Here is a 144,179-nt window from a genome sequence, read left to right as displayed (position 1 = left end):
GTCAGCCGGGCATCTATACAGACAAGATTGGCTAGGTCAGTGGAGGGCGTGGGTGAAGCCCTGCATTGGATTGGCACCCTGTTCAGGGTATTCCTGTCTTGTGCCAAGTGATTCATGGAAACAAAACTCAAATGAAATGAATAAAATATTAACTGTCTGAGGAGATAGGGGATGATAATACTAAACACAGACCGTAGATGTGAGGAGACTTGAGCAGCTGCTGAAGTAGATGTAGCCTTGGCTATAGAAGCCAGTCCAGCTCTCCTTCAGCTTGTGATCCAAACCGAACATGGACACAGCAGAATTTTCCTATAGGAACAGGTGTAGTTGAAATATTCAAAGACACTTAAGTACATTTTAAAATAAAAATATCAGGACAATGCTATTCCAAATTACATTTTATATGCATAGATGTCCTGGCTTTGTGCTATTTACAGTTGCAGCCTTAAAATGCAAGTACACCTGATTATGCCTTTAACTGTCACTGTGAAATAAATGTAGTGAAATAGAAAACAATTCAGTTAATTTACCCTCTGATTTAATTCTCTGAATATGTGTTTATATATATATATATACAGTACAGGCCAAAAGTTTGGACACACCTTCTCATTCCTGTGGTTTCTCTTAATTTTTTTAAATTTTCTACATTGTACATTAATACTAAAGACATCCAAACTATGAAGGAACACATATGGAATTATGTAGTAAACAAAAAAGTGTTAAACAAACCAGAATATGTTTTATATTTTAGATTCTTCAAAGTAGCCATCTTTTGCTTTAATGACAGATTTGCACACTCTTTGAAATTTTCTCAACCAGCTTTATTAGGTTTCCACCTGGAATGGTTTTCAATGAATGTTTGTGCCTTGTCTAGAGTGAATTTTTGGAATTTGTTGCTTTTTTAATGTGTTTGAGACCATCAGTTGGGTTGTGCAGAGGTAGAGTTGGTAAAATATAAAACATATTCTGGTTTGTTTAACACTTTTTGGTTCACTACATAATTCTTCATAGTTTGGATGTCTTCAGTATTAATCTACAATGTAGAAAATAAAAATAATCAAGAAAAAACATTGAAGAGAAGGTGTGTCCAAACTTTTGACTGGTGTGTCCAAACTTTTGGCCTGTACTGTATATGTATATATATATATATATATATATATATATATATATATATATATATATATATATATATATATATATAATATATATACAGTGTATCACAAAAGTGAGTACACCCCTCACATTTCTGCAGATATTTAAGTATATCTTTTCATGGGACAACACTGACAAAATGACACTTTGACACAATGAAAAGTAGTCTGTGTGCAGCTTATATAACAGTGTAAATTTATTCTTCCCTCAAAATAACTCAATATACAGCCATTAATGTCTAAACAGCCGGCAACAAAAGTGAGTACACCCCTAAGAGACTACACCCCTAAATGTCCAAATTGAGCACTGCTTGTCATTTTCCCTCCAAAATGTCATGTGATTTGTTAGTGTTACTAGGTCTCAGGTGTGCATAGGGAGCAGGTGTGTTCAATTTAGTAGTACAGCTCTCAAACTCTCTCATACTGGTCACTGAAAGTTCCAACATGGCACCTCATGGCAAATAACTCTCTGAGGATCTTAAAAGACGAATTGTTGTGCTACATGAAGATGGCCAAGGCTACAAGAAGATTGCCAACACCCTGAAACTGAGCTGCAGCACAGTGGCCAAGATCATCCAGCGTTTTAAAAGAGCAGGGTCCACTCAAAACAGACCTCGCGTTGGTTGTCCAAAGAAGCTGAGTGCACGTGCTCAGCATCACATCCAACTGCTGTCTTTGAAAGATAGGCGCAGGAGTGCTGTCAGCATTGCTGCAGAGATTGAAAAGGTGGGGGGTCAGCCTGTCAGTGCTCAGACCATACACCGCACACTACATCAAATTGGTCTGCATGGCTATCACCCCAGAAGGAAGCCTCTTCTGAAGTCTCTACACAAAAAAGCCCGCAAACAGTTTGCTGAAGACATGTCAACAAAGGACATGGATTACTGGAACCATGTCCTATGGTCTGATGAGACCAAGATTAATTTATTTGGTTCAGATGGTCTCAAGCATGTGTGGCGGCAATCAGGTGAGGAGTACAAAGATAAGTGTGTCATGCCTACAGTCAAGCATGGTGGTGGGAATGCCATGGTCTGGGGCTGCATGAGTGCAGCAGGTGTTGGGGAGTTACATTTCATTGAGGGACACATGAACTCCGATATGTACTGTGAAATACTGAAGCAGAGCATGATCCCCTCCCTCCGGAAACTGGGTCGCAGGGCAGTGTTCCAGCATGATAATGACCCCAAACACACCTCTAAGACGACCACTGCTTTATTGAAGAGGCTGAGGGTAAAGGTGATGGACTGGCCAAGCATGTCTCCAGACCTAAACCCAATAGAACATCTTTGGGGCATCCTCAAGCGGAAGGTGGAGGAGCGCAAAGTCTCGAATATCCGCCAGCTCCGTGATGTCGTCATGGAGGAGTGGAAAAGCATTCCAGTGGCAACCTGTGAAGCTCTGGTAAACTCCATGCCCAGGAGAGTTAAGGCAGTTCTGGGAAATAATGGTGGCCACACAAAATATTGACACTTCAGGAACTTTCACTAAGGGGTGTACTCACTTTTGTTGCCGGTGGTTTAGACATTAATGGCTGTATATTGAGTTATTTTGAGGGAAGAATAAATTTACACTGTTATATAAGCTGCACACAGACTACTTTTCATTGTGTCAAAGTGTCATTTTGTCAGTGTTGTCCCATGAAAAGATATACTTAAATATCTGCAGAAATGTGAGGGGTGTACTCACTTTTGTGATACACTGTATATATATTAGGGCTGTCAAACGATTAAAATTTTTAATCGCGATTAATCTCAGAATTTCATATAGTTAATCGCGATTAATCGCATTAAAAAAAATCTGTGTAAATGTTATAGAAAACAAGGATTTTTAAGTGAAATGTTACAATTAAAATGGTGAACACATTTTATGCTATATGTACTTATGTTAAAAACTGCTGGGACAAGAGAAAACTGTAAGGGAGTTTTATTTACTCACATACTAGGCAGTAAATGTCAGATTGTAGGTTAAAATTTCTCCATCAGCAAACATTGTAGATCAGCGGTGCTTTAGGTGGGATAAGGCGTAGTTATTGTAACAGACTTTTCTGTGGTTGTATTGTGACAATGGTTTGATGGACGTTTCTACACGAAGTGAGTGTGTTTTGACCCTTTTGGGCTTCCATAGTTCATGGACTAACGTGCTTGACTCAGCTTTCCGGTATTTGGTACCATAACAGAATAAGTTAAAAAAAAGTGTTCTGCTCCCGACAACTTGTGAGTATAGCATGTATTTATTTCTTTATTATGCAAGTGCATCCCTACAACGCTCGGTTACATTATGATAACAAACCGCAAATGAAAAACGGTGGCAAGTCCGACATTAAAACGTTTGTTCTACCAGTCAAGTCTCAACATGAACTAGAATTTGCGTTAACGGCACTATTTTTTTTAATCGCGTTAAATTGAAATCGCGTTAATGCGTTATTATCGCGTTAACTTCGACAGCCCTAATATATATATATACACACACACACACTGGTGCTGGTCATAAAATTAGAATTAAAAAGTTGATTTATTTCAGTAATTCCATTAAAAAAGTGAAACTTGTATATTATATTCATTCATTACACACAGACTGATATATTTCAAATGTTTATTTCTTTTAATGTTGATGATTATAACTGACAACTAATGAAAACCCCAAATTCAGTATCTCAGAAAATTAGAATATTACTTAAGACCAATACAAAAAAAGGATTTTTAAAAATGTTGGCCAACTGAAAAGTATGAACATGAAAAGTATGAGCATGTACAGCACTCAATACTTAGTTGGGGCTCCTTTTGCCTGGATTACTGCAGCAATGCGGCGTGGCATGGAGTCCATCAGTCTGTGGCACTGCTCAGGTGTTATGAGAGCCCAGGTTGCTCTGATAGTGGCCTTCAGCTCTTCTGAATTGTTGGGTCTGGCGTATCGCATCTTCCTCTTCACAATACCCCATAGATTTTCTATGGGGTTAAGGTCAGGCGAGTTTGCTGGCCAATTAAGAACAGGGATACCATGGTCCTTAAACCAAGTACTGGTAGCTTTGGCACTGTGTGCAGGTGCCAAGTCCTGTTGGAAAATGAAATCTGCATTTCCATAAAGTTGGTCAGCAGCAGGAAGCATGAAGTGCTCTAAAACTTCCTGGTAGATGGCTGCGTTGACCCTGGACCTCAGAAAACACAGTGGACCAACACCAGCAGATGACATGGCACTCCAAACCATCACTGACTGTGGAAACTTTACACTGGACCTCAAGCAACGTGGATTCTGTGCCTCTCCTCTCTTCCTCCAGACTCTGGGACCTTGATTTTCAAAGGTAATGCAAAATTTACTTTCATCGGAGAACATAACTGTGGACCACTCAGCAGTCCTTTTTGTCTTTAGCCCAGGCGAGATGCTTCTGACGCTGTCTCTTGTTCAAGAGTGGCTTGACACAAGGAATGCGACAGCTGAAACCCATGTCTTGCATGCGTGGTGGTTCTTGAAGCACTGACTCCAGCTGCAGTCCACTCTTTGTGAATCTCCCCCACATTTTTGAATGGGTTTTGTTTCATAATCCTCTCCAGGGTGCGGTTATCCCTATTGCTTGTACACTTTTTTCTACCACATCTTTTCCTTCCCTTCGCCTCTCTGTTAATGTGCTTGGACACAGAGCTCTGTGAACAGCCAGCCTCTTTAGCAATGACCTTTTGTGTCTTGCCCTCCTTGTGCAAGGTGTCAATGGTCGTCTTTTGGACAACTGTCAAGTCAGCAGTCTTCCCCATGATTGTGTTGCCTACAGAACTAGACTGAGAGACCATTTAAAGGCCTTTGCGGGTGTTTTGAGTTAATTAGCTGATTAGAGTGTGGCACCAGGTGTCTTCAATATTGTACCTTGTCACAATATTCTAATTTTCTGAGATACTGAATTTGGGGTTTTCATTAGTTGTCAGTTATAATCATCAACATTAAAAGAAATAAACATTTGAAATATATCAGTCTGTGTGTAATGAATGAATATAATATACAAGTTTCACTTTTTGAATGGAAATACTGAAATAAATCATTTATATATATATTTATTTTATTTTTTTACATACAGACACACATTATTAGATGAATAAACTCTCTATCTAATGATACATAGTTTAACCAGGTGTCAACAACCTTAAAACATTGGTTTTCTGTGGTCTTAGCTTAATCTTAATCCCTATCCAACAAATTATTAATTTTAGACTGTTTTATCAGAACCACAGTCTTTAAGACTAACGTTCTTAAACACAGGACTCCATGGAATACATTGTGAGTCCCACACACTCACGCCCTTTGTTCAAACAGAAGTATTTGCTTAGTTCTCGTATGACAGATGCAGTGGATTACTTCAGACCATTTTTCAGGAACTTAATATAACAAAACATTTGTGTTAGGAAACTTACCTGAACCTAAAGTATTGTTGAAAAATGTATTATATGTTTAGCACTGTGGAAAAAGTAGGAGTTGACTGATAGCTAGGGCTGGGCGATATGGATAAAAAATAATATCTCTATATTTTTTCGCTGAACGGCGATATACGATATATATCTCGATATTTTTTCATCCCGTAAGGTAATAACAAAAAGACACTTCTGAGACAAAGCTACATGTTCCAAATGTTTTACAGGCACTTTAATTAAAATTCATGCTGGGGAAGCTTGAAGAACTATTTTTACTTAAAAAAAATAAATAAAAATAAAAATAAAAGAGCTATTCTAAGAAAAAGAAAGTTGTTTCTAAGGTATCTCCTGTCGTGTAATGTGAATTACAAATATATTGTCTGGCCCTTTAAGAATGTTAAGTGCACTATAGGGCGCAGGGAGTGAGTGTGTAGGGAAGGTATCAGAATTTATCGTTTCCGGCTGTGCTCATGTTCTTCTGTTGTTTTGCACTGAGCTTGTGTGGTATTAAAAGTAGCGTTCTCGTTAAACCCCCCTTACATGTTTGGACTTTGAATTATTTTACATCACCGTCACCACAACATTTACATTCATATTTTCTTTTACTGTATAGAACTCAGTTCTGTAATACAGATATAACTAATCGTTCATGTTACTGTGTAACTATTACAACATTTAATGCATTTTAATCAGCGTTCTGCTTCATGCAGTTTATTATTATTTAACAGCTTTATTTGTTGTTTAATTGCTGTTTGCTCCTTGTTTACTGCAGAGTTAGTTCATGCAATTTTATTAATTTTTGGTTGTTTATTGGCCGACAACAAGAAATACTATAAAAAGAAGATAAATAAATAAATGACGACGTCGGGTATAAACTCATCCAGTATAAACTAACATGACCACGTACAACATTCAGTACAGAAATCACTCCCCATAATGTTTGTTTTTTACAGATATATGCACATCACATATACAAACACACAAGTCAGAACAACAGGAGACGCACCGTTATGTTATTATTACTTTCTCAACACTTGCATGATTTACACTGTATATGAAGTAAATACATGCATGTCAGCGCATGCATGCGCTTGTATGTTTATACTGGTTTTTGAAACGAATAACGACTCGTTTTCTTGTTGAGGGAATGGTTGGGTGGATTGTTGAGGGAATGGTTGGGTGGACTGTTGAGAAAACGTTTGGGTGGTTCCCTCAACGTTCCTTCACGAACGTTCCCCCAACGTTCCCCCCAAACATTCCCCCAACGGTCCCCCCCCCCGAACGTTCCCCCAACGTTTCCACACGAACGTTCTCCCAATGTTCCCCCCCGAACGTTCCCCCAACGTTTCCACACGAACGTTCGCCCAACGTTCCCCCCGAACGTTCCCCCAACGTTTCCACACGAACGTTCCCTCAACGTTCCCCCTTGAACGTTCCCCCACGAACATTCCCCCAACGTTCCCCCACGAATGTTCCCTCAATGTTCCTTCACGAACGTTCCCCCAATGTTCCCCCGAACGTTCCCCCGTTTCCACACGAACGTTCGCCAATGTTCCTTCACGAACGTTCCCCCAACGCCCCTCCCCCCCAAACGTTCCCCCAACGCCCCTCCCCCCCAAACGTTCCCCCAACCTTTCCCCACGAATGTTACAGTAGTATTAGTACTAAGTAGCAGTAGTACTACTTCTGTGTTGGTGGTTGACATTAATGCTAAGAGTATTCCTGCACTGTTTGGTGGAGGTGCGCTGTTGAATTGCGTCCCTGTGTGAACCTGCATGCAGAAATACTTCCGCAAAAAAGTTGCCGGCAAAGCGGTGGTTGGGGTTTGGGTTGCCAAAGATTAATTTATGGTGGACTTGGTGTTTTTGGAACGAGCTCCTCCACCGCAGAGCCACTTTCCGCCATACTCGTTGCTGTGCCCAAATGACCCACGTAACGAACGTACGCCATTTGCGTAGCTGTGTGACGTCATTACGTAAACAACGCAGAACATCGCTATTATTACGATATGGGCTTTTTTGTATCGTTTTAGAAATTATACCGGTATTATTGTGAACGATACGATATAGCACACCCCTACTGATAGCACATTACATTTTTATTCATTTAACCTCTGACACATAATGAAATCACATTAATGTAACGTCATAGCTGGTGCTCGGGTGGAACAATGGTCTAAGGCGGTAGCACCCACTATAAAGTGTTTGAATCTCCGCAGAGCCACCAACCTGCCACACTACTGCTCTAAGTGGGAACCCAACAATGGCGGGTGATCAGAAGCGGCAACAGATTAGGTATGTGACAAAGGAGCGTGTAGTAATCCGGCTCTCCTTGATCAAATCGAGGGTCGTGCAAGTGGCAGGGGATTCACAATTAGGAATTGGAAATGACTAGCTTGGGACATAAAGGGTGGAAAAGCCACAAAACGTTCCATTGTTTTACAAACAAACTAACAAAATAAACCCACACATCTTTAAACTCATGAATAACATCAGAATTATAACAAGAACATAGGGTTGGGCGATATTGCCGATGTTCATACCGTCATACCGTCTTCATAAAATACTGCGGTATACGGTATTACCGCGGGGGGCGGGGGGTTTGTGTGGACGTCTTTCTGTTAGTAATGGGTTGTTCGCGAGCGATCCGATTCTATTGAACGGCTCTTTCAAATGAACCGAGTCGCACCTCTGGGAGCCATTACATTTATATGTTTTCATTTTTGCGGCGTTCTTATTGGCTGTAATACACCCATTCTGCTTCACATCAGTACGGGGAATTTTATTATTAGTCATAATAAAAGCTGTTTATTGTCGGAATTCAAATCCGAGTATCGCGAAGAGTGAGCGCCACACACACACACACACACACACACACACACACAGAGATATTATTATATTGTATAAACTTGCACAAGTGTGTTTTTTTGCAAGTTCGGGCTTGTCGGTGAATGTAACCGTATTCGGTACACAGAGATGTTATAGTGACATGCCAGCGCGTTGTGCCACCTCATCACATGGTTTTAAATGGCAAGATGCTAACTGTTAGCTTAGCAAGCAAAACCCGATGGAATCTTTGTCTAAGTAGCGCGTTCGAATAACCTGCCTTATGATAAGTCATTGACTTATTATAATCCTCTTGACTGAGGCAGCTGCCTATGTAAGCAGTAAGACAGCAAGGCAGCTCACTAGGTGTTTGAACACACCCTATGTAGAGAGCTCCCTAGCTTTTGTGTTATCACCTCAAACAGTGAGCACCTCCACAACCAATCAGCGAGCTCCAACTAACTACAACTCCCACCACTCCCACCCCTCCCTTATTGTGGATGCGCGCAGGTCTTAAAGTCTCCGTTTTCAAGGTAAACCTTAAGCAGAAATTTGGCGCTTCACATTTTTAAAAGTCAACATTTTTAAATACCGCGGTATACCGTAATACCGTCATACCACCCAACCCTACAAGAACACAAATAAAATGAGATTATCACAAGCTATAAAGGGCACTCATGTGACACAGGAGTCTAATGTGGTAGCACAACACCACACAGACCTGCGTATGAGCCTTAGCAGTGGCACTAGCCTGTTTGGCCTCTTTTTAAGTCCTGTGATGTTTTACTAAGAAAATGTACTTTTTATGTAAGAAAAAGTGTCATTATTGTCATTATACTCACTGCTGTGTTAAATACTTCATTGTAGCAAATGGAGGACCGAAGGTACCAACTAACGTTAAAGGCCAGGTCCTTGTCTTTACATGCTGACTCATCTCCATGAACTGTAAACAAAATACAAAAAACATAAGAATTATTCCTTACTCTGAATAAGTTTAAACTTTTAACTGTTTAACCCCCTTGAGGGGGTTATTCCGTTATCCCCCCCTTAAGCTTACTCACCAAAGAAAAAATAATGTCACAGCAATGTAATAGTATAATACTAAAAAGACTAACCAGGATGGTTTGATATAAAATTTTATGTATTATTTTTGATAATCTTAAACAAGTCCAGTATTTTCTAGATTAACCTAACTTACTATTTTTACACTGCCATAAATGTTTACCTCTTCCAATTTTCTGTATTCTTGTGTATTTATTCATGCAAATTTTGTCAATTTTTTAGCCAATTAACGACCATCATTCATTGATTGACAACTTTATAGTTTTCCATCAAAATGGAAAAAACTCAAGTTTCATTCAACAGAAACATATAACACTTTACACATTTGTATGATTCAAAAACATAATGCATAAAGCAGTAAAAAAAGGCAACATAAACACATAACCAATGTAGGAATCATGAATGTAGGAATTTAGAAATCATTTTAAACAGAACTGTAGCAAACAGTTCAGTACAAGCGCTACCTGTACTAGTCGTGTACTGAAACATGATGCAAAAGATCCACAGCATTTTGTTAAGAATAAATAAATAACAAGAATTTAAACACAGTTCCAGGTAAGCAGGGTTTAACAGAGTCCATACTTTTCAGCTTTTCAGATTGTGGTTTTAATGCACAATAGTTCCATCATACAAAATTTAAATCATATAATCTGACAGTTATGACAAGTTGTCCAGGCCCTGGAGCAGCAATGAATCCCCACACCCTTATACTACCACCAGCAAGTTTGACTGTTGAAATTATGTTCTTATTGTTTGAACTGTGTAAACTTCATGCCAGATCTAACAAGACATGCCTTCCAAAAAGAGCTTGTATTTATTTAAAATCCAAACCAGTTAAAACAAATATGACAAATATTGTGACAAATATGCAGAATAGGTAAAATAATGTTTTATGGCACTGTATACAACGTTGACTGGGTTACAGAAACTTAAGTTCATAAGCATGTAATTGTTATTTTTAAAGATATTTAACATTTTAAGGAACTTACATTTCATGAAGATTGTACTGTTGGCATACAAAGTTTTACGAAACACAGCATCCCTTAGCTGAAAAAGAAATGTGAATTATAAATATTTAAACAACTACAGATACTTTAAACAGTGTAAACAATGTGTGTTCAGTGCAGTGAAAACAGGTTCCTGGACCACTAAAAATCACTGATCTTTATAGAAATAGTTCCCTAAACTAATAATTTCCCCGTTCACAAAAACACAAAATGGCCCTCTGGATCCACAAAAATTGTTACGTTTTTATCTGTCTGGTTGTCTATAAAGTGCTGACGTATCGTGGTTAATATGGTATATGAAAAAAACATCCGCAACATTTATGGCATTAAGCAAATGCTTTTATTTAGTGACTTACAACTGTGACCAAATACAATGCAGGCAATTAAGGGTCTTATTTACAGGCCCTAACAATAGTGGTTCTGGGGACTGATAATGATGGACTTATGATTTCAATTACAGTGTAATGTTTAACATATATCTTAGCCCTGATTTGTCTAACTTAAATTTAGAATTAAAAATAAAAGCATAGTTCTGCTGGCTGGCTAAGCTCTCTTAAGCAATTTTCACAACACCTCTCTCAAACATCTCACCTTAACATTACTTCCCTGTTGCTGTGTTTTTCTGCTTATTTCTTAGGTAGTATTAACATTACTAACACTTATTAAGTATTTATTCATTTTATCTGCTTTATAAAAGTATCTGAAGGTATAGTGCCATCTGGAAACAATAGGTACAAGGCAGAAGAGTTACACCCTGGACTAGACATCACACACTCAAACACCACCTTCTGCACACAGTATTTTGAATAGCAGAAGGAAAATAAAGCAAACCAGAGAAAACCCAATCAGACAAATGGAAAATATGTAAACCTTATTATACAGAGTTACTAAGGGTCAGGATCAAACAAAAGTTCTTAATGTCCATGTTGCTGAAAAGCATGAACCCAAACAGCTGTCAGCATGATCAAGAAGTAATATGAGAATAAAAGGAGACTTTGCAGGGTACTAAAAATAGTATTATTATTTATTCAGCAGGATATAATTAATCAAACTTTGGAATCTGAGGTTTTGAGGCTTGCAACAGGTGGGTTAAAATTTATATGAAATTACATAGTACTTTTTAAGGAAGAAAGAAAAGTGGCATCGTTTTTAAATTGGTTTTATCGACTTGGACTCTTTCTAATTCTTAAAAACAGAACTAAAAACTTGCTCTAACTTGGCTTAAATTGGAATAAATCCATGAGTTTTCCAGTGTGTTTCACAGTGCTCCCCGGTGGTGCAAGACCCACCGCGACCCTGAGCGAAATAAACTGATAGTGCAAAGGAATGAATAAAAGAAAGAAAATTATAACAATGCCGTATATTCGAAATATGTGCTAAATGAATGCTAGATATGTTATATATTAAATAAATATACTTAGATGCTATACATTTGTGTTATATTTAGCAGGATTCCCATCACTATAACCGGCAAATCAGTAGTTAATACAACATCCGGGTATTAACAGAAAACGTCACCGCATCCTGCATTAGCCTCGATGCTAACCGTCAAAGACTGAAGCGTTAAATATAAAGAATTTACCAGATTTATTTACCTTTGTGTATAGTGACACTCACCGTATTAATTTCTATATTCCACAGAGAAACTTCTGCTCCAAATAAATGCTGCACGTCTGATAGAAACAAAAATAAAAAGAACACAGACGCATATGTCATTTTCACTCAGGGTTCAGAAGCGGTTAAGTGACAGCTCACTTCACGCTAGAGAAGAAAGGCGGGAACAAACACCTGTGTGTTTACCAAATCAGCCAATCATAGAACAGACAGAGGTGGTTACGAGCGCCTGTTCGTTGTTAGTAAATCAGCCAATCAGAGAGCAGAGCCAGGCTGGAACAAGCACCTGTGTGTTCAGAGCCGTACCGACAGTGTGTTTACTCAAGTTACACCGTGCAGAAACTCACATCGTGCTCCCTTCAAGAGCTCCTTCAAGTCATAAATACAAACCTATTGTGAGTTTAAGTAGTTTATGTATAGATATAGTATAGATGGGAATAACGTCAATAGGCTGTATAAGAAGGGACAGAGCCAAATTTAAGATCTTTGCTGTGAACTTTCTATGAGTTTGTGGTGTCAAGTACCATCCTTAACGCCGTTGTGTGCTGGGGCAGCAATGTCACAGTCAGGGACACCAATATACTCAACAACACAGTGGAGATGGTGGTGGAGAGGCGGATGCTGGAAAACAAAATTCTTTTTCCGCATATCCCAGCTTGTTTGGAAGCTGGGGTCAAAGCACAGGGTCAGCCGTTGTACGGCACCCCTGGAGCAGACAGGGTTAAGCATAGCAGAGCCAGGATTCAAACTCTCAACCTTTCGATTGATAGCCCAAAGCTCTACCTAGGCTACCACTGTCCCAATCATGTCAGCAATCATGAAAAACCTCTGTCACCCACTCCATAATAAAACACTACATGGACAGAGGAGTACACTGAACAACAGACTGCAGAAATTCTTCTCCCTGCAGCCATCAACTCTGGACTCTAAATTATCTAATCATTAATGTTTAATCATGTTTTTTTTTTTTTTTTTTTCTCTAGTAATTTCCGCACTTTAAGGACAGCCACAGTAATATATGTAAACAATATACTGTACTTGCAGACTTATTCTATCTTTCTTCTATGCAAGGCCGTGACCATGAATTGAATGGGGTGGGGAGGGCATTCTAAAACGTTCCTGCCATATCAACAACTGATGGGAACACTGACGGATCCTAACATTACGCCAAGCTAGTGAGTGGAATGTGTTCATTTATAATGTTTACCTCAGTATATGGGGGGCATTTTGAACATATCTGAATTTTGGGGGGAATTTTGTATATTGGGGTTACGGCCTTGCTCCTGTGTCTACATGTGTTATCTGTATATAAGCTTCTGGAACACTGTAATTTCCCTTCAGGAATTAATAAAGTGTTATCTTAATAGTTTGTTTATATTTTTGTATTACAGATGCATTTAGTTACTACTCTGTCCCAAAAAATAATAAATAATTGAGTATTTGAGAGTCTAAAGCTGCTACCATCACATTACAGATTTAAATGCTGAATGCGAATCTGGTAAAGATTTTCTGATAAATCCTTTAAAAAATTGGATATATGACAGCATTTCCCCAAACTCTGGCTGTTCCCTTTATTGATGTTATGTGCTTTATTTACCAGTAGAGGGAAGTAATACCTTTACTGATAATGTACTTTTTTCTGCTGTGTGTTTCTGTGTACTTCCACTAGAGGACGCAGTTTACTGAAGCCAATAATTCATTTAGCTCAATATTCGGCTGTGATGATGGATAAAATGTTAAGAAAATGTCTTCTTTGTGGTTAATTAGCTCAACTCTACACTAATAAAACGAGGAACATACATTTCTCTTTAGTAACAGTCTATTAGAACATAAGAACAATAAATGTTTACTGTATTATTACCTTTTGTGAAGGTGAGCATTGAACATTATTTGAATTGTAACATACTGTATGTTGGACGACATTGTGGAGGTACAATGTGTGATGCCTTGCAATGGATTGGCATTTAGGCCACTGTAATCCTGACCATAATAAAGTGGTTAGTACAAATTCAAGATTTATTGAATACATGTAATCACATTTTACTTACATTATAAATTGTCATTCAATATCAAAATGTGTCTGAAGCAACTTGTTTGTAAAAAAATAATAATGTAATAATATAACATGGAAAAAACAATCTGTTAAAATTGTCTGTCATTTTAGAGCAACCACACAGGCAAATAAACATTTTTTCTACAGAAGCTGTTGAAGAGTAACTGTTTACAAAAGAGAATAAATCTGTCTAAAGTAGATAATAAATTGCATAAATAAAATGCATAAAAATGCATTTTATTTATGCATTTTCTAAAATTTTCTCCCAATTTAGCGTAGTCAATCTGTCTTCCCCTGCTGGTGAGTCGGTATATTGCTGCTCACGCCTCCTCCGACCTGCACACAGCCCTTAGTGGAACCCTTTTTCACCCATGCACTCTGCACAGGTGCCCCCCTATCTGCTAATCAGGGTCCTTACATAGCGTTTTGAAGACCCCACTCACATAGTCCGGTCATCCCACCCTAGCAGAAACGTGTCTGCTGTAGGCACTGCCAATTATGCCCGCTAGATGGTGCCCAGCCAACCTGTGGCAAAGGCAACTTTTGAACCGAGGAGTTCAGAATCTTGGGGCTGGGGTGCTAGTGGAATATCCCGCTGTGCCACCTGGGCACCATAAATGTTTAAAGCATGAATTATTGCAAATTATAATTATTTGCAGTAAGTAGAAAATAATAATATTAAGAAGTGTCCAAATGAAGTGTGTTTTCATAAAGGGCATTGTGGCTGTGATTTGATTTCAGGAATGATCCACAGGTGAGTATCATAAATCATCACTGTGGTGTTGTAATATAAGTAATACCTTACTTACTCATTTACCTTAAATGATGTATTGCTCTAATACAAAAATTAAGAAGTCAAAAAAGCATAAGACAACTCTCAGCTCTGCTATCATTAAGTTGGGTGCCTTAATGGACAATACTCAGCTCATCCAATGGTGGACTGCTATTAACTGCTGCAATTACGACCTCTACTGGCTGATCGATGGGGCTTGCACAAAAGACGGGGATAATGGATATTGGTGCTTGACTCTCCGTAGCTCCGAATAAACCCGCCTAGTGCAGGTGAAAAGAAGCAGTGGACACGTGTGTTAGTCAAAGCTCTTTTCTGTCAGGATTGAAGGTCAGCAGCAGTAGAGGAAAGCCAAATGCAAACAAGAAACTGGGAGGAAATTCAGAAAAAATGCAGAAAAAAGACTTGCTTGATCTTAATCATCTGAAGTAAATCAAACATCAAAATCAAGCATAACAAAAACCCATAAAACAAATAGCCTATAAATTAAATATGAAAGTTCTGATGTCATGACAGATTTTGCTGTTTGACGTGCCCTCAGACCCATAAGCAGCAAATTAACACAGTAGTCGTAAACTTTCGCCTCCCTTGCTGTGTTGTGGTTCAGTGAGGAAATAAGTCAGCTTGCTCCTACCACATTCTGGGACATGGGAGTGTGGGATAGATGGATTTTTTATGGGTGCGGTGACGAAACACAGGAAATCAGTAGGGAGTGGATACCCCTTTGGCTTGAGCCTAGTAGCTGTTATTTTTTCAGCACAGCCGATATGAAAACAAGAAGTAGTAAAAAAAACAGTAAAGCCTTCAGTGACTTGTGAGCGGTTACAGGGTTCAAGGTTTGATAGATTTTAAATTGTACTAAATTACAATGATCTGAAAACCACTGGCTAAAATGTAATCATGTATCATTTATGCTTTCCTGTGTCCTGCTCCCAAAAGAAGGCCCGTGCTCGGTCTCCATGGAGCTGCCGGACTTCATGCGGGTGTAGTGGTGAAACTGGACAGTCCCTGATGTGAGAATGGCAAGGCTCAGCTGTCACGTCCTGCTCCCAGACTCACACACATGCCGAGGGCTATAAGCGAGTGAGTAGTGGTTAAATTTAGCCCTGGAGAACAGCTTAGCCTACAAGTTCTCACTGTATGAGAACAATCACAGTGTGGGTGTACTCAGTTGTGGATAAAGCTGCATCTTAAAAATCTAACTAAAAATCCTCTATCATACATTCTCTCGAAGGACACTCTATTGTACTGCCTCCTCTGCATTCTGTGCTTTCTGTGCTAGTGGTCCTCCCACTGGCTCTGGCTTTATTTCCGTATAGTCTTTCTCACATAGATAAGAGCTCAGTGGCACATTTATAGCTTCTGCTTCTTTGATAAGCTCGTGGGAGAAATGTTTCAGACACCTGCAGCTCTGTGTAACGCTGCATTAATGCCGTAGCTGGAGTCTATGGACACAAGAGAGGATTTGTTGTCTATCTGGACTTTATTGTTGGTAGCTGTTCTAAAGCTATTCTAATTAGAAGAGCTTGACTGTACCTTAATTAAAGGACTGTCCTCACTAGAGGTTCAGGGAGCACTGCGGGTAAGTGTGGAATTAATATTATTTTAAAATGGTAACATGTGTTTACTGATTCTACTGCAAAGGCAAAATATTTAGTCTGCTATTTTAATTAATGACTTGTAAATTGTACTTTAGGGTATTTTTACTCTCACTTAGGTGCTTTCAATCTGTTACATTTAGCAATATTTATGTTTTAGAACTGTAGGTTATGTAGGCTATGTAGGTTCCACAAACACATTTCCAAAAATGTACAATAAAAACAGCAATTATTAGCAAATCCTTTTAATGTTTTGATCAATCAATACATATATACATGCTCACTCTCAATTTAAAGTTGGTACAGTGACATGTTTACACCATGTTACTGTGATGAAGTTACCTTTCCAAGTCCATTTCTTCCTAATATAACAATTTAGCTGCTTAGTAGTCCAGAGTCTCTGTTGTGGTATAGTGTGCTTTATTATGTAAGATAAGATAATATAGCCTTTTATGTGCCCCAGTTTTTGACTGGGAAAAAGTCCAAGTTCTTGATGACAGGCAGGCCAGTCTAGCACATTCACTCTCATTGGTTTTGTAATGCATGCAAATGTATCTTCTTTATGGCATCTACTACATATTAAAGGAGAATTTTATCTCATCAGCCAAGAAAATAAATCTGAAACTTTCAACAAGACAACAATTTAATATCTAAAGCTAAAATAACTCAAAACAGAAGCTAAAGTACTTGCAAGGCCCAGCCAGTATCACTCACTTTCTTAACCGCTTATCCAGTTAGGGTTGCTTGGGGGTTGTGCTGGAGCATATCCCAGCTTTTCAATGGGCACAAGGCACACAGTAACACCCTGGACGGGGCGCCAGTCTATCGCAGGGCAGACACACATACACACACACATACACACACCCATTCACCTATAGAGCAATTCAGTGTCTCTAATGAACCTGACTGCATGTTTTTGTACTGTGGGAGGAAACCGGAGCTCCCGGAGGAAACCCACGCAGACACTGGGAGAACATGCAAACTACACCAGAAAAGGACCCGGACTGCCCCACCTGTGGATCAAACCCAGGACCTTCTTGCTGTGATTTTGCTGTGAGATTTTCGAATCTTTTTATTTCATTTATTGGACACTTTTATCTAAAGCAATGTACAGTTGTGACCAAATACAAGTCAAGAAAACCTCAAGGGTTGAGAACATGTCTGAACCAACAACCTTCTGAATCATTAAACTAATGTGCCAAGTGAAATGAATCACAATGCCGCAAAAGTGGTAATTGTTTCTCACTTTAAATTTGTTGTTTGGTATTAATTAAAAAAACCTTCTCTTACTACAAGGTCAAAAGTCATAGTGTGTAAATTGGAGTGCGTGTATGCTTTGAAAGTGGTTAAAACGTGTCCCTTCACATAAATATTATGTTCTCTCCCAAACCAGTGTACTGGTAGCAGAGTGATGCAACAGGACAGTGGTAGCTTAGTGGTTAAAGTACTGGACTAGTTATCAGAGGGTCGCTGATTTAAGCCCACCACTGACATGTTATCACTGTTGGGCCCCTGAGCAAGGCTCTTAAACCTGAATCGGTTGCAATTGTAATTTGCTTTAGATAAAGGCATCTGCTAAATGCTGTAAATAGGGTGCCTGTAGATCAACAAGGGTCCTGGGGATCCTGTCGCTGTTTTGCATTTTTCACATAGTTTTTAAACAGAAAGTTCAGTTTGCTCCCACATTCAAAACATGCATCAGCTGAATTAGAGTGATTAAATGATTGTGTGCTGCCAGATTATGTTTCTGTCTTGTATATTTACAACCCACTGATTGGGTTTAATCCTCGTTATCACAACTGCTTGGTATGAAATATACATCTAATCCTGTGTAATAAGCTATGAACAACTCAAATAGTTGTCATTGCTTATTTTTACATTTATTCCGGTCATTATATAAATATCTTAGTGTTTTTGCTTTTACTACTACATAAGTTTCTGCATCACTTACAGTGGGGGAAATAAGTATTTGATCCCCTGCTGATTTTGTAAGTTTACCCCCTTACAAAGACTTGAACAGTCTATAATTTTTATGGAAGGTTTATTTTAACAGAGAGAGACAGAATATCAACAAAAAATCCAGAAATAAAACATTAAATAAAAGTTATAAATTAATTTGTATTTAATTAAGGGAAATAAGTATTTGATCCCCTACCAACCAGCAAGAATTCTGACCCCCACAGACCGGTTATGTGCCCATGAGGCACACAAATTAGTCCTGTCCCTGTATAAAAGACTCCTGTCACAGAATCAGTTTCTTCCATTCAAATCTCTCGACCACCATGGGCAAGACCAAAGAGCTATCAAAGGACGTCAGGGACAAGATTGTAGACCTGCACAAGGCTGGAATGGGCTACAAGACCATCAGCAAGAAGCTTGGTGAGAAAGAGACCACTGTTGGTGCGATAATTCGAAAATGGAAGAAATACAAGATCACAGTCAATCACCCTCACTCTGGAGCTCCATGCAAGATCTCACCTGGTGGGGTAAGAATGATTCTGAGAAAGGTGAGGTCAGCCCAGAATTACACGGGAGGAGCTTGTCAATGATCTCAAGGGAGCTGGGAGCAGAGAAATGCTGGATATGACCCCAAGAACTCCATCCCCACCGGGCATTTCTCTGCCTCCAAACACGGCGAGTGGAGTTGATGCAAAAGAGCTCAATTTTGGTCTCATCTGACCATATCACATTCTCCCAAGCTTTCTCTGAATCATTCAGGTGTTCATTGGCAAACTTCAGACGGGCCTGTACATGAGCCTTCTTGAGCAAAGGGACTTTGCGGGCACTGCAGGATCTCAATCCATTACGGCGAAGTGTGTTACTAATGGTTTTCTTGGTGACTGTGCTCCCAGCTCCCTTGAGATCATTGACAAGCTCCTCCCGTGTAATTCTGGACTGACCTCACCTTTCTCAGAATCATTCTTACCCCACCAGGTGAGATCTTGCATGGAGCTCCAGAGTGAGGGTGATTGACTGTGATCTTGTATTTCTTCCATTTTCGAATTATCGCACCAACAGTGGTCTCTTTCTCGCAAGCTTCTTGCTGATGGTCTTGTAGCCCATTCCAGCCTTGTGCAGGTCTACAATCTTGTCCCTGACGTCCTTTGATAGCTCTTTGGTCTTGCCCATGGTGGTCGAGAGATTTGAACGGAAGAAACTGATTCTGTGACAGGAGTCTTTTATACAGGGACAGGACTAATTTGTGTGCCTCATGGGCACGTAACCGGTCTGTGGGGGTCAGAATTCTTGCTGGTTGGTAGGGGATCAAATACTTATTTCCCTTAATTAAATACAAATTAATTTATAACTTTTATTTAATGTTTTTTCTGGATTTTTTGTTGATATTCTGTCTCTCTCTGTTAAAATAAACCTTCCATAAAAATTATAGACTGTTCAAGTCTTTGTAAGGGGGTAAACTTAAAAAATCAGCAGGGGATCAAATACTTATTTCCCCCACTGTATATGAGTCACAGTGAGAAGGACAAAGCTGATAAGGAATAGATAGCTAGTGAGATCATTGCTCTTTTGGCAGGTATGTATGACAACATTGCTGATAACATTCAGTGTGAAAGTAGGAATTGCATAAAGGAATTTCTGGGTTTACTTGTGTTCTGGCATTTAATAAGCTATTACAAAAATAAAAATAAATCCTAAAATAAAAAAAAATAAAAAATAAAAAGTTTGGACATTGTGTAAAAATACAGTAAAAGGAAGAATCTGTAATTTCCTGTGGTTCTGTGATTTAAATATTTATGTAACTGACTAAAGCTGAAAAAAAAATCAACTGATCAACTTAACTATATTTTGTTAATTAATACACTTAGTGTCATTATTAGGAAATGTGATGGAATACGGGGTAAACACGCCTCTGTCCCAACTTTTTTGGAGTGTGTTGCAGGCATTAAATTCTAAATGTGTTTACATTTACAAACTACAATGAAGTTGATCAGTGAAAATACTGAGAATCTTTTCTTTCTACTTTTATCAGATAAGTAAAACTTTAAGAGAATCAATAAATCACAGATTTTTCTTTTTATTGCATTGTACAAAACGTCCCAACTTTTCTACAAATGCGGTTACAATCCTGTAAGTGTCCTGTGTTATCATGCTTACACCACTTGCAGTTTTTCACTGTATTTACACTTTGCAGGCCTGACTGTAAACCATTTGACACTGTACTGTAATGTAACACTGTATTCAGGGGTGTGGGGCCTCTGGGAAGTGGGCCATTCTGAGGGGTCATAGCACACATGACACTCAGACTCAGCAAGTGCGTGGTGCCAGGGTGTGTAAAGAGCCAACTCCCCAGTGGCTCATTTACACAGCAGCAGTTGTCATTTCCACACATGGCTCATATAAAGCTGATAATTTCATTACAACCATTAACTTCTTTTATGTACTCAATAAATGATCACTGTCATTAAATATACCAGATGTAAAAAATCATTTATTTGTTAATTTTTCCTAATCTTTTCATCCTGGTCAGGGTTATGATAGGTGGCACCATCCAGAAACACTAGGTGCAGAGCAGGATTACACCCTGGACTGTAAGACAATCTATCATAGGCCAACAGATACTCATACATTTACTAACTTTAATGCTCACTAAACCCAAGGAGCAATTTAGAGTAGCCAAAGGGTATCTTCTGCATGATTTGGCAAGGTGGGAGGACACATGGAGAACTCAACTTAGAAATAAACCCAAGTCCACAGGACCCATGTTGCTGTGTTATACTCATTTTACTATACGCCAATGTATTTATGAATATACGGTTTAAAATGCTATCCAAAACATGCCAGGTAAAATTAAATTAAAGTAAAAAATACAAGAAATAAACCAGCATTTAACCAGCAATAAACTATTTTGGGTTTATATACCAATCCACACATGACTACACTAGACAGTTTGTAAAGCTGAAGTTTAGTAGTACAGTGACTTTACAGTGACTATCTACTGCTTATCAGGTAGAAACAATTGGGATTTTAAAAGTAGAATCTTAATGTACATTAGTATGTTTTAAATATGTATTTAACCCCAGCCAAACTAATCAAAATATGCATTATCACACAGTAATTAATTATTAGTTTTTAATCAAGATTTAATCAATAATTATATTATTTTTCCTGCTAAGAAGTCTCTGTTTAATTGGAATGATGTGTTTAGTGTTGATATTGCTAATTTGACCCAAAAATAGGAAATTCCCTCCAAAAATATTGGCATACCTGGTAAAGATAAGTAAACAAGGGTTATAAGAAGCTTAATCTCACATTGAAAGTGAGAAAAGTAGCAGTAGACTGATTTAGCCTGTTCTAAAATGCTGTAGTATATTGTGGTAAAGCGTCTAATAATCATTGGGGTTAAATGCTCAGTGCAGTATTAGTATTAGTTAGCAGTACTCTCTTTTCTTAGCCAATTTTCTCCATGTTGTTAATGTCAATGCCCACCATTAGCTGGGCTGCTACATAACAACGCAGCTACCTATAACTTCTCTAGTTCTTCCATATTAAAGAACAATTAAAGAACAGAGTAGGGGTTTCGAATACATCGTATCGAATCTCAGCTCTGCCTTTCCGACTGGGCTGGGAGGCTGCATGAACAACGATTGGCTGTTGTTCAGGGTTAGAGGGTAAGAAAGTCGGATCATAGGTCCTCATAACTGGTGCAACTGCGGCCCCTGCTGACTGATGGCGCCTGCACAGGGCTGAGGAATAATGCTGATGGGGGTGTGGTCCTCCATACACAGTGCCCGTCAAGTGTATGAACTCGACTCATGCAGGTGAAAAATGCAGTCTGTTCTGACTGTACGTGCCGGAGGGGGCGTATGTCAGTTGAGAGGCGTCCTCAGTCAGCGGTAAAGGGTCGAATCAGTATAGAGGACGCAATCAGGGTAAATGGACACGACTAGATTAGGGGAGAAAAATTGGGGGGGGAAAAGTGGGGAAAAAAAAAAAAAAAAAAAAAAAAGAACAATGAATTAAGACAGTCTTGCATTTTATAGTTGTGATGACGTCATGTTTGTTTTTGCTTTACACTTGTTATGACATCATGTTTTATGTCACTGTGGTTTGGTTCCGTGCAGCCACTCTTTAATTTGGAACCGTCTCAATTGCCTCTTGTACTAAAACATCTGTGAATAAAGATCTCTGGAGAGAAGTCAATTTCTTTGGAAATTCAAGAACAAATTACCCCTGAAAAGTGGATGTTTACTGTTTATCTTTATTGCATTTTGAATAATGTTTCCTGCCTAGCTGTGACATCTTCTTGGCTTCTTGATGAGATCGAGAACACATTCATTTGTACTTGTTAGGAGATGGTTAACCTGGTGTCATTTGTGCCTGCTACTAATATTACAGCTTGAACTTTATGTCTTCTCAGAACCCCGTGCACCCTCTAAACAGCTATATGAAGGGCTATGTGATGATGTCATGTAACCAAAGAGGGCTACATGGTTGGGTTTTGGTTTACAAAAGACCAGTTTGGTAGTTATTCATATCAGTTGATGTAACAAATATTTCTTGCAATTTTGGCCCACAATTTGACAATAAGTTCAAAAATAATACATGTTTTTAAAATAAGTATGTTGACATAATTGTTAAATAAAGTGTGGTATTTTATTTATTTTGCCAGTTTTATTGGTCCACACAGTTACAGACTTTTTTATTTAGTGTGTAATATAGATGTATATGATCAAGATGTTCAAAGTGTCTCTCCACTGATTTTCATGCTAGTGTTTGATGGTTAACCCCATAAATGTCTGCCTGAGATTTCATAAACATATCTTACTCAAACCATACATTAAGTAGATATTATCCTTTAAGAGCATTAAGGTTCTAGATCACTAGTCTAGGGTTCTAGTCTCCCAATTTTTTGCTGAAAACATAATGTACTGCAATTTCCATGCTGTTGCAGATTCACCAAGCCCTTATTTAAACACACTGGGGTCACCATGTGGCAAGTTCTCTAAAATCTTTCATTTCTTCAATGGCAGCACTGGAATGTGGAATTTGGACAGCTGCCGGCACCAGTTGAAGCTTTATCTTTAACGGCTGACTTCAGATGCCAAATGAAACCACTGCCAGCTGCAGAGACTTCAGACATCCCAATATAGCACATATCTTATTTATATATATATATATATAAAAATATATTTAATTATCTATCTTATCAATTCTAATAATTTTATTAAATTGTAATTCCTAATTTGATGCCTCTAACACATTGAAATTAAGTAAATTTCAATAACAAACAGATTGTGCTGTTGGAACTAGGTATAAAAGAAGTTCTAACAATAGGCTGTCATTTCATAAAAACAATGGGCCAAGTTTTGTGAAAAATCACGTAAGTGAACAGTCCAACATGTTTATGTTTTTCCACATGCCATTCCAAGAGATTAAAAGATTTCACCATCCATAGCTGACATTATTAACAGATTTAGAGAACCTGGAGGAAACTTTGTACATGAATTACAAGACCAAAGACCTTACAATCCTTTACGAGTGCTGCATTATAAAGTGCAAAATACAACAACAGAGAATACGGACTGTTAACCAAAAAGCCTTTAACAACTGGTGCCCTCAGTTCACAATTAGAGAACACTGCCTAAAGAAAAGGTAACACAGTGGTAAACATTTCCCTGTCCCAATTTTTTAGTAAGTAAATATATAAATAATAGATAAATAAAGTGTTTAGTTTAATTTGCAAATCATTGTTGTCTGTTTTTTAAATCATTTTAGTTAGGGCTATGTGTTTTTTGATTCACTCATGCATCTGCTATATAAATACAATGCAGTATATTACTGTCATTTAAATACCCAGAGGAAATACCTTAGTAGTTTGTTTATACTCCCATCGTCGCTCAGTAATCATGTGGGTTGTAAAACTATGCAGGGAATAATTACACAAACTTAGAAAAACAAAATTTGTTCCAATGGTTAGTCCAACACAAACACAGATTTGCAAATACTCCTCTAAACTGCACAAGGCCTTGTTTTTTTTCATGAAGAGTACAAAATAAAACAAAATACGTTTTGTAAAATATGACTATTATGACTTTATGCTATCCAAATTATGTTTTGATTAAAAGAGGTTACTACAAAGCTCTGTGGAATAAATGCCCAAAATTATGTATTATTTATTAAATTTTTTTATTATTTATTAAGTGCTATTAAAATTGTTACACATTTATTACACATATATTACATTTATTACACATATATATTACACATTTTTAACAGTGCGTCCAGGTCTAGATGACACAGCAAAACAGAAACAACTTACATTAACTTAGATATAGGCATGTATGTATGAAAAAGGCCAACTTAAATAAATGAGATGTGAACAAAATCTCTGCAAACACTTTTTAGGTTTCATAATCAGTTGACATTAATGAACATTTTTTTATATTTAAAGAACTTAAATATAGAAAAAGTGTGGCTCAGTGGGTAGCACTGTCGTCTCACAGCAAGAAGGTCCTGGGTTAGATTTCCAGGTGGGGCGGTCCAGGTCCTTTTGTATGAAGTTTGCATGTTCTCCCCATGTCTGTGTGGGTTTCTTCCGGGTGCTACAGTTTTCTCCCACGGTTTTCTCCAAAAACATGCAGTTCGGCCAACTGGACATACAAAATTGCCCTTAGGTGTGTGTGTGTGTGTGTGTGTGTGTGTGTGTGTGTGTGAGAATATGTGTATGCCCTGTAATGGACTGGTCACCTGTCCAGGGTGTTTCCTACCTTTTGGACCCATAGCAACCCTTACCAAGATAAAGCGATTGTAAAACAGCCAATAAATTAATGAAATATAGAATAAATAATAGTAAATGTAACCCTTTAAAGTCAGTACACAGTAACACCCACTCTGGCAGACAGCAGGGCTGGCATTCACTTTTTGTAGTAGGCGTTGTCTTCCTATTCTTGTTTTAGATATTTTCATGTGGGTGTTTTCACCCACAATTTTGCTTGGTTTTTCTAGATGTTGCCTTTACTTCTACAGTTCCCCTTAATTTTGTAAAGACATTTTGGACAATTTAAGTTGCAAAGGAAATTATTGTCTGAAAGCACCTTACTGTCTGTTTATTGCCACCTCCTAATTTGTAGGCATTCATTCGCGATTTTCTTTTAGGTCCTAAGTCACTTAGAGGTGAGCGTTAGCCATAAAAATAAAAAAACAGACTATTTATTTTGCTCTGGCAATTACTAATGACCAGTGACCTGCATAACAAGTCCTAAAAAGTAAATTAAGACCTAAGTTATGAGAATTAACTGCAACAATGACTGTGCAGTACGTGTCTATTAACATTTGTAACAGTTTCTGCAGAATTTTACATTTAAAATCAACAAAATGTGTAATTTATAAGTAGTGCCCAACATCTGCATATAGCTAACTGAATGTTATTCCACTACTGCCTGTATAATTATAGGTGCAAAGGGTTGAATAGCAATAATATGCACAGGCTTGCACAAAAAACCTTACACGTGCTTATCTTGTAGCCCTCAATTTCCCAGCTGTGCAGTAAAACCTTTAGATGATACTTAATCTTTAAATGTAATTATCAAATAAGTGGGCAGGGAGCTTTTGGGCCCTCTACCAGAAACACTGAGCACAAGGAAGGATTACACTCTGGATATGGTGCTAGTCCATTGCAGGGCATCACTTACTCACTTACACATAGGGGTGATTTAAAGTCAGTTCACTTGAAGTAATCCATACAAACCCCCCAGGACCCCTGATTAAAGAATTTTGTTTAGAAAATAAAAACCCACAATTGTTTATAGCAAAATCAGTGATTTTTGTGGATTTTAGCTGTTTTAGTTAAAGCTAATAATTAATTGCAAACCGTCTTCTGCAGAAAAAATTGCAGATGGTGGATTGCCAGTTTCAGTTAAACCATTTTGCTGTTTAACTCAATTAAAATAGCAATTTTATTGACGAGATGCTTTTATAGTAACCATCCAGTTCTCCACCACAGTATGATGCTTCCCATAGGCTTGTACCAGTTGGCAAGAAACAGGGCTGCTGGCACCACCTCAAAAATCATTATGTCCTTCTGGTGCCAATCTTACATATCTACCAAGAACCATGCAAGTAGAACCAATAACAAAGCCCAGTCTGAGAGACCAGTTCTTACTTCAAAGAGTTTCATTCAGATAGTCCAACACTTGAAATTAGAGATGATGGTATTTACTTATTTTATTTCTTTATTCCATACCAGAGAGAGAAAAGAGACGGTTGTACTTGTTGTGCATTCAATGACTGTGGTGCAACAGTGTGAGTGCTACATTTCTCCAGATGCCTGGGCACCTGGTTTCTAACCTCACTTCTGGTCTGTGAGATGTTCAAATGGATGTCAACAGTTGAATATGTAAAGACCAGTGATAGGAATAAAGCCCATGTTTTTGGGCTAATGTTCTTTGGATAAAAAACATTTGTGCAAGAAATGCACAAGACTACAAAGAAGCATAGTGGAGGGAGCACTATATTTGTAATCAAAAATCTTTTTTAAAATTAATAGGTTGGATAGTAAAACCATGACCCAACACATATGAATACATCAACAACAGAACAGTGAAAAAAGGAGAATGTGTGTAATGGGAAGGCTGACTTCAGGTTCAGAATTCATATGCTGTAGTACACTCAAAAAAATAATTCATTGGATTTACTTAATCCAGTTATGTCAACAATTTCCACCTAACTGAGTTGTGTTAGATATAATTAAATTATATTAATAAGCTTCAAATAACTAACTTTTGTAAAACCAACATTACTTTATTAAGTAAAACCAACATAACTATATTAAGTAAAACCGATGTGACTGTATTAAGTAAAACCAACATAACTCTAATATGGTTAGCTCAGTTTTAATTAATAGGTCTGTGTCTAGCTAACTAAACTGACAAACATAAACTCAACAAAATTATTTTTCTTTTGCTTTACTTGATTGTGTTGATTAATGACAACAGAAATATATTTAATTGTACTAACTTAACTCACTTATGTAAACGTAACATAACTGTTGGACCTCCGATACTCAACTGAATTTAGTAAAACTAACTGTACTTTGTATTTCCAACTGGTTAATTAACTGGTTTAAACAAGTGGGGAAACTACTAAACTTTGTTTTACTTAAATGGTTTTCATTCCAACAATGGTAGTAATTTTAAGTGGACTTACTAATTCTGGGGGATTTGGCAACAATAAAAGAAATATACAAAATGGTCAGCCTTTCAGTCTAACAACCATTAGCAGAACTGTCACAAATGTTTTAAACAAACCTTAAACTTGTTTGACTTTTAATGGCACACACATATCACTTGCACAAACCAAAAACTTAAGCTTTCCAACTTTTGAAAAACTTTTTATTTCAGGAAACTGTAAAATCAAACAGTTTTAGTCTGTAAAAAAAAAAAAAAAACACTTTATTGGAACAATTTTAAATTAGAGTAAACAAAAAACAATATTCATATGAATGATAAACCAATGTAATATGCCACATAGAAAATACACTATATTGCCAAAAGTATTCACTTGCCTGCCTTCACACGCATTTGAACTTGAGTTAATCCTGAAAAACTTACCATATAGAAGCATTTTGTACTTTACAATTACTGAATGTAGCCCATATGTTTCTTCAATGGTCAGGATGTGGGGGGACAGGACCACCACAGAGCAGGTATTATTTAGGTGGTGGATCATTCTCAGCACTGCAGTGACACTGACATGGTGGTGGTGTGTTAGTTTGTGTTGTGCTGGTATGAGTGGATAAGACACAGCAGAGCTGCTGGAGTTTTTAAACACCGCGTCCACTCACTGTCCACTCTATTAGACACTCCTACCTAGTTGGTCCACCTTGTAGATGTAAAGTCAGAGACGATCGCTCATCTATTGCTGCTGTTTGAGTCGGTCATCTTCTAGACCTTCATCAGTGGCCACAGGACGCTGCCCATGGGGTGCTGTTGGCTGGATATTTTTGGTTGGTGAACTATTCTCAGTCCAGCAGTGACAGTGAGGTGTTTAAAAACTCCAGCAGCACTGCTGTGTCTTATCCACTTATACCAGCACAACACACACTAACACACCACCACCATGTCAGTGTCACTGCAGTGCTGAGAATCATCCACCACCTAAATAATACCTGCTCTGTGGTGGTCCTGACCATTGAAGAACATGGTGAAAGGGGGGTAACAAAGCATGCAGAGAAACAGATGGACTACAGTCAGTAATTGCAAAACTACAAATGCTTCTATATGGTAAGTTTTTCAGGATGAACTCAAGTTCATATGCGTGTGAAGGCAGGCAAGCGAATACTTTTGGCAATATAGTGTACTTCAAAATAAAATAAATAATAATAATAAAGTAAACAAATTCCTCTGTTTTTCTTTTCTCACCTTCAGTGGTGTAAAAAAAAAGAAACCCAAAAAAATTTCAAAAGATTGACGTCTGAATGTTTTAACGGACTTTAGAATGTTCACGAGAGAGAGAGAGAGAGGATAAGAGTAACAATTAAAAACTACTTGAGAGGTTGCATTTTTATGTCTGTTGGAAAAGGGGAAAAAAACTGAAGTGGAGATTACCAGAGAATGGCATGAATAAGAGGGCAATAAGGTATTTCTGTAGCAGGAATACAAGGGTAAGAGAAACCTTATGGTTGACATACGGCGATATAGAGTGAGCCTGGAGTGAAAGTCATGAGCACCAAATTAAATTTTACATTACTGATGATTGATGAACAGCCAGAACTTCATCAAAACAGCACATGTTTAAACCAACATGTCATGCTAAACAGATCACAAACAGTAATGTAAAATTTGAATGTTAATTTGGTGCTCATGACTTTCACTCCAGGCTCACTCTATATCGCCGTATGTCAACCATAAGGTTTCTCTTACCCTTGTATTCCTGCTACAGAAATACCTTATTGCCCTCTCAGGCCAAATAAAATGGCGACTGCATTTGCACTTGAGATGTCTGCCATTCAGTTCCATCACAACATTCGGAGATCATCAAATGTGTACTTGAGGTTTGTTGGGTAGCTCAAGTCCAGGGAGTACATGAGGCCAAATAAAATGGTGACTGCATTTGCAATGTTACCAAGGTCACCTCCACACCTTCAACATCTTCCAGCTCATCTGTGGGTTCTGCACCTTCCTGCTTTATGGCAAATATTCCTAGGATTGTCTGCTCCATCTCCTGGTTTTCCTCAACATCCTCAAAAATTTTTTTATGCCATTCTCTGGTAATCTCTACTTTAAAGTTTTTTTTCCCTTTCTCCAACAGACATAAAAATGCAACCTCTCAAGTAGTTTTTAATTGCTACGCTTATCCTTGCTCTCTTTTATGAACATTCTAAAGTCTGTTAAAACATTCAGACATCAATCATTAGAAACTAAGACCATGCCACTCCCTACAACACATTAACAGTTCAACATATGGATCCAACATTTTTTTTTTTAGCTCCAAGCCTTCATTGCAACTTGCAATGTGATGTTTACACTGTCCCTTCAAACAGTTTGTTTTTGAGCCTTTCTTGAGAGATGTCTGCCATCCAGTTCCATCACAACTTTTTGTAGAACCTCAAATGTGTACTTTTTGTTGGGTAGCTCAAGTCCAGGGAGTACATGAGGCCAAATAAAATGGCGACTGCATTTGCAATGTTACCAAGGTCACGAAGCACCTCCACACCTTCAATGATAATTCTAACATCCTCCAGCTCATCTGTGGGTTCTGCACCTTCCTGCTTTATGGCAAATATTCCTAGGATTGTCTGCTCCATCTCCTGGTTTTCCTCAACATCCTCAAAAACAGAACAAATATGCCTTTAGCTAAAAGATGCACACCACAAAACAAAAAAATCTGTTGTCAACCATGGATATGAAACTATTACAAAAAGTTACATTTGAGAAACTTAACTGTAAAATTCATAAATTATTTCTTCAAAAAATGCAAAAAAAATGTTAGTAAGTAAGATGGGATTTTACTATAAAACCACGGGTTTGGAACATTTTTGTGCTAAACAGGGAGGGATAGAGGTGGTTTACTAAAACCCCATTTAAAAATCCTCATGGAGAAAATAGTCATAAATTACAGAATGACAACTTCAATGGTCTATAAGTTATGCTAAATACTTTTAATCAATAATTTGCAAGATGGCATTATACTTACCATAACTAAAGAGCCACAAAACACCTTCACAAAACTTGTGGTTAGAAAAGAGCTGAAACTAGAAAACATACAAAACAAGCACAATTTTACACTCTGTATTACATTAATACTTGACAAGGTAACAATTTATAAGGATTAAGGCCAGGATGAGAGTTATAATAGAGAAGTATAATGTGAATATACTTTTGTCCATATAATGTATATTGTAAGCTGTAATTGAAAAGCTCAATAGTGTTTTCACAAGCTAGTTAACATTGGCTAGCTAATGTGAGCCGAGTCTAAAATTATACGGGTAATGTACTCTAAAACTATCAATATCAAAGTCTAACCACATATTCACTTAACGAACTATGTTAGAAAGACATACTTACTAAGATAAGTATTCGGATGTAGCTCGATTCTCTATCTCACTGCTTTTTACCAAGCTCTCATCCCTCGCCATCCCACATTCATTAGAAGAGCTTCTGAGCATGCGTGGTGTCTGTCCTGCGGGAAATCGTCCAATTCACTCAGAACTGTTGCGTTGCCTCAAAATAAGCGACTTTTGTATAACTTCAGATTACAATAAATCTGCCAAAGTGGACTCGGCTTAAACGGCCAACACAGTTCATTAAACTACATAAACCATTTGCATCTTGGATGCTTTTGAAGACACTTAATTCAACTGCATTATCAATAAAATGCACAACGTTGCCGTTAACAACATTAACGTTTCTCAAAATTGAGAAAAGACTGACCTGTTTAATGCTGCTAGCTAGTAGCGCTAGCTTTGTTGGCGATTCACACAATGCACAAAAATATAAGTAACTGGACATAAAAATTAAATATACATTACATGAGGTTACAACATGCACTGGGATGCGACCTAAATGGTTTAAAATACTTTAAATGCGAATTCCAAGTGCAAACTGAGCGTTTGAAAACCGCTAATGCTAACTTTGCTAATAGGCTAACTAGTCTGGTATCTGTTTACACAGGGAGGTTTCGCTTATCAAAATGACCCATATCATACAAAACGCTGTTAATAAAACAGCTACTACAGCTCAGAATTATACATAAATATAACAAATACTCACCGCACTTGCACAGCTTCCCTCCAAAAGAAAATGGCCTCGCTGAAGAGAGGAGCTCACAGACAGCCACGAATGCCCCGGATGTAGAGAGTAACGAAGCCTGTTGAGTTTACTTCACAGTGTTGCATTGACCAAACATGCACATATTAAGTCAATCTGACAACCCAACTGTATTTAATAGAAACAACACAACTGACTCAAGTTTCACTCACCAACACAAATTTGTTAAGTTACTTCAATGAAGGAAACCCGAGTAAAAGCAACAACAGCATGAGTTTAGTTTTTTGAGTGTATGAGCTGAAGAATATGGACTAAAATTACTCTGTTTAGCAGCTGCAAGAATCTTTACTGTTGCTAAAGGTTCTACAAGGTGTTAAAGATGATTATAATGGTTGCCATTATTTATTTCCAATCTGGACTGTGAATGCTTAACCATAAAGACATGACTACATGTGTGTTTGTTATATTGCTTTTAGGGAAAATGTGTATTTAATGTATACAAGGTTTAGATGAAGATTAAATCCCACTTTATGAATAATTAATGCAGAAATTCAGGTCATCAAAAATCATAATTATTTACTTTGCTAATTATTTGCTAATTTTCTTGAACATGCTTAGATGTAGTGTAACTGATATTGATTAAGATGCATTTTTCTACATTTCTCCTGACTTTTAGAAGCAACATGAGGTCCAAAGGTAACGAAGTAGAAAGCCCACCCAATGGTGTTCTCGTCCCTCATGCTATCCATGAGATTAGTAAAGAGGAGGAGGGTGATGTAAAACTGCAGGTCAATAAGAAGATCATCAAGGACAAAGTTCATCTAAAGGATGAAGAGAATCTGATGACAGAAACTGAGAATACATCCACAGGAAGCATCAGGTTGAAAGATCTGTCCAAAGATGATCTTTTGAAGTTACTGGGAATCATGGAGGGGGAGGTCCAGGTAAGCTGTGTTTGTTCACAACTATTTAAAAATGCCAGGATGGGATAAATTGGAACATGTTTACATTTGCGGCATTTAGCAGGAGCTTTTATCCAAAGCGACTTACAATAATGACCGAATACAGTTCGAGCAACTTAGGGTTATGGGCCTTGCTCAGGGGCCCAGCAGTGGCAAGCTGGCGATGTTGGGGCTTGAACCAGCAATCTTATGATTACCAGTGCGCAACCTTAACCACTGAGCTGCCACTGCCACAGGGATAAACTATGAGTGTACACTTCACTATTGGGGAGTTACAGAAAAAAATAGCAGCTTGATGTCACCGTGTCTCCAAAACTACCATCAGATGGCACCTCCATGATGACAGATTATTTATGAGGCTTGGCAACAAGCACTCAAGGTGTATTTGGCATAAAAAGAAGGATGACGACACTGAAAACAACCTGATGCCCACTGTTAAGTATAGTGGAGGCTTTATGATGTTGTGGGGCTGTTTTTTACAAACACCCTGGAAACTACATATCATCATGGACTTAAACTAAATTGCCATTGGATCTGGATAATCCAAAGCATATCAACACAAAGTCAACAGGTCAACACTGTACTGTATATACTGTATATATATATATATATATATATATATATATATATATATATATACAGTATATACTGTATATATATACTGTATATACACACACAAACACACAAACACAGACTAATTTAAACAGGTCAGAGTGACGTTCCATATAGGAACTGTGTGGACCTCCTCTCAGTTGGTCAGATGCCAGACTAAGTCGGCACACAGTATCAGCTTTCCTTCCCTCAGGTCCTGACAGCTAAGTTAACACCTTGTCCTTCTATTACATAAAAACAAAACAAGTTAATCTCCAAGCTTGTACAGTACAATTAGACAAAAAAATATTACGGCTTTGATCATCAGTATTAAAGAGTCCTAAGTGCATTAAGCCTTTAGCATGAACTTAATCATACAATAATTTATCGGTTTTAGTATTCAACATTAAGAACTTTTGCATAGTAGAAGGATTTGGGGTGTAGGGAGTGGGGGTTGGAGTGAAAATCTCCAGGTCACCCCATATTGCAACTTTTTATGGAACCCCTATCCTGTGATATTTTAAAGTATTCCTATTGCGCAAAATCACAGTGAACCCCTACAATGCAACGTTTTATGGAATCCCTATATTGCAACATTTTAGGGAATACTATACTGCAACATCTAATGTGACCCCCATATTCTAACATCCCATGGAACCTTTATACTGTACCACAATATCCCAGAGGACCCCCTTACTGTAGTACTCCAGGAAACCACTATACTGCAACATCCCAGGGGACTATTATAATATTATATTCCTTGGAACCCATATACTGCAACATCCCAGAGACCCCTATACTGTAACATCCCAGAGACCCCTATACTGTAACATTCCAGAGACCCCTATACTGTAACATTCCAAAGACCCCTATACTATAACATCCCTGGGACCCCTACACTGTAACATCCCAGAGACCCCTATACTGTAACATCCCAGAGACCCCTATACTGTAACATTCCAGAGACCCCTATACTGTAACATTCCAAAGACCCCTATACTATAACATCCCTGGGACCCCTATACTATACCATACCAGAGACCCCTACACTGTAACATCCCATAGACCACATACTGTAACATCCCAGAGACCCCTATACTGTAACATCCCAGAGACCCCTATACTGTAACATTCCAAAGACCCCTATACTATAACATCCCTGGGACCCCTATACTATACCATACCAGAGACCCCTACACTGTAACATCCCATAGACCACATACTGTAACATCCCAGAGACCCCTATACTGTAACATCCCAGAGACCCATATACTGTAACATCCCAGAGACCCCTATACTGTAACATCCCAGAGACCCCTACACTGTAACATCCCAGAGACCCCTATACTGTAACATTCCAGAGACCCCTATACTGTAACATTCCAAAGACCCCTATACTGTAACATTCCAAAGACCCCTATACTATAACATCCCTGGGACCCCTATACTATACCATACCAGAGACCCCTACACTGTAACATCCCATAGACCACATACTGTAACATCCCAGAGACCCCTATACTGTAACATCCCAGAGACCCATATACTGTAACATCCCAGAGACCCCTATACTGTAACATCCCTGAGACCCCTACACTGTAACATCCCATAGACCACATACTGTAACATCCCAGAGACCCCTATACTGTAACATCCCAGAGACCCCTACACTGTAACATCCCATAGACCCCTATACTGTAACATCCCAGAGACCCATATACTGTAACATCCCAGAGACCCCTATACTGTAACATCCCAGAGACCCCTACACTGTAACATCCCATAGACCACATACTGTAACATCCCAGAGACCCCTATACTGTAACATCCCAGAGACCCCTACACTGTAACATCCCATAGACCACATACTGTAACATCCCAGAGACCCCTATACTGTAACATCCCAGAGACCCCTATACTGTAACATCCCAGAGACCCCTATACTGTAACATTCCAGGTGACTGCTATACTACTACATCCCATGGAACCCCTATAATGCAGCATCCCAGGGGACCACTGTACTGCAACACCTCTCCCACATCAACCCATATCCAGTGAGCTATCCGTATCACAGGCCCATTTCTACATTTCAAGGCCGTGGGCTCCCTCTAGTGCCATAAAATATTGTTCTTTTCTAAATTGACAAAACTGACAAAATTTGAAGTTAGAATGCCACAAAGTTCTAAACCAAATTATTTTAAGCCTTCAGTCACTAAAAAAACGATTAGTCACATACATGTTCTTTAGTAGAGGTAAATTCTTGACTCTAGCTATAAATGAGTTCTAGGCGAATCTTTCATCTGAAAGCTGAGCTCATTTTGATACTCAACAGATCTAATATTGAATTGTTTTCTATAAAACCACAAGATTGCATGTTTTCCTCAGGCGCGTGAGAATGTGATCCAGGTGCTTAAATCCGGCCTCAGTCGCCCAGAGTTGCTTGAGTCTCGGTACGGTTCAGCTCTTCCTACCAAACCTCTGAAGGCCTTGCAGAGAGATGCACTGCTTATCAAGCACAACACACACCAAGATGATGTGTATGAAAAGCCAATGGCAGAGGTATGCAATGTATATATGTGAACATGACTAACAATTGACATCAATATGACTAACAACTCATTTTTCTAAACTTTGTTTTAGAAAACAAAGACAATATAGGCACATTCATTTGCAATTGTCTTTTGCAGCCAATTAATTGGCAATTACTTTTTTTATGAAAGAGAAAAAATTTATTTTATTTTATTAGTACTAACAAGTTTTTTGCTCATGTTCTCCACAGTTGGACAGGCTTCAGGATAAGCACAAGGAAACATATCGGCGAATGCTGGAGCAGCTGCTACTGGCTGAGAAATGCCATCGCCGCGTGGTTCATGAGCTGGACGTGGAGAAACGTAAACATGTTGACTACATGAACAAGAGTGATGACTTCACCAACTTGCTGGAACAAGAAAGAGAAAGGTAAGAATTCCAATTAATGTTGTAAGTACATGAATGAAGGTCTTAGACCAGTGGTTCTTAACCTTACATCTGGACCTTATATATGGTCTGAAATGCAGATGGGGGTCACAGAAGATGTTTACATATGTGGAATTCTAGGCAAAAAATGCATTGCATAAATACTTCCAGAAATATAGCCTAAAAATAGAATGATCTAATCAGAATGCCCCGTGTTATCCTGGTCAGGGTCATGAAGGGTATAATTCATTGGGTAAAAGGTACAAAACACCCTGGACAGGTCCTTAGTCCATTACAGAACAGACAGACACACACACTCACACACCTAGGGCAATTTTAGTAGCTTTATTTGGCCTGACTGCATGTCTTTGGACTTGTGGGAGAAAACCAAAGCAACCAGAGGAAACCCACACAAGGCTGCCTCGCTGGGAAATCAAACCCAGGCCCTTCTTGCTGTGACATTGCGGACACCCTTTCTAATGATTGTTTTCAGGTGTTTTAGCCACACCCACTGCTAAAAGGCTTAAAAAGTGTATTATAAAATAATTTATAAGCCTTGAACTTGGTGGCAACTGTTTGGGGAAGGACCTTTCTTCTTCCAGCATGAACAAGCCCCTGTGCATGAGGTCTGTAAAGACATGGTTTGATGAGTTTGCCATGTAGAGACTCTAATGGCGTGTACAGTGTCTCTTCCTCAAGCCCGCTAAACACCTTTGGGATAAATTTGAATGTAAATTCCAAATCAGGTATTGTCATACATCAGCGCCTGAGTGCACAAACCTCAAGACGTAAAGGCTGTTATAGTTGCAAATAAGGATAGTATCTACATAATAATACCTATAGTTTTAAAAAGAGGTGTCCAACAAGCTTATTGTCAAGTGTCCACATACCTTTGACCATATATTGTATGTATGAACTGTGTAATTACCTAGAATTAACTGTGTAATGTTAAGCTACCAAGTAAATAGCACAAATCTATGAATCTTTACAGTAAATGTAATTTACTGTCACATCAGTCACATTCATGTTTGGTTGCTGAGTTTGAGCATAAGGGCTTGATGATGGCACACACTGAGTTCACTCCCTTCCTTGCCCTAGCAATTTGCATGCAATTTGCCTTGCATGCCTTTCTTAAACAAAAAGGCTTGGCTGCTAAAATGCAAACAAGGGGCAGCTCGAGTTCGAAACACAGGGCTGCTCAGAACCAGTGTTAAAACCAAAACTTGCTGACGAGCTGGAGTATGACCCCATCAGGGTGCAGTGCAATGTATTTCAGTGCAGAGCTTCTAAAGGCTGTGCCATATATGGGCAAATGACATCATCGGTTGGTTTAGGAGGGGTTTTAAAGTAATTTCACCTCTCTGTGTCAGGAGCGCACGTGTGGAATGTAATGAGTAATTCCACTGATAGTAGAAGGCCTAGCTGATGCCTTTAAACCGAGATGCATGAGTCATTCTATTGGTACATGTGCACCCCTTTGGATCACTAAGCCTGGAGGGTAAGTGTTGACGAACATTTGTTAGTATTTTTTACATGCACTTTTACAGTTTGTTGTCTTTATAAAAACTGACTTAAAGAAACTGTAGAAACTTTAATTTAGGGTCATAAAATTGTTCTAGCAAAGAATGAGAAAACAGTAGAGATGCTTTTGTTTGGCAAAGCTACCTTATTGTGCTGGTCTCCAACTCATTAAAAGAAGCACCCACACCCAGAAATATGCATGGAAACTCTGCAAAACTAATAGTTTTTATTGTATGTAGTATACACTTTTATAATACAGTATGTTTAACTGTTTGTTTAACCTAGATATTTGTGTTAATTTTTTATAAACTGTGGGGTGACACAGTGGTGTAGTGGGTAGTGCTGTTGCCTCAGCATGAAGGGTCTGGGTTTGATTCCCTGGCAGGCATCCAAGGTCCTCAATGTGTGAACTTTGCATGTTGGGTTTCCTCCAGAGGCTCCGGTTTTCTTCCACAAGCAGTCAGGCAGACATGCAGTCAGGCTAACTTAAGCCAATTAAAATTGCCCTGAGTGTGTGCGTGTGTGTGTTTCTGCCCTGTGATGGACTGACAACCTGTCTGAGGGGTTTTTACCTTTCACCCAATAAAACAGACCCACCGTGACCATGACCAGGATAAAACAGTTGTAAAACAGACAATAAATTAGTACATTTATACAATTTGGTCTGATTTTCAATAATTTATAATAATAAGCAAAAATGGCTAAATTAATTTAACTGTGCAATGGAGGGAATTAATTTTAGACCATTTTGTGATTCATTACATAAGCATGCCATATTACCTTAATTAAATCCAGGCTCAATTTATGTTTATAAACCATCCTGGGGTTTTTGTGACAGTGTTTTGGACAATTATCTTGGTATATTATCCAATTTAATGTATGATAAAAAATATTTTAAAATTCACTGTTTGCCCATTTTAATGTCTAACACCGCATACCAGCATACCACCATGATGCTCTTGTAGAACAGAGCACTTTTACAACCCATTAATGATGTGTTCTAATTAATGTGTGTTGTGTAAAATGCTAATTATTTGCATTGATGCTCTATTTTAGATTAAAGCTGTTGTTAAAACAAGAAAAATCCTACCAAACCCGAAAGGACAATGAACACTTCAAGAGGCTAGAGAAAGTTCGTGGAGAGCTGGTCAAGCTAAAATCATTTGCACTGATGCTGGTTGATGAACAACAACTTCACCTGGACCAGATTGACCAGCAGAGCCAGAAGATTCAAGAACTTCTTCAGAGACTTGAGGAGAAAGACCAGACACTGAGTGAAGTTGATGGCAAGGCAAAAGAAGACAAACAGAAGCTTTTGCATCTTGAAGGTGATCTAAAAGTCCGGTCTTTAAAGTTTGCCCAGCAGTATGATGAAATGGCAGCTAAACTGGCCAGCCAAGAGTCTCAGAATAGACAGATGTGCCAGACAGAAATAGCTCTGTTACAAAAAACTAAGGAACTTGAAGAGACCAATGCAGTTCTGCAAAAATCAGCAGAGGAGCTGCAGGAACTTCGGGACAAAATCAGCAAGGGTCAGTGTGGTAACTCAAACTTAATGGCGGAGCTGGAGAACTTACATAAAAAAGTCTTGGAGATGGAGGGCAAGGATGAGGAGATAAGCAAAACTGAGAAGCAATGCAATGAGCTGAAAAATAATCTTCAGACTGAGGAGAAACATAACAAGGACTTGAAGTTGGAAGTGGAACAGCTGCAAAAGCGGATCACAGAGCTAGAGAAGCTTGAGGAAGCCTTTAATATAGGGAGGACTGAGTGTTCCCAGCTGCAATGTGCCCTGGACAAAGAGAAAAACCTAACAAAGGAGATAGCAGATGAGCTAGTGGCGGTTAAGATTCGCATGAAAGAGGTGGAAACATCTGAGCTGAAACTGGGGAAAGCGGAATTGGTCCTAAAAGAAGAGGTCATGAAGCTCAAGTCTGTCACTGCAATAATGGTTAATGAGCGCAAAAACCTGGCAGAAAGAATAAGGTCAGAGGAGAAGAAAAGAGAAGAAGTCGAGAAACTGTTTAAAGCAGAACAAGAGAAGGTGATGGAGGTTACTGAGAGGTTGATAGAGGAGAGTAAACGACTCTTAAAATTTAAATCTGAGATGGAGGCAAAAGTAAGTACTTTGGTAAAAGAGAAAGAGGAGCTGAAGGTTAAGCTTACCACAGAGGAAGAGAAATGTAAAGATTTGAATTCTAAGATTAGTTTGATCAAACAAACGAATGATGCTGTGAAGGATGAAGGAAAGGAATCTCCCAACAAAGTGTTAAACTTAGAAGTGACCAGGCTTTCCAACTGCAGTATCAAAGATCAAAATAAAATATCAGAACTGACCATGGAAATCGAACGATTAAGGAATCGTCTCAAGCAGCTTGAAGTGGTCGAGGGAGATCTGCTTAAGACAGAGGATGAATACGATATGTTGGAGAAAAGGTTTAAGAATGAACAAGAGAAGGCTAAATCCCTCTCACAGCAGGTAGAGGAAATGAGGAGTGAAATTGCTCTAAACATGGTCAAAGAAAAAGAGGCATTTAGTAAAGAAGCTGAGCTATGGCGGAGGTGCAGGTTAGAAGAAACCAAGAACAAAGACTTGCAGGCAGATGTTCAAGCTCTAAAAGAGAAGATCCATGAGCTCATGAACAAGGAGGACCAGCTCTCGCAGCTGCAGGTGAACTACTCTGTACTACAACAAAAGTTCCATGAAGAGGAGGACCAGAAAAAGAACATGAGTAATGAAGTTATTAATCTTACCAAAGAACTTGAGATCACCAAGCGCTACAGCCGGGCACTAAGGCCAAGTAACAATGGAAGAAGAATTATGGATGTTCCAATGATGTCTACAGGAGTGCAGACAGATACCGGTGCAACTGAGACCAGTGATGATGACACTCCTGCTGTATTCATTAAGAAGTCAGTCCAAGAAGAGAACCAAATTATGAGCACCCTTCGACAGAGAAGCCTCAAGAAGCCTTCTGCAAGACCAACAGTCAGGGAACTTTATCCTCCCCCACCTAGTGACCTTGCACTAAAGAAATCCTGTATTCCTTGGATAAAGAAGAAAGACAGCCATACCCAGAGTTCTTTAGAAAAATCTGTGTCTATAAATGGGGATACTACACATTCGGAAATTAAAATAACCCCAAAGCAGGGCCAACCGTTTCACATTCGAGTGACTCCTGACCACCAGAACAGCAAGACAACCCTACAGATCAGCAGCACTTCCTTAGAGATTTTTAACAGTACCATACCAACACCCTCCCAAGGGCTACAAAAGCCACAAATTACAATCATTCCAACCACTGTAGTTTCTCCAAAAGAGAAAAGCAAAGATCCAAAAGGTCCAGAAAGAGCAAAGTCTCCAATAACCATCACAGCTATCTCAAGAGCTAGGTCTCCAGAAAGCATTAAGTCCCCATCTATCGAGAGACCAACGTCACCTGTAACCCTGTCAGTCAACACCTCTTTCATGGCAGACATGTCCGGCTCCCCAGAATCACAGGAAATGATCACAGGCCGGGCTGTATTCAAACTGACTCCTGAAAAACGAATGGTCCCAACACCGATTAAAAAGTGTAACTCGAACGCTAATCTCATTACCACAGAGGACAACAAGATTCACATTCATTTAGGTCAACAATTCAAAAAGAGCTGTGAAAACAGCAGCTCTGTTGTTATGGTCAAGCCTGCTGCTGCAGCAACTGAAAGCAAGGAACTTTCAACAGGAACTGTATTACGCTCCCCGCACCATGGTACCATCAATAAAGCAGTATCAAGCAAAGTAACAAGCAGCCTTACTATCACACAGGTTGCCACAGCACCACCAAGACCAACACTTTATGTGGTGAGTACTGCTATATATAAGGGGAACCACAGTGTAGCAAACATAAAAAAACATACTATAATCTATACGTTTTACTCTGAATTGACCGCTCTATATTACCCCTAGATGTAAGTAAATGTGTGAGTGTGTGCTGGTCTTTAACTGACAGACACCCTGTGCAGGGCGTATACCTGCCTTGTGTCTGCTGTTTCCTGGTGGTGCCAGACCCACCGTACCCCTGACCTGAATTAAGGCGCTAGTGAAAATAATTATTAAATTAACAAAAAACGTAATATCTGATAACTGATTAAATTAACCAAGATCTAAATACTTCCTATGTTTGGGGCACTTGTATTAGCACAGTGTTAGAAATGGCGAATTCGAATCTGGACACCCACACAAACACAATTAGCTGTGTTAGAGGGAGGGAAAGTTGAATGAGGTCTTTGTATATACAGTGTATCACAAAAGTGAGTACACCCCTCACATTTCTGCAGATATTTAAGTATATCTTTTCATGGGACAACACTGGCAAAATGTCACTTTGACACAATGAAAAGTAGTCTGTGTGCAGCTTATATAACAGTGTAAATTTATTCTTCCCTCAAAATAACTCAATATACAGCCATTAATGTCTAAACCACCGGCAACAAAAGTGAGTACACCCCTTAGTGAAAGTTCCTGAAGTGTCAATATTTTGTGTGGCCACCATTATTTCCCAGAACTGCCTTAACTCTCCTGGGCATGGAGTTTACCAGAGCTTCACAGGTTGCCACTGGAATGCTTTTCCACTCCTCCATGACGACATCACGGAGCTGGCGGATATTCGAGACTTTGCGCTCCTCCACCTTCCGCTTGAGGATGCCCCAAAGATGTTCTATTGGGTTTAGGTCTGGAGACATGCTTGGCCAGTCCATCACCTTTACCCTCAGCCTCTTCAATAAAGCAGTGGTCGTCTTAGAGGTGTGTTTGGGGTCATTATCATGCTGGAACACTGCCCTGCGACCCAGTTTCCGGAGGGAGGGGATCATGCTCTGCTTCAGTATTTCACAGTACATATTGGAGTTCATGTGTCCCTCAATGAAATGTAACTCCCTAACACCTGCTGCACTCATGCAGCCCCAGACCATGGCATTCCCACCACCATGCTTGACTGTAGGCATGACACACTTATCTTTGTACTTCTCACCTGATTGCCACCACACATGCTTGAGACCATCTGAACCAAACAAATTAATCTTGGTCTCATCAGACCATAGGACATGGTTCCAGTAATCCATGTCCTTTGTTGACATGTCTTCAGCAAACTGTTTGCGGGCTTTCTTGTGTAAAGACTTCAGAAGAGGCTTCCTTCTGGGGTGACAGCCATGCAGACCAATTTGATGTAGTGTGCGGCGTATGGTCTGAGCACTGACAGGCTGACCCCCCACCTTTTCAATCTCTGCAGCAATGCTGACAGCACTCCTGCACCTATCTTTCAAAGACAGCAGTTGGATGTGACGCTGAGCACGTGCACTCAGCTTCTTTGGACGACCAACGCGAGGTCTGTTCTGAGTGGACCCTGCTCTTTTAAAACGCTGGATGATCTTGGCCACTGTGCTGCAGCTCAGTTTCAGGGTGTTGGCAATCTTCTTGTAGCCTTGGCCATCTTCATGTAGCGCAACAATTCGTCTTTTAAGATCCTCAGAGAGTTCTTTGCCATGAGGTGCCATGTTGGAACTTTCAGTGACCAGTATGAGAGAGTGTGAGAGCTGTACTACTAAATTGAACACACCTGCTCCCTATGCATACCTGAGACCTAGTAACACTAACAAATCACATGACATTTTGGAGGGAAAATGACAAGCAGTGCTCAATTTGGACATTTAGGGGTGTAGTCTCTTAGGGGTGTACTCACTTTTGTTGCCGGTGGTTTAGACATTAATGGCTGTATTTTGAGTTATTTTGAGGGAAGAATAAATTTACACTGTTATATAAGCTGCACACAGACTACTTTTCATTGTGTCAAATTTTCATTTTGTCAGTGTTGTCCCATGAAAAGATATACTTAAATATCTGCAGAAATGTGAGGGGTGTACTCACTTTTGTGATACACTGTATGTATGTTTATCGTCTACTGGTTTCTTCAACCCTGGTATCCTATATTAACACTCTTTTTTTATCTCTTTGTTTGTTTACAGCAACCTGTTCTGGATCCCCAAACACCTCGATCTGGACTCACTCGCATTCCTATGTCTCGAGGCATGAAAACTGGGAAGGCTGTACTGGGGTCACTTGGAACTGCCAATGGTGTGAGGTTGGAATCAAAACCAGAAAGCCAGTCTATGCGGATTGAACTGAAGAAACCATCTGTCAGCAGTGCAACCCTGCACAATGGCGGAAAAAACTGAAAGAACGCAGAAAGATCTGAGCCAAGATAATAGATCCACAAGAAACAGTTTGGGGTTTTTATATAGATTTGCTTTGATGTAATGTGTCGTAATGGCGTAATGGTAAAAGCCATGCTGCTGGTAAGAGCAGTGCCTGAGTTCCAGGGGTTCAAAATACAGAAGGCACTATTAATTAAAACATGCCATTGGGAGGGATGCATATCGGCGCACCCTTAATGCCGGTGCCAAGCTTGGATTGGGGTTGTGTCATAAAGGGCATATGGTGTAAAAACAACATGTAAACATGCAGAGGAATGACCCACTGTTGCGAATCCTATTGGGAGCAGCCAACAGGAATAATTAATTTCATCCACTGTAGATTCTTTTTCACACATTTCTGTTTACAATCAAATTCAGAATTTACTATTTCTACATATGCAGTGTGTTACTATTGTTTCTCTTTTTGAAACTAACAAATAATTCAAATTTTATTTAAGCACATTGTTACTCCAAAAAGGAATTTTCACCTGTTACTCTTAGGGTTGGTTTCACAGACAGGGATTAAGCCTAGTCCTAGACTACACAGCATTTTGAATGGAGATTCTCCATTTAAAGCAAAATGTAGTCCTGAACTAGCCATGATCCCTGTTTGGGAAACCAACCCTTATTGTTTAAAACAGTACACTTGTTTTACTTTGTAAATTTTAGCATATAATTTGTTTTTTATAACGAACTATTTTTCAGTGTGAACTTTTCTAGAATAACAAGTACAGATAAAGTGGTGATGATGTGATGATATTCTTGATTGCAGTGTTATGCTTGCAGTGCCATTACAAAGGTGGGGATAATGGTGGCCTAGTGGATAGAGCTTTGGGTTATCAATCGTAAGATTGTCGGTTCTCTTGAGCAAGGCCCTTAACCCTGTCTGCTCCAGGGGTGCTGTACAATGGCTGACCCTGCGTTCTGACCCCAGCTTCCATGCAAGCTGGAATATGCGGAAAAAGCATTTCATTGTACTGTACATGTGTATATGTATATATGACAAATAAAGGATTTCTTCATTGTTCTAAAAAAGTATCTCTCTCTTTCTACATACATACAAACAGAGCATAATATTACTAATAAACCTTTTACAAGGGTGGAACGGTAGTGCTGTCGCTTCACCCCAACTTTGTGGGAACAGTCTGGGGATGGCCCCTTCCTGTTCCAACATGACTGTGCACCAGTGCACAAAGCAAGCGCCATAAAGACATGGATGAGTGAGTTTGGTGTGAAAAAACTTGACTGGCCTGCACAGAGTCCTGACCTCAACCCTTTAGAACACCTTTGGGATGAATTAGAGCGGAGACTGTGAGCCAGGCCTTCTGTACTACTTCTGACCTTACAAATGCGCTTCTGGAAGAATGGTCAAAAACTCCCAAACACACACTCCTAAACCTTGTGGAAAGCCTTCCCAGAAGAGTTGAAGCTGTTATAGCTGCAAAGGGTGGGCCGACATCATATTAAACACTATGGATTAAGATTGGGATGTCACTCAAGTTCATATGTGTGCGAAGGCAGACGAGCGAATACAGTACTTTTGGCAAATTTAAATTCGTACCAGAACTAATTTGCTGTGTTATTTGGGTTATAATTCGACATTGTATTCGACAGATGTACTGTATATATGTTAAGTAGACTTATTCTGCTACTTAACTATATTCAGTCGGTACCTGGGCTAAATTCGGACCAGAACTAATTTGCTGTGTTATTTGGGTTATAATTCGACATTAATGCATAAAGTTCATTAAGATGTTTAAAGAGTAAAGATTAACAAATGATTTGTCTGACTCAAGTCAAATCAATTAGCACAGAGTGCTGATAAGAGTTGAATCATTTCGTGAAATGATTCGACTCTTATCAACAAGCTGTGCTAATTGATTCGACTCACTAATTGAGCAGAAGTGTGTATTATGATCCGCTACCCCTCAAGCGAGGTGGGCGGGGAAAAGCTTATTAACTCTTTCGTAACCACATACTCACAGATTATTGGCTGAAACCGCTTCCCTGTTTACTGCCGTCACGCGTCTGACAGGTAAGCCAGCCTCTCTGAGCAAACCAACTTCATGCTTAGTTCATTTAGTCTGGTTCGGTCTGCGGGTATTAAAATTAACATACTGAGAAAAGGTGAAGTTTTTCTCCAGCTGTGCGTTTAGCCAGCTTTCTCAGTGCCATACCGAACCAAGAAAGCAGACACAATGTCGGCGGGAGCAGATGAAGAGAAGAGTGAGAAACCAGATAACAGCGCTTTTAAACAGCAGTGTTTACCAGCCTGGCAACCTGTTCTTACTGCCTCTGCCATCCTGCCCGTCTTCTTCATCGTCGCTCTCATCTTCATCCCTGTAGGCATCGGATTGTTCATTACCTCCAACCAGATCAAAGAGTTTGAGGTACCAGCACTTGTAATACTTATAGCTTTTGTAATACTGAAATGAATGTTATTTAAAGTAACTATACAGAAAGTAACTATACAGTATATATATATACGCAATATATATGTATATAGAGCCTTACAAAACATTTTAAATAACGTAATTTTATATATATATTTTATATGTTATATATAATATTACATTTATGTACATGTTCTGTGACACCCTTAAATGTTTAAAAGGTAACTTAAAAAGTACAAAATGTCTTTATTTAATATTCACAAATACGTTACTATATGCATTTGCTGTCCAATCCCATTTTTCTTATATTTCTTCTATATGTTAGTACTGTTCTAGAGGTTAAATACTACCCAACACGTATTAATTCAGGTCCCATAAAACCAAACAATTTAAATATGTATATGTATATAATATATGTATATATGTATATGTGTGTGTATATATAATACATACACACACAGACATATATATGTGTGTATATATATATATATATATATGTATATATATATATATATATATATATATATATATATATATATATATATATATATATATATATATATATATATATATATATATACACACATATACACACACACACACACACACACACACATATATATATATATATATGTGTGTGTACACCTTATTTAGTATACATTTATAAAACTAGAGCTAAAATAATTTACACATTTTTATTAACAGTCACTTAAAAATAGTAATAACTTTTGTTTGTGTCCCACCTAACCCTTTTTAAAATTTCAATTTCAATTAAATTTTATATAATTTTAAACGCTGTAAAACAAATATTTATACACTGCACAGGTTTGGTTCATAAAATATGTTGTTGACTATCTTGAATGCTATTGTAGCATGGTCTTAATGAGTCTGTGTCTGATCTCTTTAAAAACAAACAAACACATTATATTACGATTATTACTACATTTGGTACCTATATTCAGATATATGAATTAAAATGTTGTAGCTGGATCTAGCTGGTAAAAGTCTTGCAATAGTTGAATAGTTTGGCAGTATCTGCAATATAATACATCTTTTTTATTAGACTTTTAAAAAGCAGAGCTATTTATAAACAACAGTAAATTTCCACATAATTACATAATTCAATTCTATACATCTCACATAGTGTAATGGAATTAATTGATTCTTACAGGGTAATGCTTGTTTTATATTATTAATTCAAACCTCTGTTTTAGTAGGTTATTGTGTCTGTACGTCTTAACACATGTTGACTAAATTGTATACCTCTGTCCTTTATACACTCATAAATGTACTAATCTGAATAAAAAACAATTGCATTGGAAATATCAGTTTATCAGTCTATGAAGAAGTCATGTAAACCTGTAGAGATTTGTGTGGATTTTAGCAATTGCCAGGCAACAAGCAAATCATGTTGACGTACTGGAGCCTTTATGCGCTTTGTTGTAGATTGACTACACTGGTGTGGAAATCAGCAGTCCATGCTTCGGGTGCTCACAAGCCAACAACTGGAACACTTCATGCAAATGCTCTATGTTTTTTACCCTACGACAGCCCTTTGAGGTAAACTATTAAACAAAAACATATCTGCTTATTAATAGCTTATTTACTGGTGGATATGTTTAGGCACAAGTTCATTTTGTGTCTATAAGTTCCTTTTAAATTAAACTGACAGTGAACATTAAACTCATTTTATTCATTATTCATTTGTAGTTTCTAGGCCACTGCATTGATTTCTCTGATTAAACAAGTTTCTTTAAAAAAAAAAAATTGTCACCATACTTAAAGAAATGGTTCAAGGAAAAACAAACATAGAGTTGCAGTAGCTACCTATTGGGTAGGTCTATTCTAATTTAAGGTGAGTGTATTGAGATTTTTGCATTTACTTTGCATTATTTGTATTTTACTTAAGCCATGTGGCAAACTAAGAAGCAAAAATATTGTCAGAAATTTGCAAAAAAGGTTTGTAAACTTAAAATTTAAAATAAAATAAAATAAATTACCCAGATTTCTGCATGAATTACATAAAAGATCATCTGATCAGCATTAGATTTTTATCCAGGTTATAATAATAGATATACTCATTAAGCCTAATAACATACAAACAGTTTTACTTTCTATGACTTTATTAAACTCAGCGACTATTTATTCACAGAAGAAAATTTGTGTAAAACCATTTATTAAGCTGGCAGAACCTCCTATAGTATTATTAACATTTTCTGTACCTGCTGAACAGACTCAAACTTTGGTAAAAACAAAATACAGGGTGGGCCATTTATATGGATACACCTAAATAAAATGGGAATGGTTGGTGATATTAACGTCCTGTTTGTGGCACATTAGTATATGGGAGGGGGAAAACTTTTCAAAATGGGTGGTGACCATGGCGGCCATTTTGAAGTCGGCCATTTTGGATCCTACTTTAGTTTTTTCAATGGGAAGAGGGTCATGTGACACATCAAACTTATTGAGAATTTCACAAGAAAAACAATGGTGTGCTTGGTTTTAACATAACTTTATTCTTTCATGAGTTATTTACAAGCTTCTCTTTGTTTACAGCCATTGACATGTCGCAGAGGTTAACACGTGAGGAGCAGATAGAAATTGTGTTGATGTCTGGTGAACGCAGTACCCGGGTCATTGCAGCAGATTTCAATGCAAGACACCCTACGAGACCACCCATCTCCCATGCTACAGTTAGCAAACTGCTTGCCAAGTTTCGTGAAACTGGTTCAGTGTTGGATTTGCCAAAATGTGGACGCATGAAAACTGTCACTAATGAAGAAACATCAGTGGCTGTCCTAGCTTCATTCAGCAAGAGCCCACAGCGTAGCACTCGCCGCATGTCACTGGAGAGTGGCATCAGTCGAACATCCCTTCGGCGGATATTAGCTACTCACAAATGGCACCCTTACAAACTCCAGCTGCTGCAGCATCTCAACGAGGATGACCCAGATCGGCGCACTGAATTTGCAGAATGGGCAAAACAAAAATTGGAACAGGACCCTCAGTTTACACAGAACATTTTGTTCAGTGATGAGGCAAACTTTTATGTGAATGGTGAAGTTAACAAACAAAACCACCGCTATTGGTCTGACACTAACCCACATTGGATAGATCCCTCCAAGACTGTTGGAACATAAAAACTGATGGTATGGTGTGGTATATGGGGTACAAAGATAGTGGGGCCATTCTTCATCAATGGAAACCTCAAGGCCACTGGATATTTGAAATTGCTACGTGATGATGTGTTTCCCTCTTTATGCACTGAAGCTGGCACGTTCCCTGAGTTTTTCCAGCAAGATGGTGCACCACCACATTATGGGTGTCAGGTCCGAGCATTCCTAGATTAACAGTTTCCTGGAAAGTGGATTGGTCGTCGTGGGCCAGTTGAATGGCCCCCAAGGTCTCCCGATCTGACCCCCTTAGACTTTTATCTTTGGGGTCATCTGAAGGCAATTGTCTATGCTGTGAAGATACGAGATGTGCAGCACCTGAAATTACGGATACTGGAAGCCTGTGCTAGCATTTCTTCTGTGGTGTTGCTATCAGTGTGTGAAGAGTGGGAGAAGAGGGTTGCATTGACAATCCAACACAATGGGCAGCACTTTGAACACATTTTATAAGTGGTCAGAAACTTGTAAATAACTCATGAAAGAATAAAGTTACGTTAAAACTAAAGTTGGATCCAAAATGGCCGACTTCAAAATGGCCGCCATGGTCACCACCCATCTTGAAAAGTTTTCCCCCTCCCATATACTAATGTGCCACAAACAGGAAGTTAATATCACCAACCATTCCCATTTTATTTAGGTGTATCCATATAAATGGCCCACCCTGTATATGAATAAATGAATAAATACACTAGCAAGTTGTAGAGGTTACTGCAAGTGGAAAATGTAATATAAGGAAAGGAAAACACAACGGAAAGAAACACAGTTAAAAAATTCTTTTTTGATTAAAAAATAAAGGTAACACTTTTGACCCATAAGGAAAGTAACCCCCCATCCCCCTGTAGCTCCTGGTTCTCATTCATCTTTAGGATTTAATGGTAGAAGCAAATGAAGCCAACAACGCCACACTTAAACAACAGTGTTTAAGGCCCATGCCAAAATAAAAAACATTTTTAATTGGCTCGGTGAGTAGCACTGTCACCTCACAGTGAGAATGTCCTGGGTTTGATTCCCAGATGGCATCGTCTCTTTCTGTGTGGAGTTTGCATGTTCTCTCTTCGTTTCCTTTAGGTGAAGTGGAGATTGGAATCATGTGTAGCCTGTAACTACCTGTCCTGCCATGAATGTAACCAAAGTGTAAAACATGATGTTAAAATCATGATAAATAAATACATTAGTTCATGGAACATTTCAGGTGTGTTTTGGCAAATGTAAGGAAAGCCTTTGTGTTCATTCAGGTTAGACTTTTTCTAATAGTAAAATCTATCTAATCCAAGAAGAGTATGTGGTTTCCTAGATGTTAGTCTTAATTCATTTCTTATTACCTAAATCAGTAGTGGATACACACTTTTAGATGATGATGGCTCTCACAGAGCCTTAGAAATGGCTTTCTAACCCTTATTGGACCTTATTGGTTAGGGGGATTTGGGGGTGACGCAACCCACCTTTTTGTGTTTGGGCTTGGAACCGGCACTAAGAGTGCTTTTTCCAATGGCTATGCTGTTTCGTATTATTTAAGAACTGTGTCTGTGTCTTATATTATGTAAAAAAGGCACATTAGGTTTACTAATTATATTTTACTTTCTTTGATGCTTGGTTTCTAGGGCAACGTTTACATGTATTATGGATTGTCCAACTACTACCAAAACCAGAGACGTTACTACAGGTCAAAGGATGACAGGCAGCTGAATGGAGAATCAAATGCTTTAACTGTAAGTCACTGTTACCTCTGTTTGGATTTAATTTGTGTGGAGTTGTTTTAATCTGGATCTCTTCATATGTTTGACAGAACCCCAACAAAGAGTGTGAGCCGTACCGCACAGTTGATGACGTTCCCGTTGCTCCATGTGGTGCTCTTGCCAACAGCCTTTTTAATGGTAATTAAAAAATTATTAATAAATGTTTATACTTATTTATACTTATACTTAATATATAGATATAATGCAAATACATGCACTTGTATAATTAAAATACAACAGTTTGTGAAACCTATATCAATTATTTAAAAGCTTTTTGAAGATTTTTAGCAGTTAATCCAAGGTACTGTATAACACATTGTGCTGTTTGATATTTGCAAAATGCCCACTTAGCTACAGCACTAAATTATGTTAATCATTATAAATCATAAAATCATTACTTATTCCAAATTAATAAACAACCAGATGTTTGGAGATGTTTTTGCAGGACTTTAGTAGAATGTATCATTACATTAGTTCCTCTAAACCCATCTGAATTGTTTCTTCAACCAAGTGATGGTTTGGGACATGGTTTACACTCATTATTTTTTTCTGAAAAGAGCAGACCTGGACTTTGTAATCCTTTTTATCAAAGCAGAGCATCTCTACAGTCCAGAACTGTTAGTTATCAGCACAGAGGTTCACATATTTGTTTTGTTTTAGCTTGAAACATACCTGCTTATTGAGGACAGTAATTAAATACATAAAAGGGAATTTTTTTCATCGCAGAATTATTGCAGAAATTCAGGTCATTTAAAAGGCTTCACGTTTTTATGTATAAAGATATCAGATTTATTTGTGGTTTCTGTTTCTTCTTGTGCTCTCAGACACTTTGAGGCTTTTTTACATGACTGATAATGGAAGCTATATTCCTATTCCACTTGGGAAGAGGGACATTGCTTGGTGGACTGACAAGCATACAAAATTCAGGAATCCATCAGGAGACAACTTCACCAGCATGTTTGAAGGTATTTTACACCTCTAAAAAAGATTGATGAGCAGGGTTGGCAGATGTTAACTGACCAAATGGATGGTGAGGGATAATTTGCAGATTATTAAGTTATTTTGTTATTTTGTTGAATATAGGCATAGGTTATATGGATGCCAATGGTTTATGTGCAAACAAATAGAGATATTTAAAACATATTAAAATTGAGTTTTTTTCAAATTAATCTGTGAACCAAAAGATGATCAACTTATTTGAGTATTTTAAAAAGTCTTTTTTGTAATTTGTAATTTTATGTCCCATTTTAATTTTATGTTACACCTTGCCTTGCCAATAAGTCAGGTTGTTACACACATGTGTATGATGTTTGTGGAAAAAGCTGTTTTTAATGATTGAGCACAGTTTATCACAGGATTAGCTGAGTGGACATTTTATTGAACTGTTAACAATACCATCTGGACATGAACAAAGAAGCTATAATCTGGACTTTCTGGTTGGAAACTGGACACTTGAAACCCCTATTACTGATGTCATTATATCTAACAAAACAAAAGGATATTGAATTATGTTCACCATGGACTAGGGCTGGTGTATGTCATTGAATTGACTGTTAATTGACAATTAATTACAGGATTATATGTAAATTTACAATAGTTTCTAAATCGCTCTGCTTTTCAAAAGTCAGACAACAGATTCATTACATTGCAGGTACTTCCAAACCATTGAACTGGCACAGGCATGTTTACCAGCTTGATCCTGCTGATCCTGACAACAATGGTTTCATTAATGAAGACTTCATTGTGTGGATGAGAACAGCTGCCATGCCCAACTTCAGGAAACTGTACCGCATCATCTTTCCAAAGGACAACCACAGTCCAACTCTCCCTGCTGGAAACTACAGCCTGCATATCAATTACAGTATCCTTTTAGATGATGCCTAATATTTATTGTTTATATCATATTATTTGCTGATTAGGAAGTTGTGGATTAGGAAGCTAACTTACTTGTTTTACTCAGGTTTACTTGCATAACAGCAGCGGCCTACAAAGTACTCGATTTGTGTCTTTTGATAAAGCTTTTATTTTTTCAGTTTTTAAAGCCTTTCCTTTGGGAAGCTTCTATGTGCATTTCTAAATTATTTATTTTAACAGGAATTTTAAAATTTTAACCTTTTAGCCCACAATTATGTTTGTTTGTTTATTAGGATTTTAACGTCATGTTTTACACTTTGGTTACATTTATGACAGGACAGGTAGTTACTCATTACACAAGGTTAATCAGTTCACAAGATTACATCGAACACAGTCTTGGACAATTTTGTGTCTCCAATTCATCTCACTTGCATGTCTTTGGACTGAAAAAAAAGACATGCATGTCTTTGGACTGAAAAAAGTGTCCGGAGGAAACCCACGCGGACACTGGGAGAACATGCAAACTCAACACAGAAAGGACCTGAACCGCCCCACCTGGGGATCGAACCCAGGACCTTCTTGCTGTGAGGCGAAAGTGCTACCCACTGAGCCAGACTCCTCAGTGTAACAGGGTTTTCCTCTCTAGAATGGCTACACGCTCACTACTCCGTTCCCCTGCTCTGCTATTGGGTCCTGTCTCCCTCTGCTGGTGAGTCTGAGTAACACATACTCACCAGCGCTGTTGCACACTATTTTTCTATTAATTAGAGTCTGTTTTGGTTAGAGTTATTGTTAACAGTAATGGCACACACACATATACATGATAAATACACCAGAATTTTACATTATTATGATCAGGAAAACTTTAGTTGGCTGTGGGTGCCTTCCTGAGCAACGTGTTATGTAATATCTAAGTCATTATACACATCAACAGAAATTGCGGTTGGATACTGTACAATATACAAAATGCTAGTACAAGTAAACCAGCAGTTGGCGCCGTTTAGGTGGCGCAGCGGTAAAAACACACGCTGGAACCAGAGCTGGGATCTCAAATACATTGTATCGAATCTCAGCTCTGCCTGCCGGCTAAGGCTGAGCAGCCACATGAACAACGATTGGCCTGTTGTTCAGATGGGCGGGACTAAAGCCAGATGGGGTCCCTCTCTCATGACTGGTGCTCTCTCTCAAAGACCTCTGCTGGCTGATTGATGGCGCCTGCACAGAGATGAGAAAAGAGTGCTCTCAGGGTGTGTCTCTCCGTACACAATGCTGAGCTGCACTGCACAAGTCAGAGTGTAGGTGATAAGATGCATATGGCATGCTGCCCATATGTCGGAGGGGGTGTGGGTTAGCTTTGTTCCCCTCAATCAGAGCGGGGATCGGCATTGGTGGAGAGGAAGCATGACGCAATTGGGCAATTGGACGCACTAAAAAGAAAAAAAAAAAGCAGTTCGTGGGTCAGTGTTGCACTGACGAGGCTTGCTAGTTGGCACAATATCGCTAGTTTCACAAAAAAAGGAACACTATTTCTCATAGTCACATAATTAAGACGTACCTTAAGCTGAGTGGCAGGTCTGAGGGTTAACTTCTTAAGATCTTCATCATATAGCAGGCCATGTGCAGTATAATTTGTCACATATAAACACATATACATATCCATATAAAAGAATGTTTAAAATATTGTACCTTAACCACGTCAACCCAGATTACCCAGTGCTCAGTTTTGACGGACGCAAACGCATGGTCCTTAGCACCATCTCCTGGATGGGTGGGAGGAACCCATTCCTGGGCATCCTCTACATAATTGTAGGTGTGATTTGGTTCATTTTGGGTGTGGTGCTACTGGTTGTCCACCACAAATATGGCAATCAAAACAACAGCAGTGATGAAATATTTGAATAGAGCCTGAAGACTGCTGGAACGGTTCTGGATGTTCATATTTACTGGAGAGCTACGACTTCTTCCTGCACTTTCAAATGACAATCCTTTGCAGTCTGTCTTAAAAAGACATCTTATTTAATTGTTTAAGCACTGATATTTATGTCTGTTTAGCATTACTGAGTGTTTATGTATTCTATACTAAGGGCATTATTTCAGAAGAAGTTCCTCAGCAATGCTGTACAGATTTTAATAATATATTATACACAATGTATAAAGCACTTTAGGGATCTGGTAACACTGTGCTTTTTAGGAAATAATAAAAGTCAGTACTTTGTAATGGTAATGGTTTTAAGAATATGTGTTGAAAACATGTCCTTACAGTACATTTTAAAGAATTTCACATTGTATTTCTGAATTAAAAAGCTGCTTTAGATCTTATTCACCTTCTAAATAACTTTTAGTAAAGTGTCATATTTTAAGCTGACTAGTAGTGTTAGTACAAGTTTATGTCAAAACCAGTGACAAATATGGCATTTATTCTTATTTATTCTTGGTTATTAGCAGTTGTTATGAGCAAGTGTCTAATTGAGATGTCACATTGTGAGTAACCTTAGAACCAAGGACATTTGCAAATGCACTGTCTAGCCTTGTTATTCATTTTATTTATATTTTTTTGTATAGAAAACACAGTTTCTCAACCTTCTCTTGTTTTACAGGGCTATTCTGTCAAGTTTTTTTCTCCTTACAGATAAGTAAAAAAGTCAACAGCTGTATGCTAGTAATAGCAATAATGGTGCTCATAACTGAGTGCCTGTATTTAACTAGCTTTGTAAGTTCTTAATTTTTTTGTATTGTATTTCATTTCATAAATGTTTTATTCTTTTAAAGTCTACATAAAATAATATGACATCCATGTGGCATAATGATTGTATCTGTTTTATACAGTGGGGACCAAAATTGCAGCTATTGTTCCTTTATTATAAATAAGGTCAAACCCAACACTATTAAATTCTATAATTCATGTAACATTATTCAACTTTTTACTCAAAGTGTTTGGCTGATCATATTTGGGATTGGGATTTGGGATGAAAATTTAATTAAATGAAAAAAGCCAAATACAGTGCTAGTCTCAGACTTTTGGTCCTCACTGTATGTCAATTTAAAACCTTTTTTATCTCTTGAATTCTGTTGTAATTGGCAGATTTGTTCTCAAGCAACAAGTGTCCATCCTGCTTCAATACTACATAGCCCAAGATATAAACTCAGTTTTAATTCATTCTTAAAGCAGTGAAATCAGATATGTTAAAAAGCAGCATAAGATTAAATACGCATTTGTTAAATCCTCTGTAAAAATAGATAATGTAATAAAATAACCATAATAAGATAATACAATGAAGTTTTGCTTTTTTTCTGATGTGTGAATCTTTTAAAACTCTATGCAAAAATGACATCCACAACCATCTATAAATAAGCTTTATGGACAGAGAAGGAAATAAATAGTTTACAGTTATACAGTTTACAATAACCTAATAATACATGTTTTACATCCATAAAGTGGAATTTACTAGACAAAAAATACATTTTTATAAATGTAATTTCTTTAAGTCATTTCTTTAGTTGTCAGCTATGCTTGATGTGAAATGTAAAAAAATAAATAAAATAGATAGGACACTCTCCGATTACACAAATCATAGAAAAAATGATCAGAGAAAAGCCTTGTGTATTGAAATGGACATGGTATCTGAAAGGATTAACAATGTTATGTCCACTAAAAGAAACGTAAATTAGTTTCACACAACATTGACTTTTTGAAGTTAACTGAAATTATATCAGCTTATTATCTGAAATACAAGTGACATTTACAATGGAAAATAATATATTTCTGTGAAGAGTTCTAAAAAGAACCAAATTTTGTGGACATTTCAATATTATCTTTATTTAAGACACAAGCCCTCAGTGCACAATCAGTATTTGCAAACATACAAATTGCCTGACTTACTTGATTGTATTTTGTAAATATAAACAGATTTTGAACTTGGTGCCTGAAACATGGTTCAAAAATAACATTCCTTAGCGCAAAACTGCAAATACTTAAGGCATTTCACCATCTGCTGTGCATAACATTATGAAAAGGGAGTTCGGAGAAGTCTGTGTAGGACAAAGCCAGAAACCATTGTTAAATGTGTGGGATCTTTGAGCATTTAGGCAGTACTGCATGAGAAACCATCATGCTGTTGTGATAAATATACTCACATGGGCTTGAGAGTACCTGACACTAATACACAAAACAAAGGCTGTACAATAATTCTATGCAGAAACACATTCAAGAAAGAACCTTATGTTATTTCATGTAAGAAAATCTGTGAAAAGGACCAAAAACTGCAAAAACTAACTTCTGTTACGGATGGGTTGCATGAGTGTAAGTATTCACTACATAATAAGATGAGATAAGATAGAATAGAATAAAATGCCTTTATTTGTCATATACAGTGTACAGTACAACGAAATTCTTTCTTCACATATCCCAGCTTGTTTGGAGGCTAGGGTCAAAGCGCAGGGTCAGCAGAGAGGGTTAAGGGCCTTGCTCAAGGGCCCAACAGTGGCTGCAAGGCAGAGCTGGGATTTGAACTCTCAACCTTTCGATTGATAGTCCAAAGCGCTACCCACTAGGCTACCACTGTCACTCTGATGTTAGTATTGTTTGGCGTAAACGTAGATACAGAGATGGGGACTCGAGTCGAGTCCGAGTCGCACTTAAGTCGCACACACAGCGACTTCAGACTCGACTTGGACTTGTTTCAAATGACTCGGACTCGCGACTCACATAAAATGACTTGTGGACAAAAGTCAGCAACATCCAACATCATTCTGATCGTGTCATTTTCTGCTCACTAATAACTCTCCAGCCGTCTTAACGCGCAATGCACCCAATTGGTAAATCTTCCAGCCAGCTTCCGGCGTAGTGATGAAGCGTCGCTCCCTACTTAAAATGGTGGAATACCCTACGTAGTGCACTTCACAGTAACAGATAATGTGAATGGAACGCTCCTAAAGAATTGGCGCTAATAATTGTAAGAACCGCTTTCTGAACCAATCAGACCTTCTGATTGTAATTTTAAGTAAGAAATGCTGTTATTTGCATGTATTTAGTTTGCAGCATCACACAGATGAGCAGAACGAGTTAGTGTTTTACTTCACAGCCGGGAAAAGTGGAGGTTTTTAGTTATAAGCACATTTACAACATAACGAATTATATTCCTAATGGGACAACACACGGTTATAAATTTAATAGCATCTGGAACATGGTAAGGTAAGCAGTATTATGGATTTTTTGCTGTGTTTGGGATTTTGGCCGCTGTGCCGTAATTTGCACACGATATGAAAACGAAACGTCAATTTAAGCTTTTAACTGGTACCTAGCAAAGTAAAGGCACAAAGTAAAATGGCAAAATACAGTCGCTAATCTGTTGTTGTTTTTTATCTAAACTTACATATTTGTTTATTTCTATGCTACACTTCCAATATATGTTTTGTGTATATTATATTGACTCGTGACTTGACTCGGACTCGTATTTTGTGACTTGTGAACATCTCTGCGTGGTTATAAAGTCATAATTTGAAGAAGTGCGTAGGGCACGTTACACTCCATGTTCACTCTAGTGCACTAGGTGGAGACACTCACACTAACAAGCTGCCTTGAGAAACCGGAAACGGTAAGAATTTCAGTAGGAAGAGGTATAGAAGTGTCCTTGTTGAGAACTTGAATCATGTTTAGACAAATCAGGGTAAGTCGGTTTGTTTTAATGTTTAATATTTACTATTTTGTGTGTGTATGATCAGTCTAGTGTAATGCGAAAACTATGATATTGATTTATAATAAACTGTTATCCTTATTAAAATGACATAAATGATATAAATGACCTTTTATATGCTATTAATATTAGTGCATTTATAGAGAAAGCTGGCTGACCTTTGAGATGTAAACAGTGTCATTTAATTTGTATTCATTTAAAGGGCAGTTGGACTACAGAAAGATAATATAGGTACAGTATAGAGTGCTAATGCTAAATGTAAACTTGGGTTATGTTAAAAGCTTATTGTGGGACCGTGGTCGCCTAGTGGGTAGAACATTAGGCTATCAAAACGTATGGCTGTTAGTTCGAATCCTGCATTTCATTGTACTGTACACGTGTATCTGTGACTGTATATATGATAAATAAAGGCATTCCATCTGCCATGAATTATTATTATTGGTTCCTACTGCCTGTAAGTTAACGTTGGTTAGACAGGATTCATTCTCAAACGCTTGCAAAGTTTTGTGGAGTAATATGCTTTAAACTTTAAAATGTTAATCTTTAGCAGGCAGTAGCCTGGTGGTTAATGTACTGGACTAGTAATCATATGGTCGCTGGTTCAAGCCCCTCCTCTGTCAGGTTGCTGCTGTTGGACTCCTGAGCAAGGCCCTTAACCCTCAGTTGCTCAGACTGTATACTGTAACTGTAATATAAGTCGCTTTGGATAAAGGCGGCTGCTAAATGCAGAAAATGTAAGTGTAAATGTAGCATGTAGTCATTCTAAAACAAGTCACTGTCTTCATAAAGCTTCTGATTGTGCCAAGGTTTCGATCATTTTGGAGTCAATAATCCACTTCCTTTTTTCCAATACTCTAGTTCAGCTGGTATTTAAACCTCCTCAGATCATAACACTATTAAATCAAAATTTTTGTTGGATTTGATTGCATCACATTTCTCCTCCAAATATACTAATGATCATTATCCAATTTTTTCTCCTGCAAACTTGTATTGTCAATGTAATCAGTCAAACTTTAAGCTTTCATATTTTGCATTCAGGGCTTCTTTTTCATGGCAGTTTGTAAGCCCACAGAGATATACACCTTGCTGAACTGTGGACAGTAGCATCTGTGTTCTAACAGTTTGTACTTTATTGTGTACTTAAGAATTAGAAATTGATGCTATTCATAAATGTCCTTTCAGCATTAAGTTTTCCTAGTCTACTTTTTATATGTATATGTGCATAAAGGAGTCACTAGGTGTACAAAAATCGTAAATAAGATGCCATGTCATACAGTTAAATAAAATTATACAACTGTATAAACAACAATATTACTCTGAAATCTGTGGTACTGTTTGTTAATTTGCGACCCAGCTGATTTAGTCAACCCACAATAAACTTAACATTACCTAAATGTGTTAAAATATTTTAGTAAACGGTTGCAGAAATCGTCATATTTCTATCATAATGAAATAAAGTACGTTCCTTACAAATAAACATAATCGTTTGACTTTAACTATATGTTACCAATGGTACACATTATGAATACAGGTAATAATAAATTAATAATATTTACATTTGGAGCAAATAGCAAATGCTTCTAAACAAAGCAACTTACAATTATGACAGAATGCAGTTTAAGCAATTGAGGATTAAGGCCCCTGCTCGAAGCTCAACAGTTCAATTTTTATGGCAGTGTGGCTGGAACCAGTAACCTTCTGATTATTAGTCTAGTACCTTAACTGCTGAGGTACTGCTGTCTGCATATATTACAATATTAGGCTTTAACATAATACACTTCATAGCTAAAAAATTTTTTAGAATGTTAATATTAAGAGCGTAAGAGACTCGTCTTGGATGGTACCTTATACATTTTAAACATCTTTCCAATTCATTGTTCATTTTGTGTTGATTAGACTCTGAGGCAGGTGGCCAGTCGGCCATTCTCAAATACTGCGCGCAGGCAGATCAACAACAAAATTGCTACCAAGCAGAAAATGTTTCAGGTAAGTTCTTAATTAAGTGGTTAGTTGAGCTTTATCCTTTATAGTTTTTACACTCAAAACTAGATATAATCATCATCATACATGTATTCAGTTATTTTAACTGCAGTAATATATTGTCGTACAGGAAACTCAACAAACAAATATAGATCTTGCTTTGTTGTTTTGGTCAAATGCATTTTCTAAACATTCATGCACTCAAAGTAGACTGGCGTCCACTTTCTGCTGTTGTCACCTTAGAGAATATCTTTCTGTATCTTTCCATTTGCCTGTTGTGAAGTCTCCCAGAGAACCATACCATAGAGACAATCTGTGAACACTGTGAATAACACACCTTTAGTGCAAGTGCCTTGACCAGGCAGCAGAGGTCGCAATTGTATAGCAACAATGAAGCCCAGTCTCGAGACCTCCGTCCTTCTGCACAGCCGATTGTGCCTGTTTGGGCACCCGACGTGGTCAATAACACTGCCTGGAATTCGTCCTTGAGAGCTCCATTGGTCGTGACAGCTGCACTAACTGTCCCATGTCTGATAAGAATCAACCTGTTTTCTTTGTAAAAATGAGGTGCACTTCATTTATTCTTGCCTAACAAAACGTAAATGGAGAAATCAAAATTTGAATATCAGGGGAAAGAAATATGTTTTTTTTAAACCTGGAAGCCCATAATACTTAATTTGCCTTAATGCACCATTAAGCAAACTCATGTGAAATGAGTCGAGGCTAATTCTGACCACTTTTCAGTTCATGTAACAAAGTGTTGTAGATATGATAGACCTTGGAAAAATAGGCTATAACTGTTCAGGTCATTTACTTGGTTACAGCAATGAATTTATTAATGGTAAATTGCTTTTTTATTACCAGGATTTAATAAGGTTTAGGACATTATGCCTGATTTTTAGGAATGAAAAATATTGGTCTCCAATCCCACAGCTCATAGTTAATCTGTCTTGTCAGATTTACACAATCTTTAAAAGTCAGATGGCTAAAATAAATAGCAGTTTTTGATTCAGGATCCTCACTGTTCAGATGTTATGACAGATGTTTTATAGCTTTAGTCTGGAGATGGTCTGGAATCTGATAGAACTACATTTAATGAATTAAATACACATGCAAGCAGGACAGAGGAAACAGCTCAGCATGCAAAGAATGTTTTCTGTCTGAATTCTGTTGGAGTTTAGAATAATACCAGGTCTTTTTGAATTAGTCAGATGCAAGTTTGGTATTGCTCATGAGCCAATTTTTTGCAGGTTTTCTCAATTTGATAAATTTGCTTGCCATTTGGCTTTTATAGCTGTAATTGTTAATTATGCTAGCTTAATATTTACAGTAATATAATCACATGTATTTATAATATCATTAGAATTTTGTATAAAGTCTAATACACTTTGCCACTGTTACTACCAAACTCAAGTCTTTAAGTTCTGGACTAAATTACTTGTGTGTTTTTTTTTGTCTTTCTATAGGAAATCAGATAAGTATGTAGCTCTGAAATGTGCTTCTAGGGGTTTATGTGTAGATGGCTGGATCTACTAATCATTGCATGTAATTAGCGTGTGATGCTCAAAAAGGCAAATCAGTTAGCCAAAAGCTTCACCTACTACTCTGACTGCAGTAATAGAATTTTAGATGCTGACACACATGTAGCTGTGTGACTGTGTCTTTGCTTTAAAAATAAAGCATTATAATTACAATACAGAATACATTTTTGTGTTACCAGATCCTTCCAGTTTCCCCTAATTGTTGTTATCTGAAAATGAAAGAGATGCTGGAGACTAAGTTTTAAGATCTTTGCTTTATTTTCTGTAATTATACTAGTGAAATTGCTTTGCCTGCATGTAACACTACAAGTCTTTTACTGTGTTACATTCCACTAAAGTGTGGGATCATAAACACTCTTTGATTTTCCAGGAGGACAATGGTTTGCCTGTTCATTTAAAAGGAGGCTCCAAAGATGCTCTCTTGTACACGGCAACAATGGCCCTCACAGTCTTTGGTAAGTCTTTTGAAGGATATTGCCTCCTATAATCAGTGTATCTAATCATATATCATTAAGATAGTCTGCTGTCAATTAAATATGACTTTTTTTTCTTTGTGAAAAAAACAACCTAAACTGTACCTAACCAAATTGAATTAGGTTATGTTTGGTACTAAAAGTGAATAGTCAGAAGTAGAAGTGTAGAAAAGTAAAAAAAATGAGTCATAAAAGATAATGTTTAAACACTTATTTTGGATTCACATTAGTAACCATACCATGCTGTCATTGTCATAAATTTTAAGCCTTTATTATTATTGATAATAGATTGTGAGTAATTATTCTGTGTTCTCTCTACAGGAAGTGGATTTGTCTTATATGAGTTGTTTCAAGCAGCAATGCCCAAAAAGAAAGAATAAAGAAGCTCTCTATCCCATGCATTTCATTACTGCTATCCAGATGTGACGAGTTCGTTATTCTATATGTAATATGTAATAAATCTCCTTATTAATTATATACTGTGTTGATGTTTTACATTCAGATTGGTTTTAAAACGGCATTGTTAACATGGCTAAATATATTTACATTTATGGCCTTTACAAGAGGCTTTTTTTCTAAAACGATTTTTAATTGTGATAGAATACAGTGCAAACCATTTAGGGTTAAGGCAATTTAGTGGCAACTTGGCAATGGTGGGGCCTAAACCAGAGACCTTTATGTATACACTCACTTGTTTGTTTATAATATTTGGTAAACCCATCTTGTACCTAATTTCACTGGTGATTTTACTGGTATACCTAGCATACAGGTGCACTTTGTAGCTATGATACGTTTACTGACTGTACTCCTCAGTTGCTTTACAGAATAATAGTCTTGCGCAGTCTGTGTTAGTCATCCTAACCCTAATCACTTCTTAGTTTCTTTCCACAGGTTGATTAAATCCTAATCAAAGTGACACTGGTGTTTAAAGATGTCAGCAGTGCTGCTGATACCAGTGTCATACACAATATGAAGTCACTATCATGTCACTGTTCTGCTGACAATTGTCCAGCACAAATGATCGGGCGGCACGGTGGCTAAATGGGTAGTACTGTTGCCACACAGCAAGAAGGTCCTGGGTTCGATCCCCAGGTGGGGTGGTCCGGGTCCTTTCTGTGTGGAGTTTGCATGTTCTCCCCGTGTATGCGTGGGTTTCCCCCGGGTGCTCCGGTTTCCTCCCACAGTCCAGAGACATGCAAGTGAGGTGAATTGGAGATACAAAATTGTCCATGACTGTGATCGATATAACATTGTGAATTGATGAATCTTGTGTAACGAGTAACTACCGTGTGTCTGTCATGAATGTAACTGAAGAGTGTAAAACATGACGTTAAAATCCTAATAAATAAACAAAGCACAAATTATCAGTGCCTTATATGGTGCACTTATGCAATGTTGCTGTACATGATCTTAACATGTACAATGAGTAAATGTTAAGTGTAATTTTTTTCAAAGGGACACATGCACAAGCACCGATTGACCTCTAGGGGACCCTGTTTTCTCACAAATATAATTTGTTGACGCGTGGATCTTCAATAGCTCCCAAACCTTTCTCCATAAATGTGACCAACATGGACAATAGAAGTAAACTGCCATTAATACTGGTATAATATTAATTAATCTTAAATACAAGGTACTTATGCACAAATATGTTGAAGGCAAGATGGGCATTTTGCTAAAGTAGGGGGGAGTTAAGTTTGTTGTTAACATTTACATTTTCAGCATTTAGCAGACACCTTTATCCAAAGCAACTTACATTACAGTTACAGTATACAGTCTGAGCAATTGAGGGTTAAGGGCCTTGCTCAAGGGCCCAACAGCAGCAACCTGGCAGTGGTGGGGCTTGAAACAGTGACCTTTTGATTGCTAGTCCAGTACCTAACCACTAGGCTACGGCTTGCTACAGTGTTGTTAAAGCACCTCTGTGCTGGACACCAGAACGGGTTGTTAGAGGATTTGTGGGTAGACGTTGCTTATCTGCATTCATTTTCTTCAGCTGCAAGATATTTACTAATGAAAAAAAAAAAAAAGTTTTATTATTTATTATTAATTATTTAAAAATTATTGCAAATTTACTAAATTCATGAATTATTTCTCAAGTTTGTTAATAGAAAATTACATTTTCATGAAACGTTTGCATTTGGTCATCAAGCTAACGCCGGTAGTGTTACTGCTGCTCAAGGAATTGCTTCAGACAGTCTGAGGTTACTGTATTTGGAAGTTCTTGTTTCTACATGGGATTCCTTTAGGTATTCCAGCTTCTCCCTACCTTTCAAAAACATGCCAGTAAGTAGACATTGTCTTGTGTGAGTGATGGTGTGTTTTAGAGTTTAAAGACTGGCTCCATACCATCTTGAATCTGACCAGGATGGAGCAGTTACTGAAGATAAGTGAATAAGTTAAAGTACAGTAGACCCTTGACTTACGAATTTAATTGATTCCAAAGGGCTGCTGTTATGTCGAAATGTTCGTTAGTTAAACCTATTTTTCCCATAAGAAATAATGTAAATAGAATTAATCCGTGCCAGACCTCCCAAACCACCTAACCATTCTAATGTCTTAAATGGTCTTTTTTGTTATAAAAACAAGTATATTTTCCCTTAAATCTTAAATGATAGAATGGACATTCCTGTAATAAACAATAATAAACAATACACAGTAGTACAGTACTGTACATAAAACACACACCACATTTCAGTACATTATGTGTGCCGTAATACATTTTCTTCTTTTTCATCAAATGTATCTACCAGAAACTACAATAACTCATATTTCTCCATTATTTCTTTCTTTATTTTTAAGTGTGTATTTTGTAGGTGTAATTGCACGAAAGAAAGAATACTTTACTCAGCTAATTCCTTCTTCTCTCTCACTCACTGTCCCCTCTGCCTGATACACAGTGACATCTACTGGCAACAACAAATGTAATAGATTCATTTTCTCAATACTACACTTTCTCTTCACCTTCTCTGGGGACATTTTAATATTGAATTTTACAAAATATAAAGAAAACACCGAAAAAACACTGTCCGCTCTCCGCTCACTGTATATATAGAGAGAGACGGTCGGAGAACTTGTTCGTGACGTCACGTGTTTTGCGAATTTTGGTTCGTAATCCGAAATTTGTTCGTACGTTAAGTTAAAAAAGATCGTTTGTAACCCAAAATGATCGTATGGTAAACCGTTCGTACCTCAAGGGTCTACTGTATTGCATTCTTGATAAGTAATATAGCTGTGAGCTTTGTCCTTATCGTTTTGAGATGAAATACCTTGTACAAAAAACCTTCATTTCCACACATTTTTGCATAAATTATTTTATCATTTAACTACAGTATTCTTTATTTATTCACATATTCACATCTATATTTTATTTTTAAAACTTTTTTTGTTTGATTACTGTCAAATCCACCCCAAGAATTTGTCTAAAGAAGGTGTAAATTAAGTGTTTTTAACTGATTGATGTTTTATTTTCCATGTATTTTCAATACCATTACTTTGACCGGTTTTATTTATTACTTATTGATTATTATTGGTGTATTTATATCTTTAATGTATAACATTAGTGTGCAGATTGGGACTGAGCCTAAGATGTTAGTGAACCACAGTATTTTCCGTAACTTTTATATGAAAACTAAAAATTAAGCATGTTGCAAACGCTGATAAAACATTCATACATATACCCGGATAATTAGAAAAAACAAGAAACTTTATAGTTTTGTCTAAAACTGCTTACATTTTTACAGTCTCAGTAGCAGGATTTTGTGGATTTGGATGAGAACTCAAGCTTCATCTTTGATCGACTGCCTCAGGATTTTGTCAAGGTACATTTTGTTATTATAGTGAAGTATAGTGAAAGTGTAATGGATAGTTTTTCCTTCTAGAACTTAACTGCACAAACCTGTGGTTTCTAAACATTGGTCAGATTTAAAGTTTCCCTAGACGGTATTGGAGATTTTTCTTTCCTTTTTCCGGCTGCTTTAATATTACGGGTAGTCACAGCAGATCACTGTAGTCCATATACGTGGCTTAGCACAGTTTTACACCGTAAGCCCATTCTGATATAACCCTCCTTATTTTATCAGGGCTTGGGACAGGTACTGAGAGTGCACTGACAAGTGCACCTTATGTGTAAGCTGAAATTCAAACCCTGGATCCCAGTGGTAGTGGGCTAGTGAATTTTACTGCTTTGCCATTTGAGGACCTATACAGGCACTTTAACAAATCAAGAAAATGTAACAATATTTAAATAAAATAGAATAGAATGCCTTTATTTGTCATTTATACATATACAGATGTACAGTACAACAAAATTCTTTCTTTGCATATCCCAGCTTGTTTGGAAGTTGGGGTCAGAGCGCAGGGTCAGCCATTGTACGGCGCCCCTGGAGCAAAGAGGGCTAAGGGCCTTGCTCAAGGGCCCAACAGTGGCTGCATGGCAGAGCTGGGATTCGAACTCTCAGCCTTTCAGTCGATAGTCCAAAGCTCTACCCACTAGGCTACCACTGTCCCTGTTAAAAAGGAATTGCCACCTCCCCGTCGGGAAATCGAACCCCGGTCTTCCGTGTGACAGGCAGAGATACTGTCCACTATACTAACGAGGATAAATGGATCTATTTTAAACCATATACCAGCTAATTAAATGTCTTGTCATCTATTTCCAATATATTTATGTATTTATTTAAATCATTGTCACGGCCCTACATTTGTGTTTTAATTCACCTATTCATTTATTTTCTGAAACAACTTTATCCTAATCAGTGTGTTTTGTGGTCTGGAGCTGACCTTAGAAACACTTGGGTGCAAGGTAGGACTAAAGCCTGGACAGGATGCCAAGTCATCTTACTCACTCACTCACTCGGGCACACACACAAGCAAACAAGCCTAGATAAAGTTATAGAAGAAGAAGAAGAAGAACCTTTATTGTCATTATACTTGCATACAACGAAATTTAGTTAGACACTCTCCGAAAGATAAAAAGAAGAAGCAAAGTATTTACATAAGCATATGGATATTTAAAAAGAGGCAAACATATTTACATAAGCATATGGATATTTACACAATAACCAGTACAATCTAAAGTATGGATTTCAAGATAAATAATAAAATAAATTATGGGTGAATATGAATATGTAAGGTGACTGTGCTGTGTGGAGATACCAGTTAAGTTTCAGAAAGATTTATGTTGAGTGAGAGAATGGTTGTATGAAGATGTGCAAATACGCAATGTACAGTGTATCACAAAAGTGAGTACACCCCTCACATTTCTGCAGATATTTAAGTATATCTTTTCATGGGACAACACTGACAAAATGACACTTTGGCACAATGAAAAGTAGTCTGTGTGCAGCTTATATAACAGTGTAAATTTATTCTTCCCTCAAAATAACTCAATATACAGCCATTAATGTCTAAACCACCGGCAACAAAAGTGAGTACACCCCTTAGTGAAAGTTCCTGAAGTGTCAATATTTTGTGTGGCCATCATTATTTCCCAGAACTGCCTTAACTCTCCTGGGCATGGAGTTTACCAGAGCTTCACAGGTTGCCACTGGAATGCTTTTCCACTCCTCCATGACGACATCACGGAGCTGGCGGATATTCGAGACGTTGCGCTCCTCCACCTTCCGCTTGGATTCCCCAAAGATTTTCTATTGGGTTTAGGTCTGGAGACATGCTTGGCCAGTCCATCACCTTTACCCTCAGCCTCTTCAATAAAGCAGTGGTCGTCTTAGAGGTGTGTTTGGGGTCATTATCATGCTGGAACACTGCCCTGCGACCCAGTTTCCGGAGGGAGGGGATCATGCTCTGCTTCAGTATTTCACAGTACATATTGGAGTTCATGTGTCCCTCAATGAAATGTAACTCCCCAACACCTGCTGCACTCATGCAGCCCCAGACCATGGCATTCCCACCACCATGCTTGACTGTAGGCATGACACACTTATCTTTGTACTCCTCACCTGATTGCCGCCACACATGCTTGAGACCATCTGAACCAAACAAATTAATCTTGGTCTCATCAGACCATAGGACATGGTTCCAGTAATCCATGTCCTTTGTTGACATGTCTTCAGCAAACTGTTTGCAGGCTTTCTTGTGTAGAGACTTCAGAAGAGGCTTCCTTCTGAGGTGACAGCCATGCAGACCAATTTGATGTAGTGTGCGGCGTATGGTCTGAGCACTGACAGGCTGACCCCCCACCTTTTCAATCTCTGCAGCAATGCTGACAGCACTCCTGCGCCTATCTTTCAAAGACAGCAGTTGGATGTGACGCTGAGCACGTGCACTCAGCTTCTTTGGACGACCAACGCGAGGTCTGTTCTGAGTGGACCCTGCTCTTTTAAAACGCTGGATGATCTTGGCCACTGTGCTGCAGCCCAGTTTCAGGGTGTTGGCAATCTTCTTGTAGCCTTGGCCATCTTCATGTAGCGCAACAATTCGTCTTTTAGGATCCTCAGAGAGTTCTTTGCCATGAGGTGCCATGTTGGAACTTTCAGTGACCAGTATGAGAGAGTGTGAGAGCTGTACTACTAAATTGAACACACCTGCTCCCTATGCACACCTGAGACCTAGTAACACTAACAAATCACATGACATTTTGGAGGGAAAATGACAAGCAGTGCTCAATTTGGACATTTAGGGGTGTAGTCTCTTAGGGGTGTACTCACTTTTGTTGCCGGTGGTTTAGACATTAATGGCTGTATATTGAGTTATTTTGAGGGAAGAATAAATTTACACTGTTATATAAGCTGCAAACAGACTACTTTTCATTGTGTCAAAGTGTCATTTTGTCAGTGTTGTCCCATGAAAAGATATACTTAAATATCTGCAGAAATGTCAGGGGTGTACTCACTTTTGTGATACACTGTATATAATAGGTTATCTGCCTACTGGCATCTTTTTGAGAGATGGGAGAAAAACCGAACTTCACTACAAGCTTACATCACACGTGCTGTTTCTCAATCTCTACACTTCTTGCAGGTTTTCCCACATTTTTTCCACAATAAAATGCATCACACAGTATTATAGTACCAGCTTTGTTGAATTAGAAGCATGTGGAGAATGAGAAGGATGACTTGCCATGGCACATCTAATGTTTATCTCAACACAGGGCTAATATTAATGTCAACAAATGGCTCCAAGATGTAAAACATAACTTTATAAGGATGACAAAGTGACAGAGGATAAGGATGACAAAGTGAAAGAACCAACACCACAATAGACAACTTAACAGGTTTACTTCTTTAACAAATAAAAAATGCTCACTGCACAAACAGGCTATTCATTGAGTCTGTTAGTTGATTTATGTTTTTTAATGGTTATGGTTATTTAGTATGATTATGATTGTTCTAAAAAGTTTGAGGACCCCCAGTATAAATTATTTAAGTGAGGGATATTGACAGTCAGTTAAAATTGACAATCAGCCATGTGCTCCCCTATTATACCAAACAATTCAGGAGGAAGTGTGCTGTTTGGAAGGAGACCCACGTTTGTAAAACAAAAGCCAGGGGCAATAAAGTCCCCTTAGCTCACTTACTTCACATTTTGGCAGGTCTGGCGTGTCTGTAAGCCTTTAAAAGTGGGGGGTGCAATTCTTGAACACTTTCGTAAGGGTGTAGGGGTGGAAAAAGTCGGCTGGGAACACCCCCAACACCACTATTAAGTATCAGGTTGTGCTTCCACACTCCCTTCTCCTGAACAAACGCTCCTACTCTGAATGAGAGCGTGAGAGAGCTTCCAACCGGACTGCAGCACACACCGCCGCTGCTCACCACTGATTCTGCATACGCTCATCAACAGGTTAGTTAGAGGGACTATTTTCTTTTGCTTTTAAAGATACCTTTATATTAAAATAGAGAAAGCTTATTAGAATTGGCACTAGATTTGCAATAAGGATAGTTCTTGGTTTATATATTAGTACTTTTAGTAAGCAGAATATGCATTTAAAGCAAAAATGTTATTATTTCTGTATCAAACGACATATTTTACTTCAGCTACTCTATGGTACTTGTTATATACGTCTCATCAAATGATACTAAAACACACCATATTTATTCCACTAATGATGCCAATCCTGCTATAACCCTACACTCTAACTATTCAATGTAGAACTTTACATGTGGGTTTATTTATTAATTAATTAATTTTCAAATCTAGCTTTCAGTCTAAACTGCTTAATAACTTAAGTTTGGTGTTTAATAACTTGTGAACTTGAATGAACTGGTAGCGTCGCCTGTTATGCGCAAATATCCAAAAGGAGGCGCTCAGAGTCATTTACATTCACATTTTCTGCATTTAGCAGACGCTCTTATCCAGAGCGACTTACAGAAGTCAATAGCAAAGTGTTGGCTCATCTGGTCTCTCATAAACTGCTGCTGTAGTTTATACAACTATTTCAAATATAACATTTTGTTTGGCCCGTGGTTGGGAAATGTTGAAAGGGATAAAAATAGGTTCACACTAAATATTAAAATAAAAACTGTAATTAAGACATGGGCAGTAAAAGAACTGGGCAGTGAAATCTCTTACCACAGTAGTAACTAAAGGCAAAATTAATAGGCCTACTGATCATGCAAATTTTCTTACTGCTGCATTTCATAACTTGTTTTGTAAAATATAATAATAACAATAATAATAAATCCTAATATATAAATTAACATCCAATGGTTCGTTGGATTTGGCATTTGTTGAATGTAAACTCTAACTTTCGACATAAACTCTACTTAAAACACTACTTAACTATTACATAAATGTGTATGGACTTGCTAAATGTGTATGGACTTGCCACTTGCAACCACCTGATTAATCTGTGCTGGAAAAGTGATTAGACAAAATATGGATATATTTTACACAACCAGTTTGCAAAACTATTATTAAGATCTTGCTGCTCTTTTAATCACTTAAAAACTCCATGAATATTTACTCACATTACACAGGTAAACAAGGGTAAGTTCTTATTCGAGTGGCGAATAACATAAAAGAAACACATTACACTGTGTTTTTTTCTTGACAGATATATGAATTAATGTACACCTGAATTGTGAAGGTCAACGGTTTGAGCACTGTCCAGAATATTGTGACTGCACCTGTAGAATGTGGACATGAGCTATGAACCATGTGTACTCTTCTGAGGAAAGGAAATAAATCTAAGACATCTAAGAACCAGTTAACTTGAGACACAGTTATAATGAAAGCCTAATGCTTGTTTTGGAATTTGGGTTTATTCATGTTAAATTTTAAATATTCATTCATTGTTTGGCAGACACTTTTGAGTTAAACAGATTCATCTCATGAATTAGAATTTCAAATCTACAGTCCTCCAGTTGAAGTGTGTATAATATGAATTAAAACCTGAAAATGTTATGCTCAATAACAAAAATCTCAAGGTAGAACAGACGTAAGTCAATGCCTTATATTGTGTAGTTTTATCCACTTTTACAAGACCATAAAAAATACAGTTGAAAATAGTGCTTATTCATTATGTTTCCCAGTACAGGGCATCTTAAAATGATTGTTTATGGTAATATCCATACATTAAAGATGCAGTACATATATATATTAAGTTTTGATCATTGCAACGTTCTATTTAACTTGTTTACTTAAATGAAAAGGCAATCACATTTTTCTTTACTTGGCCACCAAGTAAGGCTGTCTTTCCATTTCTAACCATCACATAGACGTTTTGCTTTTTAATTCTATGAATGGTTTGTTGAATGTTTGGAAATGTTGTGTCATTTAGAACAGACCTACAGGCATTATATGCTGAATATGCAGGAAAAAACTGGTGGCTGAATGGAAATCTTGTGTTTTCAGATTTATTTATGTGCTGCTGACTCTACATATCAAAATGAAGAAAGGGCTGTCATTGGCAGCTGCTGCCCTCCTGACAATATTACTGAACTCAGTAGAGGCTCAAGGTATGGTTAACCCATCAAAAAACCCATCTTTTCTCTCTTTTTCTGTTTGTCTTTTATTTCATTTTCTTTTTTTTCCCTTTTTCACATCCCCCTGCCTCTCTTCCCTCTCTTTACATTTTTTTCCACCAACTTTTTATTGGTAAAAATTTCCTTTTCCCAATAAAAAACTTACTTGTATTATTCATGTAAAACATTTGATTATTATTATTAAAATAACCCCATAGACATCTTTTTTTATTAAGGAGACGGGTGTGCTAGATGATCAAAGAAAGTATCCCTCTGTTTCTCTTCTTTTTCCTTCTGACAAATAGGCAACAGCCCAAGTACTATTACATAAAAATGGAAAGACAGAACAATATAACCATAAAATTATGTAAGGTAATTACCATAAGTATGTGTATAAAATGGTTTTGTAAAAAGAAAAGTCTTTGATTTAGTAATGGTCAGACAAATCATGTCACCAGGGATTTTAAAGACATACCTTACATATGAGGTAATCACTCTGGTCAGACAAATCATCTTCACTTACAAGTCACATCCTGTCTAATGAGTTAGTAGAACAGTCTGGGCTAGCTGCTCCTGGCAATCTGAAAGATTTAGTTTTTCACAAAAAAAATGTTTAGAAAAGTGGAAAAAGTTCTAGTTAATTAACAAAGGCATCTATTGACAATCTTGGATGCCTGCAAAAGATTGTGTTCCGCCATATGTCTTTGAGGTTTAATCTAAATATGTAAATTTACCAAAATATATAATTCGAGCTGACTGGAACATAATTGGGACTATGACATTACGTTTTGCTGAATGAATTACATTGTAATTGAATTAAATGAATTTGTTGCATAGAATGGAAACTAACCTTTTTTCCTTTGAAACTTACAATTTCTTCCAAGACAAAATGAAAGGATGTAATAGATGGTGAAATTAATCCTCTGACAGCACAAAGACAAAGACCCTCCTTTAAGTTTCTTGTGGCCTTTTTTAAATATGCTGAGTTGCATTCCATATGGAAAGTTCATTTGCTGTAATGTTTAATGTCAGCACATGTTGCGGAATTGCCTTGACATGTGGCCAGCTTCTCAGGGAGACTCCAGCCTCTTTTCCGACCTGCTTGGCGACGATGCAAACCAAAAAGAATGCTGTGCTGGGTAGAGAGTTTATTGCCACAGTCCAGACTCTCCCTGAGGAATGGCTGCGGTGTGCTTCTGTTGGGATGTTGTATATTACAGTTTTTTTTTCTTTTTCTTAAGCCTTTCTCACACATTCATTTTACCTGAGAATTGGCCTTCAAGTTCAAAGCAAACAGAATTGAAATACTGGCTATACTCATATGGTAATCTACACTTTAAATCTAGGGTAATTTATATAAAGTTTCATGTGTCAAAGCCTGTATATGTTCAGCTAAAAGCTGTTTTAAAACGTGCTTTTTTCTTTTTTAAAACACTAGCAGAGTGAAGCATCAACAACAGAAAATTATTTTTTGATATTAATATCAGTGATTCTTTTTTGGTAAAATTTGTGGAAAAACTTCCATAGCACGGCCCTTTATAAGACATAGACTACCACAAATTGCTCAACAAAAGTGGAGAAGATACATCTGATAAACTTAAACTTACATTAAACTTACTCCATTGTGTATAAGATTTGCTATACATAACATTGTGTGTAACATGACTTTATGGCATATGTGTGAATGGTTTAACCCAATAAATTACTAGGAAAATGGATATTGGTAAAGGTAAACTGATAATATCTTGGGTTTTGAGTGCATGTGGTTTTTATATTTTCCACTGCACTCTGAAATACACTAAATTGTGGTAACCAGCCCCATGTCACATCAGCATTGCTGTCAGAACATATTAGTTTAGGCATGCTTAAAGTGAGTTTTAGAAGTTTTTGGATGAATTCCTGATACCTCATGCAAGAAAACTCAGCTTGATTTCTTGGAGAAGGGGCCTGTTCGGACACGAGGGGAATCTTCTCAGGCCACTTGAGGTTGATGCACCAGGTTGGTGAGCCATCTTTTCAGCAGCCTCCACAATCCCAAGCTTGTTTCTCAGGTGTTTTTGTTTATGTGTGTCTGTGCACCCTGTAAGCTCTGGCTTTTGCCACCATGTATTTAGGAATGATATTCTGAACTTCCCACCTTTTAATGGTTTGCATGCTTTTATCCTGCAACTACATGCCACAATGGCTTTGCATGATATTTAGCATATTGAGAGGTACCATTTACATAAACAGAAAAACACAAGGCAAGTATTTCTTTAATAATTGAGTCATACATGTAGTATAGTACATCAAGCATGTTAATCAAAGAGTTAGTCCTAGCGGCCCTGCAAACCTGCCATAATCTCTTTAACACCTACTGACACCTTCCACATAGCTTTTATTTAGTTTTGTATATTATATTCCATTTTCCACTTCCTCTTACTTCACTCACACAGGATGTAACTTTGCATGAGTCTGTCTGGTCTCCATACAGATGTTCAGATATTACACTTCTGGTATACATCTGTTAGAATACTTGCCTTTGAAAAATGCGAGCTAGCGCAGACTGCATGTAGATCTCCTCTGTGAAAGAATGTCATTCTAAAATATATCATGGTCTCTGTATGTGGCCCCTTATGTACATGGAAACTTTGGTTTAATTTATTAAGCTGTTCCTCAACAGCCTTAACGTGTACGTGTGCATGAGTCTTTGGGATACAGTCACGAGAGCAGCACTTTTTCTCTTTCTTTATCAGACCTCACTTTATATGACGGGTTGCTTGGTTATAACCTTTATGTCATTTGGTATAATGTACCTCTGTGTTCTCCATGTGGGCATTCACGCACTGTCTCGTCACCTCGCACCACCCTCTGTATTTGATGAAAAGGATGTACACAAGAGTCTTTTATGACATACTGTGTATTCTTTTTAATGGTTTGCAATGGATGATATACTGGATTGTTCGAAAACTTGGTGAAATATGTATAATAATAGGGCTGTCATGGGTTTATCATGGTATCTGCATAGAAAATGATTATGATATAACTTCTTTGCTTAGTTTTTTACCAGATCAAGCATAGAAACACACAAGAACACCATGTTATTTTAAAAAAATTTATTCTTATATGCACAAAACTTATTTATCTTACTGTTTGGTAAATCAGATTTACTTCCCAGCTGCAGTTTATCTTATTTTATGTCCTACCATGTGTGTGTGTGTGTGTGTTTGCCTGTGCACCTGTGTGTGTGTGCTCACAAAGGTAGGACATTGCAGCAGATAAATAAAGCCTTTACAGTCGATTAAGGCAAGTAAGATCTATAACAACTGCCTGGTCTTAAAACATAGTTAAAAAAGTTAGGTGTTCTGTTATTCTGCATATTATAATTTTGTCATAGCTTATAAGTTTTTATTTTCTACTTAGTCAATGCCTTATAAACAGTGCATGGTAATAACAGAAAAACACAATGATACCTATAAAAATAGTTAAGAATAACACCATATAACTAACCATATAATAATTGTACAGTTTTACAATTACCATGACAGCCCTATTTTACATGGTTCCGATTTCTGAAAGAGTTAATGTAATATGATTGGGCAACCTGGATTCCATTGTATAATCAAAGTCTTTTGAATGTGTTACATTGTTATAACTTTTACCTGTATAAGAAATGTACTGGGGGCTGAATGGGCATGACTTGTATTAATTGCATACAGCATGTACTGGATGGTCCACAGTGTCTTCTGAGGTTTGGCAGATGAACTGAAGTATGTTTGGGCTTTCCACTTGAGCTGCCGAGCAAAGTTTTACTGGGTTTGGCAACTCAAGGAAAAGCCATTTTGCACAAAAATGGCTTCTCTCACCTTGTTTGTTTGTTTGTAATACCACTGTCAGTTTATTAGTCAATTCAGCTGTAAATTGTTTCTTGTTGGGACTGTTCTTATATAAAATACAGTTGTCTTACATTTTCTTTACATATCTTTAACCGGCCTGTTGTAACACGACTGTTTTTTTTTGCAGTGGAGCCTCCATCTGACTTAAAATTTAAAATCCTAAATGAACACACAGTGCAAATGTCATGGAGGAAGTCATTATCTCGGATACAAGGCTACAAGATTCAAGTAACATCAGACATAGGTGGGTGCCCTCGTCTCCTCTCCAGTGCCAAAGTAAAGCACCATTAATGTGTATCTGTCAATTTAATATTTATTTAATATTTAATTGCGTCATTTCCAGATGATTTGAAAGACTTTACTCTTCCTGCCGTGTCTACAAGCACAAATATTACAGACCTCACACCAGACATAGATTATTCTGTGTCGATCAGCTCTTATTATGGTGTGGATGAAAGCATTCCTATTTTTGGCCAGTTGACAAGTAAGTATGATTTTTCTGTTCATTTATTCTTTTTTAAGTACCAAGAAAAGAGAAAAACACCTGTCAAACGTCTCACAGGCAGTGACTGTAGAGGATGGAACATGGGTCCCTATTCATTTCCATGCTCACTTTCAAATACTGCAACATGTGAACTATTGGAACTATCGTAGAGTTTGTTCTTCTTGTTGCTGCTATGACATTTTCAATTTTTCTATGTTAGCTTTTCAAAGCACTGAGCTCTTCAGTGTTTTTCTGTTGAAATTTCATGGATTACATTTCATGGCTAAATAAATGCAGTTGGTGCAGATAAATGCTGTACCTTCGACTATGCCCCTAAACATGTATTTAATGTTTAATGTATTTATCTACCCCAAAATAGTGTAATGTCTAATGTTCTGTTGTGTGTTTCAGTTCAGTCCAGTAACACGAGTGGAACAGCAAAGAAACCATCAGCTGCCATCAGTAAGTGTGTTTATATTTTAAATAATTGCATGTAATTGCATGTATTTGTTATTGATTTAAATTAATCCAGACAATGGACTCTTTGGAAATGTAAATGATGTGTAATTTAAACTTAATTTAAATTGCTATTACATCTCTGGAGTAAGTTCTGTAATATTGGCTGCTGATATAAGTGGCTCACTTTTGGTTGGCCTGGAGACCTTAAGTAGCAGTTCCAGAATATTGTTTGATAAACTTAAATTATTTAAAACAATTCATTAACAATTAGTGTTAACTAAAGTCACATGAATGATACTTTAGAGTAGAAGCTAAGATTTCCATATGCTTCAGTACAGACTCTGTTCTCATGTACACTCTGTACATATCTACACTCCTAAAACACTCTTTAGCATAGTGATACAGAGAGTCTGAAATTGCCTGATTGATTAAAGCATTAAATTTAACTAAAAGGAAAGGTAAAGACATATCCCCTTCCCTGGTTTGTAATTGTAGCCTAGCGGTCAAGGTACTGGACTAGTAAGCAAAAAGTTGCTGGTTTAAACCCCACAACTGCCAGGTTGCAACTGTTGGACCCTTAACCTTTAATTGCTTTGACTGTATACTGTAAGTCGCTTTGGATAAAATCATCTGCTAAATGCTGAAAAAGTAAATGCTTGCCAAAGGTTAAAACACTGTTATATATATTTTTTTACCATTGGTAACACCACGTTAGCAAACCAAGCTATGTGAAAGAATTTCCCCTTTCTGTCTAAATTTTAAAAATCACCAGCATTTAAGTGTGATCTTAAGATTATGATTTATTAGGCATTTTTAATTTGCAGGGAGAGCTGTGCCATGTGGGTTGAAAAGTGCCCAAAAGACTGACCTCAGCATACTTATTAATGATTCACACTATCAATAGAGCTATTCATGAAGTTCTGCAACTCATTTCCGGGTGGTTTATGCTTTATCCCAGAGTAAGGAGTTGCTAAAACAACTGGTACACTTGAATAAACATACATTTTGAATTAATGATCCCCCTTCTTGGAAGTCCATGATTTATGGTTATGGTTTCCCCGATTTATTTCAAATTCTACATGAAATGACTACTCCGAGTTTTGTCACATTGCTCTATTCAGACCAGGCTTCTCTGTGGCTATAGTGTTAAATGATGCAAGACTGCGAGACTGGTTTTAATTATGTCTCATACAATCTGTTTTTGCTTGTCTCCTCAATCTGCTGCCTGCTGTGAGCAGAGTGCTCAGTGAGTGCTGTAGCAGATCTGGTGTTTCTGGTGGACGGCTCCTGGAGTGTTGGAAGGGAAAACTTCAAGTTCATCCGCAGTTTTATTGGGACTATGGCAGGAGCCTTTGACATTGGCGAGGACAAGACCAGAGTGGCTGTGGTGCAGTATAGCACAGATACCAGAACTGAGTTCAACTTGAACCAGTATTATAGAAGGGCAGATGTCCTCCGGGCCATTCGAAATCTGCCCTACAAGGGCGGCAACACCATGACAGGTGTGTATGAGAGTGAAACTGACTAAAACAATAAATTAACCTTGAGCTTATGGAGTATGGTTAAGTAGCAAAAGTGTTACTTAAGTAATATTTATACTATTTATATAACTGCAAACTTATTACCATCATAAGAATACTCCATAACATACATTTATCTCTAGATAAAGCTTGTTATACAGTATATGATTACACGAAAACAAACAACACAATATATTCAGACAAACCTTTCATTTAAACTCATATTTAACCTTTCATTTTAACTCAAGTGTTGTACTAAACATGTGCTGTAAGAATATGGACATTAGATAAACAACAGAATTGAAAATCTGTTGTATACTTAAAATATAAAATAACAAATGTACACTATATGGTCAAAAGTATTTGGACAGCTCAACATGAGCTTGTAGGACATCCATTTAAAAACTATGTGATCTTTTCAGCTATAACAACTGCTACTCATCTAAGAAGGCTTCTTACAAGACTGAAGTATGTCTGTGGGAATTTGTGCCTATTCAGTCAATAGAGCGTTTGTATGGCTGGGCATTGATTTTGGTCAGGAAAGCCAATTGATGTTCTAGTTCATTCCAAATCTGTCCAGTTAGGCTGATGTCAGGGCTCTGTGTAGGGCTTTTCTTTATGTCTTTATAGATCTTGCTTTGTGCACAGGGGCAAAGTAATGCTGAAACTGGAACAGTTAGAAGCATATAATGCTTTATAATTGCAATTGCTTTATATATTACAACTTGTAGCAATTGCTGTGGCTGAAACACATTAATTTAATAATTGATAGGGGTGTCCTAATTTTTTGTCCATATAGTGTAGTTTCTTTTTTCCCCACCTCTGTTAATAATACTGTTTGTCTTTATACTAAAATCCTCCAGAAATAAATATTGCCTCCTAAGTGCTATTTTACATCTAATTCCAATTTCAGGTGAAGCCATCGACTATCTCATGAAAAACATTTTCACTGAGGCTGCTGGATCCAGGACGAGTTTTCCCAAAGTGGCCATGATCATTACCGACGGGAAGTCACAGGACCCTGTCGATGAGTATTCCAAAAGACTGAGAAACTTGGGAGCTGAAGTTTTTGTCTTGGGTACGTCTGGCTCGCTGTAGTGTTAAAGCTATTTATGACAGCACAGTCAATTTAATGTTTTGTTACTGTTTATGGCACTGAATTTCATATTGCTCTTTGTTTTACTGTTTAGGTATTAAAGGTGCAGATGATGATGAAATAAAGGAAATAGCCTCGACTCCTTACAGCAAGCATGTATACAGTGTGATGGATTTTGATTTGATTGAGGAAGTGCACCAGCAGCTTATTACGGAAGTATGTGCTGGTGTGGAAGACCAGCTCAGCTTTCTTGGAAGTGGAGAAGAAGGTATGATTCAAGTTGTGTTTATTGTATTACATCACATTGTTTTACTGATATTCATTTACTCCACATGGTAAAACTGCCTAATACAATTGAAATGATACATTTCGGCAGTTGTTGACCCAGCATCAAACCTCCAAGTGACAGAGATCTCATCCAAGTCCATGAGAGTGATGTGGGATTCATCACCAGGTGATATCACAGGCTACAAGCTGCAGTTCATGCCAATGCTTGCAGGTAGCAAGAGACAAGAGCTGTATACAGGACCCTCCCAAACCTCAGTAAACGTCAGGGATCTGTCTCCTGAAACAGAATATGAGATAAGTCTGTTTGCCTTGAAGGGTCTCACCCCAAGCGAGCCAGTTCTAGCCATGGAAAAGACCCAGCCTGTAAAAGTGTCATTAGGTAAGATCAACCCACAGAACAATTACTGTTAAGGTTAAACCCAATGTACTGACCATAGTAAAGGCACAATTCAATATCATATCATATTTTCTTTTACAGACTGTTCTCTGGACGTGAACGTTCAGGCTGATATTGTCCTGCTGGTAGATGGTTCATACAGCATAGGTCTGTCTAACTTTGCCAAAGTCAGAGCCTTCCTTGAGGTGCTGGTTAACTCCTTCGACATTGGTCCTAACAAAGTCCAGATCAGCTTGGTGCAGTACAGCAGGGACCCTCACACCGAGTTTGCCCTCAACAAGCACCATGACAAATCTGCAGTCTTGAAAGCGGTCCGTGCTTTCCCTTACCGCGGAGGCTCCACCAACACCGGCAAGGCTATGACCTACGTCAGGGAGAAGATCTTTGTGTCCAGTCGCGGGGCACGTGAGAGTGTGCCACGAATCATGGTGCTCATCACTGATGGCAAGTCCTCCGATTCCTTCAAAGACCCCGCCGCCAACCTCAGAAACACAGATGTGGAGATCTTTGCTGTGGGAGTTAAAGATGCAGTGCGATCAGAGTTGGAGGCTATTGCCAACCCCCCTTCTGAGTCTCATGTGTTTGAGGTGGAGGACTTTGATGCTTTTGAGAGGATCTCCAAGGAGCTTACCCAGTCCATCTGCCTCAGGATTGAGCAGGAACTCCTGAACATTAAAAAGAAAAGTAAGGAACTGTCAGTGTCACTAACTAATTAAGCAGTTTCTGGGATTGAAATCGATTACATCTAAACAAAATGTATAGAAAATATCAGTGAGTGGGGCAGAATCTTATACTTGTTTTGTTTTTATAATAATATAAATGATTTAAATAGACAGGGCAAAAGTATTGGGGCACCTTTTTATTAAATGAATAAATTTGACAATCAGTTATAGAAATCAATTATAGGACATTATCCTCCAACTATGCAGCAACAGTTTAGGGAAGGCCCTTTCCTATTCCAGCATGACTGTACGCATGTGCACAAACAAGGCTTTCCTGGGCGCATATTCCCACAGACATATTGCAAAGTCTTGTGAGAAGCCTTCTCAGCAGAGTGGCTGTTGTTATAGCTAAAAAGATCACATAGAGGCCACTCTAGTTTAATATAATTTGTTTTTAAAATGGGATGTCCAACAAGCTCGTGGCCAGGTGTACAAAAACTTTTGGCTATATAGTGTTGAAAAACGTTGAATATACAGTATGAAAAATGTGGTGGTTGACTTAATGTAGGAAACATCTGCTACTTTTCACCATCAAAAGTTGGTAGTTAGTGTGCAACAGGTAAAACAGAGTTATTAAACAGAACTAAATTGGGGTAAAATGTGCACATATAGTTGTGATAGTGCTTTCACTCATTACTTTGCACTTATCTATTTAAACACATCTAGTTTTACCTGTGTGACTAATAATACTTACATTTTTCCTATAGGTTTGCTTCCACCAACATCTTTAACATTCTCTGAGGTGACATCCAGGAGCTTCAGGGCCACATGGATGGCTAATCCCACTAACGTAATGTCTTATCTGGTGCGTTTCCGGCCTGCTGTTGATATAACTGGAGAATATATCTCTCTCTACGTTCCTGCTGACACCACCTCTACCGTTTTGCCCAATCTTACCCCACTCACCACCTACGAAGTTGATGTCTTTGCTCAGTATGATGCAGGAGATAGCTTCCCTTTAACAGGACAGGAGACAACATTGGAAGGTACACTGTTTTTGCTATGGAAAAAAAAAAACCATAAAAATAAAACTTAATTCTTTGTTGCACTAATGTTTTACTCTTGTCCTGTATAGAACAAGGAGTGGTCAGAAACCTCAGAGTGACAGAGGAGACTACTGACAGTTTCAGAGTGTCATGGCTGTCAGCTCCAGGGGCTGTTCTGCGCTACAGACTGTTGTATGAGCCTGTGGATGGTGGGGACAAACTGGAGGCTGAGACTGAAGGCAGCGAGACCACCATTGTACTACAGGAGTTGTTTCCAATTACTACCTACCGTGTGACTGTTATTCCTGAATACACATCTGGCACTGGGCTGCCAATGGACACTCGTGGCACCACCAAAGAAGGTAAGTATTTATAATGTTTGTGACACTTATGAGATATAGTAGCTTTTCTGTTAGACAGTTTAAGCAAAATCCTGGTTTACTGGAGTACTATCTGATTTTAGGCATAATTTTTGGACACCCAGTGTATCATGTTGTATAATTAAGTTATTTTTCTACATTATTCATGTATTAATGCATGCAAACAAATCTCTTTCAGTTAAGGGCTCACCGCGCAATCTGAGGGTCTATGATGAGACAGAATCCACCATGAAGCTCTCATGGCAGGGTGCTCCAGGAAATGTGCTTCAGTACAGCATAGCTTATAAGCCTGATGGTGGAGAAAGAAAAGAGATCTTTGTAAAAGGAGATTCTACTGCTGCCACCCTCAAAGACCTTACACCAGACACGGAATATGAGCTTTTTGTCAGTGCTCGTTACTCCTCCGGCTTAGGACATCCACTCCTGGGCAAAGGAACCACACTGGAAGGTAAGACATAGAAATATTTACTGTGTGTCATTATTTGATTACATGTTTAACACTGATTGATGTATACTGTCAATATGACCAGTCCTACAACTAAGACATTGAAAAGAAACTCACTTTCTACTTTTGCTCATAATATCACTTGTGGATTTGATCAGATTGAGTTGCCACCCTTTGATCCAAACTCCCTGTAATATGCAAATCAAATTCCTGTGATTAATTAAGGGGTACTTATTTATGTGCTATGTGCATGTATTGTTTTGTAAAATGGGAGTTTACTTGCATGCCACTGTCTAACTGTCCTTACTTTTGGTCTCCATCTGTTTGACATTTTATTTTTCATGGTCGAGTGGGTTTTCTTTTGGTGCTGTGATTTTCCTTGATTGATTGACTCCAAATTCTCTTTAGGTTTGGTTGACTTAGGGAATATGTGAGTGTGTTGACCCCTAATAAACTCCCGCCCTGTCTAGAGTGTATTCCTGCCTTGCGTCTAGATCAGGATTAAGCAGTTATTAAAGATGAGTAAATAAATAAATATGGAGTGTTGTGTAAAACAGTTTACCTATGCATTGCTAGTTAGCATTCCTCCACTTAGTATCATGTATGTTTCTTCAGGAAGAGCAAAGCATTAAGGCGTGGCCTCATTCACCACATTTAAATCTTACATAATAGCATTCATTAGCATTGGAAACTATGACAGTGAGTTTCATTAAATTACTGTAATTTTACCTGGTATTGTTTTCTACTAGGTTACCCGGGCGGTACGGTGGCTAAGTGGGTAGCACTGTTGCTTCACAGCAAGAAGGTCCTGGGTTCGCCAAGGTGGGGCGGTCCGGGTCCTTTCTGTGTGGAGTTTGCATGTTCTCCCTGTGTCTGCGTGGGTTTCCTCCAAGTGCTCCGGTTTTCTCCCACAGTCCAAAGACATGCAAGTGAGGTGAATTGGGGACACTAAATTGTCAATGACTGTGTTCGATATAACCTTGAGAAGTAATGAACCTGGTGTACCGTTCCTGTCATGAATGTAACCAAAGTGTAAAACATGATGTTTAAATCCTAATAAACAAACAAACATCTACTAGGTTAACCTGACTGTTGCAAACACTCTGTACTGAGTACTCTAAAGGTACTTTGTGCTCTAGGCAGTGGTAGCTCAGTGGTTAAGGCGCTGGACTAGTAATCAGAAGGTTGTCAGTTCAAGCCTCCACTGCCGAGTGCCACAGTTGGGCCCCTGAGCAAGGCCCTTAACCTTCAATTGCTTTGGATTAAAGCGTCTGCTAAATGCCACAATTGTAAATACTCACTCTCAATCCTAATTGCTGCTGTGTGGAAAAGGCATGGCAAACCCTAAGCACATGCAGCATGTGGAATGAGAATTATGTAATCTGACCAGCAGGTTCTCTTGCACATGTGCTGTTGTTAAGAAATGTAGGGTGGAGGCAACTGAAGTTCCATAAAGTAAGAATGTTCTGCTAGGATGAACACACATGCTTTTATTCTTCTTCATTTTTTGTCTGTGACTGCAGCAGACGCTCAAGCAGGCCCGTTTTCTGACACATTTGTAACTTTCCTTATCTCTGTGAATCTGACTCCACTTATTTGTGGACAGATGGGCAGTTGTTGAGCTAAAATAACATACAATTTGAAAGTGGGCATCTGTTTTTGCTATATGGTAGTACTCACTGGTGTTAGGTTTTGGCCAGGGTCAGGCAAGGTCTGGTCACAGACATCTCACAACAACAGTTTCTTTCATTGAGACCACATTAGAGTGTCAGGCAATGATTTGTCATGTTTGACTCAGCTCGAGTGATGGAGGCTTAATCTTTTTGTCTAACCAAGGACTTCCCCAGCAGCCTCCTGGGAGTTCTCCTCATGGGGCTCTGCTTAACTTCAACCATGAGGGTGGTGAAAGGGCAAATGAGAGTGAGCTTTGCTGGTGTTTGGTTACAGACAGATGTTCTTCTAGTCAGCATGTCATTAGGTGACCTGTTGCTAGCTAGAAAGGAGACATAGACAGTGTAATGAAAAGGTAACTACATAGTGTTATACCTCCCTGATAGTCAGTATTAAGTTGATAGCAACATATTCAGCTTGTGAGGAGCTGGTGTGGCAAGTATTGACAGGATATGCTTTGGCGCACTGTATTGATGTGGTTTGTTAGAAGTTGTTTAATATTTTGGTCTGCTGCTAAGGGATCTAAGTGATCTGTTGTAGTGATTCGTTTTCATGTGTTTAGACTAATCCTCATGTGCTTTTTCATAAGGTTGGTTGACCTTTTAATTTGGCAATACCTTTGACTCAAGCTTTTTTAAGTGGTACCATAGAACAGTTATTTAACCACTGGATTCCACTGCACCAGAAAATGATGGCCTTTTTGTGGCACCACTGGACTGGTAGTATGTTGTACCATCTAATAAGGCCAGCTGCCTCTCTCTTAATTCATCTTATGTGCTGTGCAGTGTGCTGTGTAACTTTACTGTATGTAGTGCACTTATGAGACACGTAGTACAGTAGTGTGTGATTTAGGACACAGTCCACTTTAAGTGCTGAGGTTATTTTGAACGAGTCTGTTTATGAAGATACATACTGCATAATTTTTGAAACATTTCAAATTAATTTTCAAGGTGACGGTGGCTCAGTGGGTAGCACTGTCACCTCACAGCAAGAAGGTCCTGGGTTTGATCCCTAGGTGGAGCAGTCCGGGTGCTTTCTGTGTGAAGTTTGCATGTTCTCCCCATGTCTGTGTGGGTTTCCTGCTGGAGCTCTGGTTTCCTCCCACGGTCATGCAAGTGAGATGAATTGGAGATACAAAATTGTCCATGGCTGTGTTTGACATTAAACTTGTGAACTGGTGAATGTTGTGTAACCAGTAACTACCGTTTCTGTCATGACTGTAACCAAAGTGTGTAAAACATGACGTTAAAATCCTAATAAATAAATTAATACAGTACAGTACAGTAGCATGTGATTTAGGACACAGTCCACTTTAAGTGCTGAGGTTATTTTGAACTCATGTCTTCTGGTATATTATGAACAAGTCTATTTAGAATTAATTTTAGTTTACATAATAATATTAATTAAAAAAAAAAATTTATTTGAAAAGTGCCTTTAAGACATCCAAGGGCGCAATGGGCGCAAGGCACACAGTAACACCCTGGACGGGGTGCCAGTCCATCGCAGGGCAGACACACATACATACACACACCCATTCACCTATGGGGCAATTCAGTGTCTCCAGTTAACCTGTCTGCATGTTTTTGGACTGTGGGAGAAAACCCACGCAGACACGGGGAGAACATGCAAACTCCACACAGAAAGGACCTGGACCGCCCCGCCTGGGAATCGAACCCAGGACCCTCCTGCTCTGAGGCGACAGTGCTACCCACTGATAATTGGTTGGCAGAAGTTTTAAATTTGTTTTGTATTTTTTAATTTTGTTTTCGTATTTCTCTGCCAGCCATAGATGCATTTAAACATCCAAGAATTTCTCCCACACGCTGGGAAATAAGAGCTGGTTCATAACTATTGCTCCTTCATCTTCATCTTTTTGTGATTTAACATTATTAAATATCACTGGCACACTTTCCTCTTTCTTCACTCTTTGGTTTACGGCCGGATATTTTTCCTCACTTCTATAATAGAACATATTTAAACAATTAGTTCCCACATGCGGTCACTGTGGTTTTTGCTGACTTAGCACTGAACGCCTCCTACACAGCCTAGATCAAGAAAATTCATTTTTTTCTTATGACACACTGGCTCCGGGCGAAGCCTTATGTAGCCTGACGTCATGGTAGTAGACATAGCTCTCTTTGTGTTAGACTCCATCATCTTCCAGGAACCCTCCGTGGGAGGCAAGAGCCATTCAGCATAATTTAGGAAGAACCCTGAGGTTCTTTAAGGGCAGATCTGGTAGGGGTGGGTGTATGGGGATTCCCCCTCCTCTTGTGTCCCCTGTGAACAACTTGAGTAGCAGAGGAACAATTTTGGGTACCCCTAACTGTTAATACAAATGAGCAATGTTGCCAAATGGCAGCGGTCAAAGACAAAGAGAAGGAAGTAAAGCCAAACCTGAATGCCTTCAGGCATTTGGAAGCAGTTATTTAGTAAACCAGTGTGTGCTGTGTTCTCTTTAATGCATTGTTTAGAGTTAAAAACCATTGCAGGTAGTATGGCTTGGCTGGATTCACAGCAATGTAAACAACATTAGGTCTTGAATGTATGTTAAGATTTTAGTGTAATGTAGCTGAATGAATTGAATATACATTTGCTGATTGTGTTTGCTTTGGCTTGCATTTTGCCCTTTCTGGATTATCTAGCAAATAAGGGTTGGAAAATTGAATTCCCTTAAATGCAGACATGGTTACAATAAATGAAAAAAGGATTTTTCCATGGATTCAGTCGATCTGCTCACACGTCTGTTTTGTGGAAACTATGCTGTGGTTCGAGGTTGCATTTGTTAGTTGTGTGTCTACAGTGTGCCTGTCTAATTTCCTTCTGTATACTGGGCTTCGGAATCATTAGCAAATGTATTTTTGTTATTATAGACACTGATAGAAATGCTGTTCTTCAAGATCTGGTGGAAATCTGTTGGATCTACTACTGAATAGCTTTACCTAGCATTTTGGTTTGCCATGATATTGTTGTGGAAGTCTGGGCTTTGTTTACGCTTATTTTATATACCGGGTTTGTGGACTTGTGTCAGCAGAAATCCAGCTGATCCAGATCCTTTGGGTGTACAAATGTTCACATGTACACATCAGGTCTTTGCTGTGTTTGTTTGGGTTTCAACCTTTTAGGATTTTGGCTGTACACTAAATAGCGACCTGCTGTGCTGAATGTCAGGAGCTGCTGTTATTGGTTCTCATAAATAAGGGTGAACAATCTTAAACGAATCTAAGGTGGTCTGCTGTTACTGTTTATGGGAAAAGTGAAGGGTAAGTTCTAGAGGATAAATGCTGCTTCCAGTTGGTCACTGAGACTTTTTCAGAAAGGGCTCGTCTTGTTCCTGAGCTTGTCTACAGTGTCAGCTCAGTGGATTTGTAATTAGAAGGGCATTGGTTCTAACCACACCACAGACAAGTTGCCATTGTTGGGCACCTGAGCAGTGTCCTTAACCCTTAGTTGCCTAAACTGTATGAGTCACAATGGATACAAGCATCTGCTACATACCATAAATGTAAATTCTAGTCTAGTGGAGCCAAATGTGATCTTGAATTTAGCTCTGAAGAAAGGTAATTAACATTATACTGGATAATTGACCAAACAGATAAAGTACTTACTTATTTTTACCAAAGTTCCCACAGTATTCCCAAACATTTGCTGTATATCCACTTAAATTGGTGATTAAACTTCCAGCTTTAAATATGACCCTTAGTTGTACAACGTGATGACCAATGTCTGCAGGAATCATTAGCATGTGGTCTGGTAATATCAGATCTGCTCTCAGATGTGGACAACTATCTTGGCAGCTGCATTCACTATAGCACATTACATTTGAAGGTTCTCAAGAGTGTGGAATTCACCACCAGTGCTTTGTAGAATTTATTACCTCTTAGACAAGAGGTACATGTCATAGTAAACCACCAAACCTCCTAGGGAGAACAATAATCTTAAGGTTAGGACACATGCTAAGGTCTTTCATGTACAATGCTTAGCAAAGCAGCAAGAAATATGTTTCCCAAGATCTTACTTTACCATTTTTAATTAGTGTTTATTTACTTAATTTGATAGTATAGTTTTATTATTAACGACTGATCACCAAAGTGCTAGCAATTAACTAACTCTCTAAATGTAATGTGTGTTTGCTTGAAAAAGCTTGTTGGACCCAGGTGGCCACCCTGTGGTCAGAAAGTCTCACAAGGTGTTGCACACTGCCAAATATATGCTGACTATCAGTCAACACCACCACAAATCACTCCCCCTCAATATCTTTTCCTGACTTTCCACTTCTTTGGCTTTAGCAAAGGCTCCAGTGAAAAAACTAAGGGAAAGTGTAAAATCGCAGGTTAAAATGGGAGGGTGATTGTGTTTCTTGCTGAATGGAAAATAAAACTGCCTGCCATGATTAATTTTTCAGAACTTCTTGACATGTTATTAACGACCATATCAGTGGGGAGAAAAAAATCTCAAAGTGTGAGGCTGTATAAGCCCGAGGACTGGTTTAGATTTAGATAACTCTGAATTTGTGGGGAAAAACATGATCCCCTCTATGAAAAATACCACACTCTGAGTCAATGTGTCAAAGTACATTTATCTTTAAACAGTTTACACATTAAAAAATATGTGCTTGATTATAGTGGACCATTGTAGTGTGTAGCCTTTCAGCTCCAAACCAGAATTACATAAAGTGAAAGCTGCACAGATACAATAACAGGTTTGTAAACCACTTAAAGTCAAAAACACATTTTATCTAAACCAGTAAAACACAAACATGCCTACATTTAATGTTTTTGACACATTGACGGATTAATCTGACAGAATAAAGGCTTAAAACCCCACATGTTAATGGCCACATTTAAATTAAGGCATTTCAGTTAAAAAAGATCAGAAAAAAGATCAGATTAGAAGTGTGGGCTGTAACGTTTCCCTGCCCAGTGACAAGCCCAGTATGCAAGTCTTAGTCTTAGATCTGTTCATACTATATGGAGAAAACCATTGGGACACTCTTTTTAATTTTTGAATTCATGTGTTTTAGCCACAACAACTGCTAACAGGTGTAATAAATCAGTTATATAAAAGAAAACTATATGCTTCCAACATTGCAGCAACAGTTTAGGAAGGCTCTTTCCTTGTTCCAGCATGACTGTGCCCCTGTGCACAAAGCAAGATCTATGAAGACATAAAGAAAAGCTTGACCTTAGCCACACTGAACAGCTTTGGAATAAACTGGTGCATCGATTGAAGCATCCTTGACCAACATCAGTGCCCAGCCATACAAATGCTGAATTTTGACTGAATGGGCACAGATTTGTATAGATTTTGGCTGTTGTTACAGCTGAAAAGACCACATAAAGGTCACTCTGTTTTAATACAATTAGTTTTTGAAATGCGATGTCCAACAAGCTCATGGTCAAGTGTCCACTTTTGGCCATATAGTGTATAAATTATGTCCCAAATAAAATTAGTTGTGGATTACCCTAAAAGGATGTGCATAAAACTGTGAATAAGTCTTCTGTTTTCTAAGGGGTGAAATTTAGCACCAATGTGCAGTACATTTGCTTTCAAAATTAAAAGCACAATTGCATAAATATCAGACCACATTTTAAATGTAATCAATGCAGTATTGTTTAATTTAATGGTTTACATTTTTGATGAGAGTTTACATAAAGTATGTGGATATATTTGGTGTTAAAAAAATCATAAAACACAGTCCAGCTTCATTAACGTACTATCTTTTCTGTTGAAAAATTTTTCACAGTACTTGGCTCTCCAAAAGACCTGATCACAAAAGATGTCACCGAGTCCAGCTTTGCTGCTACCTGGACCCCAGCACCTGGCAATGTCAACCAGTACCGGGTCACCTGGAAATCCCTGTTCACCGAAGAAGCCGGGGAGAAGATGGTTCCCGGGGATGTCACTACCACAGTTCTGGGGGGGCTGACGCCAGAGACACGCTACAAGGTTTCTGTCTACGCCGCCTACGGCCGTGGAGAGGGGGAGCCGCTGGTGGGAGAGGAAACCACAGATGGTAAGTCCATTCCCACCCGCATAATGCATTCAGCAGAGGAGCCACTTTATTTTCTCCTCTTTTCTATGAGGGGCTCTTTCACTAGAGATTACCTCAGACATCCACATACAGAAAAGATATTAACATTTACTATGTATTGTGTTATCTATCTAGACCGTAATGCACAAACCGCATTTCCAGAAAAGTTGGGACATTTTGAAAAATACAAAGGATGGGTCCTGTTGAGTCTGTTTGCTCTTAAGTTTACTTCCTTGTAATATGTATTTTTTTTCTTGCTGCTGTTACACTAGGCCTACTTATAAGGTTTTTGGGTAATTTTCATTAGGTTTTTTTTTTGGAATAAAAAGGCACTACACTTACTTTTCTAGTTATAGTTACAAACTACATACCCTGTACAAAGCCAGTTCTATAAAGACGTGGCTAAACTTTTTGTTGTATAGAAACTCCGGCGGCCTGTACAGAGCCTTGACCTTAACCCTATTAAACACCTTTGGGATGGATTGTAACGCCAACTGTAAGCCAAGCCTTCCCAAATGGTCTGTTGACAAGCTTATGGTCAGGCGTCCACATACTTTTGGTCATAAAAAAAATGTGTATATAAAAAGCAACTTGCCTGCAACCACAGGAAAAATATTATTCATTTTAGAAATACCTTGTACGATTCCAGGAGTTGCAGATGTTTGCTGATCATCCTCATTATAATACACCATAATGTAAAAGGGTCACTTGATGTATGGAAACAAGCTTAAAGGTAGAAGATTTAGTCTGTTCCTTTCATGTATTGTGGAAAAAATAAGGATACGATTGCTTTTACAAGTTCAAGAATTGTGTCATTGTTGCTGGCATTGCTGTTGGTTTTGAATTGCTACTGACGTACACACTAATGTTGTGTGGATATTGGTGAATGGCACTGAGAACCATTGATGTAATATGTCACACCTGTTTTGAGTTAACATCCACATGTAGCTCTCGGAAACACAGCATAGAAGGTCAGCACCATTAATTAATTAATTCATTTTATGTTTCACCACTGCTTTATCCTGTTCAGGGTTGTGGTGGGTTTGATTCATTGGACGAAAGGCAGGAAACACCCTGGACGGGTCACCAGTCCATCACAGGGCAGACAAGCACACACATGCTCTCACAGGGCAATTTTGGGGCTATAATGAGAAAAGCATACAAAGGAAACATTCCCTGATTTGGAAGAATTCAGCTCCTGACTGAAATAACAAAATGTCTGAATGGAAGAGTTCCCCATTTTCTCATTACTTTATTGATTCTGGCAAACCTACCAGCTGCTATCAGAGTCAAAAAACAAGCCACAAGCAGCACTGGGGACCCCATGTTTAATGTCTATGGTCACGTCTTCCCACTTTCTTACCCAGCGTCTTCCTAGAAACATATTTTGTCTGTTCGGGTCAGACTGCACGTTCAGAAACTTGGAAGTTGTATTTTCCATCCATAAAACGCTTTGGAAAAGCAGTTAGCATCTGAAAGTGTTCAGTGAATCATTTAAGACCTTCATTCGGCTTCTTCCTGTACCAGAAACCTGGAGTCCCAATATGGAAAGAGAACAGTGTGGCCAGACTTAAAATGTCCAGGTTTGGCTTAAAGCACAGCCTGTCTGTTCTCACTAGGCTTAGCAATGCAGCTGGACGGTGAGAACCTTGGCACATGTTTTGACTAGAAAGACAGCAGAAGATGAAAGCTTTGTTCATTTTATATGAATGCTTTTGTCAAATGCTGGACTAATTATGTAAAAAAATGAAATAGTAATTACCTTTTGATTTTTCCCTAGTTTCAGCCTCAGCCAGAGCGATTGCTGTGAGTGAGGAGACAGAAAAGAGCATGCGGGCAACATGGAAGCCAGCGCCGGGCAACGTTCTTAATTACAGGGTGACTTATAAGCTTCAAGATGCAGCACGGCCATTGGTCACCAAAACCCAAGGTGGCACTACAACGGTTGTCCTGCGTCGTCTACAGCCCATTACCACCTATGAGATTGTAGTGGTTCCAGTGTACAGGAATGGAGATGGAAAAGCAAGGCAAGGAGTGGGAACCACATGTAAGAAAGTGTCATTTAATATACCATATTTCAATTTTGTGTTATATATACAGTGGACCCTTGAGTTCCGAACGGTTTACCATATGAACATTTTGGGTTACGAATGATCTTTTACAACGTACAAACAAATTTCGGATTACGTACCGAAATTCGCGAAACACGTGACGTCACGAACAAGTTAACTCCGACCGTCTCTCTCTATATATATACAGTGAGCAAACATTCGGACAGCGGACAGTGTTTTTTTGGTGTTTTCTTTATATTTTGTAAAATTCAATATTAAAATGGCCTCAAAGAAGGTGCAGAGGAAGCGTAGTGCTGAGAAAATAAACAAATCTATTACTATTTGTTGTTGTATAATTACTCCTGCCAGTAGCTGTCACTGTGTATCAGACAGAGGGGACAGTTAGTGAGAGAGAAGAAGGAAATCGCTGAGTAAAGTATTCTTTCTTTCGTGCAATTACACCTAGAAAATACACTATACTATACTAATACTATTGAAATAAAGTAGGAAATAATAAAGAAATATGAGAGTTATTGTTGTTTCTTGTAGATACATTTTATAAAAAAAAGAAGGAAATTTATTATGGTGTATAGTAAAGCACACATACTGTACTGAAATATGGTGTTTTATGTACAGTACTACTGTGTATTGTTGTTTATTATTGATTATTACAGTAATGTCTATTCTATAATTTAGGATTAAGGGAAAAGATACTTGTATTTATAACAAAAAAGACCATTTAAGACATTAGAAAGGTTAGGTAAGGGGGTGGTTTGGGAGGTCTGGCACGGATTAATTCTATAATTCTATTTACATTATTTCTTATGTGAAAAATAGGTTTAACTAACAAACATTTTGACTTAAGAACAGCCCTTCGGAACCAATTAAATTTGTAAGTCAAGGGTCTACTGTATATATATAGACTTTTATTCAAAGCAACTTTCAATTGTTACCAATGCAATGCAAGCATTTCAGGGTTAAGGGCTCAGTGGTCCAACAGTGGAAACATGGCACGGTCCAGTACCTTATCTGCTGAGCTACCACTGCCCTGTAGCATATATTTAACCTAAATAATATTCAGATGTTTTTAAATGTTATTTAATATTTTATCAACATGTTTGGTCAGTATTTCCTTAGTTTGCATCTTTTCTTTTTTCCAGTGTCACCATATAAAAGTCCAAGAAACTTGCAAACATCTGAGCCCACTAAAACCAGTTTCAGGGTATCATGGGACCCTGCACCAGGAGATGTAAAAGGCTATAAAGTGACATTCCATCCTATTGGGAATGATATAGACTTGGGAGAACTCACGGTCGGTCCATTTGACAATACTGTAGTTTTGGAGGAGCTCAGGTAAGAGATCTTTTTACATCTCTGTTTATTTATTTATTTAGTTTTTATCTATATTTGTTCGATTGATAAAAAGACAGTTAAGAGTTCTTGGCTTGAATGAAAGCAAAGCTTCTTTTTTACCGCAGAGCTGGAACCAAGTACACTGTGAATGTATCTGGAGTGTTTGATGGTGGAGAGAGTATGCCCCTGGCTGGAGAAGAAAAGACAACCCTTTCTGATGAGCCAGCAACCCCACCCATTAGGGCTCCAGGTAGCATTTCCACCCAGTCTTTACATAATTGATGTAGTTCAGACCTTGGAAACAAAGTTTAGCTGGCTGGTTTTCTGAAAATGTGACCTGATCTGCCAGGTTTAAAATACAGATAGATCACACCTAATATTTGGTTGTATGTTTCATAGCTCTTTTAACTGCTTTAACTACTCAGGTGATAATAACATTTATGTCACTTTTCTGTACAATTCACATATTCACAATAGGATTTAGGTCTCAAAAGTTTTATTATATACAAATAATAATAAAATAAATATAACATTTAAAGGCTCATATTTGTGAAAGGCTTTTTTAAGAGTAGTATTAAAAAGTAGTTGTATAAAAATGAAACAATTACAGAAACAGGCACATATTTATTAAGGTTCTTATATCATGTGTTTATAGACAGTTGCTTATTGTCCTGTGATTTGTGACAAATGTATACACCACCACAGGTATTTAAATGACACAATACATATTAAGTATGTAAATGTAACTTGTGGTGTAAGACATGATTTCCCCAGTTAAAAGAATCTCCTTATTCAAATATGGCAACACACCAACAATAAACATTCATTTGTTTTTTGATGGATGCCAAAATTCCTGCAATCTTACTTGCTCACTTTACAGCCCATTGCAAAATACATGTAGATATCATCTAGAAACTTTCTACAAGCTCTTTGAGTAGACCATTTGTCTTCCCTGTGACTTTAAAGGCCTGAAGCAGTATGATGTGAATAATGAGTATAACCGAGACACTGGCAGTTTTGTCTGTACATATTTTAAAGCATTGTTTAAAGCATAGTGTGACTAGCATTGTTATTCTAGTTAGTTAGACAGACAGAGACTGTCTGCACATATAGACAGATGAATCACTACACATGATGAGTAAAGTATGACTATTCCATATGGTCACTTTGTCTTAGCCTGCTTCTAGGTTTGAGAGTGGATGTAACACAAACCTGCCCAGGTATTGCTGTATCTCATCCCTGTGTGTGTGTGTGTGTGTGTGTGTGTGTGTGTGTGTGTGGTGTGTGCAACAAGAAAAAATCTTCTGTTTTGTGCACATGGTCTGGAATGCGGCTCCTAATGGGGAGCAGATCCAGTGGCTGCGTTTCACTGGCCTCACAAACTGGGGAGGAAGATAAAATAGATTGAGAAATCCTTAGTTCTTCTTAAAATTTGCTTATATTTTCGTACTGCATAGCTCCTAACTGACACAAATACTTCTGTTTTATTTATACTGTATACATTTTATTTATATAAGTACATACGTGGATTATTTGGTTTGTTTGTGAGCCCTGTGGAATTTGGAACTTAAAACCTTACAACATCTGGTCTGATTTTAATCCAAGTTCATTGTAGGTCTTTACTAGACTATTTAAAGTCCAGGCTTGGAACAGTTTTGACCTTGTATTTAATGACTTATAGAACCTGCTCAGGCAGAAGTTACTTATCTTGTGGTTGTTGCTCAGGCTTGCTCATAAATAAAGAGAGATTTTTGAACATTCTAGAATTTATTGCCTGTTCATGTTGCAGCATCTCCTCTCAGTTAAGGTTTAGGCTTCTAATTACCCTAATCCTAAACACAAACTTATTTGTAAATCGTTCTGACATTTATACGTCTAATAAATGCTGTGCTGCATTGTCTAACTTAAGTGGTAGGTGACAGACCACTAATCTGACGTTCTCCTATAAAATGTCTTGGTCCTATTTAAAATGTATTGTTTATAATAATAATATAGTTTAGCTTAGTGTATAGTTTAAATTATATAGTTCATAGTAAACTTATCAAATTTGTTACATGGCGTTCTTTCATTTACATTTGCTTTAGTAATAGATTATAGCACATGATATACAACATTAAGATTATGTGCTGTATGTAACTGTTGGATACGTGATTTGTTATTTAAATCATGCATTTAAATAATATCTTGTGTTTGCACATATTAAAATTCTAAAATGAAATAAAAAAATCTGAAATACTAAATTGCTTAAAGCCAAATTTGTATTATTCGTTGATTCCATCAGATGAATGGACTGTCAACAATTTGAGGTAATAATGTAACAGGTTGTTGTTGACATATGTGGTATTATCAGGCATTTGTAATTCTTTAAACCATTTACTGTGCTGGTTGAGCTGTGCAAGTGTTTAGGTAATAAACATTTGTTTAGCTGGTACTGGTACATCCATGTAATGTTCAATGTGTAAACCTCCAGGGCGTCTTTTACAACTTTTAAAATATAAGCTACTTCTATCCCCAGGCTATATGCTTTTATCTTGATTGGGTGACTAAAATATTATTATATGGTGTTAGTATGAGCTTGTTTAATGTTTATTTTTATAAGCACCAGTCAGTGTCAGTTGATGTTAGGGGGGTTTAGGTGAGGAAATGTGGTGCAGATTGGTAAGTCAAATCACATTGCTTGTTTTGTGTTTGAGCTTGTTTTTCTCTGAGCAGGAGATGTCAACACCAATGTGGAAATGTGGTTCAGATTGACAAAGCAAGTCTCTCTGTTAATGATGGAGTCTACAGAAACCTAAAGTCTTAAAGTCCTGATTGATCTTTAATGTTCCAAATAATTTCTGATGTGATATGTAATATATCTTTGTATGTGAAATGTACAGACATTATTAATAAACCACTGTTTTGTTTTGTTGCTGTGGTCTTTTATTATTTCCCAAAGCCACTGTGCTGTGTGTATTTATGTAAATTTTCTTACAACATATTCTCTTACTTCACCTCAAAAGTGTCTTCTGTTATTCTGATCTCAGCTTGGATAGAAATTGTTACTGCATTGCTATTTATTCCCCTTTTAACTTCTGTATCATTTACCTGCTCAGATGTAATGTGTAAAACCAACGCCCAGGCTGATATCGTCCTGCTGATTGATGGCTCCTGGAGTATTGGTCGTCTAAATTTTAAAACCATTAGAGCATTCATTGCTCGCATGGTGGGCGTTTTTGACATCGGCCCAGATCGTGTCCAGATTGGTAAGACCTTTTTGGTTATGCTGCAGATTTAAATCCTTGTTCAGAGGCACAAAAAATGTAATGTTATTTTTTTAAACAGGTTTAGCCCAATATAGTGGCGATCCAAAGACTGAATGGCATCTGAATGCCCACAGAACTAGAGAATCACTGTTGGATGCTGTGGCCAATTTGCCTTACAAAGGAGGAAACACATTGACAGGTATTTTATAAGCTTATCCCACATTCCAAAATGTCAATACAGACTTGTGTCATACTTTCATTATCATATTTTGTCTTATGTTATATTTAGTGTCTCTCATCTTTTATTGTACATCATACATATATAATACATAATTATTTACATATATAATTAAAAACTGGTTTGATATTATGCATATGCTGTAATGTTTTTTGTAACTGCACATAATAAACATATTTAGATAGCAAAGGGGAATAAGTTGCGGTAATGTATCAAGTTTAATTAGCTACTGTAATTAAATTTAAAGCATAGACCAAATTGTTTTACTGAAGTATAATATGTAATTGATTGCATTTATACAGAACAAATTATTATCCCAGTTTCTTCTCTTTAAATTATGTTTCTTAACATCACACCATCCAGTTCTTAATAGTTTTTGTTTCAATGCATGCTCTGGATTGCTTTATTTAATCACTATATATCATATATTATACATACAGCATATATTCAGAGTTGCCTGCACATAGGTCTTCCATGGTCACCCGTCCCAAGGATATGTTAGCACATTTAATTTCCACTTATTTGACTAATTAATTTGTTCAAAGAAACGAGAATTTCTTATAATAGTGAGGTCATATCAATAATATTCAATATATTACATACCTCTATATTTGAAGCATAAGTCTGATGAGTATGTATGACAAACATACATTAAAACATCCACCACCAGCCCATTAATCTATTAAGGTATATTTTAAATATGCTGAGAAACACTGATGTCTAACATCATATTTATTCATTAAGCTTGTAATGGACTGATCACATTAAATTTAGCCTTGTCATAATCACCTGACATTAATAATTCATATATTTTCTTTTCCACAGGTCTTGCCTTGAACTATATCCTGCAAAACAATTTCAGAGCTAATGTGGGCATGCGTCCAAACTCCAGAAAAATTGGTGTTCTCGTCACTGATGGCAAATCCCAGGACGACATTATTGCCAACTCTCAGAACCTGCGTGACAGTGGTGTTGAGCTCTATGCTATTGGTAAGAACACTTACTTTAAACACGGTGTTATATAGTTATAACTGCTTTCATCATGATTTATTTGGAATTGAGTTTTGTCTGGGCAGCATCTTTAAGTTAGATTAATAATAATCTAGTCTTTTCTTAGATATTATAAATGGCCTATATAAGTTTACCCAAAAAGGTTGATGTTCTTGTTTCTGTGGTTTGTAGGTGTGAAGAATGCTGATGAGAACGAGTTGCGCTCTATTGCCACTGATCCTGATGAAATCCATATGTACAATGTGGCTGACTTCTCTTTCCTGTTGGATATTGTTGATGAGCTTACAGACAACCTCTGTAAGAGCGTCAAGGGTCCAGGTAAATCTAAGGGCATGTGTAATAATTCACACAGTGAAGGTGGACACTGTTTAAAGGTTAAAGGCACAACAGCCCTTGTGGCTGTAGGGAACCTGTTTTTGTGATCTTGGAGGAAAAGAGTCATGATGACTTTTGCTGATCAAGATAAACCCTTGTAAATTATTTTAATAATTAAAGAAATTGCTGCACATATGATTAAATCTTAGAAAAACACGAGGGTAAATTGAGAAACACTTATCTTGGACAGGTGTCTTTTTGTAAAATTCACTTCAATCTATGATTTGTTAATTCTCTTAAATCTTTATTAACTGACAAAAGTACAAAGAAAACTTAATTGTATTTTGTAAACATGGACAAATTTAGAGTTTGATGCCTGCAACACACTCAAAAAAGGTTGGGAACTGAGGATACTTATTGTCGCAAATGACTATTCTTGATTAATACATTAATACATGATTAATACATGATTTATGCATGTATATATTACATACATGAATACATGATTAAACGAGGCTCCAACTGCTCAACAGTCACCATTACTCTATACTCCTCTGCATTATGCATCATACATTTTTATTACAAGCCAGATCTGGACTGCAGCCAGGCCAGTGAAGCAGACATGCTCCCGTGTTTACAAAGCCACACTGTTCCACACATTCTAGCGTGAGCAGAATGAGGCCTGGCATTGAGTTGCTGAAGTAATCATGATTTTTTTGGGATAAGATATTTCCTTGATGGCAGCATATGTCTTTTTAAAATCCCAATACACACCTAAGTGTGATATACAAAACATCCATGCTGTTGGCACTAATGCAACTTATACCAACTTATATCCTTACTATTCTGGAGATGGGGTGTATAGATCAATTATATATATTATATGTATTTTTAAAGCAATGGAGGTTAATTTTGTGTCAGAGCCTCATGGAAAACTAAGCTGCTATTTGTAAAGAGTAACCATCCCTTTTAGCAGCTCCAGATATGAGTCAAAGTTCACAGAACTAAGCAGGGAAAACTGGAAAACTCTAATGTATTTAGGCAAAACAAAGAGAACTCTTTGCAAGATAATCTGTTTCTGTATATGTAAGACTTTAAAAGGGGTCAAATGTTAAAGTGTCACCATTGCCCCCCATTCATTAGGAGGACCGGCATCCCCCACTGACCTGGTGACCTCTGATGTGACCCACCACTCCTTCCGTGCTACCTGGACTGGCCCTGAGGGCCCTGTTGAAAAGTTCCGTCTTGAATACGTGCCAGTCTCTGGAGGACAGACTCAACAGGTATCACAGTCCTCTCCAAAGTATATACAGTGAAAAAAAAAAGGTTAAAGTATTTTTATTAAATCCATCAGGCTGGGATTTAGCAGTTTAAGGAATATCAATGAGCACAAAGTGAACCCGGCTGCTTAAGAAAGGGAGGTAAGATGACTGAACTGAGAAACATTTTTACTTTGATGGATCTGGCCAATTGTAAATGATAATAATGCAAAAAAGCAGAAGTATTTAAACCTTGCGGCATCATTCTGTCAATGTGCAGTGTAGCATAGCTGTAGCATTTATACAGCCTACTATACAAAGGAGAGCAGTAAATACCTGTATTGCTTTATGGGCTTTACCTCCTGTATGGCTACATCTTGCTTAAAGTGTGGATTTCATATTAATTTTAATTGATTTTTGTCCTTTTTAGGCATGGTTTAGTTTAGACAAATCTGTAATTTATACAACTGACACATTTCACATGGTTCAATAGCACTTTACTGTTATAAGATTTTATTTGTGTAACATTTTACTTCTACAAGCAGGTAACACAAGTATCTTTGAATTCAAATCCTCTTTAATCCAAAAAAATGTGTGTATTTAATTATAAAACCATATCTTATGATGTCTAGTCATCAATGGCACATGTACTGGTCTTTTCTCTTTCACTTCTGCCCATTTGGTTTCATGCACAGAACATTTGTTCTCTTTCAGGAAAATAGTTTCCACTTGTCCACATCAGAGCATTGGTTTTTCTATAAAGCAGCTTTAAATGAATACCAGAGCACTGGCCCAGACTCTTGAACATGTAAAATTTACTGTGACCAGTTTTCTGTCTGAAATCATTTAGATTGAACTTTAGATTACACACAGTGGTCGATGGGATTGTGAATTAAGTGTGACTATTTCCACTGAAACGTTTTCCAATATTTCCAATATTTTTAGTTTCTATTCCAATATTTCCATTCATTCTGTGTTACATTAAACTCGTTTTCACACTGATATTTTTATTACTATTGTTAGTATTTATTTACTTACTTACTTACTTACTTACTTACTTACTTACTCTGGGTAATGCCACTGCACTGACAGTACATGCTTTAGATTCCTCTTTTTGCACCCCCTGTTACAGATGTTTGTGGATGGGACTGTGACCACAGCATTGCTGGACGGTCTGGATCCATTGACTGAATATATAGTGAACGTTTATTCAGTGGTTGGAGAGGACAGCAGTGAGCCTCTTATAGGCACAGAAACCACATGTAAGTGCAAAGTTAAATTTCACCTTGATATAAATTGGGCCAAAGCCTTAACACTATTTATAAATTATTACTATTACTTTATATTAATCTAAATATATAATTAAAAGACGTTTGTTAATTGGATTCTTAAACTCTGCTGAATGTATTCAGATGTGTAGAATATAAACTTACTGACCTTCTTTCACATCTGATTCAAGTGTTAAGGCTTTGACATTCTCTACCTCTTTTATTAAATGGTGTTTATTGCCAAAGCAAATCGCATTGAGCTTAGTAATGCTTATTAAATTTTATTCCCATGGAGTGTATGCAGATGCTTAAACAGCCTTGTTAAACCCTCTCCTAATACAGTCCAGGCGTCACTGTATACACTGTATGACCATATGTGGACAAATCACGTAATTATTGAGTGCAGATGTTTAGCTACATCCATTGCTAACAAGTTTGGAAAAGTCTCTTTCCTTTTCCAGCATGACTGTGACCCTATGAACAGTAAGAGCCATGTGTAGAACCCTGATTTGACTCGTCCAACAGCAGTACTTGACCTTAAAATGCTCTTTTTTGCTTTTAATTGGCTCAAATTCACACAAACACACTCCAAAATCTTGTGAAAAGCCCTTCCCAGAAGAGTGGTGGCTGTTAAAAGTCACAAGGGGGGGATAGGGCAACTATTAATTTTACAATAGGATGTCATTTAAGCTCATGGTCAGTTGTCCACATACTTTTAGTCATAAGGTGTACATTCTAAACCATTTTATTGTAATATTATATGCTAGAGAAAATCTGGATTTGAAATGCTGTCAGGTGGTGACTATTTAAAGGAAAATTCCACTTGAAAATATTTAACATTGTATTGCAATATTCTTTTTCTTCTTTGTTTTGGAACACTTTTTTTCCTCTCATGGTACTGCTAATATTTGCATGATTTAGGGCAGAGGCAGAGTTGTATTGATTCTTTTAGCCTTTATCTAGCACATTTGGCTTTTAAGTTGATGGGCGGCACGGTGGCTAAGTGGGTAGCACTGTCGCCTCACAGCGAAAAGGTCCTGGGTTCGATCCCCGGGTGGGGTGGTCCAGGTCCTTTCTGTGCGGAGTTTGCATGTTCTCCCCGTGTCTGCGTGGGTTTCCTCCGGGTGCTCCGGTTTCCTCCCACAGTCCAAAAACATGCCACTAGGCTAATTGGAGACACTGAATTGTCCCATAGTTACCTAGCCGCTGGGATGCACTGACCAGTGCATTGTAGTGCCAGTCCCAAGCCTGGATAAATAGGGAGGGTTGTGTCAGGAAGGGCATCCGGCGTAAAAACTGTGCCAAATCCCGCCGGCGACCCCTAAAAAGGGAAGAAGCCGGAAATGCCGACCCCGTAACCGAAAAACGGGACAAAAGGCTGAGGAACAAGATTTGGCTTTTAAGTTGATGGGTTGGCACAGTAATTATTATTATTAATACTATTATTATTATTATCTTGTACAAAATCTATTGAATATGTACAATTTACTTTACATCTAAATAATAAGATTCCACTTTAATGACATCTGAAGTTTCCAGAGCTTTGAGTTTGCTGGTCACCAAGTGTAGAAATGGTTGGTATCAGAGGTTAAAGTAGAACAAAAAGCCAATAAAAGATGGTTTAACAAAAAAGAAGTGCACGTGAAAGTCACTCAGGGTGGATTATTCCTTTAAAGTCAAATCACTGGCAGCTTAATTCTTACTGAGCAAATGGGTTTGCTTTGGTGTCTTGATATTATGTATAATCTAAATGTAAAATCAATGCTATAAAAAGCTGTGCTGTTAAATGTGAATGTGCTTCTGTGCTTGTTTTGCATTTTGAATATTTGACCATCACCACTAATCATCACCATTCCCTTCACAGAGCCATTAGCGTTATGACTGTATACAGCATGTGCTGCATGGCACAGCAATGTTTCATTGGTTATTTCCTGCCTTCTGTGTTTGATTGCTGTTGTTTTCATATCACTGTGCAGCCTGAATAGTTGTGTTGGCATATGTGTACGTTATCAATGCGTGCTGTTTGGCTCTCATCATTCATCATTCTTATTACCCATCATGTGAGTATGTCAAATCCATTTCATCCATCCTTTTCCTCCATGGCTCCCACCCATTTTTATCATAACACGCCAGCCTGGTTTGCTCACTCTGGCCTCAAAGTGTAGACAGATGAACAGGGAGATCATAAAAAAGAGAGACAAGACGTCTTCCTCTTTGTAGTGCCATTAACTGGCGTAAGGAGAATGAACATCTACAAAGTTGGCTCCACCACCATGCAGGTGAAATGGGAGGCAGCTAAAGGAGCTGAAGGCTACATGCTGGTTTACTCGGCTATAAACGCCACTGAACCATCCAAGGAGCAAAAGGTATGATCTGCGCCTCAGTGAATTTCAGCATTGGCTTTAGCTGCTTTTCCACTGTCAACTTCAACAGGCTGTCCAAGCAGGCATTGTATTCTGGTATTAGTTCTGTTATTTACTTAATAAAAAAACAAATAATTTGAGTACACACTGGGAGCTGAAAAATATATGTTATAAAAAATACAGTGTAGGTGCTCAGGGATATTTTAACAGAAGAAGCCTCAGTTTAAAATTGCTACCTTAAAAATTACTGTTTCCTTTTAACAGTAGATGTTTTGATGGAACGTACTTGGACATGACCAAGTGTCAACATTCTTGAAACTGTTTAGGCAGATTAGTAATGGATTGGAAACTAATTATAGTTGTCAGCTTACATCCGGAACTATAAAATCCAGTGGCAAAAAGATCTCTTACAGCCTGAGCGTCAGTTCACTAGATTTGCACTTATCCATACTCATTGTGCTTATCAACATACATAGAAGCGCATTTTCTAAAAGTGGCCAAAAATCCTTGCTAAAGCAACCATAGTGTGCTCAAGCTCAGAGAAGCTGCCTGTTATGATATAATAACGTACAGTAAAAAAAATCTGCTGGCCTGTTCCAGATATCAAATTCCGTACCTCTAATTAGTTTTAAAGATCTAAAGGTACACAGACATGCTTGTACTTGAGAATTAATTTTAAACTGCAATTTGAACTGCATTCTTGAAAGGTCACATTGCTGCATGTTTTGGAGTTGTCCTTGCTCTGAATCCACCCACAAACTTGTAACACATTAAAAGTTATAATTATGTGTTAAATCTGATAAAGTGGACTATAAACTGAAGTACCATGTATCTTAAACTGCCATGCACTGATCCCTTTTTTAAATGAAACACCATCATGAGAACTCTGAGTATGGAACGATGCAATAAACTGATTCTACATGCTATTATTGTCAAGTAACCTGAAGGGTTTATGATAGTATAGGTCATATTTTACATGCAGAAACTTCATGTCATTTAACAATTGTACAGATGGTGACAAATAAAAAGAAAATGTTTTATGTTTTAAGGTGCTCAATCACCACAAGCCAGCAGAACAGCTTAAATGCAACATGCGGTCAATTCTACAATTCTCTGAGACTGTAATAGAGGGAAAAACTAATTCTTCCAAAAGATATTTACCTCAATTAATGTTTTAATGATAATAGATATAGCCTTGTCAAAAATCTCTCAGGTGATCAATGACTCTGAAGGCTGTATGGTAATAATTACATTATATTAAAATTATAAAATAGATATTTTTGTAATTATGTAGATCCTGCAAGAGGACCTAGGCTTATTATCTTTCTAGAAGAGACCACCTACATCAGTTTGGAAATGTCTCATCATATTAATTATGTGCTCAACTGGACAAATTGACCCCCCTTCACAGCATTACCAAGCCACTAGACCCCTAACTGAAGGGATTATTCCTCCTAGTCTTATAGTGTTTGCCACACATGTACTCCCCCTATTATTGAGTGTGTGGCACTAATAAAACTCTTGCCATCCATGCACCAACAATAAACCATCCTTTGTACTTTCAACTGCTTACTAGTCTTGTTTATTTGTCATTCACCTGTACAGTTCAGGCTCTGTTTATGATACCTGTTATTAAATCGATGCATCCCTTATCCATATTAATTCTGTTGGAGTGATCCCTTAACTGCTTTGTAGTAATCATCAAGGCTGACTGTTGATGTGGTTACATTTACAGATGCGTGTGAAAGCAGGAGTTACAGATGTACAGCTGAAGAAGCTTCGCCCCAACACAGCCTACAACGTCAGGCTCTTCGCCCTTCGAGGCGAAAAGGCCATCGACCCTCTCACTGATCAGGGGGTGACCCGTAGGTGGTCCTAGAGCATGCTAGCTGCAAGCAGGGATGCCTGCCTTTGCCTTGAGATTTTTAATGCTTGTTCGTTTGTGTGTTTTTTGTTTGTTTCTACTCCCCCTGTAGTGCCACTTCCTCCAGCTGGTGAGCTGAGAATATCAGATGTGACTCACAGCACCATGCTGCTGAACTGGGATGCAGCGCCTGGTCTTGTACGCAAATACATCATTACTTACAAACCTGAGGATGGAGAGTCTAAAGAGGTAATCTGATGTTTAGGGCACCAAACAAACACTATGAGAAGATCATTTCGTTGTACTAAGCTGGCAATGGGTATAAGAAGATTTCCAAGACTATGAACATTCCTAAAGACTCAATTGGAAGTATTGTCCAGAAGTTCCAAACTTATGATGTAGGATCAATCCTTGCTGTGGGAAAATGTCCAACATTTTGTCAAGATCTGACATCCAGTCTAAGGCCAACATTGAATCCGATCATCTGAATGGCTTGCAGCAAATATGTCCCTCTTGGAACGTCCCTGCTTTTTCAGATGTTTTATTGCTGGACTTTTTGCTTTGTCTAGCAACCACAGAAGCATTCTACATCCTGTGGTATAAATCACAGCCCAACCTGTAACTCCTAGTCCTGAAATAGAAGGATGAAGTAAACACACTCATGCCGACTGAGGCCCAAATGAAAGCTGCACCAAAAATGCAGGAAAGTCTTTTAACTAATAGGTAGGGGGACAGTGTCGAATTAGGAGCTCAGGATTAAGTGTTGAAGAGGAAGCGCTTCTTTCACTTTGAGAGGGCTTAGCTTTAAATTGATTTCTCTGTTTTCTCTTGCCTTATAACTTTGAATTTTTGATCCAGAAACAGTTTTTTAATGACGTTTTATAAAAAGGAATAAGCACAGCTTTTGAAGGACTCTGAGAAGAATAAACACCCAAAATCACCCCCATTATTTTGTTACCTTTTTAATAAAAGTTAGCATTCAGGCTTGTTTTACATTCAACACTTTTAATCATACGAAATTTGATAGGACTGAGTTCTTCCATGCTTATTGGAATTGTTTAAGGTAATTTAAGCTTGTGGGCAGCTTTTTAAGGTAGGTTTTTTGGAAGGTTTTTTGTGTAGGAAAAGTGTCTTCCTGTGAAAGTGCCACATTGAAAATCACTGAGCTAATTTGAAATTCTAATACCAATATTTGTCTTGAGATTACAGAACCAAATACGTATTAGAATTAAATGTAGCCTAGCTGTAGCCTAGTGGTTAAGGTTTTGGTCTAGTAATCAGAAAGTTGCCGGTTCAAGCCTCACCACTGCCACGTTGCCACTGTTGGGTTCTTGAGCAAGGCTCTTAACCCTCAATTGCTTCGATTGTATACTGTCACAACTGAAAGTCGCTTTGGATAAAAGCATCTGCTTAAATGCTGAAAACAAGTTCAGTAGTTATTCGATAGTCTACATATTTAGACTTTGAACCTACTGTATATATTTAATATTGTATTTTTTTTTCTCATTAAAATGTTACTGTTTCCTTTTTTATTAAGCTTTAAGTGTTTTATTTGTAGATTGAAGTGGATGGAGATGTAACGACGATGGACCTTGATAATCTAAAATCACAAACCGAATATGATGTGGCTGTCACCCCAGTGTACGATTCTGGAACTGTCAACCCAATGCTTAATCAAGCCGTCACAGGTAAAATCCTAGAAATACAATATTAGGTTTACACAACATTTCTGGAAAATATAATTCAAATTATTTAGAATTAATTTCAGCTTTTAATTACTTTTATCCAAAGAAACGACTTTTTTTTACTGACTGTCTTACTTTCTAGATTCTGTACCTTCTCCAAAGAATCTGAGGTTCACTGATTTGACACAGACTAGTTTTAGGGCCCACTGGGACCACGGTGCCCCTGATGTTGCACTGTATCGTATTGCCTGGACCAAGTCTGGCGAGAACAACTATGTGGATGTATGAATCTTAATATAAAAAGATGATAGAACTGCTAGAACTATGTATGTTGTTTATTGACTTTGAACATTTCTTGTTTTTCCCACTTATAGGATATTTTGAGCAGCGAGGAGACCAGTCATCTCTTGCAGAACCTCGACCCAGACACGCTATATGAAGTTTCAGTCACTGCTATTTACCCTGATGAATCAGAGAGCGAGGATCTCCTGGGACGTGAGCGCACATGTAAGATATGAAAAATCGTTTTCTCATGTTATTATCATTAAAGACTACTTCATACAAGGATAAATGTGTTGTCCTTGTCAAAATATTATGTTCACATATCCTACTCCTTCTTTCATCTTTCTTTTTTTAGTATCAAAGATAACAACACCTGGTGAGTGCTTTGATCTGGCAAACTTAATAATGTAAGTCTATCATTATCATAAGGCATGCAGGAACAAACCCCACTTTTTCTCCACAGAGCCCAGTGGTCCTCCTCAGAACCTACAAGTGTTTAATGCTACCACCACCTCCCTTACGGTGAAATGGGATCATGCTCCAGGCAAAGTACAGAACTACAGAATCACACATGTACCTACTGCTGGAGGCAGGACGCAATCGGTGAATCACCTTATTTCATTATATTCTGTAATTGCACTGATATATTGATATACAGTATGTGCCCTTAATTAACCAGCATTAATTTAAATGAACTACATAAGTAAAGCATTTAGAGGTGGTGATGTAAGAACTTCAAAAGATACATCACTAGATATGTGTGTGGTCTCCAAATCCCAGCATTTTTTAGGGTGGCTGATTCAGATTACAGAGTTGATCCTGCAAGTAGTTGGTGCTTTTAAGGTTGTCGTTTTTTTCTTGGGTAGAGTGCTCAGTGATTTTAGTAAACACCTCTCCATTTAGTCCTGGTCTAGGCCACACCTTTAAAACAAGTTGTCTAATTTACTTATATGGCAATCCAAACCTTTTGTGTATAGACTTTATGGTATAGCAGACTGTGTTGGTGTTGCACAGCTCTGGTAACTTAAGTTTGATCTGTTTGTCTTTAGAGAGCTAGTCATGCACTCTCTTTGTTTGTTGTTTTTAGGTTGATACTGAAGGTAGGTTTATAGTAAAAAGGTTACTTAATAAATGTCTCTAATAAGTGTTGCCCTGAGGTTAACCTCTACCCTGGCCGGGGTGTCTAGTCCAAGATAGGCTTTGCACTTTGACCTTAACAAGACGATCAGCTAGGAAAGATGAATAAATGAATAATAAAATGATAAACAAGACTTAAAAAGTAAAATAATGTGGTTCCAACAAACTCAGACATCGGCGCCGGTATAACTGATTGTTACAGTTGTTTTTACTTTTACTATTAGGTAAAAACTAATTTTAGCCAAATGAACCTGAAACAAAGCCATTTTTGTAACCATACTTGATGATTCAGACTTTAAGTTGAGTTCAGTCTGGAATCTGGGATTTCTTTTTAAGATTAGATGAAAGCTTTCATGTCAAGATTAAGCTATTATTCATTAACTGCAACACTGCAATCATGAGCAGATGAACTGCTGAAACATTGCTGGAAAACTAAAAGTAGGGGCCAGCTGTGAATGCTTTGGGTTTACCCAGTCTGTAGCAGTTTTGTTTTTTTTACAACAAATTTGAAAATTTGCATGGCCGTGTTCAGGGAGTCTTGAGAATTATATTGACTTTGTCTGCTACCAAGCCATGAGAAATGCAGAGGAGTAATAGTTGGTGATAAAGGGATGAGCACACCTTTTCAGCACACCCTGAAATTGTCTCAGCAGATGTTGGATTTTGTAGATCTTAAGATCCAGACCAGATCATTTATTTAATACAATGCTTTCATCAAAGCTTTGGTGGTTTAAACAAAGCCATGTGTTTTACATACAAGATGTTTGTACTGTAGCTTTGTGCACTGCTCCTTTACAGTTTACAGATACATTTGGCTGTGGGAAACACCATCTCAATCTTCTAAACTTATCCAAAGCTTGCTGAATCTATTAAGTTGCTTAGATAAGTTACGTGGCAACTGCTAAGATTAACCTCCTCAATACTACCTTTAACAAATGAACAGTTATTCCCAGTTTTTAGGTGACTCTCACCTTTTCCAATACAGACACAGATCGGTGGGAGAAAGAACACCATTACTCTGCAGAAACTGACACCCGACACCCCCTACACCATTAAGGTGTCAGCTGTATATGCATCTGGAGAGGCCAAGGAACTCTCTGGTCAAGGGAAGACATGTAAGTGACCTGCATCTTTCTCATTCAGTGTTTCTCAAAATGAGTGATCTTAAATTAATACATATTCTGCACTTAAGGCCTAGTATCCAGAAGGTCACTGGTGCAAGCCACACCATTGCCATTTAGCAAGACCCTGAACGATCAGTTGTTTGTATTGTATTCTGTTACAACTGTAAGTCATATTTTCCCTAGTGCCACTTGGAGGAGTGCGAAACCTTCAAGTTACTGATCCCACCACCAGCTCCCTAAAAGTAAAGTGGGAGCCAGCTGAGGGCAACGTACGCCAGTACAAAATCTACTATCGGCCTGCGCCAGGAGGACCAGAGGACATGGTACAAGCCCACACCATTTTTTCCTATTCTCTTTCTATTAAAAACAAAGGCATGCAAAAACTACTCATATTGTCACTACCATGAATTCATTTGACAAAGACTGCAAATCCTTTTTATTTTCAGGTTCAAGTCTCTGGAAACACATTTAACACAGCCTTAAAGAATCTTCAATCTGACACTGTGTATGCTGTCACTGTAGTGCCAGTGTATGCAGCTGGAGAGGGCAAACGTCTCACTGAGAATGGAAAGACACGTAAGTATATAAATCTTTCCCAGCTGTTATAGCGTAATTGTACAGTATATAATTAATATGGCTGTTTAGCATCGGTTAAAACACTTTAAAGCATGCCTAGTAGGCTTTTTAACTGGGCTTTTAATAATACAACCTCAGAATGAGTCAGCTTTACTAAATATATTTTAAGAAAAGGAATGTTGTGTTGAGTGTTGACAAGTCCATTACATGTGTCTCGACCCAGTTTATGGCCTGTTTGGACTTGTTCTGTGGAAGTGGTTGTGCAGGGGTTAGGGAATTCATGAGTAATCTCCTTCCGTAAACATAAACACTGGTGGCCCAGAAGGTCTTAACAACAACAGTTACAAAGCAAAGGATGAACACAAGACAGAGCACAAATTCATATCGCGCAAAACCTGATAAGATTATTTTATAAGAAATAAACCATTTAAAAAGAACATTAGGAGAAACAGTAAAACATACAGCACTAAACATTATGTTATAGATTTGTCTGCAGCCAGCCTTAACATCTTATGATAGGTAGTGGATCTGGAAAATATGAGGCATATATGTGATGTCCAACAATAGAAAAGTGTCTTTTGGTGGAGATTTTGCTATTATACCTTATTATACCTGCAGTTATACCTTAATATAGCTAGATTATTACAGTATGCTTTTTGAATTATTATGTAAGAACATAAGAAAGCATTGTTGACAAGAGGCATTTGTACACGATGTCTAATAAACACTGATCTAATAAACACTCGGACTGATCCCATGTATGTTAGGTTGGTACAAATTGGTACAAAACTAATGATTTTATTGACATACTGTTTTGTTTGCTGTTTGTTTATTGGGATGCAGCATTCATCTGCTGTTTAACGTGGATAGTGACAACTCTAAAGACATCCTTTAGTCAAATGTAGTAGTCAGTTTTGGGGGTGCTCAGGTGGCACATTTTTAATTCATGAGCTAGAATTTCAAATGTGCTATCAACCTGCCAGGTACCAATATGGACAATAATTGTCTGGTCAAGGGGAGAGAGGGCCAGAGGCTGGTCTGGTCGATGGCACCTGAACAAAGACAAGGGGTTAATAGCGATTGGTGTGTGACATGAATATGGATCTCCATATAAACCCGCCTGGTGCTGATTAAAAGAAGCAGCTACTGCACATTTGTCAGAGAGGCAAATGTGTTAGAGGTCATGTGTTAGTTATGGCCCTCTCAGTCAGGAGTGTGGGGGGGGGATGCAGGTTAATTTTATTTTTTAATTTAAGTTTAAATTTCAAATTTAAGTTACATTTAAGTTTCACACAATTAATTACACTGTAAACAATAAATGACGTTTATTATTTTTTATCTAGTTACTTAGCTCATTGTAGATAGGCTATGTTGTAAGAGAATGCATTAGAAAAAAAAAAACAATAAACAAACTATAAATTGTTTGTAGGCGTGTTACTGTTAGATGTCTTACTGGCTAGAAGTATAAATGTAGTATTATTTAAACAGCAGAAATGATCACCCAAAGTCATTTTTATCTAGAAAAAAAGAATCTTAGAAGTAAGAAGTCTGACATGTCCATCAACATTTCAAATTCTCCACTAAAGGAAAGCTTGTCATCACTTTAGAATGACCCAACAAATGGCTTCTGTGGGTGGTCCCTGCTTCAAATTCCCCTCTGTAGAGCTAATCACTTTAGAATGGACTTCAGCCATTCTGTTATTGCCTTCAACCAAAACATTGCCCTTATGCAAAGTGCAGTTGACAGATTTGCTGCTGTTTTTGTAATTGGGATTTACCTAAAGTGTGTTACTTTTCTGCACTTGCCTTTGATTTTGTATCAACATTTTTGGCAGTGATGTAGATAAACAGAAGAAAAAGAGTGAAAGGAATTTATTCTTGTAGCTTTAAATAAGCTTTATCAAACTATACAGAAATAAAACCTGGGATTTCCATGTGCCGTTAAGTGTTTGACGTTTGTGCTACTAAACCAAGGCCGTAGCCATGAACTGAACATGACCAAATGAACTGGGTAAAGCGGAGGGTCCTAAATTCCAAAACATTACTGCCCGTAAACTAATGGGAACACTGACGAATCCCAACATTGCACAAAGCTAGTGAGTGAAATATGTTTATTTCTAATAAACATCAGCATTTTGGGGGGGGGGGGGGGGGGGGGGGGATTTAAGCATATTTGATAATTGGTGTTTGTGATTACATGACATACATACATTATATATTGTGATTACATCACATAAGTTCTGTCACCATAATATTGAATATAAAGAGCCATCCTTCTTAAGACGGAGACATCTTTCTACAAATCTTTTTGTTATGGCACAACAGTGGCTTTTTTTGGTTTTAAACAGCCTTGCATTTACAGGAATTCCTTGGCAGATTCATTGACTGTTGAGAACATTAAGAACCAGCCTTGATAGCTTTGCAGTTCCATAGACAAACATTGGTCAGAGAATAGGTGTGAACAGTGGTGACTTTGACTGTGGCACCATCATAAGTGATAACAATGCTATTTTTAATAGTCATTAATGCAATACTATCACCACCTTTAGCAAAAAAAAGCTTAATTGAGCCACATACTCCCACAAAGCAAGATGAGCATCTGATCATTCATGTATGGTATACAATTGTCTGTAGTTGCAGCATTAAGTACTGACAGCCATAAAAACAATATTCTCATAGGAGCTCATTATTAAGGTCTTTATGGATTGGGTTTTTAGAAGCGGCTACACAAAAGCATAAGATTGCTGTGTTAAATGCCAAGTGTCTGCTCTATGGCATCATTGGAGCATTAGATTCTGGAGCAGTATAAACATATTTTCTGGACTGATTTACTACTATTGCAGTCTGACAGACAAATCTTAGTTTGCTGAATGGAAGTTGGGTACTAATGGCTGAATATACTGTCAACTTTGGTAGAGAATAAATAAAGACCCAGGACTATTTAGATTGTTGTGTTGTAGCACAAAAGTCTTATCAGACCAGTGGATGTCATTATATAAGGAAAAGAAACAACTCCATGGTTCTGAAAGGTGATACTTTACAACTGCATATAATTGTAATGTTTGGGTACTTTTATTAAACGGGTTTATTGTTTTTAGTCATGCACTGTACTTAAATTGTTTTTCTTCACATCCCTCACTCTTTCTTCCCTCTCCTTCCGCCTTTTATCACAGTGGGACGCTCCCCTGCAAGGAACATCCAGGTTCATAGCCCCACTACAAACACTCTAAATGTGCGCTGGGAGCCTGCATCAGGGGATGTACAGGAGTACAGGGTTGTCTATGCCCCAGTCACAGAATCACGACCCCCTCAGTCGGTAAGTCAGGTGTACTATGTGTTTTACAGCGAATGTCTGGAATGCTGTCTTTGTACATTTAAAGCCCCTTAAGAAGTTATGGGTTCACTCAGACTGTTTTTCTTTCTAAATGGGTCTATCAACAGATTTACACACATGGAATTGTTTATATATATGGCATGTTGTCACATTTTCCCATGACCTTTATCAGACAGAATGGAGGCTAAAAGGCCCATTAAATGACTTCATCCACCGGACACATGAACATGAACATGAACCTCCACATCTGTGAGAACCATTAGGCACAAATCTGATTTATTAGAAAGTTTGGGAATAAAAGGGTTTGAACAGTCATGTTTTTCCACTTTTACTAACAGATGTACATCTCTTATCTGGAGCCATGCATTTTTTTATTAGAGAGGAGAAGTATTATGGTTTTTCCAGTGTCGTAGCCAGTTTTACATCTCAGTTCAATTATGCTTGACAAAACCTGACAAATTTAGCCTTTAGAGATTTCGTTCACAAGTCTCATTGAAACATTTATTTTAAAACAAATTCACTGTTTCCATTCAAACTGAAACACTGAAAACATATTTTGTGAAATAACACAGTCCACAGGGTCAGTCCTAGAATTATGGGGCAGAAGATTGGACGGTCAACTGTGAATAACTCCTGATGTGAGATTATGTCAGCAGACTAAAAGAGATAGCCTATTCACTGTTACACTGTGTTGTATAAAGAACCATATAAACAATATTTAAATAGCTAATTTACTAACTTTCTTGCCTATTTAATAAACTATTAACACAGATTGCTTTCCCATTGTCGTAGCTCGTTGATTAACTATTTTTTTTATCAAGTATCAAGCAAAAATCGTTCTGCATATTAAATATAAATAAGTAATAAACTAAGCTAAATAAGCTTGATTACACTGCTGAAAAGTAAGCATTCTAAGCCTTTATGATACAGTGTCGGGTGGGGGTAATAGAGGGCTGACATTTAAGAGTCACGCTTGGCTACTGCTGTTAACTGTAGGGAAAATAAACTTTAAGATCCAGATCTGTGAACATAAATAAAAAGTACTGCCTTGAGGGGATTTATAAGTTTGCACATGCATCTACCCTTTAAACTTAATTGTTCTTATTTATACCTACACTCAGAACTTAGGACATTTATATATTTCCATCCTGCAGATCCTGGTTCCAGGGAATACCCACACTGCCCTGCTAGAGCAGCTGATACCAGACACTGAATACTCTGTTGGGGTGGTTCCAGTCTATGCTGATGGAGAGGGCTCCCCTGCGAATGATAATGGCAAAACATGTAAGTCATTGCTCTTGCAGGTGATTTAACTAGCCAGGACAGATTGTTAAAAGGTAACTGCTCATTTCAACTGTTTACTGTAGTACCACGCAGTGGTCCCAGGAACATAAAGGTGTACGACCCCACCACAAGCACTCTGAGTGTAAACTGGGAACCTGCAGCTGGACCTGTACAGCAGTACCGCATCACTTATGCACCAACCACTGGTGACCCTATTGAGGAGTTTGTAAGTGCAAACAAGCAACCTACTGTGATGACACAACCTAGTGTACTCTGTTTACCTGATGAGCAATTCACATTCATTTTCTTTTTACTTTTCTTTATCTTTTTAAATCCTGAATAGACAAGTGTTCCTGGCAACAGAAATAGTGTCATCTTGCAGAACCTTCAGCCAGACACACCTTATAGGATCACTGTGGCAGCTGTTTACCCAGATGGACCTGGAGGAGAACTGTCTGAAAATGGACATACATGTAAACAACAATCTTAAACATACACATATTTTAAATATTTTCATATACATGAAAATCAAAATAAAATATCTCGGTATGAATGACAGGCAACAGAATGTCTACAGTATGTACTAATGACATCAGTGATGGCATAGTTACCTTGAAAAAGTAATCTGATTACTGATTACTCCTTTAAAAAGTAACTTAGTTACTTTATGGATTACTTGATTTTAAAAGTAACTAAGTTAGATTACAAGTTACTTTATTAGTTATATAATGCGGAATATTTCAAAGATATTCCTTTGCAATACTTTATCATTTGGCTGCCAACTTGTGTGTACTGATGAGACTCAATTGAATCCCAGAACATGCTAGTGTGAATGCATGGAAAACAAATTTTAATTTTCTTTCAAGAATATGATACAGACTGACCAACACTATTACGCTAAATCAGCATTGAAAATTGACTTTACTTTTAATAGCCTTTTACAATGCTGGAGCTTCTTAAAACGGAAGATTTTCTTTTAAATAGAAGTGTTATTTACCTGCTATTAAATTGTTTTCCAACATAATCCGCCCAATCTGGCGGATAATCGCCCAATCTGGCAACACTGGAATGCGCAGAGCCAGCTGGCGCTTTTACTCGTAGCGCGCCACGAATACTACTAAATAGTACTACTTCTGTAATTGTGTTGGTGGTTGACATTTATGTTGAGTGTATTACTGCACTGATTTGGTGAAGAACTACTCATCTGAGGTGCGCTGCTCCTGCGTGCAGAAATGCTGCGTGCAAAAAATTGCCGGCAAAGCGGTGGTGGGGGGGGCCAGAGGGGTGGCCGGAGATTACTTTATGGTGGTCATGGCAACCACTGGCCACCCCCTGGCTCCGCCCCTGCCAAGAAGAAAGCAAAAATATCTTTTCATTAAGGAAAATGACAAAAATAGTAACGCACAGTAACTTGGATAAGTAACTTTAATCTGATTACTGGATTGGAAATAGTAACGCGTTAGATTACTCGTTACTGAAAAATGTGGTCAGATTAGAGTAACGCGTTACTAAGTAACGCGTTACAGACCATCAGTGAATGACATACACAGCTTTTGATTAATTATTATAATTAATACATTAATGCTAAAACTACATGTACATTTCTAACAGACTAATTCATAATGATATACTAAATTTAAAAACTATAACCAAACTAATCTTGCCTCCAAAGCCTACAGGATAAAAATAAAATGTAATTCAAATCTGTCTCAAAGAGGGTGTTTTTTTTATTCTATAATTGCGCTTGGCATGCACTCATTACAGGGCACATATCCACTGCATGCTTTAGCATGAAAATAAAGATAATTAAAATACTCATAATAATTAGCATCATCATGTTCAAAAAGATTAAAACAGATGTATTTAGACCATAACATACAATACAACAAATACACAAATAAAAGTACAAACAAAGTATTTGTTAACTGCAGATTAAAATTCACAAACTGATTTTCCAGTCACATTTTTAATCTGGTTCTTGTCTCATTCCTAGTGGGGCTAATGGAGCCACGTAACCTGCGTGTGTCCGATGAGTGGTACACTCGTTTCCGTGTTTCCTGGGACCCTGCACCTGCCAGGGTCAATGGCTACAGGCTAGCTTATGCACTAGCAGGTAAGTTAACATCTTTTAGCTACCTGTGTATAGTGCTGTCAGTCATATTAATTTCTTGTTACCAGCAAGCAAAGATATTAAAGCTACTGTTATTGTATATTACAGGTACTAATAGCTTCACTGAGATGTTTGTTGGAGATGTGACTAGCTATATGATTCCCAACCTCCAGCCTGGCACCACATATGATGTAAAGGTCTTTGCCCAGTATGATGCCGGCTCAAGTGGTCCTCTTGTTGGCCAGGGGACAACATGTATGTATATTTGTATATATCCTAAATTAAAGTAACCATTAAAAATAAGGAATGTACAATAATAAACTGTTTAATATATTTAATACTTAGGAAAAACATTGTTTTGGAAAGTTGTTATGCAACTCTTACCCTAGTTCTCGTACCATCTGTAATATCAAGGTGGCTATCTAAATGCCAATTAACTGCATTAGCTCTTGTTATTGGTAGATAAAAGTAAAATCTTAATGTTTTACTTTTGATAGATAGATAGATAGATAGATAGATAGATAGATAGATAGATAGATAGATAGATAGATAGATAGACTTTATTGTCATTGTAGTTATACAACAAGACTTCGTTTGGTAGCTCTCAGTGAGATCAGCAGCAATAATAAAATAAACGTAGGATAAAAGTATTAAAATATATTAGAAAAAAGTACAACAAATATAAAATATAAAAAACTCGGTACAGCACAAAATAAGCTAAAAATAACAAGAAATATGAAAAATGAGTATTTACATTGTGACAGGTAGTAATTAATATCATTATTAATATTATTGCATGATATTTGATATATTTATGTACAGAATTTAAAGTGATCTGTGCTTTAATAGCAGCTTGGGGAGGGCAGGGTTCAAGACAGTTTCATGTTATTATTTACAGATGTTTTAATTATAGTAAAACATGTCAAATACTGTTAATATTTGACATTTTTAAACAAGAGCAACAGACGTTTTTTATAATAAAACAATTCGATTCTGATTAAATCCCAGTCCACATACAGCTGTACTACATCTGTGCACTGGGATGCAGCCTTTGTTTTTACAATTTTTAGCTAACAGACTGTCTGTTTAACAAAACACTTAAAATATTTTCTTCAGTATTAGACATTTTGTGTAATAAATAATGCAGAATCATGTTGGTAGTTAATTTCACATAATAACAGAATTTCACTATAAATCCTATCATTATAATTCTGTTGATTATATCTGAATAATGGCTAAATAAACAAAATCTCAAACACTTTAGAAATCAAGTGAACTTTGTGCAAACACATAATGCAAAAAAGTTGTGATGGTGATAGGCTTTAAGATAATTTGTGCTCTATGTTCTGATCTGTGTTGTGTCAATCAACACCACATGGTCACAGTTTAAAATGTAAGTAAACTGTGTCAAAATAAATTATCTTAGATTTAATCAGATATTATTCCAGATGTTTAAAGGCTGGTATATTGGCTAATCAGCCAAAAAAAATTTACAATTCTATTCAATTCCCTTTCAAAACAGCGTTTTTAAGTTCAGAAAGACTTTGAAGGGATGCTTATATTTTATTTGCTTATATTTAACAATGTAAACACCGTACGCTGACCCTTGAATATTTTTTTTCACCTAGTGTACCTGAATGTCACTGACCTCACAACATACAACATGGGTTATGATTCATTCTGCCTCAAGTGGACTCCACACCGAGCTGCTACCTCATACAGGCTTAACGTTAACCCATTTGACAGTGAGTTGAATATGTTTTTAAAACAGCATAAATCTCCCCACTGCAATATATTTTATTTCTTTGTAATGCCTCATCTTGCTTTTCCTTTATTCAATTGGCAGCCTCTAACAGAGGCGCACAAGAGGTCACTATCACAGCTGCAGAAAATCAGTACTGTTTTGATGGACTCAGCCCAGATGCACTGTACAACGCTACTGTGTACACTCAGACACCCAATCTGGAGGGACCCGGAGTCAGCACTAAAGAGCGTACATGTAAGCAAATGTCTAAATCCCTTTAACCATGCTTCTCTTTATTAGATATATTAGCCTTAACTGCTTCTTTTCTTTTTTCTCTTAGTGGTAAAGCCTACCGTAGCACCCACAATGCCACCAACTCCTCCTCCACCACCAACTATCCCTGATGCACTTGAGGGTAAGAACAGCTTACATTCACAGTTGATCTGTTTATGAGCTTATTTTTTCTTTACTATTTTTTCTAAAACACTGCACTGAATATATGACACAATACAGTGTGCAAAGGAGCTAAAGCTGACCTGGTGTTCCTCATCGATGGCTCTTGGAGTATTGGAGATGATAGCTTTAATAAAGTGCTTCAGTTTGTGTTCAGCATGGTTGGGGCTTTTGATGTCATCAGTTACGAGGGTATGCAGGTAATGAAGCTTTCAGTTTTTCTCAAACATACAGAACTCTGTTCAGCTTGACATCAAACTGCCGTCCAAGCAGTGTGTGGAAAATATTTCTTTCCTTTGAATACAGGTGTCCTTCGTGCAGTACAGTGATGAAGCCAAGACGGAGTTCAAGCTGAACACGTACCACGACAAGGGAATGGTTTTGTCAGCTGTGCAGATGGTCAGCTACAGAGGAGGAAACACCAAAACAGGTTACTTGCTAAACTCAGAGAAGCATTTTCACCATTTGTAACATACACTTATATTTATGATTTCCAAAAAGTTGGGACACTTTCCAAATATGCAATAAAACTAAAATCTTTAATTTGTTAATTCATTTAAACCTTTATTTAACAGACAAAATGACAAGCAAAAAGGGAATTTTCGGTGTTTGTAATGACTTAATTCTGTTTGTTAAATATAAAAATTTTTTGAAATTATGTCTTACACATTAAAAAAAGTTGGGACAGTGTCTTGTTTACCACTGGGTCACATCACCTTTTCTTTGAATTTTACTTATGCAGTGGTGCTAGTGGATTCTGTCTTATGGAAAACAGCAACAGCAATCTGTAGCACAATATCCAAACTATGTCCTCAGCCTCGATTACATGAAAGTAAAATGTTAAAGACAGATGCAAAAGTGATTAATGGAGTTACATTTTATTAGGTTGAGTTTAGCATATTTTAATTTAATTAGTTTAATATTTCAATCACTAAATAGGATATCATGTGTTAAAAAATAAAATGCAATACAATAATTTTATATTGACACAATAATACCAAATAAAATTTTTAAATGCTCTGTCATTGAATAATTTCCATGGCTTTGGATTTTTCAGGTGCTGCTCTAAAGCATGTTGGAGAGAAGGTGTTCACCTCAGACAGTGGCATGAGAAGGAACGTTCCTAAGGTTCTGGTGGTGGTGACCGATGGACGTTCTCAGGATGATGTTAAAAAGAGCTCCTCCAAACTACAGCATTCAGGTGAGTGGGAAGATATTGTATGGTACCAAAAATGACAATCACAGGTTTAGGGTGTAAGAAATCATGTGTAAGAAATATGATACGTTTGTAAGGGTAATGCTGTTTTTTACTCTTTCCAGGATACAGCGTCTTTGTAGTGGGTGTGGCAGATGTGGACATGGCAGAACTGAGGAACATTGGAAGCAAGCCGAGCGACAGACACGTCTTTGTTGTTAAAGACTATGATGAGTTTGCAAAGATACAGGACAACCTCATTACGTTCATCTGTGAAACTGCAACATCAAGTATGATGCATTTTTAGATGTAGATTCTTTATTTTAAGTTTTATTCTGTTATCAAAAGATTAACAGTGGCATATTTTCTGTTTTTCCTCCTACAGCATGTCCTTTAATTTATCTGGATGGATTTACATCACCAGGTAAGACAATAAAGCAGGACAGAAATTACAGCCTAAGAACAATCAGTGTCAGTATAGGAGAAAAATATTTGGGGTTTTATGAAACATGATAGCATGTACGTTAACAATCTACAGTATAACAAAAAACTCTGGCCATTTGATGCCTCAAACAGAAAAAATACATTTTCTGTCAATTATGGAATCAGTGGGCAAATTTTAGCTTTATTAAAGACAATAAGCTAGATCAATATTTATAACCTGTAATAAATGTAAACCATAGTAACCAAAATAGCTAATATTTAGGGGTAATAATTATCCTTAAAGCAAGCAAACCTAGCAGCTGGGCAAATTTTTAATGACTTGGCCCACTAGTAAATGTATGTATAAAGTACAGTAGACCTTACGAATTTAATTGGTTCCGAAGAGCTGTTCTTATGTCAAAATGTTTGTTAGTTAAACCTATTTTTCCCATAAGAAATAATGTAAATAGAATTAATCCGTGCCAGACCTCCCAAACCACCCCCAGACCTTTCTAATGTCTTAAAATGTATTTTTTGTTATAAATACAAGGGTATTTTCCCTTAAATCTTAAATAATAGAATAGACATTAATGTAATAAACAATAATAAACAACATTACACAGTAGTAGTACTGTACATAAAACAACACACATCACAGTACAGTACGTGTGCTGTACCATACACCATAATACATTTCCTTTTTTTAATAAAATGTATCTAGCAGAAACAACAATAACTCTCATATTTCTCTATTTCCTTCTTTATTTCAATAGCGTTGTATTTTGTAGGTGTAATTGCACGAAAGAATACCTTCCTTCTTCTCTCTCACTCACTGTCCCCGCTATCTGATACACAGTGACAGCTACTGGCAGGAGTAAATATACAACACAACTACGCTTTCTCTGCACCTTATTTAGGGCCATTTTAATAATGAATTTTACAAAATTTAAAGAAAACATTGGAAAAACACTGTCCGCTGTCCGAATGTTTGCTCACTGTATATATATATAGATAGAGACGCTCTGAGTTAACTTGTTCGTCACGTCACATGTTTCGCGAATTTCGGTTCGTAATCCGAAATTTGTTCGTACGTTAGTTTGAAAAAGATCGTTCGTAACCCAAAATGTTCGTATGGTAAACCGTTTGTAACTTAAGGGTCTACTGTATTTGGGATTCAGCTTACCTGCCATCACCTCTCAATGTTAAAACGAAAACATATGTGCAAAATTGGTAACATCATGGTAACTTCAGTAAATTAGATTGGGGCCTTATCTGTTATAACTGGGAAAAGTCCACAGATGTAGAGAATAGAATCCTTTATATTACGTCTACCTTGCACCATTGCTTTCACAGAAATGGCAGTACCAAATAATGCCATCAAATCTTCTGGGCCCAGAAGCTTGGGCAAATCTTCTATGTAGTTTTTAACAGTGATATAAAAGCCACAGTTAAATTCTTAGCTTTCCCATCAGGTTCAGATGTATACGTTTTCCTTATTTCAACAAACAGAGGTGACATTTTTTGTGTGTAGAAATTACCACCATTAAGGCAGTGTGAATATGGGAGCAGAATGAACGGACCTTACTATAACGACTTTGTTTAGCAGTGTATTGCTACTTCTACACAGGATTCACATTCAGCACTATGGACCTTTAAAATGACTAATTACTTTCATGTGTGTTTTCAACTATTTCAGTTTTAAATTCATTGGTGACTTAAATAATGCTTCATTTGTACTTAAATTTGATCTGTTCAGGTTTTAGGATGCTCGAGGCCTTCAACATCACTGATCGCACTTTTGCTGGCATGAATGGAGTGTCAATGGAAACAGGCACTTTCAACAGTTTCATCGCCTATCGACTTCACAAGGACGCATTCATTTCGCAGCCCACAAAGTAAGTTGGGGTGTTTCTCGGTTCTATTAGTCAATTAGCTTTCTTGCTCACTCTGAAAGATTGTTAAAAATAATTGTCATCACTTAGACATCACAAACAGTTAAAGTTTTAAAGTCTGTGGTTCTTTTGGTGAAGCTTGCAGCAGAGGCCCTTTTTCTCTTTTTTACTTTTTGTAAATGATGTGTCTTATTAGAAAAAGTAAGAGTGTTTCTGTTATAAAATTTCACAAGATAAACTATACCACATACGCCATTTAGCATATGAGCCATTTACACACACAGGTCAGGAACTGAAGATTGCTGGATGTGTTAAAATACCTTCAGGCAGATGCAAATCTGCTCAAGAGATCTCTCAAACGTTCTTGGCAGAAGCATAAGGCATTAGTTTGTCCTTAGCAATTGGTATTTTTGTAGTAGTAAATGACTGTGAAACTGGGAAAATTTCAAGCACCACAGATTAAAAAACTAAATACTTTCAATATGTCGCATTTCTTAAGGCTAAAAGAATTTTCTTGGTGGAAAGTCAAACCATTTACTATCCACTCAAGCTGTTTATTATCCAGATTTGTCTGCTTCACACAGCCGGTTTGTTTTTAAAATGTATAAAGTGTTACGCACATTGTAAATCTTTTCAGATTAACTGTCAATATTTGAGTATACGTAACTGTTTTATATGTGTTAAAATGTTTAAGCTATTTTCATTCATATTGAAGCTATGTCTTTGGTTTTAAGGGAAATTCATCCAGATGGACTCCCTCCATCCTACACCATGATACTTCTTTTCCGACTCCTTCCCGACACCCCCAAGGATGCATTTGATCTGTGGCAGATTGCAGATAGCAGCAACAACCCTGAAGTCGGACTTACTATAAACCGTAAGTGTTTATTAGTTATTATAATGTATGTGTGTGCTGTAGAATCTATGGAGGGACTAAGTTTCCTGTATGTTATCAAATATGTATCATTTTTAAGGTGTTTTACTAGTCTGATGTTTTCATATTTTACTCTTATTACCTATTAACTTTAACTTTTTTTTGTGTCTGCCTTTATTTCTTATTATTGCAGTTGTAAATGTGATCTTAAATATAAATACTTACTTATATTTAGGGCATGGCTGTTGTGTAACTGTACTTTTATTTTTCATTTTTAGCTTCCAGCAAAGTCCTCACATTCTACAATAAGGACACTAGGGGTGAGCTCCAGAAAGTAACATTTGATAATGATCAAGTCAAAAAGATCTTCCACGGGAGCTTTCACAAGGTACAAGCAATTATGTCATATTAAGGGTTTTAACCGGTTTCACACAAGTTAAAACATTATGTGAGAGCTATTAATGTCAAACACGCGGTGAAAATCTGCCAAGGCTATTATAATGTCATGGCAGGCAGGTTTAGACGTGTAGCACTTACTATGAGCCATTACGTCTCAGAGAATATTGTGTGTGGTTGATGGATTCACTACGTTTCAATTGGAACTTTGGAATCTGTATCCAGTCTGGATCCAGTTCCTTTTAGAAAATGTATTAAGCTGACTCAGATGCCTTAATTTTTTTTTTTTAAAGTGTGCACTGACTACTGTAAATCTTAAAAAAAAGAATTAGCACCCATATAGCCTATCTTGTTACGGCGGCGTGAGGTGGAACCTCGGGGTTTTAGAACCAATGTGCAACGGTACACAAAAGAGAGCAGAGCCGATATAAAGTTCAAAAGTGCAGTTTATTTACACAAGTGTTTGTGTGGGTGTGCGCGCAATAACCCTTTCGGGAATCTGGTGCAGTGGCAGGTAAGTGGTGGCGACCCGGTGCGAGACGTCCGGGTGAGGCACGCTGTGATTATCCGAGCCGGCATGGAACACAGTCAGGTCCTCGAAATCGCGCTGTAGGATCGTCCAGGTAGGCGAGCTCAAAACCGCAGCAGACTTGAAACGAAAGCGAAAGTAAAGCGCACATCAGAAAAACACGAAACTATAAATATCAGTCTCGGATAGGAAAAATATAAACGATCATAGAGATCGCGTTTACCGGCGTACACACGCTGACGAACTAGCAACCAGCCACGCTTCAAGCCTCCTCTTAAATAGAGCGTGCTGATTGCTCTGTGATGATCTGCAGGTGCATGGTTAATGAGCCGCCGCGATCCATAGGCTGAGCGCGTCTCAGCGTTGTCTGCTCCACACCACGTGATGCACCCGAACACTGCCCCAGAACATAAACAAACACAGAAAAAGACGCGCACACAAAAGAAAACACGGGGTGATAGAAGCCCTTCAAAGGGCACACCCCTAACATATCTAGTATACATTAATTAATCAAGCAAAAAAAGTTAAGGTCTATTAAAGAGCTTAATTTAATATAGTTATATACACCGATGAGGCATAACATTATGACCACCTTCCTAATATTGTGTTGGTCCCCCTTTTGTAGCCCCATACGCAACAAACTGTATTCTGACACATTTCTATCAGAACCAGCATTAACTTCTTCAGCAATTTGAGTTACAGTAGCTCATCTGTTGGATCGAACCACACGGGCCAGCCATTGCTCCCCACGTGCATCAGTGAGCCTTGGCCGTCCATGACCCTGTTGCCGGTTTACCACTGTTCCTTCCCTGGACCACTCTTGATAGATACTGACCACTGCAGACTGGGAACACCCTACAAGAGCTGCAGTTTTGGAGATGCCATCACAATTTGGCCCTTGTGAAACTTGCTGATTTCCTTACGCTTGTCCATTTTTCCTGCTTCTAACACATCAACTTTAAAGATTAAAATGTTCACTTGCTGCCTAATATATCCCACCCACTAACAGGTGCTGTGATGAAGAGATAATCAGTGTTATTCACTTGTCAGTGGTCATAATGTTATGCCTAGTCGGTGTAGCTATAGCTTTTTAGAAGCTATACCCAGTTAGAAGGTCACTATAAATACAACTACTTTAAAGAAGAAGAAAATATACTAATAGATAAATAACATAATTAATATAATAATAATTCATAAATAATTGATCATTTTTGGGTGTTCCATTAATTTTTGTTTCATCTCAACACCACACAATCATAATGAAAAATGTTGGCACCCCTGCAATTCTTTCAAAAAATGCACAAAAACCTGTGATTACAAATCCTTTGGTATTATTATGTTTATTTCTTTTGTTTACATTGGAACAACACAAAAAGGTAAGTAAAAAATCAAATCTGATATCATTCGACACAGAACTCCAGAAATGGACTGGACTTTTATTGGCATCTTCAACTTTACATTTGGTACCACATCCTTTGAAAACAATAACTGAAAACAGTCTCTTCCTGTAACCTTGAATGGGTTTTTTACACACTTTCTTGGACTACTTTTCTTATGCCAACTGCTGGGTGCCCTGTCCAAACTGCTGTTCTGAGATCTCTCCATAGTTGTATGATGGAATTTGGAACTGGACTCATGGGTGGCCTCCTCAGCACTGTGTCTTAACCCATTTCTGGGTGCTATTTAAAGTATGCTTTGGGTCATTGTCTTACTAAAAGACTTGTGACCTCTAATTTTTCGAGTTTCTGACCCACATTGTGCTCCAACATTCTTTCTTAGTCTTAAGATGTCATGATGTCATGCACACAGTCAAGGTATCCAGTTCCATAAGCAGCAAAGCCACCCAAAACATCTGTAAATATTTACCATGTTTAACCAAAAGGACCATGTTCTTGTCTTTGAAAGCCTCATTTCCTTGTAAAGAGAACAATTATGTGCTTTACCAAAAAGCTCAATTTGGGTCTCATCTGTCCACAGAAGGATTGTGGCTTCCTCAGTAAATTTCTGGCAATTACAGTCTGGCTTGTTTAAGTCTCTGTGGCCCCAGTGGGTTCCTCCTGGGTGTCCTACAATAGCATCCCATTTCTTTCAGATGATGACTGATCATCAGTGTGAGCTGCCACTGTTGCACCCTGTGGTCAGCTTAAATTTGAGTGAGGTTGAGTGGGGTTCTTTATTCGCCATTTGAAAAATACTTAATTGCAATTTTCCATCAGTTGTTTTCTTCCGTCCACATCCAATGAGGTCAGTCCTTTACAGTAACATAGACTGTAAAGGTCTTAATGATGTTGCACACAGTAGACACAGAAACATTAAGTTCTCTGGAGACTGACTTGTAGACTTGAGATTAAACATATTTTCCCCAATTTTGGTTCTTACTTTCTAGGACAAATCTTTGCTCTTCATTCTTTTCTCTATGTGCAACATGGTTCATACAAACCCAAAAACTGACTTAACTATCCTCGGTTTAAACTGGTTGTTAAACCGGTGTTGTTTGCAAGTGTGATTTTATATTACCATTACTTGCCATATACAGGGGTTGGACAAAATAACTGAAACACCTGGTTTTAGACCACAATAATTTATTAGTATGGTGTAGAACCTCCTTTTGCGGCCAATACAGCGTCAATTCATCTTGGAAATGACATATACAAGTCCTGCACAGTGGTCAGAGGGATTTTAAGCCATTCTTTTTGCAGGATAGTGGCCAGGTCACTACGTGATGCTGGTGGAGGAAAACGTTTCCTGACTCGCTTCTCCAAAACACCCCAAAGTGGCTCAATAATATTTAGATCTGGTGACTGTGCAGGCCATGGGAGATGTTCAACTTCACTTTCATGTTCATCAAACCAATCTTTCACCAGTCTTGCTGTGTGTATTGGTGCATTGTCATCCTGATACACGGCACTGCCATTGGATGCACATGGTCCTCCAGAATGGTTCGGTAGTCCTTGGCAGTGACGCGCCCATCTAGCACAAGTATTGGGCCAAGGGAATGCCATGATATGGCAGCCCAAACCATCACTGATCCACCCCCATGCTTCACTCTGGGCATGCAACAGTCTGGGTGGTACGCTTCTTTGGGGCTTCTCCACACCGTAACTCTCCCGGATGTGGGGAAAACAGTAAAGGTGGACTCATCAGAGAACAATACATGTTTCACATTGTCCACAGCCCAAGATTTGCGCTCCTTGCACCATTGAAACCGACGTTTGGCATTGGCACGAGTGACCAAAGGTTTGGCTATGTATATAGCTATATAGCTGCTATATAGCAGCCCGGCCGTGTATATTGACCCTGTGGAGCTCCCGACGGACAGTTCTGGTGGAAACAGGAGAGTTGAGGTGCACATTTAATTCTGCCGTGATTTGGGCAGCCGTGGTTTTATGTTTTTTGGATACAATCCGGGTTAGCACCCGAACATCCCTTTCAGACAGCTTCCTCTTGCGTCCACAGTTAATCCTGTTGGATGTGGTTTGTCCTTCTTGGTGGTATGCTGACATTACCCTGGATACCGTGGCTCTTGATACATCACAAAGACTTGCTGTCTTGGTCACAGATGCGCCAGCAAGACGTGCACCAACAATTTGTCCTCTTTTGAACTCTGGTATGTCACCCATAATGTTGTGTGCATTGCAATACTTTGAGCAAAACTGTGCTCTTACCCTGCTAATTGAACCTTCACACTCTGCTCTTACTGGTGCAATGTGCAATTAATGAAGATTGGCCACCAGACTGGTCTAATTTAGCCATGAAACCTCCCACACTAAAATGACAGGTGTTTCAGTTATTTTGTCCAACCCCTGTATATACAGTATGTATATACAGTATATTGCCATATATATATAGTATAAATTAATAGAGCATGATCTTTAAAAAACCCATTATTTCTTACAATTTTGAGTGTGTCCAGTCCAGTTCTGAAGTTATGTGTGGAATGCTGTCAGATTTTACTTTTTCCTCATTTTGTTCATGTTGTTTCAATGCAAACAAAAGAAATAAACATGAACATCAACACATCTGTAACTGCACCAATGTTCTGGGAGTAGTAGTGCATTTTCTGGAAGAACTGCAGGGGTGCCAATATTTTTGCCTTAACTATAGCTTAAAATTGTCCATAGAAGTAAAATGACTTGAAACTTAATAAAATAAACCATAAATTATCTTCCAAAAAGCTAAAAACTATAACAACCTGAAAAATATCAATAATTTAATTCAATTTACTTTTTAATTTCTGTCTAACTAATCGATAAAAAAATTTAATCATATACAGTGGTACCTTGTAACTCAACGCCCCCTAAACTCAAAATCTTTGAAACTCAACGCCCTTCGTTGAGAAATGTGTACCCTTAAACTCAACGTGTTCAGTCTGTTTTTTTAAAAAGTATTTATTTAATTTCAAATTACCAATGAACAGTCGCATTGTTCATTGCTCGGCTTGAGCAGTGCGGTAATACGTCATCAAAGTGTGAATATGAGACGAAACTGCATTTGTGTGGAATAACCGTCAGATTCACTCTGAAAACGTCCATATGTATCTGTATTTAGCTGGATTTTCCTCACTGTTTCACTTTTAAACTTGTGTTACAGCTCGGGTGCAGAAAAATTGTATTTCAGTGTTTTTATATTATATTTGTGTTATTTTCAGTGTATAAGTGTCAAAAACAACCCAATCATTTTACATAAGCCTAAAATATATACAAGTCCACAGGACCATGGAACGCATTAACAGGTTTCCCATACATCCTTATGGGAAAAAATACCTTGAAATTCAACTCATTTTAAATTCAATGCCAGTCCCAGAACCAATTGACGTTTCAAGGTACCACTGTATATATTTATATTACAAAGTGAACACATCATCAGTGAATAAACATAATGCGTAGCACTCTTTGTTTGCAATCTAGTTGTAATGTGTTGGAAGCTGGCCGTTTCTGTTCCGTTAATTCCGTTAATTCCGTTTCTGTTAATTGTGTGAGTTGCAGTCGTGAGCTAAAATCTTGTGTCCTAAATTCATTACAGCTTAGTATGTTGCCTAATAGATTGGCAAAGCATTAATGATGGTGCCTGATTCCTGTTGACTCTGGGTCAACATGCTTTTGTCCATGGTGTTGTGTTTTCTAACGATTGGTGTTTGGTTTGCTGCTGTGGCTCACTGTGTACTTAGTGACTTCCTCCTCTTTTACCGCTGGCTTTGGAAGGGACTGAAACATGGACAGATCATCTTGTGAGATCTCTGCATTTACTAAACCAAAATTACAGACTTGCAACACACCAGTGAAACCTCCTCGCTGTGGTAGAAAATATATTAAATTTGACATAATGTCCAGCGCATGAAGTACCATGTAACATTAAACCTTCTCTGAAATATAATGTGCTGGCTTGTTTCCTGTAATGTAATTAACTGTGTTCTCATTTGTGATTTCTGCCATGGCTAGTATACTGCACAGGATGTTAAGTCTAAATCACATACAAGAAATTTAAATTCTGATTACCTTCCTTAGCTTGTGTTTTAAAGGAGTAACATACACAACATCAGAACTAGGACTGATGTAAGGTTTAGCATTTTGGTTATTTTCACAAGAATGTTCTTGTGCCTAAATTCCAATCTGTACTGAACCACTAAAATCTACAGGGAGGTTTTTAGGATACGTCTAGTTCTTAAGCCAGCGGGCTTTACTGCAGCAATGTAATTTATAGCTACAGCCAAACCGGTGCTGGGTTGACATTTTCCAGAAGTAGAGTGATTTTTGTGGTCAGATTATTCCCATTACCACTGAGCTGAAATGGTGCTGATCTGGATTCTGGGTTTGAGTCTTTCCAATTTGTTTGCCCCTTTGTTCTGTATGTTTTCTCAGGCCAAAACTGTACAAATGATACATGATTATCTGGAGTGAGATTTCCAGTTTTCCATTCCATAGCTCTTATTCATGTTCTGCTTCTCTATTACTCTCATTGTTTAATAAGAGAGCAGTGAAAATGAGCTATGAAAGCAGCTATTAGAAAGGTCCATTCTGACTAACCCTGTCCAATACCACATTACAAGGGCCATTTCTCTTCTTTAACCTTGTTGGATTCCATCCAGTACCGTTTATCCCTGTGTTTGTATTAAATTACCAGAGGTTTTAATGACCCATAAAACCTCTTACACAATCACAGAAATTAAAAGTTCCTTGTTGCATTTCATGATAGCTGGTTATGAAATCAAATCAATAGGTGTTTTGAAACTGCAGTTAGAAGATGGAGGGAGAAAGCAGTCAGCCAGACCAACAATCATAAAATGGAGGCAGATAGATTTTATGGGTTCCTGACAAGAAAGATGAGGGGGGGAAAATGGTACAGTAAAGGACCAAAGTGAAACCACATGCGGGGTGAATACAGACACCAACAGTAGCTAAACATAGAAGATTTCAACAAGTGTAACAGCACTTGCTTTTAAATATTTACTAAATACACCACATATTTAAACACGTTTGGAGAATTAAATGCTGCTGTAACAGTGTAAACACTCCTGAAATTCTTTCCACTGGATTTTAAAATATAAATGCAAAAGTTCGCCTTAATTTAATGCAAGAGCATTAGTAAGGTCAGAAACTGTGTGTTTGACGCAGGGTTCTGTTTCTTTAAAAACCTTGCTTTGTGTATGGAATGGAATTAATTCCTATGCCATTGTATAGTGTATCATAAAGATCTAGACCAATCATCCATAACATTAAAACCACCAGCCTAAATTTACATATATCTTCCTTGTGCCACTGAAACAGCTTTGGCCTGTTTGTGTCTTGTGGTATCTAATATCAAGACATATAGCAGCAGATCATTTAAATTCTCTAATTTATTTGTCCAGCACAGCCACCCGATTTTTGATCAGAACAAAATCTGGGGAAATTGGAGGCCTAGTCAACATTTGGAACATTTGAAATTTTGTAGTCTGGCAGGACAAATTACCTGCTGAAAGAGGCCACTACCTTTATGGAATACTGTTTCCCTGAATGGGTTTACTTGGTGTGCTACAATGTTTGATGCCCTGAGCATCATATAGCCTTTTCCGGGTTTCCTTCTTTCTATAGTGCATACTGGTGTGATGTGTTCTTCTGTTGAGCGATACACATGGCTGGCTGTCCGCTTGATGTAAAATAAAACAGGATTTATCAGACCAGGCATTCTTCATCCATTGCTCCACAGTTCAGTTCTGATGCTCATGTGCCCACTGTGTGCACTTTCAGGGGTGGTCAGGGGTCAGCATGGGCACTCTGACCAGGTTGGCACTCTGTAGCCCCACACACAGCAAGATGTATTGCACTGTGTGTCCTGACACCTTTCTATCTAAGCCAGAATTAACTCTTTCAAAGATTTATGCTACAGGAACTGGTGCAACTGGTTGTCCTGGTTGTTTGGAGCTGTTCTCATGCTCTTCCCATTTTATCTGCTTTCAATACATCAATTTTAAAAACGGACTGTTTACTTGGTGTTTAATATATGTTTCCCCTTAAAAGGTCATTTTAATGAGACTGTAATGAGACAACTTTAACGTTAATGAGTAACCAATGTTATTTTAATGTTGTGGTTGACCAGTGAACATTAATTCCCCTATTAATATTTATCTGATAGATTGTGAGCGTATTTTCATTACCACAGACAGACTACAGTGATAGCATGCCTAACACTACCAACTGAGTCTCGGCTTTGCACATGATGTTTTTAAGTTTGTTTGCAGCTTTTTGGCCCTAAAAAGACAACCAATTTAGATCCTTAAGACAGTATCCAATAAATAATAACACTTGCAGGGGCAGTTTGGAAGTACTAAGTGTTGTTGCTAAGGCAAACAATATTTTACGTTTATGTTCATCACATAACAGTGATGAACAATATTTTGTACATGTGTGGCCCTTTGGAGTCAAGCTTTCTGAATGCTTCAGTGCAGCACTTACTGTTGGTTAACAGTGATTGCAGCTGTAATCAAAAGATGTGGCAGAAAAAGGCAAACTCACTGGTTAAAATGTCTTTATTCTTTTGTCTATGTAGTGTATAGGTAAATAGACAAATTTTTTTCCAAGATCTAAAAGGTGAAGTATATTAGTAAATTAGGTGATTAGGTCAAACTCCATGCTACTGTATTTGTAAAATATCTTACTGTAAGATTTCTGTATGCCAGTAACAAGGCTTTGAATCAAGAATGATGTATGCTACTAACCCAGAACCTCAGACCCTTCTCTGAAAGCAGTCAAATAGTGGGTTTGCTTGGCAAGGCTGTTGACCGTAGTGTAACATGTGTAGCCAAGTTCTCTGAGCTAATTTTGTGGGTTAGTGATGTTTGATGCAAAGTAAGAATTTAATCTGGATTTTTGCTGGCCAGACCTTTTAAATGAAATGTGCAGTGGTGCAAGAAAGTGGTGAATGAGATGGCACGCCACAAGATGACAGAATGAATGACATCAAGATGTAATTCTTTCCTGCTCTGCAATATGTGTTTAAAGAAAAAAACTCCAAAAAATATCTGGGAGAATGACTTGAGAAAGTTTGCCATGTTTTGCCAATCTTTCAAGTTATAATTACTTCTGATGATGACTACCACTGCAGTATATAAATAATAACATATTATTAATATGGTTATACAGACAACAAAGAGTATTTGGTTAAAAATGTTAATAATAGATTGCTTCAAGATGTCAGTTCATCAGGTTCTTTACAAGAAGGTCTCAGGTTATGATTTCATCATTCACTGAAACATGCTGTTAGCATTTTATTATTCACTGAAACAGCTTTTAGTTATTTTGGTCAAAATCTTCTTGGAAAAGACTGACCTGACTAGATCTCAGGGGTGAGATCACAACCGTGTTTAACATTTTAAAACAATTAATCAAATAAATTGACAGCTCAGACTGTCTTATTGTTCATTTTTAATACATTTATCAATACTGTTTTGCTTTACAGCTTCACATCACTATTTCACCGAAAAATGTCAAATTAAACATTGACTGCCAAGAGGTGGCCGAGAAACCCATCAAAGAGGCCAATAACATCTCTAAAGATGGCTATGAAGTCCTGGGTAAAATGTCTGGTGGTGCAAAGAGGCAGTCAGCTACAGTAAGTACACATTATACATTACATAACACACTGCAAAAGCACTAGATCGACAAAACTAGAAATATAATTTTGCCTAATAGAACATTTAAATTAAAATGAATGGCACTCAGATTTGAGACCTGGTTGAATTAGCTACATGAAGTAGCTGAGTTATGGAATATGTGGCAAATCAGACAGGAAGTTGCTGTAAAACCCCAACATTGTACAGTGTTGCTACAGTTTACAGTGTTGTTATTAAAATATAATGCTGCCTTACGTAAGTTGAAGATTTCTAGTGGAAATATTTTACTGCACAGAAGTGGCAGAGAAAAATACTTTTTAACATCAAAAATGTATTAATGTTTATTAGTTTTAATAACTCAATATGTTTTTAATACCATTTTATTTTATGTATTGTATTACCCAAATTTAAAGCTGTTGTCTTTAACTAAAAGGTTGGGGGGTAATGTGTACATCATGTGTTTTATAAGTGGATGATGAATACAGTTATTCTACTGACTCTATCTGAACTATAAGGACATTTTATTTTTTCTATTGTTTTATAACCAGGCGATACAATTTAACATACAGAACAGTGAATTTTAGTGACTGTTTTGGTCCCTATTCCTTTCTATTCCAACACACTGTGTGTGATGTGCATATGGGCATGTTTTTCTGTTCCTGAATCCTGCGGCACAATAGAAGCCATCTGTAACATCCTTTCCTTATTTTCTTTCCTTTCTCTTACAGTTCCAGCTCCAGATGTTTGATTTTGTCTGCAGCTTGGGCTGGACAAGTCGAGACAAATGTTGTGACCTGCCAGCGACAGTAAGATACATTTCACAGTGTCTATAAACATAACTCCTATACCTCTGTATATATATACAATATCTTATTTATTTTCACTTTAACCTTTGTGGGTAAATTTTATGTTGGAAAAGCTTTAATTTCATTTTGTGCATACTAAACTGCTACAAATGTGCATATGCACTTATCTGTAGTTAATTTGGCTTCAAAACATGGTGAGATGAGGCATAGCATATTAATTAAATGCTTCTGTGATGTTGCATCTATAAATATGCAAATTCAGCTATATGTAAACACTATTGCTGGTTTTTAATGTTACCATTTTTATCAGACATTTACGTCCAATGCAAACAGAAGAACAAGATCTTGTTTTCATAGGCTAGAATGTCGTTTGAACTATTTCATTTCCTGCTTCCCGGATCAATTTCATGACCATGCTTTATTGCTTGCCTAAAATGCCTGTAGGACTTTATTCTATGGACCCACTGAGGTTACTATCTAAGGTCATTAAACAGCTGTCTTGATTTCTGCCTCTTTTTTCAGTTGAATGAATTCCATAGTTTCACTTCCTTTTTCTCTTCCTGCAGAGAGATGAAGCAAAATGTCCAGCTCTTCCCCACACCTGTACTTGCGCTCAGGATAGCGTGGGCCCCCAAGGACCAGCCGGCCCTTCGGTAAACCTGTTAAATGTATATTAGACTCCCCAGTTCCCAAAGACATCGTGCGAGCTCAGCAAATTCTGCCTCTAATGATGAAGACAGAGTGGTGTAGGGTTTCAGGAATGGCTTTAGCACTTCTGCTCTTTGCATTAAGTTGTGGGATATAAAACAAGAGAACACCTCCTTGTGTGTTATTGTGCTAGTACGTAAGTCAATACATTGGTGTTATAAGCATGTATCACAGCATGGGCTTACATATGTTTTAGAGGAGTCTCTTGGAGTCAAACCAGCAGAACACTCGCAACAACGGCTATAAATATGGGAACTGGGCAGCATGTTAATTCCTAAAAATGCCTGAAGCTGACAATATGGTTTAGTACTGGAAACCCCTGCTGTTGAGTCTTGATTGTGGGTGTGTTGTTTTTTCAGGGAAGTCCTGGTACAAAAGGCACACGGGGTGATAGAGGAGATCCTGGTTCTGCGGTAAATTACTGTTGCATTAATAAACACTCTTTGAGTACTTCATAAATTAAATAGTTTAGAAAATGTGTTTTAAGCTACCTTGCTGCTGGAAAGTACACTAATATCATTCCTACGTCTAGCCATGCTACTTAAAGTATTTCGAGTATTTAGTTTTTTATGTAATAAAATTGCATGCATGAATGGATTATTATAAAAATCAGATTTTTACAGAACAAATGCTTACTGATTTTATCACTTTTTCATTCAGGGTCCAATGGGCTTTCGTGGAGAGCAGGGATCTGCAGGCCCAATGGGACCCCCAGGTCCACAAGGCCCCAATGGATTGTCTCTTCCTGGAGAGCCTGTGAGTCAAGCACATCCATATATTCCATAATTCCTGTTCATGGTATTTTCCACTTGTCCCCAGTGAGCATTTCTGTTCATTTCTGAGGGGAGGTTTCATAGAGTTAGGTGATTGAATATGCTCTGCAGTGCATATAAATAAAACCAGAAAACTCACTTCAACTTACCTTAGGATTATGCAGTCTGTTTCCATTTTACTGTAATTGAGTGCAAATTCTTTCCTGATTTTTTCAGGGGCGCCCTGGACCAAAGGGAGATCCTGGTGACCCTGGACAACCTGGTCAGAGAGTAAGTGTTGTCTGAATTGTATATGCAATGTAAAGCATTTCGTAGTAGTTATTTCTGGTCTTTCACAAAGCAAAGGATTCAAACGTGAAATAAGTGTGTAATATGATCTATTTATCCTTCCTACTCTTGTAACAATGAAAAAGAAATGATACATCCACTGTTCTGGGAAGACTTTCCACTAGATTTGAATCATGTATTTGGCAATTTGTGCCCATTAAACAGAACAAGCGTATGTGTGCTCAGGCATTAATGCGGAACGAGAAAACCTGGCTCATAATCTACATTCCAGTTTGTCCCAACGGTGGTGATTGAGACTGAGGTCAATGACTGTGTTCATCTTGAAGTGATGACTATAGTGAATAATTCACAGACATTCTAGTATTGAGTAAAATGAAAAGTAGATATCCACATTGTTTCTTTCCTTTGTAACAATTTATGTTTAAAGAAAAAATGTCAGTGTATAATGAGGAATCTGAGAAATGAAACTGGTATAAAAAGTATAAGATGTATAAGATTTGCAATTACGAAAAAATCATTCAGCGACAGGCCCAAATAAACTACAGTGCTGTTATAACAACTTGTTGGCTTTTTTGTGCAATTTAATTAACTAATTTTCTCCTAACATTTTTGCTGTTACCTTATAGGACTATATAAAGAGTTATACAGGCCAGCTTACAGCATGGAAGCTTCAAACCTAATTTTATTTACTACATTAAAGAAATAAAAACAGTTATACTCTTTTCAGCTGTATATAATGTTGCTAAATGTTAAAAATCTTAACAATTAGTTATTTCCTTATTCTTCTTCAGGGTCCCCTTGGTGCTCCTGGTCCTATCGGTCCTGTTGGCCCCTCTGGAGCAAGAGTAAGAGTCTTTCAAGTTTCTTATTTAAGAGAATGTTTCCAGATTAGGTTATGCTATGTCTGCTCTCACTCAGCTTAGACTATTATGTTAGGCTCCCCTCAGGTATATGTTTTAATGCTTCTTATGATTGGATTCTCTCTTTGCAGGGTTTTAGCATGCACATGTTGTATAGTTTCTTATACATTGTTCCTTTCTGTTTAGGGACAACCAGGACCTGAAGGCCCCTCTGGACCTAGAGGACCACCCGGATCAATGGTATGCAATAGTGTATATGTCAAATGACCTGTTTTTGTGTGTCCTAGTCCATAAATTAAAATAGTTTAATACCTAAAGTTTTACCTTATTGTACAATAACAACAATAAAGTAAAATAAAATCATTTAATTACTATGTTTAAAATGATTTTAGACATTTTTTAATTCAATTCCAGCCGTATTTTAGTATGTAGATGCTGCACAGATTAGTTAAAAAAATGTTTTAGTGCTTAAAATTGAACTATACTGCATAATAAATCCACTTAACATTAATTTTATTTAATTAGAGTTAGAGTTTTTATTTAAAAAAGAGAATTAAAAAACCTAGCTGTATCCAATCACCCGATTGTATTTGACTTCTTCTACGTGTGCAGTGTCACTTGCACAAGGCGAGTTCATACAGAGATCCGCATCACGCACAGATAGTCATGTACTAGTCTACATCATTCCCCGTTTCACTGCAGATTCCATTAGTCAGCCAGCAGAGGTCATAATAGCAGCCTGGCTGACCAGTAGCAGAGCTGAGATTTTAACTCGCGAGCTCAAGATGTTAGTTCTGGTGTGCTTTATTGAACTGACATCTGGTGTGTTTTACCACCAGCCACCCGAGCACTCATAATGATTCTGTTCAAAATCACTATCAAGTATTTAGTTTAACAGAAATGTTATTTATATAAGCAAACATTTTAAAGGTCTAATCAATGTCAGTGCTACCTCCAAAGCCTGAAAACTCTGGAAAGTTAGAGCTTTGGCCATGTCCTAATATGTGACACAACATAGGTGGGTTTTTGTCTTTATTACATTACAATCAGTGGCCAAGCTATTTAGCTTTTACTGCCCCTGACTGGACCATGGAAACTTCTGCATGGCTCTGAGCCCAGCCTTCTACATTCCTTACACAATGAGTCCCTCCTCCATACCCACTCCTTGACCTGAAAATAATTCTGGATATACTTTATAATGTGTGGTAACGCCCCCTGACATTTACTGAGGAAATAAAAATGCCTATCAGCTTCCAAATGTTTTGTTTAATTATTAATTTAAAACTTAGCTCATTTTGAAACTTGCATTTGTCAGTGATCCATGTATTTCAATAAATCTTTGTTCATTGTTATATAATATAAAAGTACTTTGCCATGTTTTATAAGATTCTGTGTAAATGTTTGTAGGGAACCCCGGGAGCTCCTGGAATGCCTGGAAACCCTGGAAAATCTGGAAATACTGGAGAGCCAGGTCTTGCTGTATGTATTACTTCTGGTTTAACCAATTCACACATTCTGTTTTGTAACAAATAGGCTTTACCATTCATTTAATTCACCGTATTCATGCTATACACTCTCCTTTACAGGGATCTGCAGGCATTAAAGGAGAAAAGGGTGAAAGGGTATGTGCTGCTGTTATTTTTGTTAACGAAGAACAGATGTTTAAGGACATTTGAATTGCTGTTTATTATGCTTTATATTCTATAGGGAGATACTGCTTCTCAAAACATGATGAGATCTATAGCTAGACAAGTCTGTGAGCAGCTGGTTAACAGTGAGTTATGCCTCAATCATACATTTTTAAACCATTAATATAATCAGTAGCAGGACATAGTTAGGTAATTATCAAAAGTCAGTGCTGTTTGGGAGAGTCCCAACTGAGGGGTTATTACATTTTCTTACAGGACAAATGAGCAGAATTGACACGATGATGAACCAGATTCCTAGTGGTTACCGCAACAACAATCCTGGTCCTGCTGGGCCTCCAGGTCCTCCAGGGAGCCAGGGATCTCGTGGAGAACCTGGGCAGCCAGCACGCAATGGTTTCCCTGGAAACCCTGGTTTACCCGGGTCCCAAGGAGAACAAGGTAAGCATATTACCACTCAGTGTGAGATAAATTATGGATTTTTTTTTCTTCTTTTTATGGTATGTTTTTTTAGATGTGTAGTCAGTTTTAGTATAGTGATGAGAGCTGTTTGTGAGTTATGGCACTTGTGAGGCTTTGGGACTATAGCTGTAAGGGCCATTAAGTTACAGTGTTCTCTTTGTTCAAAGCTTAGCTAAATGTCTTAGGAATGCACTGTAATTTGTTACTAACAAGATACGAATGTAAATACGATGTCTGGTTCCTGTAAATGTAAATTTTTGGCATTTATAGATTTATAGCACAGTAAAGTATTGGATGCATGTGTAAGAGTAAAGGTAAAAGGAAAAAGCTCTGTCAAATAAAAATTCTTATAGGATATAAACAAGTAGGGCTTTTTTAAGATCTGCACTGCTCAGTGTAATAATGAAATGAAGATCCTGTTTTGTATATAATTAAGCACTGTAAAATAGTTTTAGCATAACAGTTGGCTTAATTTTGACTCCAACCTTCTCTAACATTGCAGGGCAACCTGGAGAAAAGGGCGAGAGAGGAAGTCCAGGTGTTGGCTCTCAGGGACAGAGGGGAATGCCCGGACCACCTGGTATGTATTTGACTAATTAAGTGTGACATTTAACTCATCTAAGTAATCTCTGCAACTGACTGTATTTGTATTTCATTGTATAGCCAATGAATCACTAGCCAAGTCAACATCCCATGCTTCAACACTGATTAATAAACCTAGATGCAAACTTAGACTATTTAGACTATTCTGTTTTATGTATACGGTTTTCTTTAACTCAAATACATGATTTAAAAAAGATCTCTTTTCATATAAGACTTATCAAGTAGTTCTATTAAAAGCTCTTTAACATGATCTAAATAATTGCACCTTTAATAGAAGATTTGATAGTATAAACAACAAATAAAATGATGGCTAAATCAAGACTGATACTAACATCACCCTTTTTACTCATTATTTGACATACAATAATACTGTAACCTGGTGCCTCCTTGGGTTCTAGGTGGAACCCAGTAGCTCTGAGTATTAAGGATGAAGCCACTGTGCAGGATATTTAACCGAGGTAGAACAATACTGTGACTGAAGAGCCACAGTCAAAAGCTACTGTTACAACAGAAGCCAGCAACTCAACAGAAATGATACAGTGATTAAATAGAGACACCTCCACCTGGAGCAAACTACCACAGACATTGACACCGTCAGGTAAATTGTCACAATGAGTCATCTGTGTCTCTGTGAGCCCCCATCCCTTCCCCACTGGCAAGTAATGACATGGAAGGTGGGCATGATGGGGTTTTCCACACCCATTGCACATACAAACTGTTCAGTATAGTTGAAAGTAGACTCTGTGGTGCTAGAACAGTCTGTGACATAATTATTGTATGCCTCACTTTACACATTAACACTTCTATAAGTTATAAAAACAAATCCACTGCATCTCCATCTCAGTGGAAATAGTTTTTGAGACTTAAATAAAATTACACATGCCTGTTCTCAATTCAGTAATAAATGTTACTGGAATAAGCTTCCTTTGTAGGGTGGTTGTAGCCTAGTTGTTAAGGTACTAGACTGGTAATTAAAAGGTTGCTGGTTTAAACCCTGCAACTGCCAAGTTGCTGCTTTTGGGCCCTTGAGCAAGGCCCTTAACCCTCAATTGTTTAGACAATATACTGTTACAGTACTGTAAGTCGCTTTAGATAAATTGCATCTGCTCCATTAAGGATCAGATAAATAATAACAGCATTCAGTAATCCATACATTGCTTAGCATAGAGATCAAAGGATCAGGGATCTGAGGCAATTTACGTTGAACAGTTACCAAGTTTAATTCCTATAAAGTGTGCCAATCACGTACACTAGGGCTCAGGTTTCCTATAAATAAAAAGTGAATAGAGGTCTGTTTGCTTAAAGCCTAAATATTTTGTTGTTGTTGTTTGCACAACTTCTGCCAAATTCTATCTGAATAAAAATGATGGATATTATAAAAGTACAAATAACTGAAAATCAGGGGAATGGCAAAAAAAAGTTTTTCTCCAGGGGGTCTCATTGACAACACATGTGCTGACTTCATACTGAGAAAAGGGCTTGAAACAATTCCAAACATGGTTTGCGGTGTCTAGACAGAAAGGGGCAAAAGAGGAGCTCCACAGAGACTTCCCTAACCCCTACTCCCTTTTAATTTGGCAGTCCAAATATTTAAATTACAGTGTAGAAACCAGATTTCTTTCCAATTCCCATTGAGCTATAAGCATGATGTCAGTGAGTCTGATGGTTTTCTGCCTCTGTTTCTTGCTTTTCTTCAGGCCCACCAGGAATATCCCAGACTGGTCCTCCTGGTTCCGCAGGCTCAGATGGACCCCGCGGGCCACCAGGGCGCCAGGGTACTCCAGGAACCAGAGGACCACTTGGACCTGCAGGTTACTGTGATTCATCTCAGTGTGTTGGAATACCATACAACGGATACCCAGGTAAGCTTGCCAGTTATAACGACTGAGCTGAATAGCGAGATGACCACAAATAAAACGCATGCATGTTTAATTCACACATAAACTTAATAAGCTATAACATTGCGCTAACGCTATATTAAACCCATTTCAGGTATGGCATAGTATGCAAAATAAGCTGTGTGCCCTCTCTGACATCTTGAAACAAAAGGGATCAACGCACTTGCTAATACGCTTTTAAGGATGAACATTTGCTCACCTAATCAAACCAAACAAAGGACTGGACTGCTACTAATACCAGCTCACCTCTACCGCTCAGGCTGGCGGCACTGATGGTTATATACATGTGGTCTAGTTGAACACCAAAGCAGCAAACAGCAAAAGTGAGCCTCCTTTTGCTGAAGAAGCATGAAAAAACTACTAACCATGAAGAATATTACTTTGACAGTTTGACAGTGGTAATAACAAATGAGGGTGGGGAGTTTGTAAATGAACCTTGTAAATGAGTTTCAGTTATGCAGGTGATGCAGCCATCAAGCTTGTGCCTTTTAACTTGCTTCATGCTGACTGCGAACATAACCTTTAACTATTTTATTTTATAATTTTTTACAATGCTTTTTTATAAATACAGCCTCTGCTCAGGTAAAAATGCAGCATGTGCTGTTTCTACATGATATCCTTGATTATGTTTGCAAAAAAAACTGTGTTTTAACAAGCTAGCCACTTTTTTCTTCTTTATTTCATTGTGTTTTATTTAATGCTTTGATAGCTTAATGTGCCATAAGCCATTAGCTCAGTCAAAATCTGTGGTCTTAGTGTAACCACTTTGGGTTTGTAGCTTTTTATCTCTTTTTTGATACTTTGTGCCAAGAACTGGCAATGATTGTAGACTTCAAGAATTGTTCAATATTGATGTTACACCTTCATTTTACTTCAGATAATCAGCTGTTACTTAAAAATGCATATGTTCAATTGGATAAATAATATTTCCAATCAGGCGGCTACCTACCTGCGCCTGATACCCGTGTAGTGCCTGCGGAACCAGAAGAAGATACTGTGACAGAGATACATTCTCCCGGTTTACGAAACCAGCGTGGGAGATAACTATCCAGAAGAAACTGAAAGGATAGAAACATAAAAATATATATCTTTAAATTTTACATATGTGAAGGACAACCTGCAGAAATAAATGCATTCGAACAGGCTTCATTCGTATTCAAATTTAAACATGTGCTTATTCTTTCCCCACAAACGTTTTGTGCCTTCAACACAACTGCATTTTTTGTTTATATGGGATTAATGTTCAATGCACTAACCAAAAGATCACTATTCAGTGTAAAGTATCAAGGATAAAATGTATAGACGTAAACTAAATAGAGTTTTCGTTGCAATACAGTTTTGTTACCTCACATCTGAGGGCTGTTGGTTATAATTATCTCATTATTAGACCAGGCTTTTCTTTCATTATTCAATGTATGTAACTGTTGTATACCAACTCACAGCTCATTTTTATCAAAAGTGGAATTGCATGACTGTGCTGTATGTTTAGTACGTACATTTTAGGACCAGAATATAGTTTTATATAATTAATGTCAATTGGAATTTGTTGCAAGACTATGTTTATAGAATTGCTCATTTACATTTTAATGCACATTGTGAATTCACAGCCTTAATATCTTATTTATTTCTGAATCAGAAGAGGCATTTTTCAATAAAACTACTGAAAATGTTTAATAAGTCTCAGTGTTTTGTTCTTGTAAGTGTAAAATCTAGAATGATGGAATGTCAAAATACCAAATACTTAAAAAATAATTATATTTTTCCCAAGGAAAATTTTATTAAGCTATACCAAAGTTTTCATTTATCATAATTAGCATTAAGTTATCACAAGCAGTGTAAAAGCTATGCGGTATTTAAGTAAAACAGTAATATCAGTAAATATTTTATTAATATTTATATTTTAATATTTTAAAAACTGTGTAAAAAGCAGTAGAAGATTTT

The 144,179-nt window shown here is 37.7% G+C and overlaps 5 protein-coding genes and 1 long non-coding RNA gene across 6 annotated transcripts in view; 4 read left to right on the top strand and 2 right to left on the bottom strand.

Moving 5' to 3' along the window:
• LOC134325700 (transmembrane protein 87A-like) overlaps window positions 1-29,670 on the bottom strand; it is a 43,142-nt gene extending 13,472 nt beyond the window's left edge. The window contains exons 1-4 of the mRNA XM_063007943.1: window positions 29,575-29,670; window positions 10,422-10,479; window positions 9,213-9,313; window positions 193-309 (exon numbers count right to left, since the gene is read on the bottom strand). Coding sequence (XP_062864013.1) covers window positions 193-309; window positions 9,213-9,313; window positions 10,422-10,479; window positions 29,575-29,670 — 372 coding nt within the window. The remainder of the gene's footprint in view (window positions 1-192; window positions 310-9,212; window positions 9,314-10,421; window positions 10,480-29,574) is intronic.
• On the top strand, window positions 16,472-44,098 carry LOC134325358 (filamin-A-interacting protein 1). Its single transcript, XM_063007529.1, has 6 exons — window positions 16,472-16,478; window positions 32,395-32,662; window positions 35,657-35,830; window positions 36,051-36,229; window positions 38,804-41,591; window positions 43,751-44,098. Exons 2-6 carry the CDS (start codon window positions 32,402-32,404, stop codon window positions 43,958-43,960), a joined length of 3,612 nt encoding a protein of 1,203 aa, XP_062863599.1. The 5' UTR covers window positions 16,472-16,478; window positions 32,395-32,401; the 3' UTR covers window positions 43,961-44,098.
• Window positions 44,099-46,176: 2,078 nt separating this feature from the next.
• On the top strand, window positions 46,177-55,106 carry tmem30aa (transmembrane protein 30Aa). The gene is made up of 7 exons (XM_063007942.1): window positions 46,177-46,368; window positions 47,818-47,931; window positions 51,146-51,253; window positions 51,331-51,418; window positions 52,105-52,245; window positions 52,932-53,141; window positions 54,840-55,106. The coding sequence occupies exons 1-7, from the start codon at window positions 46,177-46,179 to the stop codon at window positions 55,034-55,036; spliced, it is 1,050 nt and encodes a 349-aa protein (XP_062864012.1). The 3' UTR covers window positions 55,037-55,106.
• Window positions 55,107-58,696: 3,590 nt separating this feature from the next.
• Window positions 58,697-63,298, top strand: LOC134324980 (cytochrome c oxidase subunit 7A2, mitochondrial). Its single transcript, XM_063006955.1, has 4 exons — window positions 58,697-58,800; window positions 60,724-60,813; window positions 62,719-62,803; window positions 63,143-63,298. Exons 1-4 carry the CDS (start codon window positions 58,783-58,785, stop codon window positions 63,199-63,201), a joined length of 252 nt encoding a protein of 83 aa, XP_062863025.1. The 5' UTR covers window positions 58,697-58,782; the 3' UTR covers window positions 63,202-63,298.
• A 9,370-nt stretch (window positions 63,299-72,668) lies between these two features.
• On the top strand, window positions 72,669-143,875 carry col12a1a (collagen, type XII, alpha 1a). Its single transcript, XM_063007941.1, has 65 exons — window positions 72,669-72,738; window positions 76,747-76,863; window positions 76,963-77,103; window positions 77,515-77,565; window positions 78,801-79,064; window positions 79,996-80,160; window positions 80,273-80,446; window positions 80,555-80,845; window positions 80,945-81,547; window positions 82,293-82,571; window positions 82,661-82,933; window positions 83,130-83,399; window positions 90,814-91,083; window positions 92,882-93,148; window positions 94,313-94,505; window positions 94,631-94,755; window positions 97,601-97,750; window positions 97,830-97,949; window positions 98,814-98,978; window positions 99,171-99,317; window positions 100,458-100,597; window positions 101,706-101,835; window positions 104,062-104,207; window positions 105,940-106,069; window positions 106,181-106,317; window positions 107,627-107,756; window positions 107,896-108,035; window positions 108,128-108,260; window positions 108,391-108,411; window positions 108,499-108,638; window positions 110,158-110,287; window positions 110,480-110,619; window positions 110,743-110,872; window positions 114,046-114,188; window positions 115,361-115,490; window positions 115,574-115,716; window positions 115,834-115,963; window positions 117,484-117,603; window positions 117,709-117,855; window positions 119,229-119,345; window positions 119,447-119,599; window positions 119,685-119,759; window positions 119,858-119,997; window positions 120,104-120,227; window positions 120,855-120,998; window positions 121,118-121,282; window positions 121,378-121,416; window positions 123,172-123,310; window positions 124,042-124,184; window positions 124,460-124,569; window positions 134,041-134,193; window positions 134,923-135,000; window positions 135,567-135,653; window positions 136,068-136,121; window positions 136,369-136,464; window positions 136,698-136,751; window positions 137,561-137,614; window positions 137,816-137,869; window positions 139,037-139,108; window positions 139,216-139,251; window positions 139,337-139,403; window positions 139,534-139,716; window positions 140,240-140,317; window positions 142,038-142,202; window positions 143,176-143,875. The coding sequence occupies exons 1-65, from the start codon at window positions 72,669-72,671 to the stop codon at window positions 143,280-143,282; spliced, it is 9,282 nt and encodes a 3,093-aa protein (XP_062864011.1). The 3' UTR covers window positions 143,283-143,875.
• Window positions 125,006-125,504, bottom strand: LOC134325797 (uncharacterized). Its single transcript, XR_010014354.1, has 2 exons — window positions 125,330-125,504; window positions 125,006-125,226 (listed from the first exon to the last, which is right to left on the bottom strand). It is a non-coding gene; the product is annotated as an uncharacterized LOC134325797 (long non-coding RNA).
• Window positions 143,876-144,179: the final 304 nt, after the last annotated feature.

This window comes from Trichomycterus rosablanca, chromosome 13, assembly GCF_030014385.1.
Source record: "Trichomycterus rosablanca isolate fTriRos1 chromosome 13, fTriRos1.hap1, whole genome shotgun sequence".
Classification (NCBI taxonomy): Eukaryota; Metazoa; Chordata; class Actinopteri; order Siluriformes; family Trichomycteridae; genus Trichomycterus; species Trichomycterus rosablanca.
Note: the sequence above shows the minus strand (reverse complement) of the source record. Positions and strands in the feature narration are given on the sequence as shown.

Bases quoted from the DNA above. Each gene is read 5' to 3' on its own strand.
- LOC134325358 (XM_063007529.1), top strand. From the start codon at position 32,402: ATGAGGTCCAAAGGTAACGAAGTAGAAAGCCCACCCAATGGTGTTCTC. The intron at 32,663-35,656 runs GTAAGCTGTGTT...TGTTTTCCTCAG, and splicing joins TCATGGAGGGGGAGGTCCAG to GCGCGTGAGAATGTGATCCA. The intron at 36,230-38,803 runs GTAAGAATTCCA...GCTCTATTTTAG, and splicing joins CTGGAACAAGAAAGAGAAAG to ATTAAAGCTGTTGTTAAAAC.
- tmem30aa (XM_063007942.1), top strand. From the start codon at position 46,177: ATGTCGGCGGGAGCAGATGAAGAGAAGAGTGAGAAACCAGATAACAGC. The intron at 51,419-52,104 runs GTAATTAAAAAA...TTGTGCTCTCAG, and splicing joins TGCCAACAGCCTTTTTAATG to ACACTTTGAGGCTTTTTTAC. The intron at 52,246-52,931 runs GTATTTTACACC...ATTACATTGCAG, and splicing joins CTTCACCAGCATGTTTGAAG to GTACTTCCAAACCATTGAAC.
- LOC134324980 (XM_063006955.1), top strand. The intron at 60,814-62,718 runs GTAAGTTCTTAA...TTGATTTTCCAG, and splicing joins CCAAGCAGAAAATGTTTCAG to GAGGACAATGGTTTGCCTGT. The intron at 62,804-63,142 runs GTAAGTCTTTTG...TTCTCTCTACAG, and splicing joins AATGGCCCTCACAGTCTTTG to GAAGTGGATTTGTCTTATAT.
- col12a1a (XM_063007941.1), top strand. From the start codon at position 72,669: ATGAAGAAAGGGCTGTCATTGGCAGCTGCTGCCCTCCTGACAATATTA. The intron at 83,400-90,813 runs GTAAGACATAGA...AATTTTTCACAG, and splicing joins CAAAGGAACCACACTGGAAG to TACTTGGCTCTCCAAAAGAC. The intron at 121,417-123,171 runs GTAAGACAATAA...TGATCTGTTCAG, and splicing joins GGATGGATTTACATCACCAG to GTTTTAGGATGCTCGAGGCC.